Genomic DNA, 123,135 nt, shown 5'->3' with positions numbered 1-123,135 from the left:
CCTTTGAGACCAGATGCTCCACTTTTTCCTCTTATCTTCACAACTGTGTCCAACAGGCTAAACGTCACCATCCTCCTCCAGTACACAGCCATCCTCCCTCTTCACATTCCAGCAATCCAACAAAACCCCCTTTTTACTTTTGCTCTGTAGTAGTGATAATGGAGGTGTTTTTGTGTGTGGTGTTCCCCTCTGCTGCACATTTATTGCACTGACAAATAGGCCTTCTTCAAATGTTCAAGAACTCAAGCTGCGCAAGATCTAAACTGAGCTTAGTACATGACTGATTATACAGATGACTGATTATACTGATTATATAAACATAGGTTTTGTTCTTTTTATTGGAAGCAAAGCAAAGCCCAAATTTACACATGGATATAAAAAAAAAATCATAAATAAATGAGTCATTCACAGCATGCTTAAATTAATACTCATTGTTTAAACATGACCTGCACTTGAGCTATTAATTTATTATGAGCTTATCTGAATGTCAGCCAGAGCTCTGTGACTCATTAATTGATCACCATCACCTAATTTGGGGAAAATGCTGAAGGTATTTGACTCTACTGAACAATAAAAGTAAAACAATTAATTAACAGCTTAGACTACAATCCTAAACAGGCAACTTGATTGATTAAAAATGCAATTTCAGGCTGATCAGTCACAGATATAGCTATCTAAATCTCTAACATGGGGATATGCCAAAAGATAGGAATTGGCATTACACATGTAAGGGCATAATTGTGCATTTTCTTCACCAAATACTGTTTGTAGAAACAGTAAAGTGGAAAACAGACATAGAGCAGACAGAGGAGCAGGGAGATGTTAAGAGGAGTATTGAGTCCCATACTCTAAAAGGAGTGGCTTTTTCTCTCCCCTCTCCATGTTGGAGAATTTAAAGAGAATCGTGCTTTGACCGCCTGAGTCCTGGTTCTTCAGGAATATGGCATTACTGGAGGCAGCAATCTGCAAAATGACATGTATCCAAAAAAATGTGAGTCAGTCAGTGAAATGTTCATGTGCTTCAAATTTGCTTTTTGACAAAACACAGTTTCACAAAGAATGAAAATCAGTTCCATATTTACAGGACGTTGAATTTTCTGTCAGTTTCTACTCCACACACTATTTGTTGCCCAGGTATAATTTATTTTTAGGCACAGACAGCCTCCTTGTGGTCATTTACAGCATTGAAATGCAACCACTGACTCTGAATAAGGGTTAAGATTTTTTACATCAGAGCTGACATTTAGCACTACTGATTATTTCATCTTTAACAGTCTCATTTTACCACCACTTGCTGATATGACCTGGACGATCTTCATCTAATATGCTGAACCCAACTTGATACTATACACGTGCATGTCCTGTCATCACTTCTTACTGTTAAACCCAGAGTAATGAAAAGCTACTCTGAAGCATAGAAGAACACCTCGCTCACTGACAGATTTAGCAGAACATTAAATCACTGATGTACCTGTGATCTGGCGTGATGGCGAGGGCGGCAGGCGATGACTGTGATGAAGGAGAAAGTTGCGACGAGAATGGCAGCGCACGTCAGGATGAAGAACATATGGGCGATATCTACTATTAACACAGGAAACATTACCTGTGAGCGTAGTTCTCTCTGAAACAATGTGTGGCTTGAAAGTGCAGCACGTGTGAAAATAAGCTCATCTGAATGAAAGTGTGTTATTTAAATAACGTAAATATCCATGTCTAGGTCTCATTTAGAATCTGGATGACATGAAGAAAGGTGTTGTCCTTAAGCTGTCATCTGTTCCAGCTGCTGCTGCTGCAGAGGTGTAATATAGATTCATCTGTATGGTTGATGTGTAACCGTACCAGACTGTGAGGCTGCCTGTTAAAATGCCCTCAACAGCATGACAACAAAGGGTCAACCATAGTCTTTAATACCAAGTCCAAATCCTCTAATTTTCCTCAGGAAAAAAAAAAAAAGGTGCCTCCCATTAAGTAGGAGTCTGACATCAAAAGCTGGTTATTAGGAGTTTTAGCTGGATCACGACGACAGCGAATCGATTGAGCACAGCAGACATGTGCTGACCGGTCAGCTCACTCTCCTCTGATACGCCTGTATCCCTCCATTTTCACTGTTTACTCTCTGTCTGTGGAACTAACACTGCTAAATGGCACATGGTAAGTTTTATCTGAAACACCTCATGACACAGCACAGCTTCTCCCAGTTTCAAGAACCTTGAAGAACCTCAATTGAACTAGAAAATTAAAAACAGTCATCTGTGCGCACGCACTAGATCAGACTGATGAATCATTATGAAGAGTCACTGATTTTGATTAATTCTCGCTCATTCCAATTACGCAAAGTCTACGCACTGAATTATGTGGAGAGAGAGAGAGACAGAGTGGTCAATTCATTTCTATCTACTTGGAAAGTAAAAACTGGATTAAGTCAGTCAGAGTTTATGAATAAAGAAATCAATTTGGGAAGAGTTCATTGCATGATAACGAAAAATAACCCAATACATCAACAAACTGCTCGACTGAAAAGGTATTTCATTAGTACTTTTACTCTTTGGGCTACGTTGCTGCACTTTTCTGACCTTCAGAAATATGATCCTGATCGCATTACTTAGCTTTCACTGATGTCGATCTGAAATCATCATGTAAACTAGAAGAGAGCCTCCTAATCCTTATTATCCTTCCTCATGTTGTTTCTGTTGTCCTGACTTCTGTGATTCTACCTTTCTTATCTATATGGGGTGTCTGCATGTTGATCTTATTTACTCTGTGTATTTCACAGTGAAACAGACAATGTTTGTATGCATTTCACTACATGTGTGATTACAATAATCATTAGGGACAAAGGATATTGAGAGATGAAAGCGTTACATTTCCATTTTTATGTTTTCTGTCAGAGACACTGATGTTATTGTCAGAAAAGGGAAAGAGTTATAACCACAGAGAGATGCAGCACAGGGTTTCAAAGTCTGATCAGACTGTGGGTCTTTTGGTTAAGAAAGCATTATGACAGGGAGTTGTCACAGTGATGTGGATCAAGGTGTTCTTTCCCTGCCCACTTCTTTACCTGAGTTTCTATCTTTTTGTCTCCCTCCTCCCTCTTTCCATCTTTTTGTTATGGAAAACAGCCTGTTCACCTGCAGGTATTTGTGCTTGTGTGTGGGAGTGTGTCCACTCACTGCTTCTCTTGACGTAGAGGCTGAAGGAGGTCTGCAGTTTGCTGACGTCATTGCGGACGCTGATGTCCAGGCAGTGGACACCAGCAGAGGTGAAGGTGTGGTTCAGTCTCAGGGTATTTTCATACAGCATGGTCAGCGTGCAGCCCCCTGTCATGTCCGGCACACAGTTAGGCAGGAAACGCCAGCACACCCACATGGGAGGACTAAAGACACACATGGAGGATTATTATTATTATTTTTTTTTTTTTTTTTGTTAAACATGGAATGGTCAAATATGTCAAAGAAAGAAGCATTAGAATAATGGACTCTTTTTCATATTGATCATTATGATTGTTTCAGACAGACACAGGAAAATTAAAGTTGCAGTTTCTCTGCAATCTGGATAAGCTATGTACTTTCTGTTCTGTGCACAATAGTTGACTGCAAGAAAAAAAAAAAAAAAGAAGAAGAAACAAACCAAATGCAGCTCACCTTCCATCCACGTGAAAAGCCAAACTGGTGTTCTGAGACACCTCATAATCTGCAGGGCCCTTCAGCTCGATGTGTCTGATGGCATCTGCAAAATAATTTCAGTTATTACACATTTCACCATTTACTTGGATTAAGTTAGGCACAACTTTACTTTGGAAAAAATGTTTATTAAAATCCAAAAAACAGAACATCTAATGACAGTTACATCAGATTATTTCACAATTAAATTTTATTTTTTAAGGATTTTCTTGGATTAATTTCCAAGATAGTGATGGAGTCTGCCTTGCTGACATTTTCTAAAACTGCACTTGAGAACAGTGACATTACCATAACCTCATCTTCCAATCATTTTTATTTCTTCCAAGGAAATAAAGTTGTGAGACGCAATATAAAACTTTGAATAAACTGCACATAAACACTAAAAAAAAATCACTCATCAAAATGCAACAAGCTGATGTATTTATAAAAAGTAAAACTACAAACCGAGCACTTGAACATCTGTGGAGTAGACCCCAGTGACTGGAGGTGCAGATTTAGTCACATTGACTCCCACTTTCAGCTGCAGTGTGTAGTTCCCTGACTCTGGGTAATGATAGCGGACAACTGGCTCTGTCCCTTGGATCACTTCTCTGCATCAGAGGTCAAAAGACATGTTAATGATAAAGAAAATGATCATAAACCTTGATAAAAATTATAAACAGTGAAAAATCCTTGTACCCGTTGCCTAAATCCCACGTATAAGTGAATTTTGCGGTGCTGAAATTCCTCTGGGGATCGAAGAGTTCAAACATGGTCTCCGTGGGAACATCTGACGCCAGCTCTCTTGTGTCTCTCACATAGGTGGCATTTCCCTCTGTCTGATAGAAAACCAGCTTCCCAGCAATGTTTTCTGTTTAAAAGAGAAGATAAGCTTTTTTAGGAAGCCACTATACCTGTCAGAAAAGAATAAAAGAAATACTGGATGACCTACCCAAATCTGCCAAAGGGTCTGTCGTCTCTGCCACACCCAGGAGGACCAGGAGAAGAAGCCTCAAGATCCATACAACATGTTTTCTGTAGGAACATGTTCACATGTTTGAAAAATGAATTTTAAAACAGGTCAAATGTCTTAAATGAAGCAGATTTTACCTGTCCATATCTGCTGGTCCTCTCCGAGGAGATCACTCGAGGACCTCAAGTAGAAATAAAGTTAACGCTGAAAGCAGAGTGGTTGGAAATGGGAGAGGAAGAGGGTGATGTGGCTCCCTCTGACTGCCTGTGAGATTCAGGGCACGCAGATAAGAGCTGTAAAGGCTTGAAATTGTCACCATGCGTTTCAATCATGTGGCTGCAGGAACAACAATCATCTTTTGAGCAGGAGGCTCCGGCCTGGGTCACATTCCTCTCAGTTATCTAAGTGTATTCTCACATGTTGCAGGTTTTTATTTGGGTGTGAAACAGAGATGAGACCTAAAGCTTAATTTCACAAAGACAGTGGAGGTATATTAGTAGATTTTAGCTCGAAACAGAACACATCCACATGGTGGCGCTCACAACCCAAGAATTACATAACCAATAGGTTCTGACTAGTCACTGTGACTGTTCATAAATTAAGCTTATATGAAGTTACCAGGTTTGAATACAAGGTTAATGTCAACTGGAGCAGACAAATATGATAATACAGATAAATATACATAATCAAAAACAGCAAAATTTCTTTTTTGCCTATATTCAGATCTACCTGTAAAAGTTAGCTTAAACCTCCACCTCTTTCTCTCTTGCACGCACGCACGCACACACACACAGTGTTGCCAGAATGAACATTTCCTCCATGTTTTTTAACACCATGCTGACACACACCAACTGCCTCTGACCCAACGCTTCCTGAATTGAACACAGAAACGGAGACAGTGAGACACACATGAACCCTTAAAGGTTTAAAAAACAAACAAACAAACAAACAAACAAACAAACAAACAAACAAAAAAAGACTGAGCGATGTTGACCAACATGCTTGCTCTCACCTTGTCTCTCGTGGTCCTCTCCATCAGCTGCTCCATCCTGCACAACACACAAAGAAACTAAACATGAGCCACAGGAAGAAAGAAAGTCTAACCTTGTATTTTTAAACAGTTTGCAAAACCTCCACATGCAGCAGGAGGCCTACCTGAGCTTCACTTTGACTGTGACCTCCTCCACGACCTTCATGCCAATCTTCATCAACCTGTTAAACACAGCCACACACAGACTCACACCTACAGGCCCAAGCGCAGCACCTAAACACCTAGCCACACAGCTCAACAATACACAACTACTGACAGCCTCTCAAGAGCCAACTACATCTAACACACACTAAACCTACACTGACAAATAACCACAACTAAGCCTGACAACACTCAGCTACACACCTCAGCCCACACTTCACAACACTATCTGCCCATAGGCTTCCACATATACACAGTTGTGTCCGGATCACAACTGCATATGTTTCCACCTACAAACACTGACACAACCACAAACACTAAACCTACACCGACCTCAATGCTTTTCACACACACTGAATCCATCCACAACTAAGCCCTGACAATACTCAGCCAGACCCAAACTCCAATGCACCTGGATACAGAACAAAGCCCATCTAAACTGAGTTGAAGACAAGCCTGCACTTCCAAAGCTCACACGCTCACACACACACATATACACACAGACAGAAATTAATGCAGGCATATGTGTAGAAACACTAAACAATGTTAACCAACAGGCAACATCTCACCTGGTCTCTCTTGGCCCTCCAAATCAGCTCTGCCATCCTGCAAAAGAAACAACCAAGAAGCATCAGCACACAAACCACCTTTGAAACAGCCCTTGATCTTTTTTTTTTTTTTAAATCCACAAAGAGGTCCGACAACAGAACAGCCACTGTGTCCCTCACTTCCACAGGATGGCGCTCTATCCTCACCAGCAACAGCTTCACTGGCTCCACCACACATACACCTACAACACTCTCTCTCACACACAGTATAAAAATTAGTGCATGCATAAACGTAGAAAGACTACAATGTGGCTCTTGCTCACCTGGTCTCAAATGGTCCTCTCACTCAGCTCCTCCCTCCTGCTGAAAAACACAAACACATTGGTTTTGGATACTAATCAAGTCAACCTTTGAACTTCTAATATTTTTGCTTCACTTCCAGCCACAGCAGGGGCCTTACCAAAGCCCCCCCCCCCCCCCCCCCCCAGAACCGAACTAAACCCCATCTAAAGTGCAATGACAAATAAGCCGTTAAACATGAACACACAGGCTTCCTGTGTCTACAGGTAACGAGTTCCGTTCGGTCCACTTAACAGAAAAACAGCTTGGACAAAGCAGAACATTACGGAGGCTCCCCGTATTCCACGCCTGACAAGCTGCACCGCTGCACCTGAGCCCCTCTCCTCCCCGGTCACAAGGGCAACAGGTGCGACTGATTTTTGGCGCGGGTCAAACTCGACTCTGATTGGACGGGACTAACAGGTTGAGTGGTAGGAGGGACCTGCGGTGACCGTCCTCATAAAGCAGCAGTAACGTCTGAATGGGTGTTAGAAATGATCACAAATTGCCAGGGGTTCACTTTCAGTCTGACGCCATGGCTTTATGCATTGAAGACTTCAATCAGAATCAGTTTTATTGGCCAAATGTATGCATACACACAAGGAATTTGACTTTGGTTTTCCTCTGCTCTCAGGCACTACAGAACAACAACACAACCAACAGAACAACTACTTTTTTCCCACAAATACCAACAGTTTATTTGGACTTTTACACACATAATAAAGAGCTCAAAACAAATAAAAGCTCATTAAAAGACATCAAACATAGGTGACAAGAAGAACCTGCCCAACAGAATTTAACTGACATAAGAAAAGATAAGATAAGATAAGATAAGATAAGATAAGATAAGATTAGCATTTTATTGATCCCACAGTGGGGAAATTCACTTGTGAGGCGGCTCACAAGCAAAAACAGGAGAAATGAAAAGGATAAAGTGCAGAGTAGTTTTTACAATCTAAAGAAAAAAGAAAGTAAAGTTACAAAAAAACAGTTCACAAAATACGAAAACAGTAAAAACTGGCAATATAGAAATTCACACAAGAAAACTGTCCTTTTTCGTTTCTGCCCCTTCATGATTTTGTATTTTGTTACGCTAAGTAGAAAAAAAAAATCTAAGTAATTTTTAAATTTCGAGGACTCTCTTCAGACCCACAAAAAATTAAAATGCCTCTTATTTCAATTTTGTTTTTTGTATTTTAAAACGAAAATGACCCCCCCAGCTCTGTCACCCTCTGTGAAGTGGTAGAGAATTCGGCACTAACACGCAGGAGCGACTTTTTGGTTCCTTATGAGTTTGTGAAAAGTGTTTTTATTACATAATAATACCAAGCATTTTCTAATACAAATACACTAAGTCATTCTGTTGTGAAAAAAGCAGCGTGACCACAGCACGCTATTAGCTCTGATCAAGATAAACACAACAGGCCCAGTACGGCGGCAGAATTGCTGGTATTGGTGCAGAAAAAACACTCAGGTGAACACAGGCCTGTTCAGGAGGCCTTATCTGCAGCACTCCACATAACCCAGTGTAATTTGACAGTGAATGGTGGCAGTGAGGATGGCTGCACAGTACAGTGCAAAGGAAAATGGCCCTCAGCCCCAGCTCTGCGCACAAGCATGTTTACAGTTCCCACTGCACTGTTGTGTTTTGATAACCTTTCCTCACAGAACAGCCCCCGGAAACACTACTTGGTTGGTTTACATAAATGCATGTACACACACACATGCAGATGGGCAGACAGAGCTATGAATGGAGGAAGCGGCGTCTGAGACAACCATCAGAGGGACAGAGAGTGACCAGAGGAGAACTAAGGGCTGTAATCGCTGCAGCCGGCCGCAGACAGGACGCCAGAGGAAGCCTCGTCATGGGAGTGAGCCATGAGGTGCTTATCAGATCTGAGTTCAAACCAACCTGATACGGTGACCTCTTCTTCTCCTCTACACTGCTTCTCTCTCTGTTTGCTCCTACTTAAAATCTTGTCTGGAATGAAGTGAAGGTCCAGACAGCAGCTGAATGAATCTCTGTTCACTTCAGCTTTTTAGAAGTTGCTTATTTAATGAAGTCAGATCTGTTGATCTGTATTTGAGTGTTTCAATCAAAATATGGAAAGACAACCCGGCGATGTTACACTCAGTGGTGGTGGAAGTGGTCAGGTCCTTCGACTTTTATTTATTTTTATTTTTCAATATATATTTCTGATATATTGCCAAATAAAGAGCATTTAACAAAAAGCTTTTGAAAAAATTAAACCGCTGCTAAATGTGTAGGTTAGTTGATACAAAAACTTTGATCAAGCAAAGAAACGTGAAATATGGTGGGCCTCAAGTAAACGCGGTGTTATTATTTTACGAACCTTTAAAGAGGTCAGATTTATCCAACAGAAGCAGCAGAAGCTGGGATATCCTGACCTGGATTACCTTAGTGTCTTCAGTGGTGTCAGCCTGCATGGTCACATCCACCCTCATACCATTTGTTTGACCTGCACTCCAAAACCTGAATTTCATGTATAAAGACAGATTCGAGAGTGACACAGACACCGGTGTTATGTTAGAACAGAGTCCTTTTCATGCCTCAAGATGCAATACACCTTTTAATTACGCCATTTAAAAAAAATTTGGGGCTGTACCTAAAATCGAGTGCAGCATTGACCTTTGAACTGCTTCATTACCCTATCAGAAATAAACAGAGCGCTGCTTTAATGTGTCCGTGTCGCACCGATGTGGAGCCTATAGTCTTCTCCTGCACCGGCGAGGCCACACACAGAGGCCTGGCAGACCTCAGGCTGTTTTCCCGGCCCATGTCGCCTCACGGGAGACCTCCAATTGCCCTGTTAAGAGCCCTTCAAAATACACATCTCCCTGTTTTATAGACACGGAAACAATTTATGGCCATTACAGAGCATTATAGATAGCATCTACAAAACTTCCCGTTGTTGACTAAACGTCTGCCAGAGTGGACACACACACACACCCCAAAGAGTTAACGGAGAGAAAAAGAAAACAAAGATGCAAAGGATCTTGTTTGTTGGTTTGGGGTTAGCTGTTTTAAGTACAGTTAGAGAGATTAGGCTATAAAAAGAAGCAAAATAAAACATGAAGGCAGCCTGCGAAGGCAGCCTGCGAACGCAGCGGACCACCCAGAATCCTGGTGGGAGGAGGAGAGGAGCGGTATGTCCAGCACTCTCGCTCCAGGTTGGGATGACCAGACTGCTACTGTGAGAAGGTCTAGACCTCTGCAGCCTGCTCCTCATCCCTCCTCAACAGTTTTAACTGTCCATCATGAAGGTGACAGTGTCATGGGAGGCGATGCAAAATCAGTGCAGTACTCTTTCAAAGAGTTGTCTGATGTGAACTGGATCTGGAAACTGACCAAAGATAGCCTGCATTCATCGTTCAGCAAAGGCCAACAGGCTCCACAGCCCAGGGTTGTTGTGTGTTGTTGAAAATACAAATAAGAAAAGGAACAAAAGTATCCTGCTCAGCCTAGCTGCTATTTTTTGTAGCCCAGAGCAATTTTGATGAACAGAAGCCAGCTGCGTTTCCTGTCTACTAGACTTCACATTTTTACTCCACACTTGAGAGCGAAAACATGCTTTTAATCCGCTAAATATATCCAACAGCCGAGGGCGGGGCAGTAACTTCACAGAATTAAGTTTTGATTGCAACACACACCACATCCAAAACAGAAACTGTGCAGGACCTGGCCTGAAAGGAGAGGATTTTCCTGTTCTAAGTTTAAGTTTCTGTAAAGGTTTTGAGAACTTTCTCCACCACCTGAAATATGTAGATCTAGATGAGACAGAACAGACTAGCTTCAGTTTTTAATTTCAAAGCTGGCCCAGAAACACGCTCTGAGGGCACTGACATAAGGACAAAAAAATATCTAGATTTGAAATATGAAATTCATGCAGGTGGCAAAAAAATATATATATCGGTGCACAAGACCAGTATTAGGACTCTGAGTTCAAAGAACTAAGAGAGGTGGTCCTGAGTGTTGAGACCTGCAGCCGTTCCTGGAGAGCAGCTGGGACAGGGAGTGAAGTGTAAGGGCGGGGGTGGGGATGGTGGTGGTGGTGGTGGGGGGGTCCTGGAGGGGCAGCCGTCATCAGCAGAGCTCAGAGTGAGTGTCAGCTGGCTGAGCAGAGCATGGTGGCAAAGCAGAGCAGCAGGACAGGGTGTTGCTGCTGGGCTTTGGCCAGGACAGACAGGGGAGCCGAACAGTTCGGATCATACATCTGACTCCTCAAAGTGTAGTTATGTTTGATAACTCTCACTACCCCTTCAACTGTTTCAACTACGATGGAGATGGATACCCTTCCTCTAGCACTGACGAAGAGAAGAAAATGTGTCGACCTGCGTACAGGTATGGAGGATTTTTAATTTTAGATATATATATTTTAAATATTTGTCTGACTTTTGCTGTTGACTCTTTTATATCATTTTATCCACCTGTATGGACAAATGCATTCAATAGGCTTTAAATCCCCAGTGATTATAAAGTTTTCTCTGGCACATTTTTTCCTTTTAAATGTGTAAAATAAACTATTCTTTTAATTTGAGTTTGGGCAAACAAAACAGAAAGATTCTGTGTCGTAATCTGTCATTTATCAGCAGTTCAGTTTCACCAGTGTCACTTTTTTCCCTCCACTAATGTAAGTTCAGTAAATTATCTCTCAAAATCTATTAAAAATCATAAAGCTGACTCTTAATTTGGCAGCCACTTCCCTTCAGAGGTGCACCATACAGTAGAAAATGTGGTAAAAAATGTGATTTTATCACTATTTCAATAGATTTTTTTTTTTACAGCAGCATTCAGCAAAAGTGAAATTTAAAATAATATTTAATCCCTGATTTTGTTGTAATATTTCTGTTTGAGTTCCTCTTTAACTGCTCAAAAACATACTTTACTTTGTTTTACCACCAAAATAATTAGTTAAAAATAACTATAAATTTCCTTCTAAATAACTTTTTGGCAAACAAAAGGAATTCATAGATATTAATGCACACCCCATGTTACATAAAATATGGTTGTATTTGGTGTAGTAATATATTTTAAGGTAACTTTTCAGATTTTGTCATATTTGCAAAAAATATAAAATATATTGGATTTTTCTGTTATTACTGTTTTCACACACACACTATTTTACACAGCATCTGAGTCTGTGAGACCCCGAACTATGAGGTGAAGTAAAGAGAATGGCAACAAAACACGATGGTTAAGATCCTTCACCGTGTAGTGGTTGATGTCTTTTTTCATCTCGTCCCTTGTGCGTCTGTGTGTCAGCTACATCGCTCTGATAGCCATGGCTATCCAGCAGAGCCCCGAGCAGCGGGTCACCCTGTCGGGCATCTACGAGTTCATCATGAAGCGATTTCCGTACTACCGGTCAAACCAGAGAGCCTGGCAGAACTCCATCAGACACAACCTGTCTCTCAACAGCTGCTTCATCAAGGTAAGCACACAGGACAATACACAAGGGAAGCTGGGAAAATGACATCAATTCAATATGACATTTAAGTGTTTTTGTGCCTAATAATCTTTTGATTTTATATGATTTCAGTAACTAATATTATTGTTAATTTAACTTTTTCTTCCTAATTATGTCCTATATTTTTAATCTTTTTATTAGTAGACAATCAATAGAAATAGTGACACAACATTATTGTTGGTTGTGTAATATGTGTAATCATTATTAAGATTTTTTTTTTTTTTTTAATTTTCCCCCAGGTTCCTCGGACAGAGGGAAATGAGAAGGGAAAGGGAAACTACTGGTCTTTTGCCACCGGCTGTGAATCCATGCTCGACCTGTTTGAAAATGGCAACTTTCGGCGTCGCCGGCGCAGGAGGAACATGAAAATCGGCCTCCGTGATTCAGGAGAAACCCCTTTCCACCCTTTGGAGAGCCACAGCAATCAGCACGTACCTGCAGCTCAGCACCCTGAGTCCGAGTCCACCCTCTGCCCTTTGAACCCTGAAAGGCCAAGGCCGAGTCCACAGCAAAACCACCTCATCCCAAACCCGAACCAGCAGGGGAAACCAGAGCCAGAAATCAAGTTCAGCATTGACTACATCCTTTCCACTCCGGATCCACCCCTGCCTGGGTTCAGATCCTCCCACGGCCCTGTGCACATAGGGCCTACAGGGCCACCTATACATGTTCTGGAGCCCCAACACCTGAACCTGCACTTCTGGACTCTGTGAACAAATGAGAGGAAAGGAAAGAAGACACTGAATTAATTCCTTCAAGAGCATTTGTGTCCAGGACGGGGAAGTATCAGGACATCCAAAGACGAGAGAAACTCCACGAGAGGAATTTTACTGACTTGAAAATGTAAATGAGGAACAAAATAAAGAGGTACAGTATTGTGTGATGGATTCTAGATGGAAACGAGTCTCTAAAAGAAAACATCATGCTGTCGAAGACAAAATGTGAACAACACAGTACAGTGTTCATGTTATCATTTTACTGTTTGTGCAGTGTCTAGTGCTGACATAGACTAGGTTTACAGTGTCCTATGTGTGTATTTACACAGGAGCTGTGAGCACAAGTATGACGTGTTTAAAAATGTCTTAAAGATCAGATGAACTAAAACAAGCTCCATTTGTTGTATTTATTGAATCTTCTTCAGATCAGAAGTTCACATTCTTTCCTCCATAAAAGAAGAATTTATTCAGTATTTCATGGTTGTTCCTTGTCGCGTGTCATCCTTTATTTACAAGACAATACAGTCCGTTAAACCTAAAAACGATTCATGTAATTGCTCAGATTGATTTCTGATTACTGGGCTACACGGTTGTATTATTGTCCTGTTTCCTTATTTTTTTTTCCCACTGGTTTTTAAAATTTAATCTTTTCTGAAAATTAGAGATAAATTTGTCAGAAAAATAGAAATGATCTGCATGCAAATGAAGAATATGCAACAATCATCAAAATCTAGCTAAAAGATTTTTAACTTGGTTATTATTTCATATTACTAATCCACACTACATACTATTTTTGATACAGTTTTTACACACACACAAAACATCAGAATTTCCCTTTGTCCAGTACTGGTTTATGACCAAATACTTTAAAAACAAATGTAATTTCATACGACATAAACATACTACATACCACACAGATCAGAGCCATTGTTATTGTTGTAGGTAACACCTGTGTTTCCCCCGTGAAAAAGGCCTTTTCTGACTGAATTCAATTATTTCCCACCCGCCTTCTGCCCACATTTTGCAAATTTTTTTATTGACCTTTTGAAATCCTGATTGACTGACACTTAAATTCTAATCCAGTCACCCCTTATTATAACACACTGTATTCACACACTTAAAAGAAGCCTAACGAAACAGAGGCCTGGCGAACATTTCTTGCCTGTACATGAGAGATCAATCATGGCGTGTTTCTGTGCTGTTGAAGGGACATTTTTCAATTTAACCTTTATATTACGTCTTGACTACATCAGAGGAGTTTCAACACACTTAACATGAGTGGCATTTAATATAGCATTACACTTGCAAGGTGAGGCCAAGATGTGACCCTATTTAAATACAGGGGCCCCCGCCTGAGCCTCAACAGCAACACCTCCCCCCAACAAACACACACACATCCACAAACCCCTGACGCAATTATAATTAAACACACCTTATGCCTCCTTTGCAAATGCCCCTCATCGATCTGTGGGTTTTTAACATTCATATGTGAACTGCCCCCCAGCAAACGTCTGCAGCGGCACAAACGTTTATGGATCAGCAAGTTTCCATTAACAAAGTTGTTGATGTTGAATGGGGGGGAGGTGGGGGGGGGCTGCTGCTGCCACGATGCCGCAGATATATTTGGGTAAATTAACTTAGCATAAAGTGCTCTGAGGCTACGGGGGTCTTTTGAGGCAGCTAAAGAGAAAGCAAGGCACCAGTCAGGCCCGAAAAGTCAATGCACATATTATGTTGTCAGTGAATATATGAAACTGTAGCTACTGGCACCGTGTCCCAATGAATAGCCTCTGTTAAACTAATTATAAATTCATCCATTTAGTTTCCTTCCAAGTAATTCCTCTGCCATCTTCAGCCAGCTGTCTGTAATTACATACACAATAATATGTCTCATTTACAGGAGTGTGGAAATTTGTTTTGTCTGAGACTTCATTATGTGCACGCTGCCAGGTAAAATGAGCAGCTCAGGGCAAGGAACAGTGGAAGTGCAGGTAGAGGAAATTGGGAAACCATTGATCTGCAACGCTAATATAAAGTAAATCATAAACACAAATAGGTCATTTAATCTTCAGTGCTTGTTTAGTGACTAGGTTTCACCGAGGCTGTGGTGAGGATTATAGTATGAAGATAAATATTAGTGTATTGTTTAGTTTTAATGAGAACATATCTGTTTAGTGTATGAGTGTAATCATTATTTTTTTTTTTGCACTTGACTGTTTCCTTGAGCTGTGGCTGCAGGAGATGAATAATCTAAGAGGAAAGACACCGATCTCAGTGCGAGCTACCAGCTAATGAAGATCAGTGAAATAGCCTGAGGACTTTGACATACATATGGCCCTTTGCCATTTTGTGAGCACTTTCAGGCTGGAAATATGCTATTATTTTTTAAATGGCTACAAGTGTGTGTCTGTGTGTGTGTGTGTGTGTGTGTGTGTGTCAGTAATGAGAAAATCAACACAGCATGTCAATCAATGAAAGTTGGAAGATGTGTTTACATTCAGACTGTTGGAAGGATGTCCCTGCTAGGAGCACAAGAGAAGTGGTTGACTGGAGGTGACTGGAAGGGTTTTCAGGGAGAAAATGGAAAACAGGCAGTTTAATAAAGGAAAAGGTTTTGACATTCAAATGAAAATACAACTCAGAAAGCTGCCGGGTGTCTGTTTAGATTTGTCACATTTCATTTGATAAACATGCCACCTTTGGTGAAGTTTAAAAAAAGCTGTTAAGCCTTTCTCATACCGGAGAACCATGATTTGACCCCTTTCCCATATTTTAATGTCATCTGAAACCTACCTAGGACTCTAGTATAATAAACAAGTACACAAATAGCTGGAACAGCATAGAATGTAAGGTAATCTAGGACAACAGGGTTCAAAGATTAGGATTTGTTCAACACCTTTCTGATACAAAACTGCATTTTATAGCAAAAAAAAAAAAAAAGAATAATAATTTCCGTAAACAGCTGGACTCTGTAGTTTTTAGCCCACTTAATCAAACAGAAGTAAATAGTGTTGATCAATACACATTATGTGCTCCAGTGAGTATTTGCAGTGGCTGGACAGTGGATGAGTTACTGACTGAAAATAAGCTACAAAGCCCGTGTTCACACTGCTGAAGGAACACGTCACCCTGTGCAATGATGTGGCTCCCTGGTTTCTAATAGTTTTTGGAAAACAGTAAAGGTCGACAGCACAGACCCAGAGGTAAACGCCACACAGCGTCACAGTAACAACACTAACCACAGCTGTCCACACAACTTTTGAAAAACATAACGCACACAGGCTAATAACAGTTGCTGAACAGTGTGATGAAGCTTTGGCTTCGATCATATTTGTTGATACTCATGGTCGAGTTGTGTTATGGCCAAGTTCTGTGTTGCAAAGCAGATCCATTGCACTGTTTTAGCGTAACATGCAATGCAACTACAATGCACCACAGCTCTGGCCAGGATTTCCACTCACACTCGATGCTTGTGGTTGATGGATGATCCAGTGGTGGTTGTACAAATTCGTGTTCAGCTGTTTGACTGCAGTTTCATGCTGCTTTATCTGGGTTACAGTTCTCTGTTCAGTTTTATTGCTGGGCCAAGTTGCTGGATGACATGTGTCATCAGGCTCCGTAGTCCAGCCACCAGGGTGTGCTAGCTAACTGCTAGTGGACAGGGGAATCACTAGCAGCAGGGCGGTGTATCAGTCTGTGGAACGGAGGCTGAGAAAATGTGGACCCTCCATGTTTCCTCTCTCCAGTGAACCTTAACCAACCCTTGAGCGATTCAGCAGCTCCACACACTCAGGCCTCTGCAACAGATGTTCTGATGTTAGAGCTAATGTGATGGTTATCAGGATATAACCTATAAGTCTGATTTCTATTTGAGGAGACAACAGTTTGGCCATGTTCCATTTTGATCTTGTGTAACTATAACTGTCTACACATATAGCAGCTGTTGCAGTAACACATTGCCACACAAACAGTAACATTACTCAGTCTCATGCTAATGTTTTTCTGATTTACAGCCATAATTGAATATTTTTCTTCTAGCAATTGAACATACATGCTATCTCAAAAAGCACATTTCCACACAGCCACGACTTCGGTTTGAATTCAATTTTTCTTCAGTGATCAAACTGAAAACAAAAGCATCCGTTTACCTCTTATAGAGAAATCCACCAGCTCTTTAAAGTCGTACGACTTTAAAGAAATATTTAAGCTAGTTACTCATTTGAAACGGCACATGTTGAGCCAAACAGGGATCCTGTGTGCTGGTGTATTCCAGTCTACTGTCTGACAGACACACCCCTCTTTCTTTTTGACCGGGAAAACGCTCCAGTGACTGAGGCAGAATGTGAGGGGCCATGTTGTGGGATGAGGCGATTTCAGACAACCAATGGGGAAGCCCCTGGTGTGGGGCCCACGGGCCTCCCGAGAGAGGCGGGATGATGGTGGTGGGGGCTGAGGTGAATGAAGAGAGTTTACTACAGGTCAGCCTCAGCTATTACCATCTGAAGAAGAATCCAGGCAAAGGATGATATGCCAGGGAGAGGACTGGAGCGGAGGCAGGACATTGTGGTGAAGCAAATAAGTGCCTCATGCTGCAGGAAATATTAGATTCCTATCAAAATAAGACAAGAAAATCAAGAGAAAACAAGGATGCGTCTCACACGCTGCTAATGTTTTATTAGAGTTCATGCATAAGTCAAACAACACAAAGAGAAATGAGAGATGAGGCAACTCAGAAAAGTAGCAGTCACACAGCACAGCCTCCCTTATCAGCATCTCTTTTCATATTATCCAGTGACATAAAAAGAAACGTATTGTTCCTCTGCAAAACAGGTCTGAGGTGACTCCGGCAAAGTTATCAGTACGCTGAGATTCAGTTACAGATCAGAGCTCACACTGAAATGAACCAGGGCGGTACCAAACAGGACTGTGACAACATGGATTCTTTAAACACGCATTTGGAGGCTTCTTCTTTTTTTGTTTTTTTTTTTTCAACTGAGATAAGCCATTTCTGCATTGCAGAACAGCTGACACACACACACACACACACACACACGTTTAACACTAAAATAAGGAAACAGAAGGAGGAGGGAAGTCTCCCTTTCAAAATGTGCAATGTTGTTGCTTCGTCAAAAGCGTCAGAAGTTAATATGTCTGTTTTGTCATCTGCTAGTCAGCCCATAAAATCATGAGTGAGTGACTTGATTAACAATATGTATCCTTCATGAGATAAAGGGGGAACAACTGGTGTGATTCTCTTACAGCTACAAATCAGTGATCTGCTCTTATAAACCATATGTTTACTATATGGAGACATTCAACCAACAAAAATACCCATGAAACCAATAAACATGACAAAGAGGATCCATTAGCCAGCAGCTAAGTATAAAACAGAAAATCTGAACTCCATCAGCAAAAACACTAAAACACTGACAATGTCTCAAAATCTCCCAAAACATTTCAGCTCATGTCCCATTTTCCTTTTCTGCAATAAAAATGATTTAAAATACTGATCTGAAGAAGAAGAAAAAAACAATAGTGCTGAATAAATTACTTCTACACCTCTGCTCAAATATTTCCAAACATTTCTCATTACTTACATCTGGTTAAGTGTTAGCTGATTTACAGTACAAGTTGAAAGGTAACGCGAGTGTCAAAGCGCACACTTGTTTTAAGCTTGTTGTGATTGTGTAACATGTTGCATGTATTACTGTCAAAAGTGTAAAATGTCTCATTTGTAGCGCTGTGTCTGCGGCGAGCTCATTTCTGAAAACAAATGTCACGCTGAAAGGTCAGGCCTTTTAAGACGTCAGCGAAAAGAAATCAAGGAGAAATGCACAAAAAAAAAAAATAATAATAATGTGCAAACAGCTTTTGTAGTGTGCTACAGAGTCCTCACAATATCCTTGGACGTAAAAGCTGTGAACTTCTGGGTTAAAGACGGAATCGGGCTACGTACGAATGACACAGTTATCCAAAATTTTCCCTCCGTATCCAGAGGAAAGCACAAGTTTGGTCCTTTAAACTCAATTTTAGAACAGAAAACATACCGTATCATTTACTCAAGGAGGAGTTAAAATCTCCAGTCAATGAGTAAAACACACCAATGACAGCATGTGACTCTTCAGTTACCAGTAACTCTGACTGAGATTCTGTTTAAAATAACATCACCACTCCCTCTTCCAAAGCAATCAATGACACAAAAATATCTTTGTATGCGTCTTCAGCACACGGATGATTACACAAACAAGAATAATTAGACCGTCTTGTTCAGCAGCTTCAGCCTCATAAAACCTCGGCAAAATAATCTCAACACATCACCAAACGACTGCGGTTAAATTTGTAAAACAGAAATCTACAACATGAGAGGACAGATTCAGAGGAAGGTCTGAAGAAGACATTTTGTGCGCAATTATGCCAATCACAAAATCTAAGTTCCCTTCTCCATCTTTCTGGTTTAGATTTAGTAAATGATCACAGGTTTACTATTCCCTTTTCTTGTGGAAAAGCTGACCCCGGTGAGGTACATCCCTATTGTCAGAGCAGCTGCAAACATAAATCCTTTTTCAGAAATCTACATTAAATCAACATCTCTTTCATACATACTGTAGCTTAAATATACACACAACTAATAAACTTGACATTTGCCATTTACAGATTTACAATTCAACTCAGACTGACTTGCAAAGGGACTGATACAAACACCAAAACGATATCCATGTAGGTATGCTCAGTGTTTCTGCCTTTAAAGAGCAATTCTGTTAATAATAACCATAACGTTTCAGTCGGGGGGGGTTTCTAATAATAATAATAATAAAAAACTTAAATGATCAGGTCTGGTCTGACTTAATGCATGCTTTGAGGGCTTGGATAGGAAATGGATTTCCTACTAATGACCAGGACTCTTTTTTTATTTTTATTTTTATAAAACATCTTATCATCAGGATTAGCTGCAACATGAAGCTCTGCAGTCCGCAGCAGGCGGAGGGAGATTCTTCACACATAAAGAAGAAGGAATAAGCAGGCTGCCTCATTGCCTCTGACACTGGTCATCGTGTGGGTGAGATCCATCGTCTGATGTCGTATCAAAATAGGACATCTATTTGGCTTAACTTATACTAATGAGAAATGAACCGAGGGTATGAATAATTCCCTTTTTTTATACAAGGATAGCATGTACAAATCTCTGTAGTGTAGCTAAACTGTGTTGTGGTGACTCAAAACGGAGCTGGGTGTGTTTTAGTGTCAGGTCAGTCTGTCTTCAGGTGATGCTGCTCGGCTGGTCGGGTCTTAGGCTGGGGGGAATCAAGGGTTAAAGGTGAAAGGTCTACATGGCAAACAAAGTGTCCCCTGGCCTGTCTGGTTTCTTGCGGCTGGGGGTTTCCTGCGCTGCACCAGGGTCACCACTGGGGGGCGACGGTAGGCTGGGCGTCATCTCTGCAGCTTTGGCTCTCTCCTCGAGGAACTTGTCGAACTCTGGAAGAATTGGGCCAAAGGAATAAGACAAGTCGAGGTCAGATGGTGAGAATATGACAGGAAACGTGATGAAAATGTAGGAGATTCATGTTCTCGTACCTTCACTCGTCACGCCCTCCTCACCTTCATCTCCTTTCTGTTGGGGAAAAAACAGACAAATGTCCCACCTGGGATTTGACTCTGTCAAACTTATTCCACCACAAAGCACCGCAAACCAATAAAAAAATCTGATCCTGTGCATGTGCCCAAAACCACTAACCTTTGTGACAATTGATACCCATTCATATGACAAATCATGAATCCCCGTCACAGTTTTCCCCGTCTCCCAACCAAAACAGCCGCATGTTACCAATCAACACAATTTCACAAATTTGAATAAAATGAGCATGAAATCTTTTAATGCTTTGTTGCTTATTCTGGACCACAACACACAAACCTATACATCTTTTCTTCTCAAGCATCACATTAAAAACTGGCTGCTGGATAAGTTTGTCCGAGTTGAGCTCAGCCTGATTATGGGACATTTGTGTGCGTTTGCATTCAAGACCTTATGCTCATTTCACAACATTTGTTCATATTAAGGTCAGTTTCCCTCCACAACACACTGTTAGTAACTTTTAAAGTGAACTAGGATGTTAAAACGTGATCAGAGAGTGAGGAAATGTGAAATATGAGAAACGTGTTATGTTCTGGCTTCAAAGAGCACTTTAAAAAAAAGATAAGGGGATACAACAGAGGAGAAAAAGGAAAGACAGAACTGCAGGCAGAAATAAAAATCATGATGGGCTCACCACATCAGTACACAGCCACTCCTCTATGTCATCCATGACAGAGGACTGGCCGCCGACACCCTACGGGGCAGCGTCAAGAGGTGGCCGGAAAACAGGGGAAAAATAAAAATCCCCACCCCCAACACAACAGAACATATGACTTAAATGAACTTCAGTGTTAACTCAAATGCAACATAAGAAAATATTTTGTGAGGAAAAAAAAAAAAAAGAAATAAAAAATTGAATGGAAATCAATGTTTGTGGATGGTGTGGCACATCACACACACTTATGAGCAGGCTGTGCACACAAAAACAAACTCTGCACATGGCAACATGCAGATTAAGAAGGTAATGCTGGTGAAGGGACACCATCCACATCAGGAAATGAGCTGCTTCATCCAGTGACGATCGAAAGTTTACTGTTTAATTCCAAAGAAAACTAGATTTTAATAATAACAAAACAACCCACGAGAAATAACTGTGCCACAGTGGGTGACAGAGCAGATTTAGTTTTTAAAATCTAAAGTGTTTCCTTTCTAACTCTTCAGTAAAGTGATATGAACAACTGACGAGAGAAAATCTATTTCAGTCTTGTTAGTAAGGCATTAACAACAACAGGTAAGAAGCTTAAGCAAAGTTAAAAACACTGGCTGAGAAATAAAGAGTTAGGATGAATACACAGCCTGGATGTTCAAGATATTCCCATTCAGCTGCAGGGTCGGTTAGAAACACAGAGAGATATTTTCAAGCCAGGTTTTAACTTAATTCCTCAATTTGTTTACTACATCAGCAGCATTCAGCTGAACCAGTTCAAGCATGTGAGAAGATGTGTGTGTTATGATGGTACAGCCCATTGCGCAGTGGACACACACATACACACACACTGAAGATGTTCTCTAAGTGGTTATGGAAGTTACAGCCCACACTGGACATATAAGCCTGTGTCACTGAGACTCACCACTCCTGCCGTTGGCTGTAGGACGTCCAGGGTGGGAGGAAGGCCGCCGGTGGCTGTGTCTTCTGCTGTAGCACTGAGACAAGACGCAGACATTGGCAAGTGTGCTGGGAAACTGTTTTGCTTGTTGCTTCCCGTTTGAAAATATGATTAGCGCTGGAACAATCAATCAAATCACTGATCAACAGAAAATTCAATCAGTTAATTGTCTGAGCCACAGTTCAAGCAGAAATTGTCTGTTTGCAGCTTCTCCAGAGGGAGGAAGCTGCCGAACAAAACAAGGGACATGAACAAGTGACAATAAACTTTGGGAACATTTCAAACATCAGATGATTAATCAAGAGAATAATAAGCAGGCTGACTTATGACAAAAATAATTATTAGTTTCGCCCATGAAAACGACAGTGGGGTTTGAAAAGCCAAACCTCATTTACATTCTGTATCGAAAACAGCACAAACTGTAAATTTCGATGCCTACAAATGAATGTAAAGAGGAATCCACAGTAAGTCTCTAATGTGTCCTTACATCTTGTGCGGTTCAGACGCAGCTCCAGTCCTGGTTTGAGCGAACACATCAAAGTCGTCCTGAGCAGGAGGAGGCTTACAGCTGGACAGAGAGCTCAGAGTACTGCTCACACTGTCTGCACCCATGTCTGAAGGAAAAAATACAGAAAGACTTCACTGTCAAGTAACCCTACAGGGTAAAACTGAATTCCACTGCTGAAACAGCTGTGAAACTGGATTGTGAGTGTATATTTTTATATAATTCTGACAGAGGTTTGTAATTAATAAGAAAAGCTTTTGCTATCAAAGAGGTCCAATGCAGAATTATGTCTAAATCGTGTCTACAAAACTCTGCAGCCGTTCAGATGCAGTAGATAAATGATAGCTCACCCTTTTTTGTTTTTGTTTGTCTAAATAACTGCTCCCTCTAGATGGATAAGATATTCTGTATCAGAAGGAGAACAACTTTTTTTGTTGTCTCAATGTGAACATTTGTGAAATGCCTGAGGTCAGAGATGCATACCAAGACCGGCCAGGCGAGAGGCTAAGGTGGCTGGGGAGGAGGGCCTTCCTGCAGGGGCTGTGATGGTGGGGGGCAGGCTGGTCGGGGCAGCGTTGGGCATGTTACTGACCACGGCCGGGGAGCCCGGCCCGAGGTCTATCAGGTTGTCCTCTGTGGCCTCACTCAGGACCTGGTGAAAGTGGAGTGATGACACACACACTTTAGCTCTTGTTTCATGAAAGAACGGAGAGAAGGATTTAGGGTTTGTGGCTCGTAAGGAACAAAAAAAATCCCTTTGTGAGAGGCTGGGGAAAGGCAGGGTCATACAGTACGTAGTCTCTTGACTGTTCGAAACAAAAACAGGAAATAAATAATAAACAGAAATTGTGGTCTAAATGTAAAAAAAATAAAGGCACAGTGCATAATCAGAATATGTACAAACTTGGACAACTTGTTGGTTAGCTTCAGGAGAGCATGAAAATGTCTGATTGAGGGTGGCACGAAATTAAATAACCTTCAGAAAAACGGTTTCTTAAGGGGCTCAAAAAATATTGTTTTACATTAAAGACACATTTAGTTTTCCATGATGTTTACTTAGAGGACATGGACAAATTCACCATTCAATACTGATTTGTTGTCAGTTAGTGATAGATGGTTTATCCATACAAACTAAACAATCCCCTTAAGAAGGCAGCAATACAGCAGGGAAGGAGGAGGGAAGACTGGATCTTTGTGGTCTGGAGAAGCTGCTCTATCACGGCCATTTTGCAAATCTCAAAGCCTGACTGTTTGAGATAATGCAAACACATCACAACAGTGACTGTGTCGCTGTCAGTCCACCTCCAGGTTCATCACATCACTGGCTACTGGGGGCTGCATTGTCAAAACATGCCATATGGGGGTGAAAGATACTGGTGGAGGCTGGGCCCATATTATTTAGCCATGTTTCAACAGTTGCTGTGGGGGGACACTGGTCATATAAGGGACAATATTTTCATACTTGCCTGTCTCAGCTAGCCACAGAGACAGAGGAACAGAAAAGAACAGAAAGGAAGAGACAGTGAATACCATTAACATGCCTGTGCAGGGACACAATGTAATGGCATGAACCTATGGATAAGATATACCATGCCTAATTAACTGGAAACCCAAGGGAGAGGGGAAAATGTTTCAAGAGCTCCATCATGTTTCATGCTTTTCATCAGATCTCTGGAGGTGTTTTCAGTATCTAACAACAAGAAACTGATAAAAGGTATAAAGCAAAGAGAGGTTCTACCATTAGCAGCTGCAGGCATGGACATTCATGGAAGCAAAAACCAAACCATAGCTGGTGATAAAAGTTGTTTTCAATCTAGATTTACACATTGTATTATCTGTTGGCAGACCAGTTTGGAGCCTTGCAAGACTGGAGTGGATGTCAATAAAGCTTTCACAAAGACTGACAAATCGAAAGCGTTCAGAAAGCAGTGAGAGGGGAATCTGTTAGATGTGATACAAAGCTCAACTTCCAACAATGCTGTCGACCTGACAAAGTACCCTTTTTGGAGCCTGCCACTCGGCCCTCTCCAAAGCTGTGGCTGGACTGCCCGTTGTATTTCATTCTGGCATGGATAAGACAAGTGAATATCTAAATTGCAATGACTTTGCTTTGTATAGTCCCAGTCATTGTTTCCCATCACTTGGAAAGGACTTAAATGCAACAAGCCTGCTTTGACTGTGTTATGTAAAGTCAGATTTATGTCAGAATATTCAAAACATGACCCATAAAAATAAACATGCTTTGCATTTTACAATCAAAGTAAGTCTTTGTTGGGTTTCCTGTTTCATTACGCATGTACATCTGGTAAATCACTGACAGATAGCGGCACCTGAAAGACGCTGTAAAGCCTGACTGGTGATGTAACATGCAAGGACACACGACTGACACTGAAAGGTGTGGACAGCAAAGAATGAGAAAAGATGAGCAGAAAATAAACATGACATGAAGCAACTAGTGATGCAAACATCGGGCGTTTCACCACCTGAGGTAACTGCTGACTCACCCCATTGTTGACACTCTGAGCTGAAGACCTCCCAGACCTAAATCTCTCATACCTGAGGCAAAAGACAGGGCGACATGAAAGAAATGAACAAGAACCCTTTAGTTTACCTAACCAAAACACTGTCAACGGAAACATGAGTTTTAATGTGTGTGCTTGTTTGCTCTTAAGGATGAGTCTGCCCCTGCATTTGTGTGTGACCTTATCAGTGTTTTCTAACCTTTCGTAGCGTAAGAAAATGTTGTTGAGGTCGTCGTTGACATGCAGTAGCTCCTCGGTCACGGCTTCATTGGAAACACAGGAGATGAGCTCCACTATTCTCTGCTGCATGGCTCTGCAAGTCCTGTTCAGCTCCTAAGAACGTACAAACACACATGAACAAAAGATGGTCTCAGGTTGCAGTTTTCTTAACAAACAAAAAATACTAGTTTTTTGTATTTGTTCATTCACACACTTCAGAATGCAGACGTATACAGACACACATAAGTGGTTCCTTGCCTGTAGTAACTCATAGTCTGAAGCGTCCTCCTGTCCTGGGACCATCTCAGTCAACATCTCTGACATCACCTTAGTGTTCCCACGAACAATGTCCAACTCGCTGCGCAGTCTGCAAATCTGAATGAAACAGGGATATATGAGTCTACAGTTAGACGACCAAGACGACAGACGACCAAAAGTAATGGATAAATGGCTGAAATGTCCAGCTTCTGACAGTCCAAATGGCAGCAGTACAAATACAAACTCGATTAAACACTGGCTGTTCAATTGTATGGAAAGATTTTGGAATGATATCTAGTTTTACATAACTAATAGTGTTAAATAATAGTCAGCTTAGTTCCTTTGGACCATGACAGCTCAGGGGGTATGCCGGACAAAAAAAAGGTTGGGATTAGGAGCCACTGGCTTAAGACGTGTCCACACCAAGCATATTTGCAGCAGCTGATTCAGACTCTGGAGTGTTTAATCATCTGGTTTGGTTTGTTTTTTTGACAGGTGAAGTCAATGCTATTTTGACTAGCATGACACAAAAAAAAAACCAAACAAACAAAAAAACCTGAACATGCAGGCACCTGTCCTTTTGTAAGGGTTGTTACAAGGTGTACATATGTGAGGCAACTGTTCAGTTTCAGTGTGTTTATGGGAATAACACTGTACCTGTTCAGGTGTAGGATTGATAGATCCAGAGGCATGAATATTGGGGACCTGAGGGTTAGTGTAGGGTGGTGGGACAGTCGGAGGTGTGGGCTGAGTAGTGGTGCTGTATTTGTTCAGGGTGGAGTCACCCTCTGGAGCAGATGCAGACTAGAAACAGCAGAGGAAGAGACAATTTACATAACAGAATCTGACAGATTAACTAGAAAGACAATCTTACTATGCTTAGTGCTTAATGTGATGCCTCCTACCCGCTGAGGTGTGTGTATAGGCGACAGGGTCTCTAGGTCTGACATGGGGAACTCGATGCCTTTCCTCTTTAGCTCCTCATAGATTTGGACCACCCCTGTGAGGTCTGGACTGCTCCTGAATGCATCAGCCCATGCCTGGAGAGTGAAAAATAAGAGTTAAAAGAAAAGAGAGGGAGAGTCTGAAAAAACAAAAAAACAAAAACGGGTAAAGGGAGGGCTGACACAGCAAACAAAGCAAGGGATGTCAGAACAGTAAACGAGGCCTGTTCTCTGATCATTTCTGTTTGTCTGCCTTGAATACATTCAGTCAGCAAACCACAAAGCTCTTGGCTTCTCTCTCTCTCAGCAGCGGGCAGGCTAAAGCTAGACTGGAACATTACAACAGTTCAACACATGACACACTTTTAAAAAACAAGTGCACAAGGACTTTGAGGGCACTCTTGTTCTGCTAAGTCACCGCAAACTGCAAGACAGTTTGATCTATATTCAAATTTCCCTAACAGTTCCTTTCTTGGTTGAAATGTGTCTGAAAACAACAGAAAGACTCTGCAAAACCATATGAAAAACCCATAGTCTAACCAAAGCTTAAGAGTTTGGCTGGAATTTATCAACTTAGTCTAAACTAATAACTGTGCACACATGCTCACTCATTTATCAACTTCAAGGTACACACATTAACACCTGAGAGTTGAGACAGGTGGTAAGGGAGCGGCAAAACACTGCCGCAGTCTGCTGCCAAACTGGGTGTTATGCAGCCTGCTAAAAGTAATGTCAACAATAGTCTAGTTGTGTATGTGTGAAGGGAGTGCTGCTCAAAACATTTTCCCATACAATTTTCCCAGCTGACCCTCCAGTCACAAACTTGTTTGTCTAACGACGAGCCAAACAAGAGGCAATTAGATTCCCTCCTCTCTCTCACAGGTACTGTATGCTCCCCTCTTGGATCCAAGCTGTGGCTGTGGTCACATGGTTCCCCTGGAGGAAATAAGAGCAGCCCACATGAGCCTCGCAGGGTTACCCGAGCTGTGACAGGTAACTGGAGCTGCTCCTGGCTGAAGCCCTGGAGACACCGTACCTGAAGCTCTGCCTGGGGATGACAGGCCACCTCCTGGACTGTTGCACAGCCCCACATACTGTAATAAACACCTACGCTAAAAAACTCACGTCACCGCTCACTGACTGACTTGATCAGAAAACACCAGTTTTTGCTCACATTCATGTCCACGGATTATAAAAGAAAAAATATATCGATTCAGTATCTGTCATGGGAATAAGTCACCAGGGTTTATGACTTGCACTGACTGTGTAGCATGACACAATAACCTACAAACCTGGACTAGATGCATGCAATGTTTCTGTTATCTTACCTGAATGAGGGCGAGTACTTTATCTTGAACGATTGTAGGTGGGTTGTTTTTAGGGGAGATGATTTTAACAAGCACGCCATCAACAAAGTCCCTGCTAGTGACTAACGCGTGAAAACGATGGCCGCAGTTCTTCACACACGTCTCCAGCACCTGATGGATGCAGAGATGAAGCAGTTTTCAGAACATGAAATGATGCAGTTCACACTGTGAATCGAATGCCACTATAGGCACGTCCAGAGTTGTGCTACCCAGACACAGGATGGAAATGATGGACTGGTTTGCAAATTCTCTGTGAATGCAAATTATGTGGTACCATCAAGTGACCTGAAGTGATTCGTTCTACACAATGTTGCTACGTGACTACATGAGTAGTGTTTTTAATGCTGTAACTTGTAAAAACAGTGTAGCTGCCCTCCTGCTGTACACTTTAACTCACCGTTAGAGCCAACATGACTTCTCTATAGTTCCTGTTGCCATTCAGCCTCTTCTTCACCGCTCTAATGGCATCTTTTGGCCTGCACACACACAAACAAACACACAAGTAAAAGCACACATTAAACACACAAAGACAGCATAGTACAGTATGCCCATAGCTTTTTAATGGACCGATAAGACTTGCGAAGCAGAAGAAACACAACTACCAAGAATTTAATGACCAAAGGCTTTAAGGGGCATTCTGAATGCCACAGTGACTACCAGGCTGAAGCATATGTCAATGATTTCTTGACTTTTCGCAATCTCTGGACTGACACTCTGATTGTTCCACTGTAAGGCAGAAATAATTAACTTTTGAATTCTTTGACTACTTCTAACAGACCAAACAGATCACATCAGCATCACAGTACTGGGCGTAGTGCATTCCCCAGAGACCAGAAAGAAGTAGAGTCAGACATCTTTTTATAGGCTGCTGATATACAGTACATTGCACTTGGCTAGACCCACCTAAGCTAGTTTACAACCTACTAATCAAACAAGACCTGGACTTCACACACCAGCTTAAATATACAGTACAAGGTTAATAGAACAGTGAGATAAGCAAAGAGGCCTTGCACATATCCACCTCACTAAGCCAAAGCTAGGCTACTTCTCTTAGTATGACACAGGAAAAGAAAAGATAGGACTGACACTAGCTATCATGCTGCAGCAATGTATTATATAAACAGCACAGTAACGTGGAAGACAGAATCAAATTAGTACATATGAGGGAGTTAATCAGTAACATATAGATATTCATTGATTTTCTCTGGGTACCCACCCATCCTCTGTTTCATTGATGATGTCACATATTTCCATGTTGAGGGTCCAGTCTTCACTTTGCAGGGAGCCATCAGTGGCTCTCTCTGCAAGACACATACAGAGATCATAAAGGCTGAGAAAACAACCTATAAAGACGCTTCTGTAAAACACAGAAGCCCAATTATATGACGATGACTGGTGGCTAGCTAACTGTTAGCCGGCTTAATTATACGCCAGCCTGTAAGATATAACTTACTGTGTTCGTTAATGTTTTTAGCGATGACCTAAGACTTGACAGTGGCAGGAAAAAGACATTTAGTTTGATAACGGTACCGCTAGCGCAGTGACAGCAGATGTTACCGCAACTACTAGTTAGCTAGGCGGCTAACGGAGGCTTTCCAGCTGTAGTGAACTCATTCAGGGACGATAGCATGCTAAAGGTAGCAAGTCCGTAAATGACTATCGCACAAAGCAGACACATTTCCAGGACACACACATCAAGTTGCAAGCATTGTCGTTTTCTACATATCTAGTTACATACCAATGCAGTGCCCCACTGGGGTACTGTAAGGATTTCCCAAAAGGAACTCCATCTTGCTCGACAACAAACAAGTCAGTCCATGGGATGATGATGATGATACATGAGGAAACGTCCGGCAAATCCCGCCCACAGAGCAACGTAATTGGCCAAGAAATCCTGACCTTTAGCGTGATTGGACAGTTAGAAGACTCATCATGAGAGTTGGGCGATTGTAAATAAAAGGTGCCAAAGGTTGCATTAATAAAACTTAAATGGCTTTTTATGACTGCAGCACTCATTCTGATATGAGGTCATGCAAACACAGAAAAGGCACATACAGTAATTCGTTGTGACAGAGTAAAAGTGTTTTGCCTTGTTTAGGTTTTAATTCACAATAAACTCTCCTGACATACTTTGCTTACAAGTGGTGGAAAGGGCACAGAAAATGTCATTTTTTAAATTACATTTAATCTGTATAAGCAACAAAACCTTCAGCTTTGTTTATGAAAATGACCACTGGATGAGAACGAACTGCAAGGGCATTAACTATGGACAGTTTGATGTTGAAATAGCACTTTCCAGTATTCAAATGTAGCACACAGAAAAAAAAACAGCCATGGAATTAACATTCCACCATCAAACAGACAACAACAGAAGCCACCAGCGTCCAAAATGTCACGGATGACTGAGAACCGACTGGAAACTCTGTGAGGGGTGGTACTCTTGGCAGCTGTCACATATAAACACTGCAGAAAATACAGCCAGTGTGTTCTGCTGGGGTGAGATGACCGTCGTAGTGTTTTCACACACGCACTGCAACTGTGAACTTATCTAGACATTACCCAGAGGAGCTGTGTTTTGGAATTCAAATGTCTGAATCAGTTGGACAGGACATTAAACAGACTTAACCCTGCCAGCTTCCTGCCAGCTTCCTTGGACTTGTACAAAGTCCATGTAATGTTCAATTGAGTCGATGTGTGAATAGAACAGGTCATTGTCTGGAAAAATCACAGCAAGCAAATGGGCGTGTTGAGAAAGTTTTTATCCTGCCTCCTGCAAGCTCTACCCAGGTGCCACACCTCACCTAAACCAAATGGGTTATTTCCTGTAGGTGAGAAAGCATCTGACACAGACAATCTCCAGTTGTGTGCTATATGTGTGAATATTATCCAGAGTTCATATGTGAAAATGGCTTAACAGATGACAGACAGAGCAGCTGTCACGGCTAAACTGAACAAACAGGCTGTGAGGTGTTTGCATGGATGTAGAAGTAAAGGTAAATGGGGGTGTTTGGGGGTGCTGTGTGCTCCCTGGGAGTTTTATGTTTGAGCTCATCCTTCTCAGTCCTGCATAAGTTTGCGTTTGACAGTTGAACTTTCAGATGAGAGGTGAACAAAAAGCGCTCCAGCAGCAGTCCTTGCCCTCAGCTCATACATGTCATAGTCATGGGCCCACTCTACATTTCCCCAGCGTCGAATCTGTGAGGAAGAATAAACATGTTAGAGAAATAAACAGAGAATAATCAATGACTGTCAGCGATATGAACAAACTGCAACACTGAAGGTGCTACATGCAGCAATACAAGATCGCAACTTCATTACCACTGGCAAAGACATTAGTAGAATTTCTGTAAATAAACAAAACCAGGGCTCAGAGCTAAGTCAGCCTCTACACTGCCTTGTACACTGTGTGCTACCAGGTTTGCTATCATGTGAAACACAATATAAACACAAGGGGGTGCTGTTTGTCTAGAGAACATGAAGCTAATTTTTTTCTGGCAATAAAAGATGTAGGACACAGTGACACTAAAAAAAACATTAGCTGAATAAGCAAAGCTTCCCTTTGTAAAAAGAGGTTATACAAAACAACAAAAATTAAAAAAAGAGGTAACCAAAAAAGTTGGGAAAATTCCGGGTGGCAAACACTCTCTCTTACCTGGTATTCCTCCTCCAGTCTGGAGAGCAGCACAGCCTGTTCCACGCTCAGATGTCTGTCAATCATCCCCATCGCCAGAACAACAGACTTCAGCTGGGTGATCACATACTCAAGCCCTGCACAGGAGGAACCATATTACTGCACAGCTCTGCCCTACTGATGCTACAGTGTATTACAACACTGTTTACCCAAGCAATAGGAGTAGGTATTACAAATATTGCACTCATCACTCCCTTGCCCTTTTTTAGTTGGACAATTTAGTTACAACTCAATCCAATCAAAAAAATGCTTATATACAGAATGTACATATAATCTCATCATTAGAGTAGGTATGATCAATTTTATCAGCAGCACATATATCAAATCAAAATCAAGCCCTGTTTCAAAAGAGTACCTCATCATTAAAAGTGCTCATAAAGGATCAGTTTAGAAATATTTCACCTGTCAGAGACCAAAAGTTGTAAGAATTCAGGTGTTGCCGGAACGTTTCTTTGGTTGCCTCTGGGATCTCAGGACCCAAAATACTGGATGAGGAGCCAATAGTGACATTGTATCTGCAGTTGAGTTGTGGGGGATAAAAACAATTAGGAAAGAGCTAGGTATAGTAGCTTAATTTACCAGTGATGTATTTGTGGGTTTAATGTCAGTCTATGTGCTTTGACTATGACAAAAACTAATGCTGCTGTTACCTGTTTTCAATCCAGTGCAGCACAGGATCCCACTCATTCTTCTGTAGCTCAACCAAAGCATGGGGCTCATCTACTCTGTAACTACACAGAACATAAACACCAGTAACATTTAAAGCCACATCTGCAAGCAACTCACCCTTAACAATCTCTTTATTAATATATATAAATACTGAGAATATTTATTTATATTCTCAACACTTTTAATATGTATCCTGTCATTGTGCTGATCTGTATTTTGTAGTCATTAAATGCACCAATGTGTAAACACTGGTTATACTGACTTAAAATCCCTAATAAGAGAGTGCCGTTAGAAATGAGCTCTGGTTATACATGGATTGTAGAACAGCAAATAAATTTTGCTGTTATTAATTAATAGCAACAATATAGCCAAGTTTTAAATGTTGTTAATATAAATAAAGGTTATTATAATTCTTAAAAAAAAACAAAATACAGTAAAATAAGTGGTATACCAGACAGTGTCAGTCTCCAGGAACTTCAGAGCAGCACTGATCATTTGGTCCTTGTTACGTTGAGTGGGATTGTCCAGAGCTGTGTTGCAGAGTGTAGTCTGCAGGGAGAGTTCACAGTTTACCTTTACTTTAGCGACGTGGAAAACTGAAAACATGGCAAAATGATTACTCGCAATATTTTTTTTTCCTGAAGATCAGCAGCTCAGAGAAAATTCTATATTTCTTTCTGTCTCACACACATCAAATCAAGGCCTCTCAGTTTTTCTGGTCCCAAATCCTCACAACACCCAACCAATTTGCTACAGATATGATACACTATTGTGAATTTTTATTTTAGAGCATGAAGTTAACTCAAAATGTATTAAATATCTGTATTTCATATTCAGATAGAAATATACATATGACATAAGTTTTAAAACTTTATCATTACGTGGCCTTTGCTGGCTGATGTAGCGTCACTGCTCGTTTTCCTTGAAGCTGAACAAGTCAGATATTATAAAAACATGAAAATGAAAAACCCCATTCAATCCCCAGGTCAAAGGCTGTACCAGGTGCATAGTGTAGAACTTGAGTGTGTCTTGCTGAGCATCCCACTCGGTTGCCACGGCAATGGCCAGGGCTTCATTTGGCACAGTGAACAGCTTCCCTCCAGGAGTTTTCAGTTTCCTTCTGTCTAGGTTTATCTCATATAGACCACCTACGTAACACAAGTATGGAGAATTATGGCTACATCAAAAACACTGCATGCTCTTTTAAAATACATCTGACACTGAAAGTGAGTATTCTCAAACTCACAGAATTTATACACTTGGCCTATTATTAATGATATCTGACACTTACCTTCACCTTGGGATATGCTGACATCCTGATAAAATCTCTTTCTCTCTGCTAAAATCAGAAAACACCACATTAGTCATACAAATGCCCTGCTGCTGCAGACAGATTGACGATTTATCCACATTGTTTGTTTATCTTACCTGCTGCGGCTGTGGAGTATTTCAAAGCAAACAGGGAGTGCTGACTTCTTGGGTACACTTTACTGAGAGAAAGGGCATTTCCAAAGTGACTCTGAAGTTTAACAAGGCTCCTAAACATTGTGGCAGTTAGGTGAAGACGTGATGTTTTGAATGAAAGCTAGCTTAGGAGACAGCAGACACGACAGGCTCTTTCTGACTGCAGTTCGTTAGTTAATTAAATGCAACATTTTTATACGAGTGGCTGTTTTTCGTGTTAGCAGAAGTTCTTGTTTATACAGCTCTGGCTAACTGAATAAAGTCACTAACACATTTCTTCCTCAGCGTTCAAAAGCACGCGTCTGACCTTCTACGCTTGACAGATAGCGTCGAAACTGTTCCTAACAGTTGGGAAATGTAGTCTTTTAAGTGCTTCTACTTGCGCTTACAAAACAGGAAAAGACTACACTCAAATACTCCCACAAAGCCTTCCGCAAGTCCCACCAATGAGCGTTGAAGATCTTTGCACGGTGGACTCAGATGTCCAATGAGAGGGATGGATACTGCTGCCTACGTCGCGCGTCGAAGTCCACTTACTTTTCTGGGAGCTTGGTGCCTGGTAAACTACACCACAGAGGAATAAGTGGGGGTTTGAACGTTGGTGGGGCCTCACCAGTCCTCCTCCACCTCTTCATAGACGCCGACAGAGTCCATCGTCCCGACGGCCAGTGACCGCGGTCGGTGCCCAGTCAGCGAAGCGGGAGCCATGCCTGTCCCCGCTGGATACCTTAGCGACTCCCCCGCCGCGGCCTTCGCATCCTCGGCCTCGCTTATCCCGCCACCTCCGATAAACACTCAGCAGCCCGGTGTTGTCACCTCGCTGCTGTACAGCGGCTCCAAGTTCAGGGGCCACCAGAAGAGCAAAGGGAACTCTTACGACGTGGAGGTTGTTTTGCAGGTGGGGCTGTGAAGTGGATAGTTCATTATTCGGGGGAGCTGTCAGGGGTATTTGGTGATCTGTCAACCGGGCGGTGTGATGACTGACAGATGAAAATCAATGGGCCCTGGCTTGTCGTTGACTAACTGGTCTAGCTAGCTGTGGATGTAGCGGTGCCTGTGATTATTAGCTATCAGCACCTTTAAACTACAAATAAACATTCAATTCAGTGTTATTATAATAAAATGCATCCCAATAAAGATTTGATTTTACTGGGGCTCCCCCACGTAGCAAGACTCTCACAAGCAGGCATGTTAATGGCTGTTTTGTGGGAGAGGATATTGATACAAATCAATTGAATTAATATTCGTTTCATTAAAGCATATCACAGCATCCCTGCCCAATTGTCATTTGAACCTTTGAAGCAGTAGCTACCTGATACAGAAATGAATTAACATTCTCTGCTGTCTATTGGGTTTTCTTTTCAAGCATGTCACCATGGAGGATTCCTACTTGTGTGGCTACCTGAAGATAAAAGGACTGACCGAGGTGAGAGGAGTAATTCTCTTTATTAAGCCACAAACATAAATAATTTAAGCTGTGTCTGGCCACTGCTCATTGTTTTCTTTTCAAGACACTGGTACAGTCTGGCTCCAGTCGTCCTCACTCGGTATTGTGTAATTTACAGTGTAGAGGATGCCGTGTTAAACTCTACATCAGATCCAAGCACATTACATCTGCCTCACAGACTGTTGAGTTGTTAATGCAGAGTTTAAGTCTATTACATTCGACTACGCAATCTCTAAAGAAGTAAATCAGAGTCAACTCAAACTCTTTCTACTCTCACCCCACAATGTTACTATTTCCCATTATGTACAATATCATAAAGATCCCACAATATGATTTATTGGTAAATAATAAACCCTAAATATCAGCGTAAATATTCCTAGGTAAGTATTCCTTTTCATCCAGTCAGTTTACTTTGTTCTGCTGTAATTGAACATTGAATCGTCAGTCTTGCAATTAGCGCTGGCTGTTTCATTCTTTCACCTACAAAGAGAGGAATAGACAATGGTATCTGACACGTTGGCTGCACCAGAGCTTAGACAAGAACAAAACAAAACATTCCTGTTTGTTTTTTTGTTGCGTTCACTCTCGCAGGAATACCCAACTCTGACCACGTTCTTCGCTGGAGAGATCATCAGCAGAAAGCGGCCATTTCTCACCCGGAAATGGGATGCAGATGAAGATGTGGATCGTAAACACTGGGTAAGGTGAAAACTTAATTCATAATCTCTACACGGGCTCCACGCCCTCTGTAGTCAGCTGGTTTATTGTGACATGATCAATTTGCATTTTGTGTGAAGGGCAAGTTCCAGGCCTTCTACCAGTACGCAAAGACATTCAACTCTGATGATTTCGACTATGAGGATCTGAAGAACTCAGACTATATTTTCATGAGGTGGAAGGTAAGGTGCTGTCTAAATTGAGCTTGACCATATGTTGTAGCAAGTCACCTCTGAACTGCAGCAGCTGCTGATTCTCACCCCGTGTGCCCCCCCCCCAGGAGCAGTTTCTGGTCCCAGACCACACAATCAAAGACATCAGCGGAGCTTCCTTTGCTGGATTTTATTACATCTGCTTCCAGAAATCCACAGCAACGATCGAGGGCTACTACTACCACAGGAGCTCTGAATGGTAAGGCAGCACCACACTCGTTACTGTGAGCTGAAGCTCAGAAATTTGGGGAAAGGAAAAGGAAAGTTTGGCTGGATCAAATCTCAGAGCAGCTGGGAAAATCTGGATGGGAGAAGTCATTAACGGACTCACTATTCAGCTTTCTGCAGCTTCTGTCAGGTTGCCCTGGGATCTACTCCAATGATTAGTAGATGAATGTGGTTTTTCCAAACAACTGCGAGTGACTTTTTATGGACGAAGCAGAACAATCACACCCACATTTTGTGTTTGCATTTGATTTATGTGGCCCTACTGCTCGGTTATAAGCAAACAGAGGCCGGTTTGTACTCCATCTTCAGTTTTCATTTTTATTTGACATTCTTTCAACTCCCTCTGCACATAATGGTTTAGCTATTGCTGTAAAAACTCTCTGATTTCAATCCACCTGGTGTTTTTATTCCCTGCTCTGACCAAACACTTTGAAGCAGTTGAGTTTCTTTATCTGACCGCAGGAATACCTTTCTGTTATGGCATTTTTCCAAACTGGAAAATGGTAAACAGCGAGCTGTTATGTCATATTTATTGCGAAGACTGAAAATAGTACTAACAGCAACATGAATGCTGCTATGGACTCATGAGCAGCTTGTTTATAGAATCGGCTCTTGGCTCTTTGCTGCTGTTTACCACTTCTGGTGTGAACCCTGCAAACAACACATGAAGGCAACGCTGAATATGAGCATCACTGCAGACTTTGGTTTGCCCTCAGTGCATCTTGCTCCTCATGCTTTTATAAACCATTGATTATGTGAAAAAAAATGCATTTGCACAAAGCTGAAAACTTTTTTTTGTAGCAAGTGAATTTATCTTTTTGAGATACCTGATTTTCACAGTATAATTGTGATTATACATAATGAGTTCTTGATAAAGTTGCCCTATCCTTCTAACATATGCTGTGTTGTTACCCCTGCAGGTACCAGTCTCTAAACCTCACCCACGTCCCCGAGCACAGCGCAGCCATCTATGAGTTCCGGTGACCCCGGTCGGCATCGTGGGCATCTTTTTTTTTTTTTTTTTTTTTTTGTGATGGACAAAGACTTGAGGCAAAGCAGAGGTCTGCGGATGCTACTGAGGAAAAGGAGAACAAACTCTTACATGTTCTCAATAAGTGGATGGACAGCTGATTGATCAGTGGACGGGACAGGACAAATGAATGTATGTGTGGATGAGACGAGAAGACAGAGCCGTTGCGCTCCCTGGCTGGAGCTTGTAAAGTTAGAACCAGCAGCAGAGACTGGGTGTGGTTCATACCGTGTACCCTTTTCTTCATTTGTTTTAATGTCTGGTTTAAAAAACAAAAAAAACAAAAACGCTTGGCACAGTATCTCGAGACACTTTATAAGCTGAGTTGGGAATTCCCCCTCTTGTTTTGCGACTAGAAACGTTTCCAGCTTTTCATCCAGCCGATGCTGAATGAGCTACATAAATATATTTGACTACCGTTGGACAAGGATTCCTCCGAGGAGTCTGCTCCTATAAACACAGTCTTTAAAGAAGTAAATCACCACGTCTGTCCGTGTGGAAGAAGAGCAAGGGAGAGGTTTTGGTTTGTGATTAGAGCTCTTCAGGTTGTAGGATTGGAGCTTTAATCAGCCCATAAGCTAGAATAACAGTATTTTTTTGTAAAGCTAAGCTGGTTCTTTGTTCGTCTGCCAAGAGAAAGGACGCAGAGTGGCACTTTTAAAGGCTGCAATGAGAGTGATACACAAAACCAACTTCCCCCCTGTGTTCATAAAACTGCTTGGGAGATTATTATCACATGTGATTGCTGTGGATCTTGTTCTATTTGAGTTACATTTGCACAAAGATGACTATATGTTAATAATAATGCTTGTAGTCAGGATTTTACACTCACATGCCCCAGCACACAAGCTTCAGAATGGCAGGTCTAAGTTGTTTTTTTTTTTTTGACTGTTTTTTTAAAGGGTTTGGAGCCAAAACAATCACATAAAAGTATTCAGCAAGAGTATTTTTTACCCTGCACTCTGCATTAAACAAAGAGCTTTTTAACTCCTTATGTGTCATTTTAAATTAAGATCCCCACTACCCCGACATTTATGTCTCCTCGACTATGCAACGCTTTCAACATAGCACTCTCCAACATAAAACCTTCAGTTTCCAGAGACAAAATTTTATTCTATCCTCATAGTATATGAAAAAAAAAATTCTATCTTCCTTGAAAAAAGTATTTTTGTTAAATTGCCTATGAAAAAACATCTCCTCCCTGATCATGTTCCCTTTCCATGTGATGGTGCCATCTTTTTAAAGCTTATCAGAGTTGTACTATAACAGATCAGAAGTGTGTTTGTTTGAGACTAAGCCTGGATTTGATTGACCGTGTGACTGTAAAGAATGGATTGTGGATTTGAAAAAAAAAAAAAAAATCATATCAAAAACTCTTCACTGTGTCTTGACTGGCTGATATAGCACATGACCTGAATATCTGATGAATATTTTCACATTTTATACCACACCTTGCATTAATTATCACATAATTTTCTTATTTCAAGACTAAAACAAAACAGATGCTGTACTTGCATGCTGAAAGAGAGGGATCAATGCTGCTCTTGACCAAACATATGAATAGAAACCTGACTGACAGACACTTTTTGCCCTGTGCTGCCCTCTGGTGTGTGGAAACACACCAGAGGGCAGCCACAGACAAAAAATAACTAGAATTCACCACAGACAAAAAAATAACTAGAATTCTTATTATGTCTTTTTAAAGCAGTTAGTTAGTTGTTCAAAAGTATGAGGAATTACTTAGACTGGTAGCTTAGTCATTTCCGCCCAGCGGGTGCAGAAATATGGAAGAGCAGGACACTGAAGACGTCATCACCCACTTGAGGAAAGCTGAAAAAAATAGAATAAGAGTGAAGCAGCCTTGTGAGGCTGCACTTAGACTCAGTTCTGCTTTGAGCTAAATGCTAATGTCAATGTGCTGACACTCTCAAAATGACACTCTTAACATGTTGATACTAAGCAGATAAAATTGTCACCAAACACGAAGTACAGCTGTACGGCAGCTGTTGGGAATGTCATTCGTTTTGCAGGCACTTAGTTAAAAAAAAAGTATTGGACAAACTGAACTTTAGAGTTAAGGAATTACCGAAGTCCCTACACTTTGTCCTGAGGGGGACGTGAGTGTGTGTAGCAGATTTCATGGCAATCCATCCAACAGCTGCTGAGACATTTCACTCAAAGCCACAACTGTCAACCTCAAGGTGGCACCAGAGGAAAAGTCAGGGGATCTCCACAGTCATTAGGAGTCATCCTACAGGCATGTTGGATATCTGTGCTCAATTTCATGACAATCTGTATAATGGTTGCAGAGAGTAGTTGACTATGTACCTGTTTATTTTTTTTTTGTTCTTTTTTTTGTAAAAATTACCAGTAAAGACATCCTCTCTTTAATCTCAGTCACTTTAAGAAAGAATAAGAAAACAATTGTCTTGAGGTGCTGCATTCCATGCGCATTATCAGTTACACATATGGTTTTCAAACATTTGAAAAGTATTCATGTGTTACCTGCAGGCCTAAAATGTTGCAGCATAACTCAGACTGGAATGAGGATCAGTTTCAGGTAAGCACCTTCCTGTAATAACTCTTGTCTATAAAGAAATGCTTTCAGAAGTTTCCAGCAACAGGAGAAGTGAAAGTGTCAGACAGACCTTTAAGTATAAAAAGACAACATTTTTTGGATTGGCGAGAAATTGACAAAGTAATTGCAATTTGGCCTGAGGTTGACAGGAGGAGCAGGTCCTTCTTGTTGCCTTTATGAACAGGGTTTGTCCTCCGTACAGTCCAGATTCAAGGACATTGCTCGCCAACCTGCGCTTGGCTTTATATTATTTGACTTGGCTTAGCTTTTTAAACCGAGGTCACACAGGTGTACCTGGGAATAATAAAAGCTGACTTGGCAGAAAAATGTAGATACAGTGCAAACATTCTGGTACAGTATCAGTGCAGGCAGCCAGTAGAAATACACAAGATACACAAACACAAGATTTGGCTTTGGCCCATGCTTTATCTGCTTACTTACTTAAAATAACCTGATTTTATTCAGCCATTGTACTGGTTTCAAGTCAGTTAAGTGTCAGCTAAAGGCTTAAAGAGGTTACTTTACCTGGGATCAATCAGCAGGTGCACAAGCCATAAATCAAGGAACAAGATACCAGTTCCCGTAAGCTAGATGAATATTGAATGATACTGTCTGTGTAACCACAAGTGACACTACAAGTCTTTGTGAATGTGCCTACGTTGTGTGTGTGTCTGTGTGTAGGTGTGTGTGTGGTTACAGTACAGCTGATGCTCCTTTGCTTCCACCAAGTCATCAAAAATGTCCATGCATCTGGCACCGCCACAGTCCTGCCGGCAAACACACCAGCTCTATAATACTGTTACTCTTGGCAGAGAGACTGACACTTCCTTTCCAGAAGTGTCACTAACAATAGACAAAGATGAGGAGGAACAAAAGACTATGGTTGTTTCATCACTGGGAAGGTATTTCTGAAATGCAGCGGCACGGTGTTCCTGATAATAGGCAACCGCACTGTCAATTAGTGTCTCTCAGTGTCTACAAGGCTGTCTTTCATCAGCTCTGAAATTCCCAAAGCCAAAATCGGTAGCTGCTAGTTGGGTTTTATAGTTGAAATTTATTCTGGTTGTGTTTTGACATCAGCATCAGGGTGTTTATAATCCATTACTGATAAGACCTTTGAAATTACTAAACAATTCAATGCCTGAAAAGTAGAAGAAAAAAAAATATACACAGTATATAAAGTCACAATAACACCTGCAGAGAAAGTTCATAAGACCAACTACTACTCCTGGGTGGTTGCAGTTTACAGATTTCCAAACCAAATTAAGGTGTAGTCACAGATGGATGAGTGAGATGTTGTCATTACAGTGGCACTTGTTACACCCAAAAGGAAGAACTTGAAAAAAAAAACATGAACAATCAGATGTGCAAAGAGTAGAATGAAGAGTTCATAAAAAAAGATAAACAAAACATGCTGGACATGTGCAGCAACTGTGAATCACAGGAGTAATTTTAGCACTGCCTATTATTTTTTGGGTGACTCATGGTCCTCAATGGGTGTATCAGGTACATACAATACAAATAAATTTGACCTAAGGTGTTGTTGTACGCGTGTGTGTGTGTGGTCCAAACAGTGATTTCCTAGCAACAGCTATAGAATTACAATCTGGTTTGTTTACTACTGCGCAACTTCCGTCTACCTGTGATAAAAAAATTTTTTTTTAGAAACTTCTCAGAAGCTCTTATCCTCTGACTCCACCTTCTTCTGCTCATGATTCAGACCACTGGACAAAGCTTTGGCCACGTCTTCAAGAAGGATGCCGGAAAGGAATTCTCATTGATAAAAAAGTGAATGTTTAACAGCATCATCAACAGCAGTTTTCCCTGTATTTTGCAAGACCTTTGGTGCGATATCCACATCCGCAGCTTCCTCGTAGGGCAGATTTTAAAAGCATAAATATTTTCATAGGTCAGGATAATTTTGGTATAAATACTACCATGATGGCAGAAATCCAAGATATGGGTCACACACACTTCTTGGCTAGAGGCTAGACCATCACTGTCTGTTTTATCCAGTGTTTCTGCAAAAATGAGCAACTAAGCAGCCCACATGGTCCTGTGTTTGATGTAAGTCCAAGCAGTTGAAAGCAAATATGAACTTTGAACCATGAAAAGATCCATTAACATTCTTACACCTTTTCATGCAGCACGCTTGTTACCTGGTGAATTTGGCAGCGTTTGTCAGGGGCCGTGCTACAAACCACAAACCGTGCTTCCTGTCACATCCTCACCTGGTGTGTGGTCTGCGTTTTTTTCACTTCTCTGTTTTCCCTAATCTCAAAGAGCGGCCGTTTGATTAGCTCTCATCAAAGAAATACACTCAAATGCATGCATCACTTGCCAGTATACGATTAAGCATGAAAGACTAATGACCTTCTTCCTTATTACAAAAAAGGAAAGAAGTTTAGCTTCCTTTTCCTTGTATGTAACTAGAGTCACTTTTAATTAACATGGACAACCTGATTTGTGATGTTTGACATGTATTCACTCTCATACACTCACAGAAATGCAAAGGAATCTGTCAAATCCATTTTTGTTTGTTAGATTTTTTGGTGTGTTGTTGTTGTTGTTTTCAGTCAGTAAATTTTGCCTGCATGAAAAAAGCCATATTCCCGTAAATGTTCAGTGGAGATGAAGAAAGAAAATGAAAGATAAAGCATGAGCCATGCACCTGGATAATTTCTCTGACATTTCAAGTTTCAAGGTAGCCCAAACAAAGAGATGATTGTGAAGCCAGTCCAAATCAAACAAAATGATGTTGTGTGGCGCTATGTGGAAAATCCTGGTGATTTTTTTTTTTTTTTTTCACAGACATGCACTGTCTTTTTGACAGAAGGAGACATTAATCTCGGGTAGATCCACCGCCTAGCTAAATTCTGAACTGATCCTCACAGAGACTCATGAAAATCTTATTATATATGAGCCTACAAATGATCTCCATAAGTCCTCTGTGTTGATGGGCTGAGGAATGCGTGCACACAAATTACAGAGGAAACTCATTTCAGGATCTTTGAATAGTAAAAGTAAATCTTCTTCTCATTTTTTACACTTTACTGTTGGATAAATAATCTTGTGTCTTTTTGTAAACAAGGGTAACTTTTTTTTTTGTTTTGTTTCGTTTAAGCTCAATGACAAATTGTGCAAGAAATGTTAGAATCATTTGCTGTGTGTCAACATGGTGAATTTCAACATCATCTACTGTTTATTGTTCTGAAGAGACATCATGTCCCCTGTGGAGTCAGTGTGAAGACATCTGTGAAAAATCAGGGCAGGTCAAATGAAATGAAATGAAGTGAGTGAGCATTCTGTTTGATACCATGTTCAGTTTCCCATTTGTTTGGGGTCTCAGAGCACCATGTGTAATGCTGGATGTATTAAAACAAGATAGTGAATATGAGGCAACACTATAAATATTTTTTCTCTCTACAGGATTAAATACAACCTAATAAATACCATGTTAATATCCATATTACTACAGCTGTTTACAGCAGGGATCAGCTGATCGACCTCAAGCCGGCTTTTTCATTGACTAGGCGAGAGGATATCCCTGCCGAAATTTGGCGAAAGACACACCGGGGATGCAGAGGAAACAAAAAGTTACGGAGGAAGAGGGAGGCTCTGAAACATCAAAGGAGAAGTTTTAAGCCTTGTCTCCCCTCGATCATCATGGGGAACGTGAGATCCCTCGCAAATAAGATGGACGAGCTGATGGCGCTGGCCCAGAGTCAGAGGGAGTATCGTGAGTGTAGTTTGATGTGCTTCACTGAGACATGGCTGCACCAGGATGTTCCCGATGACAACGCTACCATCAGGGGCTTCCACACGGTCCGTGCCGACAGAGACTGCGTCAGGAGCGGTAAGCGCAAAGGAGGAGGGCTTGCCGTTCTGGTTAATAATCGGTGGTGTAACCCCGCTCACATCACCGTGAAGGAGCGCATCTGTGGCCCGGATGTTGAACTGTGTGCTGTCGGACTTCGTCCATATTATCTGCCCAGGGAGTTTTCTCATGTTATCATGGTGGTAGTTTATGTTCCCCCCTCTGCAAACCCAAATACTGCGTGTGATGTCATTCACTCTGCAATAGCCCGGTTACAGACTCAGCACCCGAGTGCATTCATTGCTATCTCGGGTGACTTCAACCATGTTAATCTGGACTCCACACTTCCCACTTTCACACAGTTTGTGAACTGTCCTACCAGGGAAGGAAGAACAATAGACCTGCTGTATGCTAATGTTAAAGATGCTTACAGCTCTTCCCCCCTCCCCCCACTGGGCAGGTCAGATCACAACCTGGTTCACCTCACCCCCTGCTATGTGCCTCTTGTCAAGAGTCTGCCTGCAACTTCAAAGACTGTGAGGAGATGGACAGACGAGGCTAAGGAGACACTTCAGGGCTGCTTTGAGGTGACTGACTGGCAGGCACTCTGTGAGCCCCATGGTGACGACATTGATGGGCTCACTGAGTGCATCACTGGATACATAAACTTCTGTGTGGACACCATTGTCCCAGCCAGGACAGTCAGCTGTTACCCCAACAACAAACCGTGGGTAACAAAGGACATCAAAACCATTCTAAATGATAAGAAGAGGGCGTTCAGGGCTGGCAACAGGGAGGAGGTGAGGAAAATACAGGCAACTCTGAAATCCAAGATCAGAGAGGCCAAGGAGATATACAGGAAGAAGCTGGAGAGGAAACTTCAGCATAACAACATGAGAGAGGTGTGGAGTGGCATGATGACCATCACTGGTTTCAAACCAAGAAACAGCAGAGGAGCTGATGGAAGTGTGGAATGGGCGAATGAGCTGAACCTGTTCTTTAACAGATTTGACGAAGTGACCCCAGCTCACCCTCAAACAGGCTCTTCTGCAGCACAATGGCAACCATCAACCCCACTCTCTCTCCCTCCCCCCTCCTCTTCTTGCTCTCCCTCATCTCCCCATGAAGACCTCACTCCCACCTCCTCCTCTGAATCCCCTGACTGCACTTATCAAGGTAGCACACACACCCCTCCCCCACCTGACTCCCCCACACTGAGCTTCACTGCTGACCAGGTGAGAAGACAGCTGAACAGACTCCATGCAGGCAAGTCTGCTGGCCCAGATGGCGTGAGCCCAAGGGCCCTGAAGACCTGTGCCCCCCAGCTATGTGGAGTTTTTCATTATGTCTTCAACATGAGTCTCAGTCTTCAGAGGGTCCCAATGCTGTGGAAGACGTCATGCCTTGTCCCTGTACCGAAGACATCGCACCCTAGCGACCTCAGGGATTACAGGCCTGTTGCACTGACGTCACACATCATGAAGACTCTGGAGAGACTCATCCTAGAGCAGCTCCGGCCCATGGTCCAACCATTCATGGACCCCCTTCAGTTCGCCTACCAACCCCGTCTCGGAGTGGACGACGCCATCATCTACCTGCTCAACAGTGTCTACACCCACCTGGACAAGCCGGCGAGCACTGTGAGAATCATGTTTTTTGATTTCTCCAGTGCGTTTGACACCATCAGGCCGACTCTGCTGGGTGAGAAGCTGACAGCGATGCAGGTAGATGCCCCACTGGTGTCCTGGATTGTAAACTACCTGACTGGCAGACCACAGTATGTGCGCTTGCAGTGCTGTACGTCGGACAGGGTGGTCAGCAACATGGGGGCTCCGCAGGGGACCGTCCTCTCTCCCTTTCTCTTCACTCTCTACACCACAGACTTCAGATACTGCACAGAGACCTGCCACCTTCAGAAGTTTTCTGACGACTCTGCTGTAGTAGGATGTATTTCAGGTGGTGATGAGAGTGAGTACAGGACGGTTGTAGACAACTTTATCACATGGAGCAAGAGAAACCACCTGCAGCTCAATGTGATGAAGACAAAAGAACTGGTGGTGAACTTGAGGAGGACCAAGGCTACAGCGACCCCTGTCAACATTCAAGGGGTCAATGTGGACATGGTGGAGGAGTACAGGTACTTGGGGGTGTACCTTGATCACAAACTGGACTGGTCCAAAAACGTGGACACTGTTTACAGAAAGGGCCAGAGCCGTCTCTATTTTCTGAGACGGCTAAGGTCCTTTAACATCTGCCGAACGATGCTGCGGATGTTCTATGAGTCTGTGGTGGCCAGTGCCATCCTATACGCTGTTGTCTGCTGGGGCAGCAGTCTGAGGGTGAAGGACACTAACAGACTCAATAAGATCATCAAGAAGGCCAGCCATGTTGTAGGAGAGGATCTGGACTCACTGAACACAGTGTTGGAGAGAAGAGTGTTGTCCAAAGTTAGGACAATATTGGACTCTCCTTCACACCCTCTCCACCATGTGCTGATCCATCACAGAAGCTCGTTCAGCAACAGACTCATTGTTCCACGCTGCACAACAGAGCGACACAGGAAATCATTCCTGCCTGTTGCAATCAAACTATATAACTCTGGACTGTAAGAATCACGGACTCATGTATACTGTGTATACGTTATCTTTTAAACTATCAACCACAAACCTCATGCACATATTGAGATGCCCTATCTTTCTATTTGTATATTAGTTGTATATATTGTTCTGTTTGACATTTGACATTGGAGTTACTGCAGTATTTTTACTTGATTTTCATTGTACTATACTGTTATTTTGTTTTTCATTTATTTTATTTTTGTTTTCATTTACTTATTTATTCTAGAAATTTTGTCTATCACCACACACTGTGCAATTTTCCTCTTCTTTTAAACTGGGAGTTAAAGTAACAGAAAGAATTTCCCTACGGGGATTAATAAAGTTATTCTGATTCTGATTCTGATTCTGATTCTGAATGACTGTTTTAAATGTTTAAACATTCACATTTGCTAATATATGAAATAATTAGTTATCAGTTTCTTCCACTTATTTGTTGCCTTATGTTTAGACCTCAGGGCTGTGTTTTGGAGGTTTGCACTGCACTGTGCTTACAACTGTCTGCTGGTGGGAACGTCAGGAACTCACAACTCCTTGCCGACTCTTATCCATTCTCCAGCTGATACTGGAGCGCAGACGAAGACAGATGTTAATGTGATCAGCACTGTGGGGAATTCTCAATCTGCAGAGTGCTGATGTGGCCAGGACTCGTGTTGTTGCACGAGTGTTACCTTATGCTCTGGGACATCATGAGCTGCCCTTCAGACTTCATGACACTTCTAAGATTATTCTCATGCCATGAATGTACTCAGCTGTGTTTTGTTCCCACGTACGTTACAGTACATCTCATGTGCTGCTCTCGTGTCATCAACAGATGCCCAAAAAATTCAGAGTCATGGTCCTCAGTGGGGAAAGCCTCGTGTGGCTTTACACTCAGGTGTTGACATCCTCTCAGGTCATACCCAAAACTGGACAGTCCTGACCTTTTACACCACAGCGCTGTGTGTGTTTGTGTGTATAAAATCCTGGCACCACTTCAGACAAGGACTCTGCACCCACGCCCATCTGATGAGTGGCTGGGATAACCCCCTCTGACTCTGCCTCTCTCATGCAATCCTCACTTTGAAGAAACACCTGCTCCCCCCCAACACACACATGCACGCCCTTACCTATTTAGTCAATCTCAACAGACAGACAGACACACACCTCTCCACACTGGTTGCTGATAAGGGATATTGCTGCCAGATGACAAGTGTAAAGTGACTGCACGTGCAGAAAAGCTTTAATTATGGGGGGCTTGAGGATGCAGGAGATACCAGGAAGTGACTGAGCAAAACAGGAGTGGAGCAGAAAATCAAAACATGTTTGCTTGTGTCCAAGAAATAACTTTGTTTGCAACTAGTGCATAAAATAAAAACTTCAAAGATCATCCAGTACTAAAGGAAATTTTCAGTATTTTGGGAAATACACAACAGGGCAAACAGCTAGTCCAGCGCGGCCCAGTGGTATCAGTTCCACGTACCAGAACCTCTAAAGCTCAGTAATTAACAGTTTATATCTTGAAGGACATAAAGTTACAAGTGAGCCTTGCATGTAAAGTAAATTCACCAATAAATGAACCTCATCATGTTTTTTTTTTCTTAGGGGACGCATTCCCTTAGGTACTGTTTTATTTATTTATTTATCTATTTTAAAAATGACAGATGATCTATTCTACCTCCACAGTCTCACCCTGAAATGGTCACGTGTGTGTGCGCGCGCTACCAAATAATCCACCAACACTTTGAGCACCGTTGCTGCTGCCAGCCCCGCCTTTTTGGGAAGTTTGCATCCTTTCCTACAGCCACCAGCTGTTCGTCAATCGCCTCCTCCTCCCCGCCTCCTCCTCTGCGTGGAGCCTATATTTACCGCAGCTTTCCTCCCTGACCTGATAGTCCGGCGGAGGCAGTTTGAGAGGAGACTGAAGGTCAGCCAGGCACCTAATCATCCTGCGAGCTGAGACACAGAGAAGCACACGATGACCGGTGAACAGCGCTTTGTGATCAGTGCCCGCATCATTGGAGCCGTCCGCAGGGACACACCAAAACTCAAGGTGGGTTAAGCTCTCAGTCAAGAACCACTTATTTTATTTCAGTTGGTGACCTGTTAAGGAATGATTCAGATTTTGGGCTGTCTTTGATCCACTGTTCTCTTTTTTTTTTTTTAATTCCCCCCTACAGATGTACATGATATCTGTGTTGTGGTCTGATGAGACTGAAGTGATTATCTACAGGTCCTTCCAGGATTTCAAGAAATTTCATGTAAGTCAAAATCAGCAACATCAAAAGTCCATGTGAAAACAGGATGGATCTTTAACCTGGTTTGGTATCAGATATCCTAAGCCTAAGCTTATTGAGATATATATACACAATATATACACACAATATGGGCATTTATATATATATATATATTATTTATATACTATTTTATTTCTTTCTTCCCAAACAGAGGCAGCTGAAAAAGAGGTTCCCTCACATGAACCCTCTCCAGAAAAACAGCAGAGTGATCCCCAAATTTAGGGGTAAGATTATTTGAATTGTTTCTTACATCTGATTACAAGCAGCTCTGAAACTTGCTTATCTAAACATGAAAGGAGTTGTCTGCAAAGCATCCTCTCAGGCTGAATTCGTGTTATCCATCATGTATTTCTTGTTTTCCAGGAAAGGCCAGGAGGAGCAGCTTCCAGCAGAAAGGATCCAAGCGATCTGTCCTACGCATGAGGTTTCTGGAGAGCTACTGTGACCAGCTGCTCAAGTGTGACCAAACTGTGACTCAAAGCTCAGAGGTCACACAGTTCTTCATCCCCAAAGCCCACGACCTGCAGCCAGACTTCACCAAGAACAGGTATGTTGAGTAGTTACCCAAGTTGCAGTTCAGTAGGAAACCATGTCCCAGGTAGATAACTGGTTGTCCTCAACATGACTTCTCTCTCACGCAGCATCATGATCCTGATGTCTGATGATATGCCTGATGGTGGCGGAGGTACTGCTACTCGCCAGCACGGCAGCAGCATCACCCACCCGTTTGTCACCCAGACTTACCGCTGCGTGGCTGCTTATGAGACAAAGGACACCAAGAATCGGCCTTTTAAGGTTGATGTGAATGAAAAGCTGGATGTCCTGATCAAAGACCCTGCAGGTCAGTGCTTTAATTTACTGAAAATAAAACCAAAAAAAAAAAAATCATTAAGGCATTTTATCCTTTACAGTTAGAAACATTCGTCTCTGAACTTTGAGCTTCCGTCTCACTCATTTCTTTTGTTCTCTCTCCAGGTTGGTGGCTGGTGGAGAAAGAGGATAAGCGCCTGGCTTGGTTCCCTGCTCCCTATCTGGAGTTATGGGAAGGAGAGGATGATGACGACGCTGAATTCCAGCTGGGAGGTGAGATATTTACTTGTTGGGGTTTGTTTTTAATCTGAATGTATGTGTACTTATTGTAGAGGACTTGCTCTTCATGCAGACAGAAGTGATACTAACACGCTCGGTTACATAACTGTATCTCTGTAAGCCTGACATCAGTTGTGATCTTCGGCATCATGTTCTGCAATCAGTGCATATCAAATACATATACTTATCATATTCCTGTGAAGCCTTGCTGTTACAAACAGCTAACACTGAGGAGCACTGTTGGGCCATTTAGTCATTATATGTATGTATCTGCTTCTACCAAAACTCTATGCACTCTGTTTTTCTAAAGACAGTTTGTGCATTTGTGATTATTTTACCATATGTCTCTGGAAAGATTTTAGCTGTTCAGACATTTCTGCTTTGTTATTCAAGTTTCTTCTCTTGTTTGTGACCTTCAGGTGCCCTGTATTGTGCCGTGAGGAGTTACTCGACTAAGAAAGATGATGAGGTGTCTGTGCCCATTGGCTCTGTGGTGGAGGTGCTGAGAAAGTCTGACAACGGCTGGTGGCTTATCAGGTATCCCAGCGATTTTATCTGTTGATCAGTCAATTTTTCAGTGCAATAAGAGTAAAAGTCAAATCAATTCCCAGGTTCAATTTAGGGTGTTAAATTATGATTTACGGGTTGAAATAAAATCTCTTTTCCATCTTATCTTTTCCCCAGGTTCAATGGGAAGGCAGGATACATCCCCTCTATGTACCTGCAACCATACAACAACCCACGAGCTGGCCTTTTCAGCCTGCAGAGAAAGCTGCATAGCTCCACGCTGAACCTGGCAACCAGCAGGGAGCCTCAGGCTTCTTATCCATCCCACACCAACGCAGAAACCAACCCAGCAAGGGATTCTGCAGGTCAGTCCACAGGTGAGCCCAGTGCACCTGGGCGGCTCCACAAGGCTCGATCTCTGGATGTTCTCTCTGAGAGCTGGTCGCAGACACAGACGGAGAGGGACGCCTCGGCCACAGACAGCTTTATTCGCAGCATGAGCAACACCAGCACAGAGTCCAGCTTCTCTGGCTTCTCCTCTGACAGCGAATCCAGTGAATCATTAAAAGAGGAAGGTCAGCGTCAGAGCCCCACTGGCCGTCCTGCAGCCGCACACCAGCCTAACGTCAGCGACAGCGGGCATGGCAGCCCTGACTTCAGCCTCTCAGACCGCCGCGGCTCCGACACCAGCTTTGGCAGCTCTGTGTCATCCAGTTCCGAAGGCAGCGTGGGGGCTCCCAGGGTGCCACCCAGGCCCAAGACTGAGGAGATCCTGACCCGCTGCACCACTATGACCCGCAAAGCAGCCCTGGCCACCAAGACCCGACTTCAGATTCAGACAGAGTCCATTCAAAGCCGCTAAAGCCTGACACTTACCACTACAAATGCTAGACTTTAAGTTATTTTCTTAACTATAAACTCCAGTTTATTTAAATCTTTTTGATTTAATATGTATTCATGTAAAATATTAAACCTCTTCAACCCCACAGACCTTCAATGGGTCTGTCAGTCAAACGTGTTTTATGCAGCGTTGTTCAATACCTCTATTTTAAATTCTTGTCATACCAAAGATTGAAGTGATCTCAACCTTGACAAGACAAATGTATGCTGAATTCCATAAAATGATCAAATGGAGCATGGCATTTTGGGTGGGTGAATATTTGAAAATGTGATTTATTCTAATAATGTAGCTTCAATGAAGCACTGTAAGGAGCAAGTTAAAGCAAAGGTAAATGACATTGTCATGTAGTATTAGACTTTTTTTTTTTTCTAGCTTTGAAGCCAGTTAAGGTGAAATTTAAGTGGCTTGCTGGAGTTGAAGAGGTTAAATATTTACAGTGAACTGCTGAACTATATGCTATGTTTCCGTCTTTCCTCTTGTGATGTAGAAATCGGTGCACGGCTACAAGGTCTGTTTGATGAAAGATGAAGAAGAGAGTATATCATTAAACCATTATGTACACTTTCTTTGCTTTATCATTCTCAGCAATAGCTTAACTTTTTATTAAGTTTTAAAGGCATAAATACTAAATGTGCAATAGTGACCAGACTTAATATGACAAGCGGAGGCATTTTGATCAACTGCCAAATGTGATGGGTGTGGCGAACAAGCTGATTGTATGATTATGTTGTTGCCCTTTCATGTAAAGCATGTACGACATTATAACCTGTAAGATTTCACAACATGTATTGTCATATATATGTATATCAATATAAAACCTCATGTGTAAGTTTAACAAAAAGGTCAATAAAATTAAATTTGCACAAAAATAAAATGTGTTTCATTCACAAACGTATTATGAAATAAAAGACACCAGAAGGTGTTTATTTGGGTAGTGAAAACCTGAAAGCTCATAGGTTTTCAGGCATTTTTACACACAATATGGGCATGAGTCAGAGAGACAGTAACACCATCATGTTTCTACAAATGTCTGAAGCTTAAAAATTAAATCCTAAGAATATAAAAGAGATTCTTGTGGCAACAGGAAAATGCAGCAAATCATGCTGAGACTGAAGCTACAGGTGAAGGGAGAATAATCTTCATCTACAAAGTGTCTTTCTCAAGAATCTCACAATTTAATCCTATCAAGACATAAATGAAAACTGACTTATCATATTTTTGAAATATTTCTCAGCTCAAATAAAATCTTCAGTTGGAAGTTTTAGTTGAATATCAGCAGACAGTTTTCCAAGTTTATCCTGGTGTAATGGTTTGTCCTTAGGACCAAGTATAAAAATCTGTCCACAAATGCTGGGACATTCAAGAGTAAATCACCTACCATCTATAACTGTGAAGTGATGGATTTTTGTTCTGTTATACCTGTTTCAAACTTCTTTATTGTAAGTGGTAGTGTGACAGCATGAACAAACAGAGATAAGGCTGCTAATTCAAACAATACAAATTGGTGTCTTTGTTCACACGTGTGCATATTGCTCTGGCAACTGACTTGAGGTTTGTTGACAGTCGTCTAGAATCCAGAAGAACAGGGGTTTCTTGTTTGAGCAGCTGTCAGTCGGTCTGTCACAGAGGAGGCCCAGACGTTTATTTTTTTAACTGACAGGAGCCTCAGTAAACTAAACTTTAAAGTAGCATTTCTCAGCAGGAAAAAAAAGATTACTATCACAAATGTGATGCCTGTTAGTCTCCACGCTTTATGCAGCTGAATAGAAAAGACATGGTGTCTGGGAGCTGCTGGATGGCATAATAGGAAATGCATAAAATCACAAAGAAGGGCAGAAGTGGACAAGATAGATTCACTGAATATATAAAAGTACACAGGGCATTCAGAGAGTATTCAGACTTCTTCACTTTTTTCACATTTTGTTAAGCTGCAGCCTTAAGCTAAAATCTTTTCACAGAGTTCTCCCTAAGCCTCTCTTGTGTTGTCTCAGTTGTGTGCTTTCAGTCCAGTGTCAGGTCCTGAGATCTGTTCAGGGGCTCAGCCACATTGGCCATGAGGTTTGTGGTCACCTGTCTTTACTAAGACACTTTTTCCCATGATTGCTCACTTTCAGCTCTTGGAAGAGTCCTGATTTCAAACTTCTTCCATTTACAAATTACAGAGACCACTGTGCTCTCGAGAACCTTTGATGCAACAGAATTTTCTTTATAGCCTTCCCCAAATCTGTGCCTTGACACAACCCTGCCTCTGAGCTGTGCAGGCAGCTCCTTCAACCCCATGGTTTGTTCTCAGGTGCGGCGTTAGCTGTGAGACCTTTTATAGACAGACGTGTGCCTTTCCAATCAGCTGAATTCACCACAGGTGGACTCTAATCATGGTGTCGAAAGGTCTCAAGGATCATCAAGAGAAATGGAGGCACCTGTGCTGAATGTCAAGCGCTGTAGCAAAGGGTCTAAATACTTATGTCAATGTCATTTTTCATTTTCATTTTTCTTTTTAATTAATTTGCAGAACATTCAGAAATTCCATTTTTGTTGTCATTATTGGGTATTGAGTGTAGACTGATGAGGGAAAGAATTCATTTAAATTATTTTAGAGAAGAAGAAGTAACAAAAAGAAAAAAGAAAGAAAGAAAGACAGAAAAGTAATTTCCAGTTCTCCTCACATCCAGAATCATATGAAATCTACATTGATGTACCAAGGTGGTTTCAGTTGCATCATACTGGAGATCATGAATGGCAGAGCAGGAAATGTGAAAAGTTTTTGACCCAGTTATATTGTGACACACATTCTGTCCTCACCCACAATTGTAAGAGCAGGGTGTGTCACTTGACAACACACATGTTGTACTTGAATGTGTCATGCATGTGCAACAGTGTCATGTGGGACAAGAATTACAGAGAAAAGAAGAGGAGGAAATGAATGACGGGTACTGAGAGGAACTGGCAGTCGTACAAAAACTTGTTAACACTAATCTTGTGTTAACAAGGGCATGTAGCTCATGTGACCTCAGGTAAAGATATCAAACCCCAAATGTGAGCAATCAAAGCTGTGGAGATCTCACTATTGTTACACTAAAATTCATAAACATGCTAGTTTTGCTGAAGGCTGATGGAAATCTAATCACATTCAAGATAAAAATAACTGCACACTTCTTATCATCTTTGTTTGGCCTTAAAATCTTCAGCATCTAAGAGACTGGGGGAAAATTATTAGTGGGGGGACATTAGTGTGAAAAAGGGGAGGGAATCTCGTCCAAAGTGAGGCAGACTAAGTCGGGGTAACAGTTTCCCTCACAGTGGCCATCTGAAGAGTCTTTTTTTTTTGAAAGCCATTCACGTGAGATTAAATACTTTCAATCTTAAATCCAAACACTGAAGCTTGACACCTTTAATGTAATCAAGATTCAATTCCCAGCCTGCTGTCTTGTCTCTGTGTTGATCCTCCTATAATTAGACTCACCAAGAATAGCCCTCTTCTTCCTTTAGAAAAATGAATGTAAGTTCCTTCAGGGAAATGAAATGAAGGACCTCTATCACATAATCACCAAATAAACTGTTGGCTTTTTTTTTTTTTACATGATGAAAGAATCGCTTGCATTTTGTACAACCAACATAAGTTCCTTTTCTATGGCCATCAACTGCTGCTTTACCTCCGATGCTGCTTTTCATATTAATTGTTTTTATAGCAATGACATCTCAGTTTAGCAGCAACTACAAAAAACTAAATACAAATTTCTTTTCCTGGACATTAAAGGTATGACATAGCAGTGATGGCAGTGGACTGTTGTGTGTGTGTTTAATTAAGTGTCAAATACCCTTCTTACTGGCACTTCTGTCAATTACTGAAGGTTCCTGGTTACTGTAAATGTCACACACACACACACACACACACACACACACACACACACACACACACACACACACACACACACACACACACACTTACATGCATGCAACACACTTCCAAACTTGTACTTCTATCTTTGTGAGGACACTCACTGACATAATGTATTCCCCAGCCCCTTACACTGACTTTAACCATCACAACTGAATGTCTAACCCTAAAACCAAGTGTTAACCCTCACACAGCTTTTTGAGGGTGTTTGTCCATGATGTCCTCACTCAATAAGGTCTATGTTCAAAGTGCTCCTCAAAAAGATAGAAGTAGAAAGACACACACACATACACCCATTATGTCCATAAAACTCATCTGGTGATCGTAAACAGAGTTGTAAAAAGTGTCGGCACTCTAGCTAATGGCCTGTTTTCCGATCAGTAGCTTCTGACTAATTATTCCCCTCAGGTTTCATGTCTTTATCTGTAAACGCAGTCCCTCCCAAAGTAAACCGAGGAGTTACTGAGGTTATTGATAAGAAATACGACCCATTCTTAGTCTTATTTCCTTTTCTGCGTAGTGGAAGATGATAAAAGCATCACTTTTGTGATGTTTATGTCATTAAATTTCTTTCTTTCTTTTTTTTTTTTTTTTTAAAGAAAACAGACTATAATATAGTGATGACATAGTGCAGATGTGGGTGTTGTTGCTTTTGGAAGACAAGCACTAAAACAATCCCTTGTTTTTGAGGCAGGAGGGTTTGCTCACCATTTATCACTGATGAAAGCAGGGAAAGCCCAAAACACTGTGTCTGACCTGAAGCAGAATCACACTTTGAAACATATTCTCTTTGTCTCTTTGTCTAATCCTGTTGGCTATACAGGGATTGTGTTCACTGATTAACCATGGCCCAGGTTTGAACAGGGATGTGGCTCAGTTTTCAGCTGAGATTGCTTTTTTTTTAGGCTGCTTTGAGGAATGGGTTTGCAAACCTGCATGAAAACGGTCATTGTAAATTCTGAAATGCTTAACTGTTGAGAAGAGTCTTGAATATTGACAAAAGAAAAGACTCTCCTGCTTTATTAAGTTGGAAAAGTGAAAATCAACAAAGAGAAGACACCAAATCAGAAAGCAAAGCTAATCAGAACCTAACAAGTTATCAGGTTTGTTGCTGAGCAGGAAACAGTCATTTCAGTCTAACTCATCATTAATGCCTCCACGCATTCCTTTCATTAGGCTTGATAGATCGCTCACATAACCTCAGTGTGTAACCTGGAAATACATCTGTGAACTTGTTGTACAACGTCCAAGTTTTGATGTGGGCGGTGCCTTTCTGGTAACCGTGTATTCCAGAAAACCACCTGCCTTGAAATCTATATGGAAGTCTGCTTGTCTTGGAAGTGAAAACGCCCTTTCTTCCTCCTTTCTTTTTCCTGAAACTAGCTCGGCAAATCAGTCTGCTCTGATCTACTGAATGAGACGTGCTCAAATATGAGCACAGTGCTCCTGATTGTGGTGCATTAGGAACTATTGAAAGTTTTTAATCTTAATCAAGATAAATAAACATTAGCTGTACCCAACCTCCCAAGAACTTTCCACCTCCATGAGGAAAGGAATTCCCAAATGGGAATGAGCAGTGGGGAGTAAAGTGTGAAACATCATCCTGGAATGGCCTGGAAAGTGAAATACCAAAGTGTCCCGTATAATTAGACAATGTCCTGGATTCAGCTTCACCTGGCACAAACAGATGATAATAGGTGTTCACTGTTGTGCGACCCAAATGCCAGTCATTAAAAATGATTTTGTATAACAGTGTTCACAACAGTACACAAACATGCAAAATGTAGAATAAACATAAGTTTTGTTGGTGCCTGGGTTTGAGTGAGAAAATAATTCATGGAGTCTGAAAGAAGTGGTCTTTGTATGCAAATTATGCCAAAGACATAAAGAAAAAAATGTGGATCTATTCTTTAAGGAAGAGAGTGAGATGCTGAGAATGTCTTCCTGTCGAACAGGCACCGCACTCAGTGGATTTTACGTGGCGTCAGGCCAGTGCACTTTCAACATATGTACGTTACGTGAACCTGACTGTATTTTGTACAGCTTGAACAGCTTGAAGGGGGAACAATTTGTGTGTAAATAAAAGCTGAAAAGCTAAAGAAACAAGACCAGATCCTATTTATGAAATAACGACAAAGAGACACAAAACAACCCCAAGGAGTCTCTTTAAGTCTGTATATCTTTCTCTCATGTACAGTAGGCATCCTCACAATAGGCTTTGATAGCATTGAACATTTTTCTGAATGTATCTGCACCTGTCAGTTAGCCACTTTTCAGGCACAGTGATTTTATGTCCATTTCAAAATCTATTGACAGTCAAAGGACCATGCTGGGTTATACCGAAGTTCTGCCATGTAAACATGTAAATGTGATTCGTGTTACCATAAATGACTTCATGAAGTCGATCATTTTACAACAAAGAATTTACATCTCATAACAGTTTCAAACATAGACCCAGATCCTGTGTACTGAACCGCACTGCACATAACTCAGCAGTATCATCGTGAACACACCCCCACATGTGCACACTCGCACAAACTCACATACACACACACACACACACCCTCCCACACACTGTCACACATGTGATTTCATTTCATGCATTTTTCACAGGCTGTTTTCCCACCATGCTCCATGCTGTTGTCGTTTTGTTGAAGAGTTAATTTGTTTTCCATCTTGACATTACACTGATATTGGTACTTTAGAGCCTTCATAAGTGCAGTTCTTCAGATTAATGAGAGCTACACCAAAGTAAAGTATTAATGATGTTTACATCATTAATACTTAATTTAATTTACATCAGTATTTTGTCTTAGTGTTTTTCAGACATTGAAAAGGAGAGGAAAATCCATGAAAGGGCTGCACATGAATCAATTCAAACAAGCAATAACTGAAATGCTCTGAAAAAATTCACCATCATTTGATCTTTTTATGAAACGATTCATGAGGATATGTGACGATAGTTTTTTTCTGTGCTGCCTCCTGAGAGTCTTATCCGTCCTCTGTGCATGACTGTGGCCTGGGAGAACAGGACTGACGAGTGTTTTTCAAACTTTAATTTAATAATGTGCATCGTCTTATATCCAAAGTGACATTGAGTTGTAAACATCAAAGCAGCAAATGATCTCACTGGGTTCATTCACATGTAAACATTGGTAAAAGGTATCACTTGTAGTCGTTTGTCATTATGTAATGTACAGTAATCTGTCGCTCTGACTATACCATATCATTAAATGATTTTCTTTAGATGGTACAAACAAATCTCAGCTACACCTACAGTGCTAAATGTCAGATCCTTACAAACTCCTGGCTCAGTCATAAACACAAGTCTGTAAGTCTGTTTAAGAGCTACCGAAGTCTAAAGAGGCAAATACAGCTTTACGTTCTGTTTGTTGATTCCTCCTCTTCTCACTATTAATATATAATGTAATAAAACCATTTTGCAGCCCCAGATTTCCTTTGATTGTCGACTAGTCAGACTCTGCCCCGGAGATCTCAGGTGGGATCCTCTCTATAGACTCTGTGGAGGAGCTTTGGGAGCGTTGGGACTGAGGAGACAGATGCTCGGAGGCTTGAGGGTGTTCCACGCCAGAGTGCATCAGGGGTAAGTAGATGTCGTCCATGTTTGGCATCACAAACACTTTCTGGAGAGGAAATAAAAACATGATTGTGAGGCTTCGTGTGTTGCTGAGAGGAAGGAGGAAACATTCCACGTTTTTTTTTTTTTTTTTACTTGAAACTCATCCTGCAGTTTCCTCTCAATCCACTCGGTTACATGACAGAAAGTCACCTCCCTCTCGCCCAGTTTGGGACGGACATGCAGATCCAGCTTGGGTGGCACACAGAAGCTGTACCTACAGAGGAGATCGCAACATTTTTAGAATCAAACATAATCATTTGTATTGAGACTGTAATGAGTCACGTTTCAGTCTCATGTTGCCTCAGTGTTTGAAACAGGCTCAACTAAAACGGATTGGTAAAATAAAATGAATATTCCTTTGGCAGGAGATGAAGCGTGAAAAGTGAGTCACACCACAGAAAGTCAAGACACAGCAGGCAGCATTGTTTCAGGGCATTTATGACATGCAGTACTGGTACTTCAGAATAAAAGAAAGAAAACGCTGTAGGTTCTATATCAGGAGCCACCAACGCAGCAGCATAGTTTTACTTTCAGTATCTTCAGAAGAAGAGTGAGAGAATGTGTGAAAACTACTATACAATCTAGAGAAACTTGACAAAGATTCCTCGGCTTGGTTTAACCACTGACTGTAAAATCTCCGTCCCCTGTAGACTTTAATCTGGCCTTTGGATCAGTTATACAGCAACTGATTATAAAACTGAAACACTTCTTATATTTTGCATAATCTAACACGTTTTTGAAAGGTTTCTGTTCATGTGCAACTCCATACTGAAGGCCTGGCCCTGCCTCAATACATTTGCATGAAGCAGTTTTTGCTTCCATGTACTTATGCCCAGGCATTTTGTTCATACCATATCCTGTCAGTAGGGGGTGGTGGGATGTTGACGACCAGAGTCCCTGACAGCTCCCGAACCTCCACAGTGAGCAGCAGGGGCGTGTTGGACATCTCTTCAAACTTCTTCTTAATGAACTCGTTCTCTGTCGCCTTCTGGAAATACTTGGATTTAGCAATTTTGTCCACAAATCTCAAAATCTTCCTCCCCGTCCTGCCTCCCGCTGTCCTGTAAGAGAAGATTAGAGGAGAGGAAAAGGAGAGCGTTTGTATGATCCTGCGTTTGTGAGTAGATTTAGTATTCAGATGCGAAAGTCTAAATTTGAGGAGGGATGAGAGGCTGAAATGTAAATGAGAGAGACAGCCATCTGGAGCGTGATGTCAGCCCCGTTTATTTTCTGCTTTAAAAAAAAAAGCGAGCAGTCACAACACAGACGGGCAGAAGTAACACTTCGCGGTGATGAAAGCTGCACTTTCTCCTTTTTGACGTAGCTGTTTATGCAAATGTGATTTGACTTATCACTCAAAAGTAGCAGTTAATAGTACATTTATAATATTCTTTAATGAATGTAACCTATTAAAGCATCTTCTTTGAAAAAAGCTGTATGGTGCTTCTTTTTTTTAGAATTTCTTTTTAGTACTCTGTATAGCTATTTGTATTTAGGAAGCACATAAGCAGAATTTTTGTTTGATATTACTCTGTTATTTTATATCAGCGTTTACCCTTCAGCCATAGGTGTGGATCCCTTCTCCCCCATTGGCCCCTGGGGCTCGGAGAGGAGAAGCTCCTCCTCGTCGGATGACCCAGCGCTGGACGACTCCTCATCACTGTCCGCCAACACACTGAGGACGGGCCTGCAGCTGGGAGGACACACAGGCAGACAAGTTAGGAGTGGACACGTGGTGAAAGGACATGGAGGTGAAGATGGAAGCTTCAGCTCTTCTGTTTCAGAAGCATTTCCATCCTGGTGCAGATGCACTGAATTTTCAGCATTTTTGGGGACTGAAAGACAAACAGATACCTCCATGGACACATGGACAGATACAAGTATATGAACAAATCCTGAAATTACTGTAAAGACCCTAAAGCTTTGCCTGGACTGTAATCCCTGCCACCGTCGGCCTCTGCCAGGCAGCTCCACGCTAATCAATGTAATGTGAGGCTCTGCTCTGTAGATCAGAGATAAAAGGGATCAGAGGGATAGAAAGAGAGCCATGCAGGTGTGTATATGTGTGCTATAAGAATGAAGGGCTTACTGTGATTTCTGATATCACTCGTACCACTTGAGCTGGGCAATATGATAGAATACACCTTACAGATAACAGAGACACTGAGAGGGCACTTCACAGATTTTACACATAAAGGAAAGTGAGGGGTGACACTCAGTGTGGAAAAACAGCTGCATAATGTCTGAGGGCATTTCTTTCTAAAGAGATAATACCCCTGATGGCACTATCAGGCAGGGAAGAGCTAATTTAAGATGCTATTGACATGCATTGTGGGGATTGTAGGCTCCAGCTTATTTTTTTTATTTGATTAACTGGATTAGCTGAAAACAGAGAATCCCATCTGGTTATTTTGTCCATAAACTGCTTCTCAAATAAACTTGCACACTCTGTGTAGTACTAACCGTGGGCTGCCAGTTTCAGTCGTGCAGTCTGTGTCCTGGCCACCCTCTTTGCCCAGCTTGGACAAGTTGAACTTGGTCTGCAAGGTCATCTGCAGTGCACCGGTGTAGACCAGCTGCAGCTCCACCCACAGGCCTGCAGAGGGCGCCACACAGAGGTCAACACCGCACCACCCAAACTAAGACAAAGCCCGTGCACACAGCCTAATCTGGACACACACTGCTCAGTAGGCAGATTAAACAGCTTTTACTGTGATTATCAACCCTTGAAATTAAATTTATAATAAATTATGCCAGATTATAAATCCCCCTCTGACACGTGCACTGAGCGGAAAAAACAGAGAGAAGCTGAAAACAGGGTAATTTGTTGAGGGGTGGTTGTGTAACAGCTAAGTGGGCAGGAGAAACAGGGACTGACACACTTAAACTGCCCCCGTCATTAGGAGTGTTGACTGCCACACCAACTGATTTTAAAACACACACACACACATTCACACTCACACACACACATAGGCCAACATGCTCTAAATGTTAAACTCCATGGCGTAATGGCTCTTTTGCTCTGTGAGATTACAACAGGATAACAACGTCTGATCTGATGCTCTGTAGTACTCAGCTGTAATCACATGTCTCACACATCTCTTGCTGTTACTGTGTGTGTGTGTGTGTGTGTGTGTGTTTGTGTATTGTACTCACCCCTGTGATTAACCTCTGGTCTGGAGGTAGCAGTGATATGTGGCATAGAGCAGCCCATATCCAACTCAGTCAGAGTCAGCTCATTCATAAAGTAAGGCAGCTGCAAGGAACATGTCATATCATACATTAAAATGACATAAAATACATGATATTTATTGTTAAATACCTTTTCTATGACTTTAAATTGCCACAGTAACTTATATAATAAAAAATATAATAATAAAACTGCTCGCACCCTGATTTTGCTGAGCTTCTTCTGGATCTTGTGGGAAACAGCGTGGGCCCAGTGCTTCTCTCGCAGGAAGTCCCAGAAGATCCGACCAATCAGAGCATTAGCCCACATAGTCTGGCTCTTCCCAGGGTACTCTGTCAGATCACAGGTACACTGTAGAAAAAGACACCTGAGTCAGGGCTGAGCAAGGACAAGAAAGAAAGCTGCAGGTTTAGGACGATTTAGAGAGTTGTATATTTTAAATAGATTAAGCATAACAACAGAAACGTGTTGCCTTTATGACATGTTATAGATGACTAACGTTATTTTGTACTCACTGGTCGATGCTAATGTACTACACCGCTGTCTACATGATACTTTAGAGAGATGTAAACTGGAATACACCTGCAGTTTAATTTAACTTGCTTCTCTTTTCAATTTTATCTGCAAGCATGACTTACATTTCCTTTGATGGTGGGGCTCGTCTCTGTGCTGCCGGCCCCAGGGCTGGAGAGGGGGCCCATCTCCTCTGCGCCCAGGAGATGAGCCATGTAGCTTGTGTAGTCTAGCAGTGAAAGGCCCCTGGTGCTACTGGAGGTCTGACCGACATGAGCTGCAGGGGGGATGCTGGGGACTGGAGGTGTGCAGGGGGCATCATCGTCACTGCTGCCCACTCTGCTGGAGCCTCTGCTGCTTGGGATATTACAAACACCCTGTGCCAGAGCTGGATCGCCTGAATAATCCAGGAAACATTTACCTGGTTGGTTTACACAACATTCATGGTCTGTTGTGATATTCTATTTATCCTCAGTGCTTTGGAAATCAATAATCATTCACAGAAAACGTAACTGCCAGGATTTTAGAAAGCAGGAATTATTCAGGCTTATTCACTTTCTTCCTGAGAGTTAAACAAAAAGTCTCATGTCTGTTTGCTTCACAGTTTACCTTCTGTGACTGTACAAGTAGACATGCCAGTGACGCCACTGAAAATTAGCCATTCAGATCCTTTGGGTACCCTCATTGGTCACATGACCCTCACCGTGTAGGCTGTAGCAGTCTGCACCAGCTGCAGGGTTCATCTAAAAACTTAACGCCCAAACATGAGAGTCGTTTGAATCTTCTCATCTAACTCTGCAAAAAAAGTGGATTTCCCAAACCGACTTTTCAAAACGCTAAATTAAAGCCTCTTATCCTTCATAACTCACCATCCTTTCCCAAGAGTCCAACAGAGCAGTTGTTTTTTTTTATCTAATGCCCTGAACTAATGCTTTAAAAAGTGCAGCAATGTAAAAACTAAGTGCAACACATCAAATGACAGATTTGTATCAGAAAATAAAAGTCAGATGATATGTATTCTTTCCACTCAGTAGTTTTCTTCAAAACACTGACACGTTTTTTTCCTGATGCCATTGCTCTGTGAGATCTGTGTGTTCCCTCAAAAGGGATTGGCTTTGAAATGCAAAGAATTGGAGCATGTAATCCATAATCCACACATACATAGCATTTGTATAGATGCCTTATCTAGAAGCCTTCTCTTCCCTAATGCATTGTTTACATTTCTCATACCCGATCTGGACACACATCTGCCAGGCCTCTGTCTGTCCCTCTCCTTTTCCCTCTCTGTATCCATGGATGCAAACAGGAAATGACGAAACCACTCTTCTTTCTCTCGTCCGGTGCGGCTGAAGAGGTAAAGAGTGGTGGGCAGGTCAGGGATGGGCTTAGGAGGTTCAGCTCCTGGTTCCTCTCCCCGACTCCCCTCAGACCTTCCTCCCTCATCCTCCCGGAAGTTTCCTCCCCTGGCCAGTTGGATACAGATGGGATACTTTGGGTTCCACACCCTCTTCCGTGCCAACACAGATGGCAGCAGGAATACCTTGGGGGAACAGGGGCAGAGTTTTATTATGGCAAAGCAAAAGAAAGCTGTTATATGGGAAATGCGGTAAGATGTCCCATTTATGAATTATTAATTAATGCTGAAGAGTTTAACCAATATTAGAAATTGATTTAACAGTTTCTTTCCAGTTAGGCATTGTACTTTATCTCAGACAACACAGAGTTAGATTAAGTTTATAAGAACATCACCAGAATACCTAAATGTATCAGGTCTTTCCTTTCTATAACCCATTAAAAAACAGAACAGCCTCAGATACAGTACTAATATTCCCTTCACACAGTTACTTAAGCAGTCTTCATACTTTGCTCTTTGCCAGCTGAAAGCAACGTGACTTGACAAAGTTGGCCTCGTGGACTCTTTCGTCGTATGTGGCCCTGCGGCTGATGTTGGTACGCGGGGAGTCCAGACGGAGACAGGACCCCTCCAGGGTGGCAAACACAGACTGAGTCAGAGCTGGATGGTAGGTTTCTGGGTCGTAATCATGTATCTCGTTCATCCACCCCTGGAAACAGAGAAGGTAAGTTGTGATTTAAATGAACACCACAGTTTCAGGTCAAACACCTGATCTGGAATTGTTCAGTTTTGAAAAATCACACTATGATGTTTGTAATCAGCCTAAAACTGAAGTAAAGAGCAAAAAGTAAATGTGATTGTGATTGTGAATGTCTCTTTTACAGTGACAGATCCAAAGAGGTAAATCCAAATTATCAAACATAGTAAATTCACCTTTGTGGAATCGATTTGTAACATGGACAACTGAGCTGTAAAATAAATGCAGCATAGCAGATAAGTCTGTGAGCTGAGGCTTCAGAGGAGCAGTCATCCATAATAATGTCAGTACTGGACAATATGTATGGAATATAACAAAAATGCCAAAGGGACATTGTGCCCTGGATTTGGCTTCCCAGGTCTCTCCAGACTTTATACTGCTGCAATCACATCACATGGGATAGTTGGTAGAGACGGGAAAGATTCCCACGTGAACGACAACTCACGGCTGCTGTGTGATTACAGAGATGCTGTGTGAGCTAAAACTTTACTCTTTAATCTGAAACACATGCTGAAGTGTTCATTCAGACTCCTTACATACAGCTGTCATACAATCCTTGATGCTCTTAGTTCGCTACTGAAAAAGTGTAGTACACACAATGCATTCAGTAAACCGACACTTTATTTGCACTTCATCAATAAGGGTGCCAGCCCCTGGCCTCATCTCAGAGGTGTGCCCGCAATCAAACACCCTAACTGCTGTGATTCTGTCATCTGATTACCAGACCAGACGACATCTGAAAAAAAAAACTCACAAACTTTGCAGCTCTGACTTTCACATCTTAACAAGCCACAGAGTGAAACCAAACTGCTAACGACCAAACGAGGGAATTAGCTCAACACTGAGACAGTGAAACTCCCCCATTTCCAACCATCACCATCACCATCACCGACACTGTGTACCCCCACCCCCCTCGGCTGTCTTGGCCCCTGACAAATTACAGCTCCCTCCTGCCTGTATTCCTCACTAATTGCCTCTGGAACTGAAAGTGTCTGGGTGGTAGCTGTACTCTCCAGTTGCCCTGTGTCAAGCTCAACCAGGAGGAGAACGGTAATTACCGCTGCATCTCCAGCAGTTTTTATTATCGAAGCTTTTAATTGCATTCTGGGAACTTTATGTGGTTGCACTTTCTGAACCTTTAATCTGTGAAGGAACAGGTCAGCAGAGTTGCTGAAGTGACTCGCCAACTTGACACTGGTTTGTTTTAGAACTATTAGCTCTGGTGAAAACTAAGCACAAGTACCCATGTTACTGTAATTCGTGTAGCTTTCAAATGTGCACTGTAAAGTGCATTCAGAAATCAGTCACTTTCTGATGAACTGTTTTCACTTGAGTTTTTTTGAGAATTTGTTTTGTTTTTTTGTTCTTCTGTGATTTTCAACACGTTATATCTTGTTTCTTCAATTAGTCCAAAAGCCAAAGTGTAAAAAAGCAATTTGCCATCTTACAGGGAGTAATGAGGCGGACTGTTTAGACTTAGCTGTTAGCAGTATCATTCTGGAGTCTCCTGAGGTTGCCTGGCAAGTCATCTGCAGAATTGTTTCCCAAATTGCCAAACTATTCCTCCAAGAGACACAAGTGTTGGGTGGAACAAAGAAACGTAATTCAAAGTCTGATGATTGTTTATGATTCAACTGTAAGTTCCGTCTCACATGTTATTTATAGAGGACATGTTGGGAAATGTGTGAGTATTGGAGTGAGACCGAGATGTAAGGTGAAAACAATGTGACAACTTCCTCCTTAATGCCTCATCCATTTACCTTGAGGATGTCAGGCTCAGTGTTAACAGTGCCACCTGTCAGAATCAGCTCTCCCAGCAAGGTCTGTGCTGGTCTATCGGTGGGGGCTGGGCAGCGAGACCTGGAGGAACCCATCCTAATGAGCAAAAGTCCTAGCAAGAACCCCAGTGCTAATCCCAGAGCCAGGCCAGAGAAATATGGACTAAGAGGTAGGATGAAATAGGCATAAGACAGCACTGCCACACAGAATAAACTCATGCGTGGCAGAGGATGAGGTGGCTGAAGAAGAGGTGGGGTCTGAGCCAAGGGTTCAGAAGGGACCTGAGAACCAGCAGGCGCTCTCCTCGCCTGTCTGTGTGTCTCAACGGCAAATACTTGCATCATATCACCATCTGTGCATATTTCCAGCTCCTCATCCCTGTTAAGTTGTCTGTTGTGATGCACAGGACAGGGGCTGCAGTGAATTCTCCCAAGATGTCTAACAGAAGGCCAGTCAAACACAGGCAAAACATCAGCATCTGTTTTTCTAGCGTTCCTCACGGGAGACTCTGAAAGGACCGTGTCTGTGCTGCTGTCCCGTCCCAAACCTCTGGAGCTGCCCTGGTGAGCCCCCTGGGTCCTACACTGGTGTTTGGGGCTGCCTGCGCTCTCCTCTCTCATGATCTTACTGAACATGCTGCTCAGAGGTTCGTGTACGGCCTCTGAGAGCTTCCTCTTGGTGTCCTCCAGCTCCATTTTGAAAAAGCCCCCTTTCAGACCCTCTCCGCTGGGTGAGAGCGAGCTAGGAGAAGGGGGCGCAGTACGGGAGTCGCCATTGCTGCGGGTTTTTGGTTGGGTCAGCTGCTTCCACAGGTGGAGGTTAAGGCGGGAGTCTGATTTTGACTGCGACACCTCGGGCTCTGAGCGGGAGATCTCTGTGGAGATTGACTTTACGAGGCTGAGAAGGGGCTTGGGTCTGAGGGTGGAGCATTCTTTCAGCTCCAGCTCTGTGGAGAGAGACTTTACCAGGCTTGCAAGGGGTCGGTGGGTCGGTGAGGACGGGCCTGGGGAGAGGAAACTGGGGCCAGGGGCGGAGAAGTTCCCCAGAGAGCCAGGCGAAGAAGGAGAAAGAGGGACGTGGAAAGCTTGAGACTGCAGTCCTCTGTCATCCTCAACAGAGCGCTGCCTCTCCTTCGAGAGAGATATAGAGGGGTAGTCCTCATCATGATCAAGGGAGAAGATGAGCTCACTTTCATCTAGGCTGTCCCAGTCTCCCTCTGTCCCAGTCAGCTGGATCACAATCCCCCGGGGGAGATGCCTTTTGCTCCCAAAGGAGGGGGCACCAACTGGGGAGAGTTTGTGGAGCTCCTGGAGAGGTCTGCCACCTCCTCTTTCTTTATCCTCGCTTCTTCTTTCCCCATTATTTCCACTCTCTGCCATTTCTTTGCTTTACATCGCACAGCCAAGGCACCTACTAGTCACTGAAAGAGAATAAATAAAGAACAAGGTCAGCTACATTATTAAGCCTTGGAGGCAGAACAAATAAAAGCAGTCTGGGAATGAGCCGCACAGAGAGAAAGGAAGGGCATCTTTTCTGTGCCTGTGCCTCATTTACACAGAAACTGCTCACCCGTGCCAACTACGCATTAATGTGCGACTGTCATGTAGCTTAGCTCTGAAGAGTTGTGGAATTCTACATTAATCTGAAGACTAGTGAATCTGAATCAGAGCCAAGTAAGCACCTCCTCTCCCACAGCAGTCGCTCCACATACTGAATGAGTTTTAGAAGCATGCAAAAATAGACAAGACAGACTTTCTCCCCCAAATGTTGCACAAACTAGGGCAGCTCAGGCTCTAATGTCTTTTGGGGTCTGATTGGATGTCTGTGCAGAATTCATTCCCTTAATATGCAGGGACTTGCTGAATGTGAAATGAAAAAGCATCATTTGAAAGATGCAGCCTTTCTGTATTAAATAAGTAGAGGATATTTTTGGCTTTGTCAAAATTGTAATAACTAAACAAATACCTAATGTTTTCATGAAAAAATAAGGTATTACCACACACCGACTGGTTGGAGAAACTACAGTTTCTTCCAGTCTCAGGGGCCCACTGTCAGACATAAGAACCCAGAGTCATAGCCCTCCCTCTGATGTCTTCTCGAGCTGCTTAAAGAGTTTCTTATGTAACCCTGAGATGAATAGTGAAGGGAGTTCAAAGATGCTCTCCGTCATCCCCATGCGTCAACAGCCATTATACAGACATTATACAGCCACCACCTACGGACTTGTCAGAATTATACTATTCAAACCTGAACAGGGAACAGAGAGGTAATGTGTGTCACCCGCTGTCATTCTGTGGCAGAAAGGAGCAGCACTGGACACAAGCTGGGAAACAGCACAAAGGCCCCAGCAGAGACCCTTTTTTACTCGCTGTCTCTCTGGGTCAAGTGCCCTGCTCTTTATGCGAGTTAAACCCTACCTCTGACTGGTCAGATTTACGTAACTGTATTACAGCGCTGTGTGGCACAATTTCAACCAATTCCACAGCAGCTGGTGGATTCTGACTAATCTGCTGTCACCCAAAATGGACGGTGGGGAGATAAACCTCACAGACGCACATGCAGCCAGTTGGAATTAGACTTTCCGCATAGCTTTTCTCAGGGTGGGAAACGTGACCAAGAATTTGCAAACACATTTAAAAACACACACGCATGCACTAAGACACTCATTAGAAAGGATAATTGTCCAAGTTAATAGTGAAACACTTACAGGAGATTCCGAAGTTAGTTTGGGAAGTGTAGAATATGGACTCCAGATGTTGCTGTATTTTTTCACTTATCATATCTGCATGATTTTTTTTTTGAGGACTTCAAGAGCCAGTCACCTTTTCGAGCTTCTGTTTGCAGGGTCAACAAGTCATTTCCGGTTCCTAGACCAGCAGCAATGTGATGCCCGATGACAAGCTCCTGTAAAACAGACAGAAGAGAGCTGCTAAGTGTCCCCATAAAGCTGCGTGTGAAAAACAGAGCGATCATGTGACAACTGTGGCATGAAAGGCGGCAAGCATCTGCTCTGAGTGTGCCGCAAAGTGTTCGATCAATCCTTTACACTCTCAATCAGTGGAAGGACCAACCTAACAGCATGTCTGTGACTCACTGAGTGTGTGTGCATGTGTGTCCGTGTGTGTGTAGGAGTTTGTGTGTTTGTGTGCCACCCTCTGATCAGACACGAACAGTAACAATCTCAGATTAACATTAATGCAGGATTTTACTGTGAAATCTGACAAATCACACAGCCGGATTATGGGCTAAACCAACATTTGGTGGAGTGTGTTTCCAAGCTAGCTCATCTCCATGACCCAGTGTTGATTGCAGTTATTAGTAACACCACAATCCTTCATTGTCCCCCTGCTGTATCAGGTCATCTACATATGGGTGACAAATTAAAGGAAGATTCTGAATAAATGAGCAGAATCAGATGCAGGTGCTTCTGGTTTGATCAGTGTGATGATAGATGGGAGAAAAATGAAATGCAACCTTTTTTTTATGGTGTTAGTATAGTCTTTCACCAGTATACATACTGTTTAACATTAGACATAACAGTATATACTGTTTGTTCCCCACTTTGTTGATAACTAATGAATTGTTTCAGCCATTTTCAAGAATAAATGTAAAACAGTTGCTGATTTTTTATTATATGGAATGGTGAAATGAATATCTTTGAGTTTTGGACTGGTGGTTGACTAAAACAAGCAACATAACGATGTCACATTGGGCTCTACAGCATGTTTTTCCTAACTTGTGTAGTGACAACAGTAAGTCATTAAAATGCAGTTCAACACTTTCCTCTTACTGATTGATTCACGTCCACAAAACAAGTGTGACATACTGATATGACAGCAGAAGTGGAAGTTACAGTGGTTCATTGCAAATGTCTGCAGTACCGCTATTGCTTTGCAAAAAAAAAAAAAAAAAAAGGAAAAAAAAAGACAAACAAAGCAAGCGCAGAAACAGAAATGGAGATGATGGCTGTTAACTTACCCGAAAAATAATTTTGTGCATGGGCATGTGTTGTCTTCCGATAGTTCCTTCTCCGTCTGTGCGCGCGAAGACCGCCGAGTGAGTGGTCTCGATGCTCTCTCTCTCTCTCTCTTTTTTTCTCTCGCGCGCTCAGTCACACACACCTCCCCTTAACCGCCTGCCTGCATCCAGATGTGTCATGCGCTGCCGAGAATCACAGCTCACCAAACTGATTATGAAAAGCACGGCCGCGCTGCATGATAATCCAGATTAAGAGTTCTGCAGCCCCAACAGATGCACACACAAACTCACCCACACAAACATGTGCGCAGTGCAAATGTTGTCTAATTGTACAAAACAAGGTGACAGTTTAAGTTCAGCCAGAGGGATAAGTTATGTTATTTTCTATTCTGATGAGCATCCATGCAAAAGTGAAGCCCTCACCTTATGTACCTGCACCTAACTACTAATGGTCAGCAAAATAAATAAATATGATTTTCCACATTTCCTTTTTTAATTTGTCTATAAGCATGGAGCTCAAGTATTTGAATGACATGAAGAAAGAAAGAAAGAAAGAAAGAAAGAAAGGACTAAAGAATGAATTTCTCCTCTTTCCTTCTCTCTTCCCCTCCCTCCATCTTGGCCTACATAAAACACAGAGGAAGCCCTAGAAATGACAATATGAAGAACAGGACAGAGAGGTGTGCAGGATCCAGCTGGGGGGAGAGACAATAACCCCCCATCCATCAGTGACTGGAGGAGGTGTTGTTGAAGAGCCTGGCTGTCTGGATGCATAACTGATAATATGTACTCAGGATCACATATAACAGTCATGCATACAGCAAATGTAGAGTTTAATCATTTCATCCTCTCTTATTCTTATTTTATTATCTCTTGATTTTGTATTATCAGGGAAAAAAAGCCTCAGGAATTGCATTGTTGTTGCATTGTTATTGAATTGAATACTAAATCAGTGGAGCACTTTGTAAAACAGCTTTTACAGTGGCTGAAGCATTTTACATTTATTTCCTTAGTGGAGATCTGCACTGACACACTGATCAGTCTAGAGACAGATGTGTCCTGGAATTGTGGAATGTGTGTAATAACTGAGGGAACTGTCTCATAACTCCGTCACCTTATTTACTGAGAGTTCTCCTGTCTGGTGGCATTTCTTCACTGAGAGCCCTGGAGAGAACAGCAGATCACCAGCACAGCTACCTGGATAAGAGTCAGGAAACTGACCCCAGAGGAGAGAAGAAAAGAAATGTTCAGAGAGCTGAGAGACATGGAGATGGAGAGGCAGAGAAGTACTGCTCTGGAGGAGGAAAGACACGAGGAAAGGGAGAGACTGAAACAGAGACATGAAATCAAACAAAGAGAGGAGGAGGAGAAAGAAAAAAAGGAGCAGGTGAAGAAAGAAAGGCTTCGCTGGAAAGAGGTGATGAAGGTTGAGGAGCTCCCCATCACAAGGCCTGAACTGAACCCAGCTGAAGCCAGAGAGGAGCTGCTGAGGAGGCAGAAGAGCCAGGAGCAGAGGAGAAGAAACACTCTGCTCCACAACTGGGTTGTTGTCTTTTTTCGCTCTCTCTCTCTGCTCCTTAACCCCCCATCTCTCCTTCCTTTCTCTCTCCACCACCCCCTCTCCTCCCCCTTTCTATCCCCCCTTTTCTCCTACCTTTCTGTCACGCCCACTCCCTTTCTCTTTTTTCCCCACTTCCTTTTCTCCCCCTTTCACTCTCTCCCCACCTCCTTTTCTCCCCTTTCTCTCCCCTTTTCTCCCCCTTTCACTCTCTCCCCCACCGCCCCTTCTTTTTTGATTGTAACTTGTGCACTACAATAAAACTGTGCTGAACTTATAACATTTGGGTTGTACTTGTTATGAAATAGCTAAGATGTGCTTCACTATACCTAAACTGACAGTGGTGGTTATGTATTTTACATGACTGGCAATGTGTGTTGATAAAAGAACCTCAAGAACACTGACTCTGAAAACTTGAATTAGAAAAGACAAAAATCTCTTTGAATAAAGCAGGGTATTTAAAGGTATGAGGAAAGAGACTGAAGTGAACACATTCAGTTCAGTTCAAACATTAAGGAAGACAATTAACATATATTCTTCTGTATACTGGGGGAACAGATAGGTATTTTCTCAGTATGCATTATAATTAATATGATCTGATAAAAAATACCTGCTACTTCTAAAGTGAAGTGATATGAGCTACTGTTAATCAGCAGTAAGTGCCACAGTGCTCAGGAGCCTTTACTTTAAGAGTTTCGCTTTTTGAATATAATTCTTTGCCACATTATTATGCTGCAGTTCCATTATCATAATATATCTCAATGGACATATATATCCTGGTATATTACTTTAATTGCGTTACATAAGAATGAAATCCAGACTGCATTTGCATGGACTATATTTAGAATACAGCTATGAAAGGCCTGCTGTTTTACATATCTCCCTGGCATACGGTATTATGATAATTACTCAGCTATTACTTCAGTACATGGGTGCGGGGGCCCAGGGGGCTTTGATTCTCCCACTAACCGCAAGCATGAGTATGTTGGCCACCCCCCCCCCCCCCTTCTCTCTCTCTCTCTCTCTCACACACACACACACACACACACACACACACACACACACACACACACACACACACACACACAGATACCTTGCCATCTGTTGACATGTGCAGCCGGTCAAAAATAGCCCCCTACCAGAAGCTTCCCTGAGTGGCTCACAGATAGGCAGAGCAGGGCCTTTGTCGTGTCTTTGTAAGTTGTTGGGTCTCTACAATAACCACATGTTGGCCGCTAAGTCACAAACCCCACTGCAAGACTGTTTGATCGGACAGTGTTTGTAAGTATGACCCTATTTGTTTTTTTTTTCACAGCTATCCAACTGGGAATTTTTTGTTCAGTGTCATTTCTTTTCTCTACAGCAGAGTGAAAGTTTGACCTGGTGGAAGCACACCGGAAAATGGAACCATTTCCTGACCAATTTATGGAATTTCACCCCATCCATGGTATCAACATCAGACTGGACCACTCAGGAACCCAGGCCATGCGGGTGGAGAGCTTTGCCAACGGGGTGTGTTTCAGCAAACACCCTCTGAAGCCTGGGGAAATCTTTCTCATAGAGATCGAGGACAAGGAGCTGGGATGGTGTGGCCACCTCCGGATCGGCCTGACTGCCAGGAATCCCTTGGACTTAGAAGTGGTACCTGAATATTCCATCCCGGACCTTACAGACCTTGGAGACAGCTGGATCTTTGCTATCACTCGCAACCACAACAAGATCATAGAGGATCCTGAGGTCCAGGAGCCGGGCGAGGGAGGACTGGCTGGTGGTCAGAGGCTCGGGCGGGGGGAAGTTGAAGATAGAGCTGTAGATGGAGGAGGAAACAACGTGAATCCAAAGACTTTCTTCACTGACTCTCACTTGTACATTGAGAATGTTCGAATCCCCAGAGACAAGCTCGTCGGCAGGAGCCGGCCGGGACGTTACAGCCACATTTTGGATGACTTGTATAAGACCAACGCACTTCCTCCCACAGCCAGACGCAGCAGGATAGGAGTACTGTATGTGCCTAAAGGAAGAGACCTGGGTGATATGCATATCATCATCAATGGAGAGGACATGGGAGCTTCTGCAAAGGGGATTCCCACCATCCAGCCTCTCTACGCAGTGGTGGACGTCTTTGCTGCTACTAAGTGTGTCAGAATTGTCCAGGTTGAGTATGGATGTGAGTGTCACAGTGGTTCTTATAATCATGGATGGATTATGAGACAGTGAGCCCCTGGGTACAGACATGTCACTTACAGAAAGAGACACTAAATGAGAACAAATGATGGGCTGTTTTGTGTCTCTTTCAGCCACATTTTGAAGGTGAATTCGGACTTTCAGACTCTTAGACACAAAAACACTGAGAGACGATGTTTGTAGTCACTTTGAATCTCTAGTTTTTCTCAGTGTCTTTGAAATTGTCTTTTCTTCCCTATTGTGTAGTTTTGCATGTCTTGTTGGTTGTTTTGAGTCTCTATGAGGTCGCTTTGTGTCTCTTTATGGTTGCTTTGTGTCTCATTGTGGACATCTTGTGTCTCCGTAATTGATCGGAGTCTCTTTGTTGTGTGTCTTTGTAGGCCCTAGCTGCTTTGCGTCACTTTGTGGTTGTTCTGTGTCTCCTTTTAGTTGCTTCGTGTCTCTTTACAGTCATTATGTGTCTCTTGTGGCCACATAATTGACTTTCCAGCTAGAAGTATTAACTCTCACATCATACAGGGGCTCTGGTTCAGGGGCCTATGGACCAATATGATGGCTCATCAGTCCATCCATGCTTTTAATGAATATTAATGCACATTTCTCAAATTATTTCTCTTTATTCCTTCCATTTTGCTAATCCACAGTCTATTTGTTCTCTCTTCTCTGCTCCAGTCTCATCCTTGCAGACATTGTGTAGGAAGGCCATCCAGAAGCACATTGTCCACAGGATGGCCATTGACTGGCTGGAGCTGCCAGAGGCACTCAAGCACTACTGCAAATATGAATGAAGGATAAAGACCTACAATGGATGGAAATATAATGTCTGAACTCTCTCTTTCTACCAAGAAAAAAGATATTCATTTTCAATATGAAACTATGAAACTGTGTTTCAATTGTAAAATAAAGCTAAAAGATTCATGGTTATCTTCTTGATAGCTGTCGGGGTCTGATAAAGTCAACATGATTTGTCTGAGATGACACCTCCACAGCAAGTGACAAAGAACGTGTTAGATGTGTATCTCTGTGATTAAACATCGACTTTCTCCTCACAATTGTCAAAGAGAGGGCTCAGAAAGGGACTCAAATGCACGATTCGGGTAAAGGCAGTTCAAAACCAGGCAGAGGTATCAAAATTGTTAGGCAAAGGCAAAAACCGCAAGGAAAACAAACCAGGTCAAAACACACAGGGAGTAACACAAGGAACAAATGCTGTAACACTTGACTATACAGACAAAGACGATCTGGCAGAGAACAAAGGGGAGGCCAAGACTTAAATGCACTAGGAGGCAGGAAGACAATTAGACACAGGTGCAACACATTAGGGGCAGAGAAGGTGATCACAAAGGCAGGAAACAAAGGAGGACAGGAAGTGAATCTACAAAAGAGACAACGGGGGTAAGTGATTTCAAAGTAAAACAGAAAATTAAACTGGCATCAAGGAAAACTGACAAACAGGACCTGACTTAAGAGCTGGATGTGACAACAGTGTGTGTGTGCTGGAAATAACTGTGGTATGATTCATGATTATTTTCTCTCTTCCAAAAACCTTTAAAGCAGTAGAGTTCAGTTTACTTATGTGTTGCATGATGAGGTTGAAAAGCTATATGGATTTTAATGTAATCAACCCCACTGCACAAAAAAAGGTTGCCATGTCTTCTCTTCACATATTAAACAATCTGTATCATTTAACAAGTAAGTAATTCAAGTTGCAGCAGTGGACATCACATCAGATCACACCTCACTGTAGGTGCTTGCAAGCAGCACTGAGAACAATTTGCATGTGTCACAGATGGATAAAATAACTCAGGCTTTCGGATTTGCAAATCACTTGTCTCCTTAATTTGAGTTTTAACAAAACAGTATTAATGCTGTGCTATGGCAGCTTAGAAGTCCTAGTTATCTGAATGTAATATGAACATGTTTCTGGAAAAAAAAAAGACCCTGAAATAAAATTGACATCCAGTATCTTATTCCACTGAGACCTCTTAAGCCTAAAATGAGACAGATGGTGATGATCCCAAAGACAAATCTTCTCTAAACTGCTAGTGGATAAAAACAGAAAAGTGCTGAGGCACTGTGAGAGAGAGCTATACATGTAATATATGTGCAAGGTCAGCATTTGTTTATGGGGACAACTTCAGAAGCCACTTAATGACAAGTTATATACTATATACTGATCTGATTTCCATTACACTTCTGTCTGTAGATGCCATTTTTCCATCCAAAAAACACCTGCGAGCTTGTTGTCAGACACTGACATCTAGCGTTAATGCGGATGACTGCAGTGGGCGGAGATCCCGTTAAATCTCCAGCCAGGATCACCTCACACGAGAGGAGGGAGACAGCCACACATCCTGCCTGCTCTGTCCGGTCAGCTCTCACTGTCGCCAGATAGAGAATTAATCAGCCTCTATTCGGTCCGTAGAGACACCGCAATATGTCTTTCTGTCGGTTTTTAGGCGGTGAGATCTACAAGGATCATTTCAAACCAGGTGAGCAGGCGGTGACTGTTATTCAGTAAGCAGTGATGTGATGTAACCTCCCTCTAGTCCGGATTATGGAGGATGAAATTACCATTTTATTTTTATTTTCTACTATTACTACTCATTGCTTATTGTAAAGTTTATTTAAAACATCTTTTTAGCTAATTTACTATTTTATTAGTACGTACATATCTAAGTGTTGTGTAATAAAACGATGGTGCAGAGGAAGAGCATGTGGCGTGACAGAATCTGGGAATATAGGCTACTGATAAAGAGCAGTTTGTGTTCGCTTGTACTTAAAACTATTTCGAATTAAAGCAAAGCTTCCAATACCAATAGATAACAATAATGGTGAAAATACAGCAGTAATATAATTTGCTTTTAACCCTTCAAAATAAAGCCTTTGGGTCTATAAGGGGGTCAAGACCTCTAAACCACTTCCCTAAATAATTATCTTTTTCAGGCAGGAAGTGAAACAAAGCAACTATTTTAAAAAGTAAATGTCTCCTGCAGGTATATATGTGTGCTCCAAGTGCAACCATCCCCTGTTCTCCAGTCGGTCCAAGTTTGCCCACTCGTCTCCCTGGCCAGCTTTCACTGACACCGTCAGGGAGGACAGTGTCACCAAGATGATGGAGACTCTCACTGCCTTCAAGGTCAGAGACCCATTAATCTCATGTTACTACTCATAAATTTACCACTGCTTATTTTAAAGGACTGTACCATCTTTGATTTACTGCTGAACCATCATTTACAATCACCCAGGTCCTGTGTGGCAAGTGTGGCAACGGTCTGGGCCATGAGTTTGTGAATGATGGTCCAGAAGAGGGAGTCTCACGTTTTTGAATCTTCAGCCACTCGCTCAAGTTTGTCCCCAACAAGGGTAAGGTGACCACAGATCCCAGACATGCAGGCTGAAAAGGGTCAGTTCCACCAAATCGTAAAACCTGCCCCACCAGAAACAATGGAAAACTCAGGACAATCCACAAACCTCACTGTCAGCTATTTTGATTTGTAACTATTTTCAACCAAAAGTGGAAAATAATGAGGACTGTCCAAAGTGAGATCTGTGGATTCTCTCAAATAAGTAGGACACTGTTTCTCCAGAGAGTTTTGAGGGTTTTGAGGGTGTGTTTTTTTACACTCCTTTGTGCTCCAAGCACAAATGAAATTCCATTCACCTCCATTGCTCTGGGCCTGCAGCAACAAACTGGGAGAGGCCTTAAAACTAAATCAGTCCAGTAAAGGAAAATTGTAAATGTTTTAACAGCAAAACACACTTATGTCTATTTATATCACAGGATATAGGACATTTTTGTTGTAGCTGGTCAAATAGGAGCTGATTTTAACTACTTTATAAAGCACTGGGCTGTTTAAACAGCAAAATATTCTTTGAAAAGATTTGGTATGATTTAATGTGGGGGAGTTTTTTCCACTTCATGATTTAAATTACAATTATTACAATGTTGTGCTGCTAAAAATAATCTATTTTTGTATGATTTGACTGATATGAAATTTTTCTGTAACCATGAGTTCTTTTCGGATATCTGTCTCAGGCAAGGACAACCAATAAAGAGCGAGGAATGAGTTTTTTCACTTCACCTGCTGTATCTGCTGCTCAGTCCAGGACCAGTGGACAGGTCAGGTCAGCGCGTGACGTGGACAGGACAAAGGCCTGAGAGGGACGTCCTGTCCACTGAAGAATCTTTGACCAGCCTTTGACACAGGGACCAGACTACACCTCTGCAAATATTCCTGCAAATAAAAACTTTGTTATATTCTTTGAATACCTCATATTGAAATACATATTGACTCCATTATTGTTATGTCACTCTTCGTGACATTTATCAGTGGATATGTGGATGCTTCCCACATAGTGCTGCTGTTTTTTCACATAATTTTACATTATATTTCCTGTATCATTTACTCTGATTCACTTCCCAAAGGTAAATGTAACCATATTATCTATGCACTGAAGAAGTTCACATTCTTGTCCGTCTGCACTTTTGGTATCTGTTTTTATCTGTTTATTCTGAAATCATGGAATAGCAAAGAAACTCGTTTGTCCATGTACTGTAAGCTTATATACTTGAACAGATACCTTTCGCCTGAGCGAAAATGCAAATGAATACATCTCTCACAACCTTTGTGCATTTACATTTTACAGAAACATCTGAGTCACAAGTGAAGTGGAAAAAAACATTCTGATTTATCCTCCTTTGTGACAGTTTATTGGCACTCATATAAAAGAAGATTAAATTATAGTTTGATACATTTTTGCCTTGTCTGTTATTTATTTGCAGTGGTCGAATGTACAATTACTGAAGTACAATTCACCAAGGAAGGAAGGAAAGAAGGAAACATGACGATACTTTTACTGTATTTTTATATTTATTTGACAGCTAGTTACTTTAAAAATTCAGATTTTACATACTAAACATATTCTGGGCACATAAAATATGATGCACTATTAAACATAAACTACAACTACAAACTTGCAGTATGTAAAATAGTATTAAATTCCACCAACTGCAATCCTGTCACGGGGGGCGCGTTAAGGACTTGGACCCACATGGCAGAAAAACACTTAGGAACAAAACTAAACAAAAACATAAAAGTTCCTACTTGAAAACAGGAAACCAAGGTAAGTCCATGAGGTGGGGGAAAAGTGCAAGGCACAGGTACGGGAACGAACGCGGGGAAGACACAGACTTGGGTATCAACACAGGCACAGACTCGGTTACAGACACAGACAAACTGACAAGAACACAGGGAAATGACAAGACTTAAATACACAAGGCAATGGGCAACAGGTGAAACCAATTAGGGTGGGGCAGACAATCACAAATGGAGGGAAACAAGACAAAGTCAGGAAGTAGAGCAAGACAAGATACAAAAGGGCCATGATTTCAAAATAAAATAGGAACTATGAACAAAACGTAACTAAACAAGAGTCCAAGAGTCCACAAAAGGGTTCAAAACAAAACAAGGGCTCAGAAAACAGTCCCCATAGGGGCTAGTCATGACAAATCCTGCCTACATGTTAATGCTTCAGTAATTAGAATAATGAAACCTTGAATACTTTTACTTTTGATACATTTAGTGTATTACATGTTTTTACTTTTCAATGCAGGACTTGGGATGGGAATATTTGTACAGTGTGGTTTAGTCATCTTGACTTAAGAAAAGAAAGTCTTGAACTTTTGGACTGGAAGAGGAACTGTTGAACTGATGTTTCCTGGATTGACCTCTAGATGGAGTTGTCATTCTTTTAGATCAGATGTGTGTGTAGGTGTAGGTTCCTGGGTTTTGCCAGTTAAGTGAATAGCATAATGTAAACAGAATCTGATACTATCGGTTCTGGTCTGCTACCTGCATGTTTTGACTGCTGCATGTGCGGAAACTTGCTTGATATGAACACAAACTGTGTGTGATTGCTGTCTTGAATTAATTATGGATGCCGGTTGCTTCAGTAGCTAATAGGTCCTCAGGCTCTGTCTGTGGCCCAGCTGCAGGCCATATTCTCTGGGCTCTGGGTGTTGGCAGAGACCCTGAGGTTTAGAGGAGTAGCCTGGCCGCCTGGTGAGAGACTGAGGGCTATCATTACAAAGGAAGTACACACACACACACACACACACACACACACTCACACAAACACAGAAAAATGTGTGCCAGTCAACAGGCTGCCGTGCTCTTCACACACACACGCACCCCTGAGCTGAGTCTCTTTCCACCTTCTGTTATCACATGCATTGTTGTCTCATGTCATTCACATATAGAATTCACACACACACACAAACCACAACACACACAGAGAAAAACACACCGTACTCTATTTTACTGGTCTCACCACAGACAAGTTAAGTTTGAAGCATATTTTCTTTCAAAACATCACTTCTTGTAGCGTGCAATTACGAGAGGTCATCATAACATTGGTAGATGTCGCTGAACTCTCAGCATCAACAATTTGAATATTCTGGAGCACCACTCCACATCTATCCAACTTCACTGCTACTCGCTGCCAAAGGTATTCAAATGAAGTTCAGCCCTCAGTGTGGCAGAGAAGCCTGACCTTGCATTGAGGTTGTTATGGCTGAGTAAATTTCCTCTTCTGTTTTTTTGGCAGGAAAACGCTCAGAAGTTTATTCTTTTAACATAGCGTAGTCCATTTGGTGGATGTTTTTTACCCAGGCTGCCTTACTGTACTGTGACTGCATGCATTTTTAGCATAGGTGGTCCCGCTAGTAATGAAACCCACATCCTTGGCAGTGGTTGTGTTATGCTCTGCACCATCATACATGTACAGGATCAGCTAAATGGCAGATAAGCACAAAGCAAATGCAGGTACATGAGAATGTGTTTGCTACTTCACATAACAGGTAAAGTCTGTGACTTTTGGTGCATTCAAACCATAATTTACTTTTTTTGATGACTCACTATTCTTCCTGTTATTTATATCTACTTCATGCTTCTGTGCTTCTTGAAACTTCTTCCTTTCTGTCTTCTTTTTTTTTTTTTTGGTTTTCCTCAGCCACTTAAAAGAAGTGTCTTTGTTATTTAAAAAAATAAAAAATAAAATCTTTACCAATGTAACCATTGTTTGTGTTTTTAGCGTGCATTAATTAAGATTTGCAAATTAGGACTAAACAATGGTATGTAGTCACAAACCAAAGTATTGTACAAATTAAAATGAAATGGAAAAAGTGAAGGGATGACCAAAGATATTCAGGTGGGTTCAAACAGAAAACAAAGTGATTTTTTTTTTTTTAACTTGTGTTGTTTGTGCAAATCTGACCACTGGAAAGTTTGTGTATTTGCTCAGATAATTTGTCATCTGTACAGACCATAGCTTTAATGCAGCTAGCAACACACTGTGTTGGTGTTCTTGTGCTTCTTTCTATTCTTTCTGTGATTTTCCGCTAGTCTCTCCTTTTTAGATTCATCCATGTCACAGTAGTTAAACCCGTTGCTTTTAAATTTCAGCTTGTTATTTCGGCTTCACTTCATGATTTCTAATGTTTACTAGAATTACGTTTCCCTTGGATTCTCAGAAGGAAACTTCTTTCTCAAGGTTTTAGTTCCCCCCCCCCCCCCCCCCCCCCCCCCCCCCCATTTTTCTTTTCTTTCTTTGCCTGAATCTACACATCACTACATTTTAAAAAAATGAAGTCTGAGTCAATTATACTCAGGAAGAAGAAAAAACACCATGAGACACTGGTTAAATGTCTTACTGGGGTTTTTCCTCTGAGGTTGATGCAGGTGAATGATAGTAAGCTTCCTGTCAGCGCCTCACAATTCTACTTCTTGGTAAACCTGAATTCAAAGGAGTGTTTGGCAATAACAAAGCGGTATGTGTCTGGACCACAAATAGGTTAACTACCAAACTGGTTTGAACAGGGATGTGGTTCATAAAATGCTTCCTCTTCGTGCTCAACTACAAGACGGATGCATCAGCAATAAATTATCCTCTGCTCACTGACGTTACCCACTGTATGACTCACATTCATGAGGCAACATTTTGGGTTTCACATCTGACTTTCCATCGGTGAAATGAAAGAGGCCACTAAAAAGAAGTGCTTTCGCAGTGTGGTGTAAACTCAGGACACCTTTTTTTTTACCCTTGAACTTCAGGTTAATGGTGAATCTACTCCGAGGGCAGTTAGTGTAGTGTCGAGTCGCACAGACGCTGCATTAACCTGGCTGACCCGAGGCATTTTAGAGACAGGGTTAATGTTTGATTCAGTGGGAAAAACATCTCTGTATAGGCATGAAAGAGCTCAATTATGTGTTTCCAACACAATATTATAAAAGGAAAGGGTATTCAGAGGACAGCTGCATCTTCTGGAAGGTCATTTTAGAGTATTTTTATTGCCCTGTTGCATTCAAGGACGCCCACCTTCCCTTTTTGGGCTGTACAGGTGAATCTTCCATTAAAAATGAACAGCTTATAGGAAGAAATCCCCCACCACAAAATGATTGAAAGGGTAAATGAAACCAAATTAGTGTATTTTATGAAAGAAAATGTTTTGGTCTACAAAGCAAACACTTTTTCAGTCTTGCTAAACATTATTTTAGAGAAACTGAGTGGAAAACACTCTGTTGGACCATTTTTCCCAAAGTGGATAAATCCCCAGAGTATTTTGGAATAGGCGACTTTTCACATTTATGGTTTGTAATTTCTCGGGGTTTCAGCTCATAAGCTCCAAATCAGATAAGATGATTATGCAAAATTGTCCCATCAGTCATCGCTGCCCCCGAGCCAAGAAACAGGTGGATGACATCATGGTTATTAGGGCATATTAGAGCAGCTTGCTGTGCCAAAACACACACAAAAACTAGACCCGTATGCACACACAGATAACGCTTTTGTTATGAGCCGGGGAAGCACCATGCTCTCAAACTAGATAAAGATTTAGATTTAGCCGTTAAAACATTCAAACAGAACTGCCTTCCCATAGGGGCTGCTGATACACACTGCGGGTTTTACCACACCCCCATCATGGTACGTTTTGTGGTATCCTAGCGGATAGGAAGGCAGTTCAACCTCCATTTCAGGAATGTTACACCACATCTTGTCTGGTTGAACGTCACTGAATGGTTAGTGTGGTGGTAAAATGCCCGTCCCTCCTTCAGCAACAGCAACTGTCAAAGTGCTTTACAGATTGGCGCTGAATAGAGATGTTCAGTGTATTTTGGGATATGTGGTAATTTACATTTATTTACACTGGGTGTTTCCTACATTTCCCAGAATGCCCTAAAATCAGGCCTGAACTTGCTTTCAGCCAGTGATGAGTGATGTAATTTTGCACAAAAGTAATTATGCTCTGATCAACTGCTGCTTGCAGCCAATTAGTTTGTTAGTACCAGGGTGTGTCTGTGATCTCAGCCATGTGCCTCTTACTCTGTATTTGTGAATTTGCCCGTGTGAAATTGTTGAAAACTGTGCAACGTAGTGAACCTTGGTAGAAAACTTGTAATTACTTGTAAGATCGCTCACTGGTAGCTGTTTGTTTGCTGCCTTGAGTTTAGAAAAGTAGGCCTGTTAACACAAGCTGTAAATTTGTCTGAAAATTTCAAACTGTCTGAGTGAAAAAAGACAAAGTGTGTTGTGTAACCTACTCCTGGTGTGAGAAGATTGTGTGGTCAGAAGTTAAATCATAAACTGGCTGCAAACAGCATCAACCCGCAGGCAGCTAACCAGGCAGTCAGTGGGATGAGAGTCACTCAGCATCTGGGCTAAATTATGCTCCATCCTCTGGACACAGAGCAAATCTCTACCATCCATCTTGATGCCCTGACATGTGCTGTGCCTGTCGACTGCAACGCCCAGCTCACCAGGGCTGCTGTGTGTCCCCCAGTGTCAGAGGCATCTCTCAGGTCCCTGCGGACCCCACGCATGTATTGCCATACATCATACTCGCAGATCCAGAGCATTGAGCTGCTGCTCAATAAGTCAGTGGACAGGCGGCGAAGACAGCGCAGTATCGACACCTTTCAGCTCCAGATGGGATTTGAGTTAGAAAGCAACAAGGGACTTTACTGACTTATTGCTTCTCTTCTTACATGTCTCACAACGGCTCCGACGTGTAAATGTTATACATGTGCCTATATACATGTAAAACCCTATTATGTTGCTCAGAAAAGTGCCTGCAGGTGGACTCCAGAGGACTAAAACTGAAGACAGTGGGAAGCCTAAGACCACTTGACATGAGCTACTTTGCACAAAAGTGTTGTTCAGCCACTTCTAAAGGTATAATTCTACCTGTTTCAATTAGTCATACTCTAAGGCAGGGTGAAAGCCCTGACATCAAAGGGAGGACGAGAAGCTAATGTTCAAAAAGGTGTCTTTTCTCAAATGCTTTCATAATAGATACGTTTTCACAGAGCCTAATATTCCAATTATAAAAGGGGGAAAGTTTTTTATCATTCTGGGTTTTTATCAGGCCAGAGACAGATATCTGAAAACCTGCAAATAAAATCAAAGCTACTGTATCTGCATAGATCTACTACCAGAGCAAAGTGAGAAAATGTTTTTTTTTTTGTGATGTGGGTGGCCTGACCCTTTAACTGACATCCAGCTGAAAACAGAAGTAAGATATGAGTTGACACAAAGTTTACACAGCGTGCTTTATAGCATGTCTGGCAGCAGCAGGTAGAAGCACATCCAGGTTTCAAGCTACATCTCTCTAGTCATCACCGTCTGATTTGCCTTCTGTTGAGCCGCATTTCTGCTTCACCACGAATTCCTCCTGACAGCGCCACTGACTGTTTGTAAACATCGTCTCTGAGCGCTGTCTGACTGCGTTATCTTCAGTCCCCGAGAGCAGATAACAGGCAAAACTCGGCAACTGGCTTCAAAGCTGCTGAGCTCCCCGAGCCGGAGCGACGCACGCTCCAAAACTATTTAATCAGGAGCTTTTCTCTTGGCCTCTGTTGCAGACTTGGAATGGTGATATGCTCTGAAAGCAGACTTTGGTGTGTGTGAGTGCTGTTCGTGTGTGTGTGTGTTTCTGTGTCTGTGTGTGTGGTGTAGTAGTGGTTAGGAGGGTCATGTTTGTTTAGGCTGCCTGTCTGTTTCAGTGGGTCAGGCTCAGGCTCATAGGGGTATAATTCTGTGGTGAGACTGCTGAAGATCTGACAAGTTTTCCGGAGGACCCCTCGCACTCCAATCCATTGATTTCTGCAGCTTAAATAGTCAAATAATCAAACAGAGGATTGTGAGGCATGTTGATAAAGTCAGAACTCTGAACAGCTCCTTTTTTCCAAACTTATGCATCCACCATGCTGGAGACCAATGCTAGCATTTGTCATTTTTATTTTGTCCTTGGGTTCTGCAAGTACCTATCAGATGGTCTGTGCGGTGCATCTCTATATTTACAGCCATGTCCAGCCTCTGATATATCATCCTCCTCTGTGGAATTTCATAGCAGACAGAAGAAGTGACCAGAATGATTATAGGCCAGTCTTTATTGCATGAATGACATCATGACTGTAGATCATGGAATCGTATGGTTCTGGAAATCCTCTGTACATGGTGCAGTAAATCCTGCAGTAGCTGTAGCATGCAGGCCAAGATTCTTGGCTAAATGTTTGGATTTGATGCAGAGGAAAATGGAAGGTCACCGAAGGGATGCCTGCATGCAAACACACGCAGACACACACGCATCAAATGTACTCGCACAACCTGTGGGTAGAGTTGAGAGGCTGCCGTGCGACTGTAATCAGCACATTTTACAGGGTGGTCTTATTACCTTGAATTACACCTGTCAGATAACCTATCAAAGAGGTCGATTGCTTACTGCTGTGGAGAACAGAGCAGATCAGCTGATAGCTCCACTGTCATTAAAAGGACCTGACGTCACCTGTGCTGCAGCTTCATTCCTTTGTTTGGTTCTTGGCTGTTTTATGTCCCAACTTGTTTTTGTCCAACTTCACGTGTATATTTTATGTTAAATAAATGGACATGCTTCGCTTTCAAGCTGAGGGTTATTTGTAAAGGTCGACACCACTCTCATATCTGTCCGCTAAATATGAAGTTAAAGCAGGGAGACAGCTGGCTTAGCTGGAACATAACTAAGTCCATTTATACAAGTATTGTCCTTAAAGGAACAGTTTGACAATTTGGAAATGCACATTTCAAAATGACTCCTCGTCTGCTGAATGTTACATTTTGCCTCAGGCTCTTTTCTTCTCTTGATCTCATTGTAACAGAAATGTCAGATGTCAAGAGATAAGTTGATTTTTGTCCATGTTGTTTAGTCTGGATCTCAATATTGCATAACACACCTGAGGCCTTATCTCTTCCTGTATTGTTTCTCCATCGGGTTGTGAATGGGCCTGAAACGCTGGGAGCGTGTGATTGGTCAGCATCCTGTCAACACAGATTGAGAGCTCGCTATTGCAGTCCTATTACACAGAGAGTACATTTATAATGACTGAATGACAGACAAAATATCAGTCTTAATGTTTTCACTATGCATCAACCATCTGAAGTCTCTTTGTTGCCCTCCAATTTTTTTTCTCAACCAAGAGGCATTTTCTTTCAGTCTGCTCATTCAAAAACAAATTGTATCAACAAATAAACACAAGTTAAAAGCTGCTTTTCCTCCCTTTAAACAACCAACATGGAAAACTGGGAGGCTTTAATAAAGATAATGGCCACTGTTGAACCACAATCTACTGTAGTAAAAGTTTAAATATGATAAGACAGGCATGCATCAGGTTGGGTCTCATGGAAGCAGCAGCTCTCACCTTTTCCCTCTGTGATGACTCAGCTTTAAGCTGGTAAACAGTTTTTTTTTATTATTACCCTCACATTTACCCATGTCACTCAGTGAGCCAATGATCCTGTGCAGGCATGCCTGCCACTTTACGTGCCTTCTTTACTCTTCAGCTGAAAACATTTTTTCGAGCAGCGAGCTTGTAGCCACACCCATGTGATAATGTACAGTGCTGCCGTGCCCTATACTTACCCAGCTCACCGCAGAGCTCTGCCCTGCAGTTATGGCTGAGAGTATGGCTCTGTCACTGGCTTTCACACAACACGGGGACTCTCAGTGCACAGATGCCGGGGCTGTATGGACTCTCCCATTGGTTGGTGTCTGTGCTTTGTTTGAGTATAGCATCTTAAAATGGTAATATGCAGGGGTTTGTTTTCTTGGTGACATCTTTGCTGCTGAACACAAATTCCTGCAGTGCTTTCTGTGTTGACAGAGGGTAGCTGTCATTCAAACAGTTTACCCAGTAATTACTGTAGTGTTTTTTTTTTTTTCTTGGATGTTTTGTTGATGGAGTAAGGGGTGTGTCCAGACCAGCGTATGTCCCCAGGTGGGGCTCGGCATGTAGCAGCATTTTGTCCCAGTGGCCAACCACACAAGTGAAAAAAACAATCAATAAATAAAACAACCCAAAAAGAGCTGTCCCCATAGACCCCCAATAAACAAAGTCAATCATTTTTCTTTATAATTTTACATTCCTGTGATTTTTAGCTTTAAATTATACAGATTTAAATGTTTGCAAAATCTCATTAAAGCCTAGAAAAGTTGTACATATGTATGTGTGAATTATCTCTATGTAAAATCTATGAGATAAGCAGGCCAGAAAAAGAGAGATCAGCTTGTACAGTGAATGGAGTGGACCACACATCACGGAGACAAACCAGGGAGGCAAATAACTGTCACTGGAGTGAATGGGCCACAGGAATAGTAACCATATCTGATTCTGACATCCAGTTCTAGTTATATATTCATGGGTTACACAATACAGTACATTCACATCAAATATTACAGACCATAATTACAAACGTCAGGGAAAAAAAGAAGGAACCATCTTCGCTTCAGTGAAACTGAAAGTGTTAAAGCTTTTGTTGAAGTTTGGGTTAAATCTCTCAGATTGACTTAAAGAGACACCACAGCATGAAACTCACCCTCTGATCTGCACTGGTTTTTAATGATGATGTGAAGGAGTTCGGTGACAACTGTGTGTGTGTGTGTGTGTGTCAGGCTCAGAGTGAGACACATTCCATCCAGGTGCCTTAACAGCCCATTTGAAGAGCAGCTCTTCAGTAACTAGTCGCATGTATTGTATACTCAGTGATCCAGTACAATACTGGGACAAAGCTGTATTCTCCTGTGGGATTATGACTGCAACGCCCCTTTGGACAACTTGAGGTGTCTGGTGCATTCCCTTTGACCTGAAACAGTGAGGGGGGATTAGCTGAGAAACATGAAAACAGGAATCCTGTTGGAAAGAAACACAAAACTCAGTGTTAAATAACCAGTTCAGAATAAAAGTTACAGCAGGGCTATATTAATCTGATATTAGTAGTAGTTTATGCTAATGTTAGCAAACTTTGGGTGGATATTGCCGTGTAACTCTGTACTTGATGATACAACTTAATAATTACCTTTAAATACCTTACCAACAATTTCACATGCAACTCTCCTCCATTATGTGCTCAGTAAGACATCAGCTGGTCTCATGTGATGGCAGTGAATGATCCTGAGAGGCTCGGGAGCAGAGGGAACACGTGAAACAGATCCTGTCTTTGAAGCAGCCGCCGCAGGTCGTCACAGGGACTTTACCGAGGATTACAGAGCAGAGCAGCCACCGCTGAGCTTTGTACAGCTGTCTGCCTTCCCACAGCCACACACCTTACACAGGTGGGTAGGAATTCAACACGTCACTCACAGACACAGGTGTGTGTGTGTGAGAATGCCTTATTTCAGGTGTTCCCCTGTAAACTGTGAACATAGTTCCCATACATTAGACTGTCATTCAGGATTACACAGAGACTGTACATGGGGCTGATAATACGTAACATGCATCGCATGTTATTTATGCAGTAAGTTTTAGTGTGCCATGGCATTAAAAGCAAGTGAATTCACAAAAATACATATATTTTCAGGAAACTTCAATTATGACAAGTACATAATGTTGCTGACACAAATCAAATACAAATAGGGATCCTCTGAACCTTGTACCTAAAGTATAGAGAAGACGGCTCTGTAGGCCTATGGAACACATTAAACAAAACAAAGCAGGCCCATATTATTGATCACTTTGACTACAGAGTGGCACGTCTCCGATTGTTTTTCAACATCACAGCAGATCAATATGGAGGACTGCACAGAGACTACAGAAGGGTAAATGATGCCTTCTCTGTTTAGAGACTCTGGGAAATTGACGTACTGCCAGGTTGGAGGAGGCCTGGGTCGATAGATATTGTCACCCCCTTCAGATTTATCACCCGTATGGATGTGCTGCCATGTACCACCTCACTTATTCTTCAACATATAAGATGAAGGTGCCAATATTTTGTGATTTATACTGTAACACATATATTATCAAAAAAACTATTTTAGGAAAATGGGTTCAGTATTCAGCAGCATCCATTTCACAATGTAGTCTGACACTGAAACTTGTACTCAACAAAGGAAGATTTTAACAAGATAAACCCAAGATTCACTCCATTGTAACTGGACAATTGAAAAAAAAAAACACATCAAAATACATCAAACAGTAATAAACCATGAAATAAGTGCACTGGATTAGCAATTACATGTTCTGGGGTCCACCTGTAGAAGCCTGTGTTGTTCAGACAAAGACTGTCCAATCCCTCAGAACTCTATTTGTGTTTATAACATATACATAGTAAGAGCATCTAGCATATAACATGAAATGAGATAGCCTAAGGGCTGAGGTCCCTCAGAACTAGTTCTTAAGACATGCTCTCTGACAAACTGTTGAATGAAAAAAGAGAGAGCTAGAGAGAAGCTAGAGATGCCTACCTCCTCTCTCCTCCGCACAGCTTCACACCAGTCGCAGTGTGAAGCGCTGCGGGACATAGTGAAGTGGGTCGGATCATCAGGTTCAGAGAGTTACAGACGATGGTCAACACAGACACCCCCTATCTGACATGGGACTATGTGGGTGAGAGAGTTTCCATTGCTATCCGATATGCAGCTGTAAAAAAAAAAAAAAAAGATCTTTCTAGAGCCAGAATTGGTGATAATGTGGTGAGCACTGCAATAACCACTGAAGTAGCCTCTTTCCACATTTCTTTATTAAGCTTGGGGCTTTTGATTGGCTAGCAGAATGTCCTATATGAGCATCGGCTTTCCATTTCGACAGTGACAGTGCTTGTTAGACTGATTACGAGATGACTGGAGCTGAGAGAAAAGCCACAAATAAGAAAACCGGATGGAACACGAGTAGTAGGAAGAACCAGCTGCAAACTGTGAGGTTCATCGGAGAGCATCTTTATCTTGTGGAAATAAATCAGGGGTCTGTTTAGGCTTTTCAGCACAGCAGTAACCCTCTAGTACGCCTTCTCCAGAGGGATCCCAGACATTTTGAATGTCTGTGTCGTTGCTGAAAATATGGATTTGTGTCCTTAGGTTTTCTTGGTAAGATTCTGGCACAAATGGGTGGATTTCGCAGGGATATAGGAAGGATTTTGTTCCAAACACCTGAGGTCTTATTCGACAGCTTCACTGTACATTTTTCCTTTCGTGCCTGCAGTCACAACATTTATCAATATTTCCTATTTATCTTTACAGCAAAAATGGAAGTAGATGAAGAGAGAAAGTGATGGTGGTCTGGGTTACTGCATGTTTACCATAGTTTTACCATAGTCGCACACATGCACACACACACTCACTCACACAGGGAGAAAGGAAATAGAAAAAGCTGGGGACACCTGTTTGTCCCTGTTGGGCAGGAGTGTAAAGGTTAAATGTGTGTGTCATGGCTGGCTCCATGGGGGTGTGTGGTCAAGTGGGGGCTAGCAGACAGCAGGTGGCCACTGGCCGGCCATTCAAAACCGACAATCTGACCAAGAGGCAACCTGCAGCTCAGTCCAATAATAATGTCTCCAAATCTGCAGTAGGTTAAACCGTAGATGTGGTGATTTGAAGGGGAAATGAAGGGAACAGCATCCTCAGCCTGCAATCAAAAACTAATATCCCCTCTTAATCATGTTCCCAGCGTTTTTTTTTCTTCTCTTCAGATGCATTAAATACAATTAAACTAACGACTGTGCCTATATTTCTGCAAAATTGCTTTCAAAATAAAGTGATATGAGAGTTTCTCCGTCTCTGTCAGAGGGTGCAACGCGCCTGTTAATTATTTTCTCTGCTATTTTAGTGTCGCACGGGCTGAGGATGGAAGGGGCGTGTGTTTGATAAACAAGGCGTGGATTTGGCAGTCAGACGGAAAGGGGTGTTGAGGGTTTCCTATAGAGCCGCTGCCATGGAGCCACGGGAGCGCACAGAAGGCACGGAGCGCTGCGGGACATAAATCCACAGCCACTGTTCAGCCTCGCCTCGCTGGGGACTTAGCTCAAGTTATCGAATAAATCTACAAGTTGCCTTTGATGCTTTAAGGAGCTGACGAATCCAGTTGAAAGACAAAGGGACGGATAAGATAAACTGAGGAACATGTGGAGCTTTTTAACGCGCGGTGGGCAAGTTTTGTGCCACTTGCTGTTGTGGCACGAACGCGGTGTTTTTTTTAAAGCGCTCCCAGTTTGAGTAACTACTTCTTCGTTTTTTAAAAAAGACATTAGTATGAAGTCCTTTGATATGCCATGTTTCCTGCGTTGTGTCCCCATGCTCAGGATTGCGACTCATGGGATGTAGTAAATGGAGAGCTGCGTTCAACTTTGGACACCTGAAGGTGCAGTCCAAGCTGTCCGTCTTCTTTACCATGATCATTCTCTTCACTTACCTCTTTTACTGCCTCAACGGATACTGCGACTCACTGCCCAGGCCCGTGTTTGACCGACAAATTAATCTTCAGAGTAAAAATATCTTAAATGATGGACACGAACAGTCACCGGAGCAGCTCGGCGCGTATAACGCGTCCCCGGTCTCGTTTGTCCGGGAACAGCTGTCGGACTTGTCGAACAGCGATGCTCCATCTAACAATATCTCTATAGCCAATAATTTCGGCACCAAAAAGTTTCCTCAAGCCATCATCATCGGGGTGAAGAAAGGTGGCACCCGGGCTCTGCTGGAGTTCCTGCGCATCCACCCGGACGTGAGAGCCGTGGGCGCTGAGCCGCACTTCTTTGACCGCTTCTACGATAAGGGACTGGAATGGTACAGGTGAGCAGGACTTCTTCTTTTTTTTTTTTTTTTTTTTTTTTGAACTTTTTGTTTACTTGATGATAAAAGAATTCATGGCTTGAAATCACAAGGTCCCCTGCTCTCCCCAAACGTAAAAATGACCAGAATAGTACTGAACTGTAAGGGTCAAGGTTCGGGTCAGAAACGAAGGGACTCCTGATTAGAAGTTGAAGCGACTCAGTGTCGCTTTCCACTTTCACTTCAATCGCCCGGAAGTTAAAGTTAGAGGAGGAGACTTTCTTTGTCTTCTTACCTGTATGAAAATGAGCACACATCTTTGATTCGTGTTTATTGAGATTGTTAATTCGTTTAATTTGTTGGAGCCATTCATTCAAGATGAATTTATTTAAAAAAAAATGAATGATAGTATTTCTGTTTATGGATAGTTTATACTGAATTAAGCTTGGTGCTAATGTACAGTAGTAATATCAGGTCATGCATCACAAGTGGACTGGAGCCCCTGTTTTTTTTTGTTTTTCTTATTGGGACCCAATAATATCTGTGTTCTCTTCTAGAGTCTAATAAACTTTCTGTGAATTTGCTCTGTCCTGCAAAATAAGCATATCTTTCTTTATCTGTAACAGCTGCACATGGAATGTGTAACTAGTCTTTCTAGTCTGATTGGGTGGATGACATGTGATTAGGCAGAAGCACCTAATGCTGAGAGGAAAACACTTTCTTTTTTTCTTTTTTTTTTGTGGGAAGTTTTAAGACAATTCCTGGTGTCATCATGTATAAAAGACTTTTTTCTTACTCTTTTTTGTCGACCAGTCTGGGACCAAATAAGTGCTTTAGGTAGCATGATGCAAATCCCTTTTATTATGTATTTTCCAGTTCCCTTATTGTAGTAAATAAGTAAATATTAACAACTGAGCAGGATCTTGCAAAAACAGAGCTTATTCAAATAAACTCTCCTCCTATTAGTCCACATAAAGTGTGTTTCTGTGCAGGCACACGTATCATGCCATGCTGGTGTGGTCCCTCTCCTCTCTTCATTAATATCTCTCAGCACCAATAAGAAGCTCTGCTGATAGCTTCCAAGGATGGCAGTGTATTCAGTCCCCTGCCAATAAATTGCTGTTTATTGAGCTGATACGCCGCTTCCCTAAGTGTCTGTGTTGGTCCCCTGAGGGCCTTATCACTACCAGCCCTGATCATGGAGGGAGGATGGGTTGTTGGTAGACAGTGGTGATGGTGCAGATGACCCTTCAGTCCTGTGGACATGTAACTGCAAGTGGATCGCCTAAACAAACGGCCTGTTTTAAGTTGTTTTATTTTTTTTTTTCCCCAATGAAACCCAGAGAAATTATTTTTTTTTTCAGGATGGCAGCATGTAGAGAGAGACATTAAAATTCACTTATTTAAATGAATAAATAAAAGTAGCTGTGGTCAGAGGGAGCTTCATTTTGTAGTGGATACTACTGCCTCATATCAGGTCGAGCAGAAATGAGAGAAAAAGAGACGGGGAGGGAGGGAAACGAGGAGAACCATTACAGAGGAAGAATGAGGGGAAAAAAGGTCTGGGAACTAAATGACAGTTTGATAAAGAGATGAGGAGAAGAGAGAGGAGAACGCGGAGGTGTGGCAGAAAAAAAATGTGTGGTGAGAGAAGAAGACAGAGAGACACAGGGAGAGATCAATACTGCCGGGTAACGATCGGTTCACTGTGAGGCTCAGGTGGAACAGCACTAAGTGACATCAGAGATCAAAGCGTGTGTGTGTGTGTGTGTGTGTGTGTGTGTGTGTGTGTGTGTGTGTGTGTGTGTGTGTATGTGTGTGTGTGTGTGTGTGTGCGCGTGTGTGTGCATGTGCAAAGAGCTAGTTTTTCTTATTACTAAGTCGGTTTCTCACGAAGAGGAAGAGGCTGGGACTTTCCTGCTGCATGCAAGCTACATCAAAATGATGCATGTGTGATGAGCTGTGAGTCATGTGGACAGCAGCTTGTTGAAGCAGTCTAACTCTGAGCTTAACTGCTGCACATGAGTTTAAACATTACTAAAACTCAACCCCTGGAAATGCTTTCAACACACGTGTAAGTTTTTAGGGCTGTTAAATGGCTTTTTGCAACCAGTTTTCATAGATGCAAAAATGCAGAATGGACTACAGTCGTCGTACGGTGTTAATGAGAAGTGATAGGGTTACAGATGTCAGAAAAAATCAGTGAAAAATACCTGTATTATCACTTTAATTTAGGGAAATGTGTATATAATCATGCAAATCCATCTCCTCTTTCAGCATTTGATGTAAAGGTGAAACTATAAAAAAAGTTCTTCTTGAATGTGAATATTTTACCTAAACAAGCAGGATTTGTCTCAAAGGAGAATAATTACTTTTTTAAAATTTTCTTTTAAACAAAGGATTTTCATTTTCATTTTCATTACTGTTCTATGAACTTATACTTGAAAGGTGCTATATGGAAGTTTTCTCTGCCGCCAGCATGGTTTCTTGCCAGGAGCAGGTGGTGGTGATAATGGCCACTTCCCAAGAGCTTCAGCCATCGTTGCGTTTAGAAGACAAGACGTTAGAATACGTCGTCTGGAGTAGCATTTTCAGTTGAAGCAATACACTCTAAGATCTGTAGTTATTATGGTCTGCATAGTCACAAAGCATAACTGAACACAAGAGAGGGTTAAGGTGAGAAGACCAGCGACCTTTACGCGTTCCTTTTACTGCTTTCTGTTGATAGGAAACTGATCTTACCTTGTACTCTTTTAACACAGACATGACGCACTCACCTCTCTTTTCTTCTCTTGTCTTTTCTCTTTTGAAGGCATAATGAAACATGTGTTTTTGCTCGGTCCTAATCCGCTGACAGCTCGTGTCAACACTGTGTGAATTGGACTGGTGTAATGACAGGACAGGCATTAACATGGACAGCTCAGGGACATGCAGACAGGGTGAGAGGGATTAGGCTCCCAGTCGCAGTTAAACAAGGCCTTATGAAGCATTAGTCAACACCCCCACCCAGCTGCCCCCGTCGCCCCGTAGCGCTGGTCCATGATGAGCGCTTCAGTCTTCCTACACCTCAACCTTTAGTGCTATAGGGGAAGCTTATTGTACCCAGGGGCTGTGTAGCTCACTGGCTTACGGAGAAGCATTAAGAGTTATTGAGACTCTTTTTTATTTTTATATGAGACAGATGTAAATGTTTGAAATACAAGTAACCTCTCCACCAGGGGTACTCCAGGGGGCACTTCTGTCTTTGCCAGGGGTTACGTGAACAGATTGTGGAGTAGCTCAAGTCATTTGCAAAAATAGAAATTATGATTTGCTTAAAAAAAAAGAGAATCACTATCCACATAGTGAATCTGCTGTAGTACATGCACTATATCTTGTGATTGAGAAAACTAGTTAGCAAGCAAGCCGACAGGTCTGAACAGCAAGCTAAAAGTGGTTGAAACTGTTGAAACTGAAAGTAATGGCTTAATGGGTAAAATATATATAAAGAAACATTTGCCTAATAGATTAATGATCAAAGCAGACAAATAATAATTTCAGCCTAACAGTTAAACGGTTTCAATATCTAAAAGTAATGAAAAAAAAAACTTGAATGAATACTCCAACCTCTGCCACTCCAAGTGGTAGTAGTATGATTACAAACCAATTTTATGAATGAAAACTATCATAGGCTAATATTATCTATATTTGTATAATTAATAGTGTTAAATAACATCCAGTTGAAAAGCCCTTCGAATGGACATGTTTGTAACATGATGGATGGTGTCAGTGAAGGGTTACTGGAGGTTATCTGACAGGGCTGTGGGGGTAGATCAGACACAAAGAGGCTGGAAACCACTGGTCTACTCTCTTCATTTCATTTCCTTTGCGTTCTTTTCATTTGTCTCTCACACATCACTTTACAGGTCACATGTAGCTCACAAAAGCTTAATAAACTGTAATAATGTCTTAAGTATTGATTGGCATATCTCAGCCCTGATTTTTCCCCTTATTACTCAGTGGCTCATGAATACACATCTGACTTCCCTGTGCCTTCCTCCTGTCCTGTCTTTCTTCCCTCTCTGTGCTCCTGCCTGTTCCATACTTCCAGATATCATATGTTGTTATAAAAATATTATTCATTTAGTGTAATTACATGTTAAGTACCCGGTGATTCACATATATCAATTTGAAACAGTACCGTAGCAAGTGAAGCCAACAAAATCATCTGAAACTGGCCTGGAAAGTATCACTTAAACATTTGTTCTCTGACAGAGCTCTTCATTTCAAAGTGCTGTCTGTGTCTTTGAGCTCGAGAGAGAGTCTTGGCCTCTGACTTCAGCTGGTAACCAAGTAAAACACATGGACATCCTTAAAGGAAGCATTTGGCAAATTGTTTGAGAAAAAATGCTTATATGTGGAAAAGCCTTGGCTTTGCCATCTACTGGAAACGATTCTGTGGTTTCGTGGTGGAGAATGAGGGTTTAGACAGCCATGGTGTGCAAGTGAGTGAGTGTGAGCATGTGTGTGTGTGAGCTCGGATTCATTCACACTGCTTCGGCTCTACCTGAGGTCCGTCCAGTCCCCGACTTCTTCTCAGCATCTCCTAGCCTTTTCTTGACACTATAAATATCCGGCAGATATAAATGTCATTTCCCCACATCGATCACCTAAAATAGGTTCTTTCTATTGATCTCCCTCTCTCCCTGCCTTTATCACGCTGTTGCAGCAGAAATGAATTAACTTCAGAATATTCAATCTTGTTGACAAGGAGCTGTTACTCCCTTCCACCGCTGACATTTACACCCCAGCCTGAGTGTTGCTGGAGTGGATTTATTGGCTTGTTCAGGTCACTCAAACTGTGTAATGTAAAGCCCCTGGACGACTTCTCAACCCTTGTTAGAGCTTCTTTCTCTTTCTCTATCTTTAGAGTCAATATCTTCGTCCTTATCGACTGATTTCTTTTTCTCATAGCCTCTTCTCTCTGAGGAAGCATGTCATATAATTCAGCTGAGTGCTGGGTGCGCTACCTCGACAGGAATGTCCAGGTTTTTATTTCCTGTCAGACTTTTCTACCAATCACAGGGGATTCTCCGGATGAATTCCTCTCTGCTCGCATTCTTGGAAGCTGCATGCTGCAGAGAGACTGACACAGGGTTTCAGGGCAAAGAGAGGCTTTCAGGGAAGAAGTTGGAAAAATAGGAAATGTATAGATCTTGCGGGAAGAAAGAGGGCTTTGTGTGGAAGACAGGGTTCAGTGCTTTGTGAACATTTGAAGCTGCAGAAACTAGGAAGGAAAAACTAGTCGGTTATATCCACGAACGTGGGCAACACTCTCTGACACGTCTGTCAGACCTAATAAACATAGCATGACATGCACTGCTATTTACATGTAAAGGCATTTTTGTAATATGTAAATTAATCTGGGAAAACGTTTAGGGTATAATCAAACATGACTTGATAAATTGGTGTAGGATAGGTATGGATTTTTACTCGGTGAAAAAACCAGACTGATTCAACTCAGTCATGGATATTTTGACAGCCCGTCATTGGTCGACCTTACCCGTCCCAGTGTGCCGTGCCTCATCCAGTCAGAAATAATGAAAGCAGATGACTGGTAAGAGACGCACGACGAGAGGATCACTGGGGAAACTATGAACCTCACTGCACTTCAATCACAATCACAGTACAGTATACCGAAGAGCACAGAAAGAGACAGTTTGTGTCATGACTGTGACTGATCTTTAATTTTCAGTTTTCTGGGTTTTAATTCAAAACTGTCAGAAGGAATGTGTATTTTAAGAAACAGACTCAAGACATGGCTGTTACTTTTCCCCCCGCCACAAACTCATCAAAATCTGCTTTCCCTGTTAAACAGACGGAGCAGATAGCGAGGCAGCGAGAGATCTGTGAGACCAGGGTGACTGACGAGCCGCCATGTTTAATGCACCACAGCATAATCATCCTCCTTCTACTTCCTCCATCTTCCCTTCTCAACATCATTTGCTTTTAATTCCTCTTAACCTCTTGCTTTTTTTCCCCTCTCCTTTCTTTGTGTCATCAGCCTTTTATTTTAGATCAGTTTACATACAATCAAAAAAAAACGGAAAACACGAGAAAAAGGATTTTGTTCCCCATTAAAAGCTTAGGGGTTTGAAACTTTTTTTCCCCACTGTTCTACATCGAAAAACAGGATTTGAAGACAATATCAGCTCAATTCTCTGTTTAATAACATTTATAGTTGGTGCTGTTTGGCTTAGTCCGACAGAACAGTGACTCAAATCCACACCCAGTTAACCATCACTGAACTGTCTGGAGAGGCAGGTAAATATTGACTGTGTGTGTGTGTGTGTGTGTGCGGCCGTAGACCTCTCACTGGTGTCCATCTCTGGTTAATGTCTGACTGCCTGACTGGGTTGAGGGGTGGCTGGGGAGGGTATCGTGAGAACCTTCAGCCACTCGGAGAATCCCCCCAGAGAAACACACCTTTCTTTGTATGCACATAAAACTTCCTCAGAAAAAAAAAATCCCATCAGTTTGACTTAACCAACTTAGCGGAATTGGTTAATTGTCGGTGATGTCTGCGCTGGTTACGAGAGGAAATGACATTAATGGCGCCTGAAACTCTGGCACAGAGCGTTAGAGCTGAATTTGAGGAGAAGCAAAACATCAAACAAGGCGTAGCAATGGGAGGAAATCTGGAAACCAACACCAGCTCCCGCTTCATGTCCATCCAAAATCTACTGTGTCCTCTATATGTTGATGTGTGTGTAAACGTAGCCAAGGCCTGCGGAGTCCACACTGATCAGCCTGATAGATGGTACTAATAGCAGACCGCTGAATGGACTGTTTCCAGTTGTAAAAGCCGTGCCTCTGCCAGCAGTGATTTCCGTTTTTATGCTTAAGACACTGCTAACAATGAGCTGAGAAACCACAAGGAGTGGCAAGCTCAAGCTGCTCGGAAGTGGGTTGTCAGGATCGGACAGTATCGGATGTTCTTATTGGTCGGGATCTGGGGAGTTGCCAGACGACTCAAAAGTCCATATTGAGTCGATTATAGTGTTTCTGAGGTGTGTGTGTGTTCCACATGTGTGTGTGCACTCGTTTAGTTTAATTAGTGAAAACATGGTTGTTTTCTGTGTCATCTGGGCAGAGTCAGAGGAGAGGGTAAACATTACAGTATGTACATGTTGTCTCATGTTTAATCTTTAACTGGACTGACTGACTAACGTGACGTTAAAAGATAAGACACAGCTGTTTAGTTTGGTCCGGGGTTCGTGAAAAGTGTGTTTGATACAACAATATACACAAAACACACACACACACAATATAACACTACACCATAATATTAGAATAGAATTTTTACATGTAAGAATATATTTGCAGTGTATTTCTAAAAATGTGAAATAATAAACTTAAAAATATAAAATAGAAATCCACTTTTCACTTATCGATTATTAAGAATGTTATCATATGTTATGTATAATGTATAATTTATTATATTCACTGTATCTGTATAAGAAATAAATTATTAAATTATTATTGTTTATACTATTTTATTGGCATGTAATGCAAAGTATATATTAACTCATTACATGAATTCAATGCTTTTTTAGTATATTTAAAATTACCTGATATTTTTTAAATACATCTTAATATGTTCTCTATGGTTGAAGTTAACAATAATTTTCATTTGTATTCTATTATATAAAGGATTAATCATTTTGTCCATAAAAAAATACCGAAAATATTGTGGCAAAAAAAATGACCATCACAGGTTCCCAGTGCACAAGTTGTATTACACATATATTCAAATGTTTTTTTCTTTTTTTTTGTCCAACCAAAACTCCAAAAAACAAAGATATTCGATTAAAACGATTATTATCCATTAAGAATATATTTGCCAACTGATTTTCTGTCTGTTTTTAATTCTAAAGCCTGCTCCCTCACCAGTGTTACATTTAAATTGCCAGTCAGCTAAACTGAACTGAGTCCACATGCATTCCCAGCTCATCTTCACCATCTTACTAACAGTCCAATTATGTAACCGTGGCGAGGACATCATGACATCACTGAGGTCGGGATGCGAAAACAGGAACCGTCCTTCAGTAATCTGTCTGTCTCTCCACCCCATCTATGCATCCGTCCCTCCCTCCAGCCTGTGTTCACGAGATCGGATGAAGGCAGGGTGGGGCCCCCGAGGCCCCTGGCAGCTCGTAGATAAAGCCACACAAGTAGGCCACTGTGGGCCCAGCAGGAACACGAGTGCAGATTTTCCCATTCGATAAGTCAGGAGGGGTGGGAGCAATCAGTGACAACATACACACACGTGCGCGCACACACACATTTACTTGCTCATATGGACACATATAGCACAGTCATACGTTCAGAAACACACATCGGGCTTTGTTGTATTTCCATGTTCTGTCATTACAGGTTGTTACACTATCAGGAAGGCATAATCACTGCATCCCCTCTTCCTGTTATTCATTTTCCCTTCTTTTTTCTGGCTGTGGACATTTTCGAAATTCTGCTTTCATCTTATTTGTGACATCTTCGGTGATGGTGCTTATTATTCCTGCTGTGATTTCTTAATTTTTTTCTTAGTAATAAAGTGAAGAAGCCTATTTCCCAAAATTTCAAGCAACTCCTTTAAAACAAATCATTATTACATCAGTTCATAATAAACTAACTCATGTGTTTAGACAAATGGTTACAAGCTAATGCTAACGGTTCAAACAGTATACAGTTAGTGGCTTTGTTAAAATTTACACATACATTCGCTCACAGAGGCAACATAGAGATCTTCCTCTGTCATTAGGGCTGCCCTGGTTTCTCAGAGGAAACTCTGACTGACCACTTCTCACTCACTCACCGCTCTCAGGCCCTGTGATGTCTCTATTAACTGTTACGCCTCTATTTTTCCCCTCAGCTAGACACATTCTTCAGCTCTTTCCTACCGACCTACCCCAGTGATGCAAACCTCCTCAGTAAAAATACTCCTCACCACCCGGGTGCGTCTGCCAGACGGTAACCTTCGGAGTGTGTAATAGCTCGCCACACACATGCTGAAGTGAGATATAGTGACATGAAGTGCAGGCAGTATAGGTTTATATAATGCAGATGTAATGTAAAGGGGCTGATGGATAATAACTTGCACCAGTATACAATGTATATTTATTTCATTTCTAAAACGTGAAAGCAGAGATGGTTTCCACCTGAATTTTCTTCTTCTTCTTCTTCACAGGGAAAACCTGTGAAACCTCATTTAATCACAAAAACTCTGCAATGAAAACCAGATGCTATTACTTATCATTAATTACTGTAGCCCTAAAATCTCCATTTGGCACCCTGACAACCAGAAATTTGAATACCTAAAAGAAAAAATACAAAAATATCCAAAAAGTGTTTTCTGTATTTTTTACATAGAAATGAATACCTTTAACAAAAGGCTAAATATTGGCCAGAAATGTCGTCCAGCTAATGTAATGGCCCACCTCCAACAGACACAAAGAGAAGCACTACTTTACCTCCTCTTTTATTGAGTTGCTTACAGTCCCCGCTGACTTGTAATCAGCCCACAGAAGCTCCTCAGCCCTGTATTTGCCATCAGTAATAACAAACCTCTCCCTCCACGCAACAGCTTTTACAGATCTTTGAACATACACAGGCAGACTGTATCTGTCTTCATGTGTCCCTCTGTAGTGGTCGAGGATGTCAATGTGTTTTAAAATTCCTTCGCACATGTCAAATATATTCACAACAGTCTCACTTTGAAGGATACAGTAGAGGCCAAGCAGAGGCTTTGAAGTCGGGAGGCAGGAAAAGTGGAGGAATGAGAGGAGGTGAGGGAAATGGAGAGATCGAGGAAGGAAAAGAGGGGGAGACGCAGCGTGTACGAGAAAGAAAGCTGCACATGATGACATGTTGCATTACATGATCCCCCGTGATCCCCGGTGGTCTCGCCCTCTGAATCACAACCATCTGCCTCTGACCTTCAGGGTGGAAGAGTCCATTTCCGTGCAGTGCAGGCTGGTGGGGATTAAGAGGGTCCAGGGGTCTGGCCTAGCAGAGCCGGTATGGATCACAGCTTTCAGAGCTCCGAACCCTGGGACCAGAGGGAAACTTCCTAACCCAGAAACACTTCCCTCATCTCCGCCCTACACACACACACACACACACACACGCAAACACACACAAACTGAGGACTTCATTGCTCCCAGATGTGGATCCATCCTGTGGAAGGCATGTTCAGATGGTTGCTGTGAATGTGTCTGTGCTGTGTTTATGGGTGTGTGTGTGTGTCATAGCACAAAGCAGAGAAAGAGTAAGATGGGTGGTGTACAAACAGAAATGAAAATGGCTGATGTGTGTGCTTCCCACTGGAAAAGCGATAATAGCCACTGTGTTTACAGTGCCTGCAGGTGCCCTTTTTATTTTGAAATAGAAACACACTCACATTTTAAAAGCACTTTAGTGGGTAAACCCATTCATTCAGGGCAACAGTCTGCCCTCCAAAGTCAGAGAGAGCTACCCAAACAGTGAGGATGATAGAAAAGAGTTTTTCATGCTGCAAAACAAATAGGTTGTAAGGCCTCTTTTTATTCCCTTTTAGATCATGAATAATTGGCATAGACCAAATGTACATACTCTGCCTGTGGAGAGTTGTCAAAGAACGAGTGTGTTCTTTTAACTTTTTTCTTCCTTTGAGCAAGTTTGTCGGTCTACCATTTGTTATATTTCTATTGAAATTAATATAAAATGTAATCTCCAATTTAATCCATAGGATTTAATGGTAGCTGAAAGGGGTACTTCAGCAATTTAGTCTTGTGCTTTCACATATTTGGGAGACTTGCAAGAAACAGATTTTAAGGGATAACATCAAAATCTGTGCAGCTGAGGACAAGATATCCTGACTTTTATTGCCTAATATGGCAAAAAAAAGACTTAAACCTACATTTTTTATAATTGAAAGCAACTCCACTTGCACATGTCAACAGTTTGTAACACACGCTTTCTGTTAAAGGACTGAAGTGTCAAAAAGCCCGAGCTGAGATCATGTTGACATCACCGGGGTAATTATTTCAACCTTTAGAAAGCACAGCCAGAGCAACATGAGCCTGTAGTGCTCTCCATGACAGGTAAAGTGAGCTGTGCGTGTAACGTCAGCACCGTGCCCCTTTAACCACATCAAATAATGTGGATTGAATTAGAATCAGTTTTGACCAGACATGGAAAATGCTATTCACATAATGTTTGTCTACTACATCCACATAAAGTAGGCCCTGCTCCTCTCCCGACGTAGGTCAGCATACACGGGTCACTCGTGAGTCCTCATATTCTAGTCATAAACAGTAGCCTATTAGCCTGCGGTCCTTTGAACAGACCCTAATAAAGCTCAGCCCACCCACTCAGACCACAGCTAAATGTGTGTGAGAGTGCCTGCACACATTTGTATGCACAGATAAACGCACATCTGTGTACTTTCAAACCCGACCGCATTCCTGCTCCAGATGCTAACGGTAAAGGTGTGATGAAAACAAACATCAGGTCGCTAGGTTTCCCTAAACTTTCTTTGGAAACCATACAGAGGCCAGCGGTCAGCGGCGTCACACACACACACACACACACACCAGGTGGTATCAGATAAAAAGAACAAACACTGCGTTTTCATCTTTATGATAGAAAAAGAGATTAGATGCTTGTGAATAGCAGCTTCGGGTTAATGAGAGGATTTCATGCCTTCTTGAGTTGCTGCCGTTTTTCTTTTCTCCATCTGTGCTCTTCCCTCTTTCCTTTGTATTGTTACCCCTCTCTTCTCCTTCTCTTCTTCTTCTTCTCCTATTCCCTCTCTGATGTAGACCCCCACACCCTAGTTTCTCCCCCCTGTACTCCACTGCTGTGTGGCCTCCTCCTGGGCTCTCTTTTTTGTAGCCAGGCTTTTCTGTGATTACAGGCTAGTGGTCCAAAATATAAACATGATGTCAGTGGCAGCACCACTCAGCCTCGCATAGGAACACTACGGCTTCCACTAGGACTGACTGGATGAAATTAAACATCCATTCAGTGCTATAGACACGCTCACAAAACACCAAAAAGCGCAAACACACTGGCACCTCAGTTGTTTTTGCCTTCAGATTTGGTTGTGGGCAGTGGACGGGAAGACACTAAAAATATATTGCATGTTGTCCTGCGTTGTTGTTTGGTAGCATATTTTTCTCGTATGCTATTGGGTTTAAAAAAAAAAAAAAAGAAGAAGAAGAAGAAGAAGATTTTTCCAGAGAGACAACACCCATTTTTGACAAGCGAGGATTGTTTCACGATCTAAAACATAAAAAGTAACCGTCAGGTTTCAGTTCGGTTCACTTTAGAGCACTGAGATTATTTCTAGAGCCACTAACACATCAAGAGTCATACAGGGAGAAATTTATCATAAAAGAAGCAGATTCTCCTGACAGCAATATTAAGGGACCCAAGTGCCCTGCAGCCAAAAATATGGCGATTAAAGGATGCAACTCTCTCCTTCTCTACTGAAAATATTCACTTAATTGCTTGGGCATGTTCTCTTGGGGTTTGTTGAGAGTCATTCTGGGAAATGTAGGAAAACAGAGGTAGAGGAGGCAGGTTGAGGAGACGTACATACACCAAAACAACATGCAATTACCACAAAGTAACCTCACAGACATGATGGCACATGAGAGATACAGTATCCAAGGGTGGAATTTCCTCTCAAAGCCAGAGTTGTTAAACTTTCCTTGGATCCAAATGAGAAATTTAGCTCCTTTTTTTTTCTGGGACCCAGATTCACAAAAACTGTGTTGCCACTCACGTCATGTGGTGACCAGAAATAAGCCTGTGACCCACAGGCTCAGAGACTTGGCTTCAGAGCCATAGGTTGTAGCTTATACACGTTGGCTCCTCATTGTGATACAACCGAAGAGACAAGCCATAGAAACAGCATTGTTTTTCTAAACTTTTCTCCCTTTTGGTATTTACTCTTCTTTTTTTCTTAATTTTGTTTTGCCCCAGCCCTGTAATACAACTTAGAGGTTTCTTATGAATACCATAAGTTGTGTATTTGGTGCTACCCTCATAGCTTCATGCCAGGGGACATGCCGGACTTGGAGCTGAGTGTGTGTGTTGGATCAGAGAAAGAGAGGAATGGAGTTGGCTCCATCACCACACACCAGAGCTCAGAGCCCCATAAGCCCTTCACTTACAGACCAACCACGAAGACTCAGACCCAACCATCACCACATGCCTGCTGCGGAGGGAGGGGGGAAGCATGGAAATTAGCTAAGGGATCTTTCACAGTTGCAACACTGGCATTCCTCACTGCTTAGGTTTCTATAACGCAAAGAAATTTGAGTCTTCTCTTCAAACTCCACAAAACGGGCTGTATTTTTTTTTTTTGTTGTGCTTTTTTTAAGAGAGGAAAATTGGCAGGATATTTTTCACAGCGGAGGTTATTAGATTCCATTTTAGCGTTACAGTAGCATTTGAATGAAATAAACGACACGAGACAAATAGGTTTTCCTTTCCCTCCCATTTCCCTTGTTTTATATACAATCTGCTCTGGCACGTTATACGGACTCTCAGTCAAACACAGGCTTTAGTTAGGGTTTGTTGAACTTTTCAAAGTACTACTACATCTCCTCAGCCTCTGAGTCATCTAAGTAGGGGTGAAGATCAAGAGGAAGAGGGCAGCCCAGTCCTCTAAAAGCCAAAGTGTGCCTAGAATACCTCTACCACTGATGATAATAACAATCAGAGGGCCAAAGGCAATAGCCGGGGCTGAATGAGAACACATGGCATGCCATGTTATAGGGTACTTTTGGACTAAGCCTGTTGTTTCTGTAGGCGTTACTAATAAGACTACTGCAGCCAAATATTCAATAAATTAAAGGATAATTCCAGTTTATTACAATAATGGCCAGTTTTGGCCATTATTTCTATCAATTATGATAACACTGTACTCGCAGCTGTGATTGCTGAGATCTGGGAACTTGGTGACATTGCTACAACAAAGTCAGACAGGGCATAAAACAAGTGGACAGATGATCAGACAGGTTGTAATTAGAGATTAGATTGTCTAAGTAACAAAGTACAACAGATTTTTCTTTCAACTCAGGTTAGGTGTCTGATTGCCTGACTTCTCATGTCTCCTCCTGACTTCTTTTTAGCACTGTTCCTACAGTATGAAAAGCACAGGTGCAATTAATAAAATTAATGATGGCTAAATTGTATTTAGCTGCTTCAGTTTCATTGTACATGTTGGTTGAATGTCACACTCTCAGGGCTTACTGGGACACTGGAATAGCACAGAGGCATTGTTGAAGTTATGCTGAGACTAGGAATCAGGCCAGGACCCAGAAGCAATAACCCCCAAGACAGGCTAAGAGTAACTTAAAGTCTTTTAATGAGTGGACACAGACGAACCGACAAGGACAGGGACATAACGAGACTTAAATACACAAGGCAATGGGCAACAGGTGAAACCAATTAGGGCGGGGCAGACAATCACAAATGGAGGGAAACAAGACAAAGGCAGGAAGTAGAACAAGACAAGATACACAAGGGCCATGATTTCAAAATAAAACAAAAACAGTGAACAAAAACTTAAACAAGCGTCCGAGAGTCCAAAAGAGAGTTCAAAACACAACCAAAAGAGTTCAGAGAACAGCCCACTTAGGGGCTAGTCATGACAGTTGATGTTATTAGGAAATCATGTGCGTTTCCTACTATGACAAGTCCATATGTCTGCTGTGAAAAAGGCCTATAAACTTTCTGAGCGCAGTGTTTTTATTACCAATAAACTAATGGCCAGACTACTAAAATAGTTGTGAAAACCAAAGACTCTTAATCTGCTTTTTTCCTAAGTTATGTAGGAAACTGCTACTATTAACTGCTGTTTTTCAACTTTTTGATATGACACCAAGTTAAATTTAAGAGAGAGAAAGATAAAAATGGGAAATAAAACTTTTCCAACCCTGCTGTAAGACTACAAATATCAGCAGTGTGACAGTAGTGTAGCCATTATTGCAGTCCTGCGGGACACTCTCCCAGCTTCGAGGAACACAGTGAAGAACAAGAGGAGAGGGAGAGTCCAGGCAGTTATGAGCCTGTTTAGGAGGAGGCAGCGGATGAGAGGAAATTGCTTTTCTGAGGTTAATATAGCCTTGCGGTTTTCCTACAGTAGCCGCTCACAGACTCCCTCCCAGTCTGTGCTGACATGGTCACTCCATCAATGCCAGCAGCTAATGTCATGTTTATCTCCCTCTAATCACAGATTTAGCCCACTAATTACAAAGCAAAATCAAAAAGCCTTCAAGGCAAGAGAGGCATCCTCAAAGGAATGTACTGAGAATTATTAGAATACCAAGGGAATGTATTAATTTTTTTTTCTAATATATAGATGTTATTTTTGTAATATAGAGCACATGTTGGCATTTTGTCAAGTATAATCTCCTGGTATGTTTAGAGTACAGTTTTATTAATAGCTGAGTTTCTCTGTCTTTCTTTTTCTCTCTCATTCAGGAACCTGATGCCTCGAACACTGGAGGGTCAGATCACCATGGAGAAAACCCCGAGCTACTTCATCACCAAAGAAGCCCCTCGCCGCGTCTTCTCCATGAGTCGCCACACCAAGCTCATCGTGGTGGTTCGTGACCCTGTGACCCGGGCTGTTTCTGATTACACCCAGACTCTGTCCAAATCTCCCGGGCTCCCGTCCTTCCAGAACCTGGCCTTCCGCAATGCCACCACAGGACTCATCGACACGTCTTGGAGCGCCGTGCGCATCGGCATCTACGCCAAGCACCTAGAGAACTGGCTGCGCTTCTTCCCACTCTCACGCTTCCTTTTTGTGAGCGGCGAACGCCTCGTGACAGACCCAGCAGGAGAGATGGGTCGGGTCCAGGACTTTCTAGGACTCAAACGCGTGGTGACAGACAAGCACTTCTATTTCAACCAGACTAAAGGTTTCCCCTGCCTAAAGAAGCCAGAGGGGAGCAGCAGGCCACGCTGCCTGGGGAAGTCAAAGGGCAGGCCCCATCCCCAGATCCCCTCTGAGGTCTTGCTTAGGCTCAGAGACTTCTACAGACCCTTCAATCTCAAGTTCTACCAAATGACAGGCCACAATTTTGGCTGGGACTGAGCGGCTACTCACCAGAGCTCCTAAATACTTTTAGTTGCATTCTTGTTTAGCCAACGTCCAAGACCAGACAGGGATATCTTGAAGACATTTCATGTTACCAAAGCTTTTACTGTGCAAAATGTAATTTTCTAAACTATGAATGCAGGATCTGCCAACACATATTCCTGCCACCCCCCAGGTTTACAACAGGCAGGCTAACAAGGTTTATGGGAGCTTCAATCAAAACAAAAGCTCGTGAGAAGCACTGGTTGTGGCTCATGCTCCTGCAGTGTGATGTTGCAAGCCAGATTGAAGCATACTGCTTATTTGCTTAAAACTGGAACTTCTAGCACTTGGCACCCAGAGTGCCAGAAGTATGCTAAGCTCTCATTTCTGTCCAAAACACTTAGAAGCGCAACGTCTATGTTGAAAATAACACCAGAAAGAAGCCAGTGCTGCTAAGAGATGTGCCCAAAGTTAAACTAAATGGCAAAAGAATAACAAGCTTTGACAGCTGGGCAGAACTATGATAAACCAAATGACATGTTGGAGCTTAGAGTGGGACACAGGAGCTCTGCTACTAAACCAGCCAGGAAATAAGCAAAGGGGTTTGAATTCTGCACAATGGTACAATCTAAATAAATGCAAATATGTGTTGCTGAGACATAAATTAATCATTCAGAATCACTTCAGTCACATCAGCATTGTTCAGTTCACCTTTAGACAGTGTAAGCAGTAACAGGAAGTTATTTTTTCTTCGGTTCTTTCAGTGCAAGCTCCTTTTCTGGACTATTTTAATTTTGCAAAAAATAAACGCTATAGCAAAACATAGGGGGATACCTGGTACTAGTGCAAAGAGGTACCAGACTTGTAAAACAGTCCACTACATGCTGTAAAATTGCTGTTATTTATGTTGCCAGTACAATGCTTGTATAAAATATTCTTTACAGACCACACCTGTATCTGTGATTGTTTTCATTTAACTCACACTCACCTCCACAAATGGTACTTACATGCAGCTGTATATTTCTAAAAGCCTAATTTATAAGATGACAAACTATTGTTGAGATGTTTACTCTGAGACTTTTGTATTTGAAATTCTGCTGGAAATTCCGAGTAAAACTTTTATTCTGAAATGTGTTTTGGACTTATTTCTGCTCTGCATTTCTGAGAACCTCTCAGTTCATTCTCTTTGTGTTTATTCCAAACAAGCCAATACTGCTTCTGCAGGGAATACAAAATACATCTGTTGGGCAGATGATTTAAAACAAAACGTAATTCATCACTATTGACATATTTCCTGGGATGATTTAGTGACTTATTTATTCACAGTATGTGAAAATGCTGGAGATTGTTGCTTTAATTTTTAACCTTTACCATGTTTATAAATCAAGCATTAAAATCACAAACCTCCATATGAGAAGACTGATACCACTCTTACTCTCCCACGTTTTCCAGCACCTCTATAGTTCACTAATTAACCCATCAAACCTTGTTTTTTAATCCAGATTTTATTACCTTCAGACAGAGCTAAGTTAGCTTTCCCCCAGTCTTTATAATGAGCTAACCTCACTGGCTGCAGTAGCCTTTTATTGAACAGACAGGTATGATAGTAGTATCAATCTTCTCTTCCTACTTCCAGCAAGACAGCAAATAAGTGTATTGCTATAAAATGTTGAAGTGACTGTTTAGTCTTTGGTGAGCAGACAGGGAGTGAAACTAATGGTGGAGGTGGACAATGGGTTGGAGTGGTGGGGTTCATATGGCTATAAGCACACGGGGGCTAAATTTGAAGTTAACACAGGACAGCGGCTTTTCTGATGTGTAAGCAATCAATTCACCGGGGTGATTGGTGACCTTCTGGAGATGGCAATCTTTGACCTCTTCGTTCCCCCTTTGACCTGTGAGCCTGGTCGTCATAAACTGCTGACCGCTACCAGCACTGGGCTGGTTAATGGAGTCGCCCTGCGTGAGCTATGAGCGTGGATGTGTGCTCCGCTCTCACGAGCATGCACACACTCACACACAAGTAAACACACGCACAGGCGTACAACAACTCCTCCCTGATCCATTAATATTGCATTCTCAACCTCTGGGACCTCCACTGAAGAGAGATGGTCTGGATCAATAACTGCCTGTTTAGTTTATAGGTGGCGGGGTTATGTGCTTATTCCTACCATGTCCCACTGTCACTTTGATTTAACTGAGGGGTTGAGCACACACATTTGTAAAATATTATTTAACACCCGATATATCTTCCATACATCTGTAATCGATGCAGGATCTAAACACAAATACACTGGGGTGCATACATGGATGCTGGACCAGGCTATGAGTTTAATCCGGAGCCACTGTGAATAATATTTTATTCACTTACCATGTTTTAATAAATGTTTAACACTTATTTTTTAACTGAGAAATGGAGGGAATATTCATAATAGTATCTAAATTTAATCACTTGAATATATAAACATTTACCATTCTTAAGACTGGTAAAGGATATTTTTAAATATTCTTTTGTGTCGAAAATACACTATTATTTTCAGGATTGTGCAATTGTTATTTTCTCATATAAATAACTGCAAGACATGAAAGACCATAGTTTACAGTTACAATGGTGTATACAAGGTAAAGGTGAAGGAGTGGTCACAGGTTAAGCTCCACACTGGGGGGAGTCAGGTAAACTGTATTAAAGTGAAAGCCCCTAAACCAATTCCCCATTGCTCCCTGATCCCAGCTCAGTTTATTGTGTGCTGTTTGAAAGATATGCAAAAAATCAATTATACATCAGACTCTGAAGATTGCTGACCGCTGTTTCCACAGAAGTGTATCAATGTGTTGAGGGAAGACTCTTCTGTGACACACATCTACTTTTTTTATTTATGTGGTTATTAAACTTCATATTTCATTTGATTAGCAATCAGTGATGGTGTCAGTTTGATTCAATTCCCTGTTAATCATTCCTCAGCTACATCCATGAAGAGGTCATAAAGTGAGAAAATCCAGCAAAGGAGAGAAACCTGACAATGGCAATGTTGTGGAAATGTAATGTTGTAGGTGAACTTCAAACGGCTGCATTGTGATGTGAAAGGGCTCAGCATTCCAGAAGAATTATCACCCGACTCTGTTGTTTCTCGCACCACTCACAATTTTGTCCTGAAAAATATATGGAGAAATAAAGTTAGCAGCACCTAGGAAGGTTTTACTAAAAGTCACTAGCATTTTACAGGAGGGTGGTGTTCATTTTCCACCCCGCATACTCTTGAGTTATAGAATGTCCTCATGTCACACAACCCCATACATGGGTGAGGAGTGCGTAAAGGGAACCAGCCAGCTATGTCGTCAAGTTTCCCGCTGGTGAAAAGTTTCCTTTATGTCTCTCTCTGCACCAGAGAGCCCTGAGACCTGAGATAGGAGCAAATCTCTCATTCATCAGCTGACAGAAGTTATTCAAGCCTGAAGGTATTGATATGCAAACGAGATGGTTCAGCTGCAGGTCTACAGAACAAGCTTTTATCCAAAAAGCCCTGGCTCCATCCCTGATACATTTCTGTGTGGCTCACACAATGACCCCTCCTATCAATGGTCCCTGTGAGCGTCTGGCTCCACTGAAGGTGCATAGGATCCAAACATGCATGGATTAGGCCAAACGCGGACATCGGGATGGATGAGCGAATGTCACCCCTTCAGATCTTTACACCCCTAATGAAAGTGACTGGTGACCCTTACTGAGGAGGTCAAGTATCACTCACTGAGGTGGGAGGCTGCTTGAAGACTGACTGCCAGTCTGCCAGTCTACTTACAGGGCACTGCATGGGCTCAGTCAGGCACGGAACAGCTGGAGGACAGAGGGAAGTTTTCAGAAACTACATTTACTGTAATGCTTACTGCATGTCCACAGTAATGCAAATTCATTCTTAGTTTATTTGGTGAAATTTCACTTTCCACTCTGAAAAACCAAACAAATAAAAATATTTCTTTTTCTACTCTGAAAAACCAAATAAAGAAAAACATTTCTCGTTCCATTCTGAAAAACCAAACAAATAAAAACAACCACTTAATTGCTTTTATTGGGCATGTGCCGCACAGTTCTGTGTTTTTGGAGCATTGTTTTACATTCCCACAACGATGATTTGAGGGTCAAACATTATCAAGCCTCAAATGTGAGAACATTTATACCAGATTCATACACAATGGGGATCTTTGCCCTAAAATCAGTGAGGAAAAAAATAATTAAAAATAATACTTGGTGAAACGTTGATGACACTGAATCCACCCAGTAGTTGTAAAGATAGTTCAGTAATAACCACAAATGTCAACCTAATGGTGCCACTAGTTGAAAAGTCTAGGGATTAGTCATTAGGATTCATCCTCTGGGGATTGTGAATCTGAACACAGAGTTTTATGGCATTCCATCTAACAGATGTTGTGATTTTATAATTCTGGAGTCAAGTAGTGGAGCAACTGGCCAACACTGCCATATTCCTTCAGCCACACTGGTAGCATGACTATAAATGTGATTATAAAGGTGAATTAAGGTCATACTGAAGCAGAGCCCTTCTAAACATTACAATATGAGTTTGTTAAAATGTTCAGCTTCATGCTCCTCAGTTGTTGACCAAATCCAGCCACTTAATGCACTCTGAAAACCCAGCGCTAAAATGTTCAGGCCTGTTTTCAGTAAACAAACTGAAAACAAACCTTTTTTGTTTCCACAGCCAAACAGCCACACACACAGCCTGTCCACTGTCCACATTCTCTTTCAATGACCCAAACAACATTTCCTCTCACTCCTGAAGTGACTTGAACAACTGGTCACTGCTCACTGCTCTGCTCCACGACTTGCTCTCCTCTCTGGAGGTCAGGGTCAGCCCTCTTGCCTGCCCAGAGGTCAGAGTTCAAAGTGCATTCCACTGGTAGAGTCCCTTATGGTCATTTGACCATCATATGCACAGGGTTATTCTGATGAGAAGAAAGTGATTAATCTGTTACCGTCCTCCGTCTAATGGACTCATTTACTGTGAATGATAGAGAAAAATTGGTCATTATTGAGCAAATTGCTTGGGGAGAAACCATTTGTGTGACATTATTATGTATGATCCCTTATGTCTTGCCAGATTGCGGCTGAGTGTGAATGTGGTGGGATTTCGATCAGCCACAAAATAATATATCAGTCTGAAATGTATATCACTCAGTGTAACATAACCTGAAATGAAGCATAGATTTAATGAAACAACTGCCTGCCAGAGTGATTTCTTTGTGGGTGGGGTGTGTCCTGGTGGTCATTTGATAGAGGAGTCATCTGTTGCCCTTTGACCTCTGAGTATGAAAATGTAAGGAAGAGGGAGAGTCTGCTGTCAGCCAGACATACCTGAGTCTGACACCTTAACTCTATCACTCTCAACACAAAAATCCTTTATTTACATTACACTGTTCTGATTTTGGTGAAATCTTCAGTGATATGTCTTCTGAGGGCTTCTTGGTTAAAAAGCGAACATCAAAACATGCATCACTGTTGTAGAAACCACATCAGCTTTACCACAAGATATGCATCATTAAATGAAGGATCAAGCATATTGCTACTAATCAGCTGTAAAATACACTTCACAGATTACTGGACGGACCTACTGGGTACAGGGCCGGGAGCCCCTGGACCAGAACCTCTGTATGAAGTGACTTTTAACATTTCCTGTTGGAAAGTCAAGTAAACCACCACAAAGAGATGCAAAACAACTGCAGAGAGATTTCAGAGAGGCAAAAAAATTACAACAAGGAGACACAAAACTACTACAAAGAGACACATTATAAGATGGTTGAGAGACCTTTCACGAGTATCCACAGGTCCATTGTCTCATAATCTGACCATGGCTACCTGGACTTACAAACAACAACTATTTATTCGTAAATATTCATATGTATTCTTATTAGAATATTTAAAGTTGTTAATTTGCCATTCGTGTATTATACCAAACAAACCATGTAACTATTACTGATGTAGAGAGAAGCAGGGCTTTAGGCTTGAGTCTTAGCTGTGCAGCACACAGTTAAGACCCAGTTAAACATACCCCTGGTGGGGGTGTGTTTAGTCAGTACGAGAGGACTGTTGAATATCACTCATACCCTGCTAACAAGAACTCGGCCAGCTCAAAAGGGAACTGGAATCAAAGCTTTGAACATCAAAAAAGTGTCCTTCAAACTCTCAGTCCTGCTGTTGTCTGTTTATCATAACTGCCTGAATGGATGCCAAATCATACAGCCTGTGATTGGTTTAATATGAAGCCTCCTCTACTTTGACAAGCAAGCTTCAAATTAGGAGAAAAGACTTGGTTCTGGCTGCAAGAGGCACATTCCTCCAGCGAAGCAAAGAGGATTTGCACCCATGTTTCCTCTCTAATTAGCAGATCAAGGGAGGAACAAAGACACGTACCATACATTAATTAGAAATCACTGGGAATAAATCCAAGTTCCTGTTCTTCATGCTCCCTATGTTCTATTTTCCATTTGAACGGTCTCCTGATGACAGTTTGCTAAATGTATGGGCCCTCTCATTGATTCCACCATATGCTCAGCAGAGCCAGCTCAATGAGGTTTGGTGTTGTTTCGGATCCAAGATGTTTGGTGGTTCAGTCATCTAACATTCAGGAAAGGAAGGAGACAGAGAGAGAGAGAGTGGAGAAACAACCAGTAGAAAAGATTAAGAAAAGCTGGATTTAATAAACTTTGTTAATGATGTTAGAGAACAGGTTGTCTTTCAGTATAAAAAAGATGCTGAGTTAAGAAAAAAATAAGGCTGGACGGCAGAGCTGACAACTTGCCCTCAGGGAGGGTCATTAACACCTAATGAAGCTGACCCCTCAGCGGGTATCTATGGACGACCTTTGACCCTTAAAGTGCATGTCAAGCTCCTTGAAACAGGCAAATTCTTAGAGACAGGCTAGTGGTCCTGCTGGGGATATGCAGTTATTTTTGGTAATGAACTATGACTATGAATCATTAATGATTTATTGTTGATGATTACCTGAATTGCTAGAATACTTATGTAAAAATAAAAAAACAAATTTCAACAACACATACACGTTTTGCATGCTATCAATATGATTAAAAAAATATTCTCAGTGGTTGTTGTCTTACCAAAGCCAGAATTTAAGTGCACAGAAAGCACAGAGAGAGATATTAAGGTTATTTTCTATGATAGGTGCTCCAAACATACTGTACATAAAAGAAAATATTTCACATGTTCAGCTTGACATTTAGACAGAAACCAAAACTTTAAATTAAAAAAATGCACTACTTAATTTATTGGCAGATAAAGTTTGCTGAATCTTTTACTTTGTTAAATTGAATTAAATCTTAAATATCTTGTTGAAATTTTCTTAACAAAGGAGCTGAATCACTGGGAGACCTGTGGAGAGTGAACATAAGAAACCCGATCGACCCCACACCTCGCCTGCTCCCTCTCCTTGTCCCCTATAGTTTGCTCAGTGTTCATTAGCCTGCTGTGTCGGTGTATAACTCTGTGTGAGAGACCTGCCATTACACAGCTGTTTCGGGATCCTGTGCTCTGCAGTCTGCGATCCAACAGCCTGCTCGCTTGAGTTCACTTCACAGACAGCATGGGAGACTTTCTGTTAGTCAGAACACATGGCAAAATGCATTCAAGTTGTAATCTGTGATATTTCATTTGTTGTACTGTGTGTTATTAATTTGACAGAATCCTTGGTGCCAAGTGCTCATTGCATTTGTGTTTCTGCACTGCAAATCAAACTGTGTGGGCTACATTGTGATGTTTTTTTCACTGTGTTGTCTGTTACTGAAGTTTCTTCTCTTTTTCTCCACAGGCATGTCTTAGCTCTATCACTCCTCCTTGTAAAATAAGATTTATAAAGTCTATCACTTCCTATTTAGATTGGATCACTATTTATGAGGCATTCATTTATATAAAAACTGTCACAGACATATGTGACTGCATGTATCAGGCAATAGCAAAAATGGACACACACATACAGACCTCTATTTCCCATTTCCAACCCTAATTCTATACTTCCCTTCCACCTCCCCCCCAAACCCCCCTCCCAGCCTTTGTTTTTCCCCCTGCACCAAAAGGTAAATTAGATGCCATTCCACATAACAGATGTCTGGGGAGTCTTGTGTACTGAAGCCCCTCTCTGAATGCTCTCTTAGGTCAGATGGAGTTTCTTCTTTCTCCCAGTGAGGAGAAGGGGAAAGTCTTCAGGGACCTGATCGTCTTTCAGCAGTTAGGAGGATGCTTACAGAGAGGAAAAGCAGAAACTTATGGTCACATGGAAACAAAAAGTAGTTTTTTATTAGACCAACTCATCAATATTACTTCTGCTGCTGTGGCTGTTGTTTAGTTCTCTTCAATTTATTGTAACTTTTTCTTCATCTTATGAACCAGAGTATGAAGTAATCTAATGTTTGTGCTTCCAGTTCAAAGGAGACATATTATTTTGCTGATACCGGTAATTTTTAAGTATTTAATACTGGAAATATATTAAAGGTTATATTACAACTTGTATTATAAAATATCAGAGACTCAACCCTTTAACAGTTTTGTTTCTATTTTGTTTGTTTGATTTTTGTAAGTCATTCAATTATATTTACTAAATATGTGTTGAATATAAAAAAGCTGCTAAATTTTTACTAGCTCTTTTTTTTCCTTTAACTTTGATGGATGAATGTTTAGCTAATATGCTTAGCTAAAAAACTGAAAATGGGATGTAAAAAAGAACAGGAAGAAGAAAAGAAATGCAAAGATTAATTCTTTCTCCTTAAACCTCCAAATTTTAATTTATTTTAGTTTTTTGTTTCAAAGTTTTATCAAAAATAGGTGGACCAGTAGAGGGAAGTATGTGGTTAGCTTGCTCACTGAAGACACTCTGTTAGTTAAACACACTGAGCACCAGCCTTTTTTACTTGTAGCTGAAGTTAACTTTTGTCATTAAACTAAACCAGCCAGTGCACTTAATGTTAATCATAAATACGTTACACTGCTGTAGCATCACTTTATAACTCTTTAACAGTAGCTAAAGCATTTGTTCCAGTAAGTTAACACAAACACAGTTAACGTTAGCTCACTATTTGACGTTCACAGACACCATGTTGTTTTAATCTTCATGACATTAACTTCATCTTCAAGTGCATGTCTCTGGTCTGAGTCAAGGACCACAATGGAAATTAGTCTAAAACTGTTTAACCGTGCTTTTTTAGATACATATTAGTTCTGTTATTGCCCTTTTTTTTCAAAGTGTACTTATGCTGACTCTCTTACTTCTCACTGAATGTCAGTAACTCAGCCTAAGCAAACATTATCCGTTAGCATGAAAAAAGATCACCAAGCTTTATTATTTCCAGTGATTACCCGAGCACATTGGAGTCCTCTTCCTGTGTACTGCTGGGAGACGGGTTAGAGTTAATTCCCACTTTGGAGCCAGAGATGGGAACAATATCACATCTCATCCCTCGAGGGGGCCTGACAGAGGACCAGATCACCTCCCCGAGTCTCATTATTTAATATCAGGGAGCTTTACACAGAGGCTGCAAGGAGGTCAGAGATTTATGGTCAGTGTTCAATAAGAAGCATGTCACACACACGAGAAAACACGAACACAGAGGCGCACCAGCCCGGGAATTACAGACACTGGTTTTGCTGCAGAGAAGGGAAAGAGATATAGAGATAAAGAGACAGATTGATGCAGATTCAGACTGGACAGATGGGTAAAGGGTGATGGAGAAAGAGAGGGAGAGCAAAAAGATGAGATCAGGGCGATTAGACAAGTATGGAGAAAGGAGGAATGAGTCCAGTGTCCAGGTCAAGGCCTTCAACGCTGGGGAGAGAAATGAGACGAGAGGGCCCAAGAAAAATAGAAATCATCGGCCACACACATTTTCCATCTTTCTTTTCCTTTTCTCTTCGTGATAGGAAACACACAAGCTGAGATAGAAGATCACCAGCTATAACTACAAACAGATGTAGTCTGTTCTGATCATTCCCAACTTAAATCATCAATAAAAAATTATATGGTATGAATGCAGTGACAATATAGTTGTAATTACTCTTCATCTGCTGCAAAATACCACTTTGTTTTCTGACTTTAACGGCCATACACTCCAGTTTTGCTATTTCTGTCACTCTGAGGTAGCAAGTCAGACATCTGACTGACATCTTTTGGTTTGGGGGGAAAGACAAACCAGAAATTCATGAAAAGAAAAATTACATATCCATTAATCCCAATGACTTTAAGTAGCACTCAGTAGATGAGAAAATGTTGGAAAGACAAACATTACTACTGATATCATTATTCTTTAATTATATGAAATGACTGCTCTGACGTTACTGATGGTCCTCGTGGTCAACTCAGGCATTTAATTCATCAGTAGGCCACACACAGAATTTTTAAATTGGGATAATATAGGCACGGATTCAGCTGAACACATTCCACAATGAAGGTTCATTTTCATACTCGAAGATATAATATAATAGAAGTAATAGATGTAGAAGTCTGGCATCGTCCAGAGGTGAACTTTCACTTTTTGGAAACATTCAGTCAGATAAATAAGAATGGACTGAAATACCACAGCAATATTGGACCTTTTAATAAAAATATGTTGGGTTATCATATGGGTTATGATTTTGTTTTCCTCATTCTGCTTCTTGGATCCGTGAAGTACTCATTACTCAGTACTCAGTACTTTAACCTACAGAGTCTGGTCTGGCGAACATGGCAAACATTATGTCTGCTTAATATCAGCATGTTAGCATTGTCATTGTGAGCATTTAGCATGCTGACGTTTGTATTTAGCTCGAAGTACCACTGTGCCTAATGCTGTGTTCACGTCATGTCGGAGTTACCATAATTACCCACTTGTAAACAGCATTCATGTCAACATCCAACTTGAAATAACAAATAGAATTTTCTGAAAGCTCTGATATTTTCGAGTTGGAAAAAATTCCCAAAACGCCAATAAAAGCAAGTAGAAATAACAGTGATTTTAAGTGTCTAAAATCTCAGTTTACTGCTCACTATAAACTATTGAGTATTAGTATTGATGGAAATAGTTAATGAGATAACAAAGGAGTCATTCTGCATACAGCTGTGTTGCTTCTGGTATGGTAATGGCCAATGTAAAATATACTAGATGTTAGAACTGGATGCCAACTTAAATACAAAACCATCACTTTGGGTGTTTTAGTAGCCTTTAGAAATCCATACTGTTCAAAACCTAATCCATAGATCCTATCCAGGCCACCATAACATGCTCCATATGCCATAAGGCTGAGACAGAGACACTTCCCAAAGATCAATGAGCAGCCTGGAAAACCACAATCCCCCCCCACGCCCCCCAATCCTCCCGTGATGCACAGTCAATCCCACCTCCCAGATGTAAGAGGCTGACACTAACGCACAGGTAATAGAGCACATCGTAACCAGCACATGAACAGCCGCTGCAGGCATGATCAATAGGCAGCTAAAGGAACAGGTAATATGATATTGATGGGCCCACAATTACAAGGATGGTGAACAGATGTATGTGCATTTATGTCTATCTGTACGTGCGTGTCCGTCGTGTCTCTGCACCCGCCCATGCATGCATGTGTGCCTGAGTTAATATATCTTTTTACAACACAAATGTACCTTTGGCCGACTCGACATGCCTTTGCATTCGTAACAGCCATTCTCCAGGCTGCAGCTCGCCTGCGTTGATCAGACTGACACACTGGAGCAGTCGTGAGGCCTAAAGGAAATCAATTACGCAGTGACTATTTTGTTAATATCAGGACTACATTAGCACTTCTTCATGAATGAATCCCCATTTACCCATATATCAGATGTTATTGGAAAATAAACAAGCAGGGAAATTTCTCAAATTATATTTTAAAGACGAATTAGCTTTCAAGTCACTAATATGAGGAAATGTCCTTTTTATATGACGATCTATGACTATTTGTAAAAAATCGTCTGTATCATCTACACTATGCTGTAGTGTTTGAGTTTGCCAGTTTATCTGACAGAACTGAGCAGCAAAGGGCTCTTTCGGTGAAAATCTTTGTACATGTAATTATCCCTACATATAGGTATGTAATCCCAAGGCCAGAGTGAAATACCAGAAGTCCAACTCTGGTGGTCCAGAGTATAATGTCGCTGACAGTGAAGGGGAAAACGACTTAGAGGTCAAAATAAATGTCCCAAAAAGAGAGTTGGGGTGTAGCAAATCAGGCGAGCTTGTGTCTTCTAATCCAAATATAACAGACGTCTGTGTAGGTTCAATAAAACAGACCTGCTTTAAAGACAGACAGAGACAGCGAGCTGACATGGAGGTCAGTATCAAGTGACCAAACACAGTCAAAGGGTGAAGGAGACAGTAACAAAATTGTTGAATTTCAGCTCCAAAATAACTGAAAGCCCAGACAGTCACTAGCCAAATATAAGTCTGCTCCCTTCACAGACATAATCACGGGCAGAGACTGATACAGTGACATACAGGTCAAATTCAGAGGATGAAATACAACATAACAGACAGTGCACTTGTCCTGATGGAGCCATTAGGATTCCCTCCATGCTGTAGGTCTGAACTAACCTGTCATCTCCTGCACTGGCAGCTGATCTAAGGACAGGCATGTCACTGCATACAGAGCTGAAGGTTAGGGCCAGGTCTGCCCACCCATGAAGCACCAGCACCCACTTTCACTGCCAACTGCTCCGCTCGTGTCTTCATCTGCTCTGTCAGTCTCTTAATCAAGCTTGATTGACTTTTCACATTTACATAAATAGACAAGAGGCAATACGGTGATCAAGATGGTGATCACTGGGGTTAAACTCCAAGTTGGTCCCAGTGGTAACTGAGACCCCCATGCGAGGTGAAATGTCAGGGTGAGGCTCCCCATAAGTGTCAAAGACAACTATGTCAAATAAAATAAAGTAAATTAACGATCTTGTCCTGTATATCGCAGTTAAAGGTAGCTACATGAGCCACGTAATATCAAATGTTTTTTTCCAGGCACTATAAGACAAAGAACTACAGAGATACCAAACAGTCATTGCTGGAATTGTTGTCAAAATCTGCTAAAAATAGTCTTGTATAAGGAAAGCATCTCATAGATTGCGACACAATGTGACAAACAACATGTGGAAAACTGCACAAGCAAAGAGACAGAGCAGTTACAGATGGCCTCTCATCTACACAAAATGAAATACAGCAGTATTCTTTAAATACCACAAACTAGATTTACTGGTATTTACTGCATGGTTATTGTATTATATCATGAGGAGTTTCTGTTATTTTGTCCACCTTGTCACTTGTCAGTAGCCAGACTGCCATGTACATAATTCACATTCAGATATCTCAGAGTATTATTTTACAAATAAGTAGGGCAAGTTCTCACAAATCTTCTTCATGCATTCTTCTTTTTATTAAAACAACAGAAAAAGTCTTACATACACATGAGACAGGAACACACACTGAGGATAACACAGCAAGAAACATCTGCGTGTGTGTGTGTGAGTGTGAGTGGACTGTTGCTGCCACTGATTTAATAAAAAGAATGATTCTGGGAGAAAACTCTAAAAGATGTGAGTAATATGTGTTCCTGTCCCGTTTTTGATTGGACTGTTGTTATTGATTTAGACAAAAGAAAACTGCAAGAAGAAATTTGTAAGTGTTCCCGCAACAAAGGCAAGGAAGAAGACTGCTAACAACAACAAACAAGGATGTACACATAGAAGGATTTTAAATGTTTTTTTTAAATCATATGTTTGTTTAGAGTTTAGAGTTTTTCACAATAAAAATGGCAAATATTTTCCAAAAGTCTGAAATATATTTAGAATTTTGTGTGTAAGGAGATATTTTTTGTCTTTTCCCATCCTCATCTTGTGAGACCTTTTTTTTTTTTTTTTTGCCCAAATTAAAATAAAAGCAACAAGCAGATCCCATTCTTTTCTTCTTTTTCCCTATTATTTCAAGTCACAACTCAATCAATCACTCAGCAAGTCAATCATCCCCCTTAGGTATAATTTCTCTTGTCTCCACTTTCACATTCTTAAAGTTCTCCACCTCTGTTTTCCTCTCATTCTCAGTGGGTTCTTCTCTGTTAAATCCCCAGAGACTCCCTGCATTCCCATTTATTCACTTATTTAGCTGAGCATGACATATTCTTACTTCAATTCTAATCAAGGCTCAGCTTAATATCCTTTGACAAACTGCTGCTGACGTCCCATTACCCCTGGCGGAGCCTGTCTCTGCACTGCCAGCAGGCTCACTCTCTACACATCTCTCTGTGTGCTCTCCCTCTATACCACAGCATCGAACCCCAAGGGCCTGACTGGTTATTGCTGGGAAGCTTGGGCCTTCCCAGTCACATTCTCCCTTTCTCTCTGTCATCCCTCCCAGTCTCTGCTGGTCTGGACTGGCTGCTGAGGCCACGCTAATGCGCTGCAGTACATGATGGCCCTGGCTGGGATGGGGCCATAATTCGTTCCATTCCTTTTTATTAAACCCATAGCCACACTGTTATTAGTGCTTGGTGAGGAGAGCTGCTCTGTAAAGCATGATGTCTTCCATATGTGATGTTACTACCATCCCAAGGAGAGCGGACTGGGAGAGGCAGATGAGACGGAGCCTTTTCCCTCTAATGGCAGAGTTTGGTTTGAAGAAGGCCTAAGTGACATCCAGTAGGGTTTAGAGCATGGCTGGCTCTTACAGGCATCAAATGCATTAGTGCAACATTGCAATGCAGGGCTTATTATGGCCATTTCTACTATGGTATTGTGGAAGCCTGTTTTTAATACATTTCTCCTGCATTTATCTAATGATTGAATGGAATATAAGTTGGTCGTCCATTCTAGAAAAACAGAACTGTCTCTCAGGCTCTCACA

At 41.7% G+C, this 123,135-nt stretch overlaps 10 protein-coding genes across 13 annotated transcripts; 6 read left to right on the top strand and 4 right to left on the bottom strand.

The window, feature by feature from the left end:
* Positions 1–420: 420 nt before the first annotated feature.
* tmem130 (transmembrane protein 130) lies at positions 421–5,454 on the bottom strand. Of its 2 annotated transcripts, none has more exons than XM_041029201.1 (9): positions 5,362–5,454; positions 4,770–4,896; positions 4,612–4,694; positions 4,359–4,530; positions 4,125–4,270; positions 3,642–3,726; positions 3,171–3,373; positions 1,472–1,581; positions 421–963 (listed from the first exon to the last, which is right to left on the bottom strand). In XM_041029201.1, the coding sequence occupies exons 2-9, from the start codon at positions 4,775–4,777 to the stop codon at positions 823–825; spliced, it is 948 nt and encodes a 315-aa protein (XP_040885135.1). In that variant the 5' UTR covers positions 4,778–4,896; positions 5,362–5,454; the 3' UTR covers positions 421–822. The 2 variants fall into 2 exon arrangements, with proteins under 2 accessions (XP_040885135.1, XP_040885136.1); XM_041029202.1 differs by having other exon boundaries at positions 1,472–1,578.
* Positions 5,455–10,836: 5,382 nt separating this feature from the next.
* Positions 10,837–13,389, top strand: foxl3 (forkhead box L3). The gene is made up of 3 exons (XM_041066418.1): positions 10,837–11,074; positions 11,996–12,164; positions 12,440–13,389. Exons 1-3 carry the CDS (start codon positions 10,968–10,970, stop codon positions 12,911–12,913), a joined length of 750 nt encoding a protein of 249 aa, XP_040922352.1. The 5' UTR covers positions 10,837–10,967; the 3' UTR covers positions 12,914–13,389.
* A 4,184-nt stretch (positions 13,390–17,573) lies between these two features.
* tom1l2 (target of myb1 like 2 membrane trafficking protein) lies at positions 17,574–29,806 on the bottom strand. 2 transcript variants are annotated; one of them, XM_041067227.1, is made up of 15 exons: positions 29,707–29,806; positions 29,185–29,269; positions 28,366–28,444; positions 27,930–28,079; positions 26,563–26,697; positions 26,315–26,461; positions 25,658–25,774; positions 25,380–25,513; positions 25,163–25,214; positions 23,142–23,310; positions 22,641–22,767; positions 22,118–22,190; positions 21,181–21,240; positions 20,489–20,525; positions 17,574–20,389 (listed from the first exon to the last, which is right to left on the bottom strand). In XM_041067227.1, exons 1-15 carry the CDS (start codon positions 29,756–29,758, stop codon positions 20,241–20,243), a joined length of 1,566 nt encoding a protein of 521 aa, XP_040923161.1. In that variant the 5' UTR covers positions 29,759–29,806; the 3' UTR covers positions 17,574–20,240. The 2 variants fall into 2 exon arrangements, with proteins under 2 accessions (XP_040923161.1, XP_040923162.1); XM_041067228.1 differs by lacking the exon at positions 21,181–21,240.
* Positions 29,807–30,020: 214 nt separating this feature from the next.
* On the bottom strand, positions 30,021–34,144 carry atpaf2 (ATP synthase mitochondrial F1 complex assembly factor 2). The gene is made up of 8 exons (XM_041066430.1): positions 33,757–34,144; positions 33,620–33,667; positions 33,328–33,476; positions 32,780–32,877; positions 32,310–32,390; positions 32,062–32,174; positions 31,621–31,736; positions 30,021–31,163 (listed from the first exon to the last, which is right to left on the bottom strand). The coding sequence occupies exons 1-8, from the start codon at positions 33,872–33,874 to the stop codon at positions 31,026–31,028; spliced, it is 861 nt and encodes a 286-aa protein (XP_040922364.1). The 5' UTR covers positions 33,875–34,144; the 3' UTR covers positions 30,021–31,025.
* A 149-nt stretch (positions 34,145–34,293) lies between these two features.
* Positions 34,294–38,626, top strand: LOC121175787 (glucose-induced degradation protein 4 homolog). The gene is made up of 6 exons (XM_041029625.1): positions 34,294–34,690; positions 35,159–35,218; positions 35,831–35,938; positions 36,037–36,138; positions 36,237–36,367; positions 37,317–38,626. Exons 1-6 carry the CDS (start codon positions 34,499–34,501, stop codon positions 37,378–37,380), a joined length of 657 nt encoding a protein of 218 aa, XP_040885559.1. The 5' UTR covers positions 34,294–34,498; the 3' UTR covers positions 37,381–38,626.
* A 9,704-nt stretch (positions 38,627–48,330) lies between these two features.
* LOC121201529 (NADPH oxidase organizer 1-like) lies at positions 48,331–52,048 on the top strand. Its single transcript, XM_041067406.1, has 8 exons — positions 48,331–48,468; positions 48,596–48,676; positions 48,864–48,936; positions 49,076–49,259; positions 49,354–49,553; positions 49,688–49,795; positions 50,221–50,338; positions 50,486–52,048. Exons 1-8 carry the CDS (start codon positions 48,394–48,396, stop codon positions 51,168–51,170), a joined length of 1,524 nt encoding a protein of 507 aa, XP_040923340.1. The 5' UTR covers positions 48,331–48,393; the 3' UTR covers positions 51,171–52,048.
* Positions 52,049–58,577: 6,529 nt separating this feature from the next.
* Positions 58,578–67,719, bottom strand: tex2l (testis expressed 2, like). The gene is made up of 11 exons (XM_041067160.1): positions 66,322–67,719; positions 64,313–64,513; positions 63,681–63,990; positions 62,576–62,847; positions 62,139–62,288; positions 61,904–62,003; positions 61,211–61,343; positions 60,303–60,440; positions 59,599–59,808; positions 58,841–58,961; positions 58,578–58,751 (listed from the first exon to the last, which is right to left on the bottom strand). Exons 1-11 carry the CDS (start codon positions 67,717–67,719, stop codon positions 58,578–58,580), a joined length of 3,207 nt encoding a protein of 1,068 aa, XP_040923094.1.
* Positions 67,720–73,017: 5,298 nt separating this feature from the next.
* neurl2 (neuralized E3 ubiquitin protein ligase 2) lies at positions 73,018–74,984 on the top strand. Of its 2 annotated transcripts, none has more exons than XM_041067161.1 (3): positions 73,018–73,157; positions 73,243–74,043; positions 74,733–74,984. In XM_041067161.1, the coding sequence occupies exons 2-3, from the start codon at positions 73,278–73,280 to the stop codon at positions 74,846–74,848; spliced, it is 882 nt and encodes a 293-aa protein (XP_040923095.1). In that variant the 5' UTR covers positions 73,018–73,157; positions 73,243–73,277; the 3' UTR covers positions 74,849–74,984. The 2 variants fall into 2 exon arrangements, with proteins under 2 accessions (XP_040923095.1, XP_040923096.1); XM_041067162.1 differs by having other exon boundaries at positions 73,031–73,157; positions 73,240–74,043.
* Positions 74,985–76,402: 1,418 nt separating this feature from the next.
* On the top strand, positions 76,403–78,693 carry msrb1b (methionine sulfoxide reductase B1b). Its single transcript, XM_041067163.1, has 4 exons — positions 76,403–76,552; positions 77,057–77,199; positions 77,309–77,426; positions 78,100–78,693. The coding sequence occupies exons 1-4, from the start codon at positions 76,498–76,500 to the stop codon at positions 78,114–78,116; spliced, it is 333 nt and encodes a 110-aa protein (XP_040923097.1). The 5' UTR covers positions 76,403–76,497; the 3' UTR covers positions 78,117–78,693.
* Positions 78,694–91,299: 12,606 nt separating this feature from the next.
* On the top strand, positions 91,300–109,380 carry si:dkey-121b10.7 (heparan sulfate glucosamine 3-O-sulfotransferase 6). Its single transcript, XM_041029308.1, has 2 exons — positions 91,300–92,151; positions 107,647–109,380. Exons 1-2 carry the CDS (start codon positions 91,673–91,675, stop codon positions 108,263–108,265), a joined length of 1,098 nt encoding a protein of 365 aa, XP_040885242.1. The 5' UTR covers positions 91,300–91,672; the 3' UTR covers positions 108,266–109,380.
* The last annotated feature ends 13,755 nt before the right edge of the window (positions 109,381–123,135 follow it).

The sequence above is a fragment of the Toxotes jaculatrix genome, chromosome 21 (assembly GCF_017976425.1).
Source record: "Toxotes jaculatrix isolate fToxJac2 chromosome 21, fToxJac2.pri, whole genome shotgun sequence".
Lineage (NCBI taxonomy): Eukaryota > Metazoa > Chordata > Actinopteri > Toxotidae > Toxotes > Toxotes jaculatrix.
The sequence above is the reverse complement of the archived record's forward strand: the minus strand, read 5'-3'. Positions and strand labels throughout refer to the sequence as shown.

Coding starts and splice junctions, on each gene's coding strand:
- si:dkey-121b10.7 (XM_041029308.1), top strand. CDS start 91,673: ATGGGATGTAGTAAATGGAGAGCTGCGTTCAACTTTGGACACCTGAAG. Junction 92,152..107,646: donor AAGGGACTGGAATGGTACAG/GTGAGCAGGACT, acceptor TCTCTCATTCAG/GAACCTGATGCCTCGAACAC.
- foxl3 (XM_041066418.1), top strand. CDS start 10,968: ATGTTTGATAACTCTCACTACCCCTTCAACTGTTTCAACTACGATGGA. Junction 11,075..11,995: donor ATGTGTCGACCTGCGTACAG/GTATGGAGGATT, acceptor TCTGTGTGTCAG/CTACATCGCTCTGATAGCCA. Junction 12,165..12,439: donor TCAACAGCTGCTTCATCAAG/GTAAGCACACAG, acceptor ATTTTCCCCCAG/GTTCCTCGGACAGAGGGAAA.
- atpaf2 (XM_041066430.1), bottom strand. CDS start 33,874: ATGTTTAGGAGCCTTGTTAAACTTCAGAGTCACTTTGGAAATGCCCTT. Junction 32,878..33,327: donor AGTTCTACACTATGCACCTG/GTACAGCCTTTG, acceptor CTCTCCCTGCAG/ACTACACTCTGCAACACAGC. Junction 31,737..32,061: donor CAACTTTTGGTCTCTGACAG/GTGAAATATTTC, acceptor CCTCCTGTGCAG/GGCTTGAGTATGTGATCACC.
- LOC121201529 (XM_041067406.1), top strand. CDS start 48,394: ATGACCGGTGAACAGCGCTTTGTGATCAGTGCCCGCATCATTGGAGCC. Junction 49,554..49,687: donor CCTGATCAAAGACCCTGCAG/GTCAGTGCTTTA, acceptor TTCTCTCTCCAG/GTTGGTGGCTGGTGGAGAAA. Junction 49,796..50,220: donor CGCTGAATTCCAGCTGGGAG/GTGAGATATTTA, acceptor TGTGACCTTCAG/GTGCCCTGTATTGTGCCGTG.
- LOC121175787 (XM_041029625.1), top strand. CDS start 34,499: ATGCCTGTCCCCGCTGGATACCTTAGCGACTCCCCCGCCGCGGCCTTC. Junction 35,939..36,036: donor ATGTGGATCGTAAACACTGG/GTAAGGTGAAAA, acceptor TTTTGTGTGAAG/GGCAAGTTCCAGGCCTTCTA. Junction 36,139..36,236: donor ATATTTTCATGAGGTGGAAG/GTAAGGTGCTGT, acceptor CCCCCCCCCCAG/GAGCAGTTTCTGGTCCCAGA.
- tom1l2 (XM_041067227.1), bottom strand. CDS start 29,758: ATGGAGTTCCTTTTGGGAAATCCTTACAGTACCCCAGTGGGGCACTGC. Junction 25,514..25,657: donor CAGACTATGAGTTACTACAG/GCAAGGAACCAC, acceptor GTACGTTCTTAG/GAGCTGAACAGGACTTGCAG. Junction 20,390..20,488: donor GGAGGGCGTGACGAGTGAAG/GTACGAGAACAT, acceptor CAATTCTTCCAG/AGTTCGACAAGTTCCTCGAG.
- tex2l (XM_041067160.1), bottom strand. CDS start 67,719: ATGGCAGAGAGTGGAAATAATGGGGAAAGAAGAAGCGAGGATAAAGAA. Junction 62,848..63,680: donor CAGATGTGTGTCCAGATCGG/GTATGAGAAATG, acceptor TGGATTATTCAG/GCGATCCAGCTCTGGCACAG. Junction 58,962..59,598: donor CCCCCTACTGACAGGATATG/GTATGAACAAAA, acceptor TCTCCTCTGTAG/GTACAGCTTCTGTGTGCCAC.
- tmem130 (XM_041029201.1), bottom strand. Junction 4,271..4,358: donor ACGTGGGATTTAGGCAACGG/GTACAAGGATTT, acceptor CCTCTGATGCAG/AGAAGTGATCCAAGGGACAG. Junction 3,374..3,641: donor GCTTTTCACGTGGATGGAAG/GTGAGCTGCATT, acceptor GTGTGTCTTTAG/TCCTCCCATGTGGGTGTGCT.
- neurl2 (XM_041067161.1), top strand. CDS start 73,278: ATGGAACCATTTCCTGACCAATTTATGGAATTTCACCCCATCCATGGT. Junction 74,044..74,732: donor TGTCCAGGTTGAGTATGGAT/GTGAGTGTCACA, acceptor TCTCTGCTCCAG/TCTCATCCTTGCAGACATTG.